Source organism: Epinephelus moara, chromosome 1, assembly GCF_006386435.1.
Source record: "Epinephelus moara isolate mb chromosome 1, YSFRI_EMoa_1.0, whole genome shotgun sequence".
Lineage (NCBI taxonomy): Eukaryota > Metazoa > Chordata > Actinopteri > Perciformes > Serranidae > Epinephelus > Epinephelus moara.
Genome location: NC_065506.1, coordinates 34,139,194 through 34,281,621, shown reverse-complemented (window position 1 = coordinate 34,281,621; position 142,428 = coordinate 34,139,194). Strand labels below are relative to the sequence as shown.

The following is a 142,428-nucleotide window of genomic DNA, read 5'->3' as shown; positions in this document are numbered from 1 at the left end:
CCGGTGCTCATTGGGAATCCCCTTCCGTACATAACGCTTTACTGAAGGAGAGGGAAGACATTTACATTTTGTTCACTGCGTGCACTCACTCTGTGGGGATACTGGCATGCTCAGTTTTCACACTCACGTTTGACATTCTTCTGCACCTTGCCTCTGCCCTTCACTAGTTTGGACCACTTGATGGATCTTCGGGTGAGCACAACTAGATACTCAGACATGAGCTCCTCGTATGAATCATAATCAAAGTCCTTTGAGCGCTCAAAGCCATACGGATCCACACTGGGACAAAAAGGACAATGTTAGAAACTGTTAACAGCTTAAATCAAACACACAAAAGGATTGTTTTCAGTCAGTATGTCACAATCATCATCATAGATACCATGCAAAGATTAATGGTTCTATTTATTCATGTAATTTTTCATATATAGCACGTGTATCTACATAAACTCCACCTACAATCTGGTAGTAGATAAAAATGTAGTGAGTGTAGGTGGCTCAACCTAATGCCTTAGGTAACACGATAATCTTCCTGCAGCTTAAACCTTCCACAAGAGCAAAGTCATCCCTGTAGAAGGTATGCACCTAAAGACCAGCAGTGTAGTAGGCTACGACATCTGTTCTGAACATGTTCAAGCACAGCAGACTAAATGACTTTACTACTGTGTATACAACAAACAGCAAAAGCTCTAACTGGTGTGGCTCTGCAAATACTGGGTGAGAATAAAGGTATCATTATGCAAACGGTATGTGAGACCTAATCCCAAAAGTCCCAATTCTCCCTCAGGTTAAGAGCTAACCTGACGGAGAATTGGGACAGGGGACAGAGACAAAGACAAGGGCAAAGGGGAAGAAATGGAACTGGTCCTAGAGAAAATGAAGAGTACGCTTAAAGACTTTTTAGAAAACACCACTGAACTGGCCTGGTGAAACCATCCTAATCTCGCGATCTCATATTCTATTTCGCTCCGCAGATCAGTCTGGCCATGCAATCATAAAGGCGCTTCTTTAAAAGCAGAGCAAACGGCTGCACTGAAAGCTTTTATTGAAAAAAAGGATGTGTTTGCCATCCTTCCTACGGGGTTTGGTAAAAGTTTAATTTACCAACAGTCTCCGTTGATCGGGAAAAAGATGGGACTCAGTGAAAACCCAGTGGCTATTGTTGTTTCTCCGCTAGTTGTTCTCATGGAGAAGCAGGTCAGGGAAGTCCACATTGGGGAGGAAATCCACAAAGACAGCAACACTCTATCCCAGACATCATTACAGCTCATCTCCGCTGCACCTGCAGGTCTGTATACAGTGGCGTTGTGCTAGCCTACGTCACACGTTTTGTTTACTCTGATTGGTTTTCCATCTTTCCTGAGTGACAGCCGTTGATGCCACCCCTCGGGAATAGAGGAAATGTACACTCCGTGTCCAGACCCACTCACGCTTTGCGAATTGGGTCTGGCAACGCCAGGCTACCACTGAACATGACAGTCATCATCATCATCAGTATTATCATCATCTAAGGTTTCTCTTTCATTCACAGTGATGCTCAGTGGTGTTTTTTATTAAAAAAGAATGTCTTCAACTGAAATAGCTGTTAATGATTAGTGTACTATACACATACAATGTAATGTATACAGTATAATGTCGACTTTTTGTTGCAATAAAAAAAATCGATTGCACTGTTGGTGCTTCTTACATTACGGTGGGTGCTCCCAAAAATTTTCTGGTGTTGCCATGTAAAAAAGTTAATTTCAAGCCCTGAAAACACAAGCAAGGGCACACATTGAATCTATCTGTGTGGACTGAGTGAATGTGGCACCTGATTTCAGGTGTTGGTTTGGGTTATCATATCACTGTCCGTTTGTTTAAACTGTGCAACAGCTCCCCTTTTCTTAAAAATAATAATTGAACAAACACTGCAGAGATTAGTGTGGATGGTATAGAAATACAACAAGAACCAAAATGCTTTAGCTTATGTTTAAATGTAGACAGCATGGATAAACTTCACTATTTAAAGTACAACTACACAAATTTATAGTACACACTCAGCTGCCAGTTTATTAGGTACACCTCGATTCAACTAAAGCAGTCTAATCCAGTAGGCCTGCAATAAAGCTTACCTTTAGAAAGTTTTAACCTTCAGTTTTTGTTGCAACTGTTTTAAAGAAGCATTGATTCAACTTTATGGTCATTTTGGAGGCAGTACTTTGTAATATTTAATTGATCCTCATTAATATTTATGGAGAACACCTCTAAAATTCAACAGAGCCACAAAATACAAACTCCATAATGACCACAAAGTTGACTAGACACCTCACTTAAACACATCCAGCAAAAGGTGAACATTATAATTTTCTTGAAGGTGGTATCTATCATAAGGCTGGTGTGTCAGACTGCATTCACTTTAGCTAGGTGTACTACATAACCTGGCAAGTAATTTAGAGTTTTATTTAAACCATCATGTGACATGGCCAAAAAATGTGTCCAGTTTCTAATAAGCAAAACAAAACTATAAACATCAGAAGGCCACTAATAGCCTCTGCACTGATTATTAGTCAGCTGAGTCCATTTATTAAAAACACCTATGAAATACAGTGGCTGTCTGTCTAGATTGTATGGGATAGAAAAAAACTACAAACAGTTACTGCGATTTGTTAAAATACCACAATGTGTATCAGAGTTGTGTACTAAGTTAGTGGGCTAGCTGTAACAGCAGGGCTGGAAATTAACTTTTTTGTCCACCTGCCACTGTGGCTGGTGAATTCCAAAATCTACCAGCCACTCAATAGATTGTAGACCATTGGTTTTTTTTTGGGTGGGGGGGTTTGGCTGATGAATGAAGGAAATCTAGCAGCCACTTGCATATTTTACCAGCTTTTGGCTGGTGGCTTATGCTAATTTCCAACCCTTGTATAAAAAAAAAAAAAAAAAAAAAAAAAAAGACACTGAAAAAGTAAAGTGTAGAAATTAAAAATTATTTTATTTGGATATTTTTGCATTCTGGTCTGTTTTTCAGTGGTAATCTTCATTTTTTCCTTTATGCCACTATGTTTTTTTTAGTGTCAGGTGTTTTTTTTATTTTTACTGGGTTTTTTCAGTCTCTTTTTTTCCCTCATTTTCAAATCTCTGTCACTTTTTTGGCGTGGAAAAAACTCTGCACTGTACTTCATGATTCATTTTTTCTTGTCTTTTTTGTGTTTTAATTGTATGTTTTTTAAAAACTAAACTAAACTAAAGACTGACAAAGGAAAAGAATCAAAATATTGTCAATGATGGTCACTAAATATAAAAAAAATAAAATAAAATAATAATAATAATAATAATTTTATAATAATGATAATAAAATAAACCTTTTTAATGCCTGTGTTTTATTTTTCAGTGCAAATGTTTCCCTTTTCAATGCCAAATTTTATTTTCAATGCCATAACTTCTTGCCACTGTTCTGGCTCCATTTAAGTCAACTCGCCTTTTCTTGTCGTTTTTGTGTTTTAATTGTGCAAAAAAACTAAATATATAAATAATTTAAACTAAACTAAACTAAAGAATCACAAAGAAAAAAAATCAAAATATTGCCATTGATGGTCACTGAATGTAAAAATAAATAAAATACAAATTAAATAAAAAATTAACTTTTTTTAAGCCTGTGTTTTATTCCTCAGAAGATTCTTTTCAGTGTCAATGTTTCCATTTTCAATGCCAAAACTTCCTGCCATTGTTCTGACTCCTTATGAGTCTACAACTCGAGTAACTTTAACGGTTACAAGTGGTTTCTGCTCCCAATTTCCCACGAAATACTGAATAAAATAATTTGCTGCTTCTGAATTTACTTATCAGGAAAGTTAGTCACCTAGCCACAGCCTCCCAAAGTCTGTAGGATGTGGTTCTAAACGTTTAAACAGGCTGAATTAACCGTTAAATAACTGTTACAGCCCAACGTTGTGTTTGCTAACGGTACCTGTCCACTCTGTCCTTGGCTCTACCGTCCGGGGAACGTGACACATCGGTCGGCTTCTTCTTCTTCTCCATTGCCTCTTCAGCTCCAGTGATATCCTGAAATCTGTGCTAAAGTCTCACCATGTATCCACCGTGTTGTTTCTCTCCAAAAAAGGCAAAACAACGACGCAAAAGTTTACAACAAACATGAACGTCGACGTCCCGGCTGAGGTAGGTTAGCTTAAACGGTCACTTTTAACTTTTCTCCATGTTTGCGTGAGACACGACCGAGGACGCTGCTTAACATGGGCTTAACATGCTATTCCCGACAGGAGAAAGCCATGGAAAGTGTTCTTCAGCTTCCCCCCAAATTAAGACGTCGTTTTAGTCCAATTCTTCAAGTATTTTATCGACCTGCCGATGTTGAAGCCGTGTGGAGAGAGCGGAGTTTTCCTGGAGTTTTATCGCCATCCACATGCACCTGCTCGCTCCTCGGAGTGCCCCAACCGGCCTGTGCGTCTGTTAACAACATCCACACATAACGACACCGTGAATGCAGCACAGTGTAATCCAGATACAGGTCACTTCTTCCACTCTTCTGTACGGATAAACTACTCCACGGAAGATTTCGGACTCGTGACGTTTGCGCCTGGACAGTGGACACACACGCCAATCAGACCTAATGCTGCTTTCGAGTGATTCTCGGAACATCCCACTTCAGAGCGGAGCTCCCGTGGGAATGAAGAAATGTGACCTATGACGCATTCAGGGCGCTTTGGTTCAGTAGAACTGAGAGGTGTGCATCAGAATAAGGTTTGCCTTTGATCATGATGTTTTTGCAGTTATATGTCCTCCTATATATGACCTATACATGAGTGCAATACTGTTATGTGTAGTATGTGTTTTTATGTGTTTTAGTTAGTATGTGTTTTTATGTTGTTGTTTTTTTATGGTGTATGCTTTTCATTTCTTCTGGACTATTATTGTAAGGCAGCAATACTTATGCAGCTCCTGAGTCCAAGACAAATTTCTCTATGGGGACAATACAGTATATCGTATTGTAGCCTACTTAAAACTGTCAGCAACTTTTACAAGAAAACACAATTTAAAGCTGAGTTAAAGCAGGTAAGTCTGATATTACTGTTCCACTATAATTTGTTAATAATGTTCAGTAGTACACATATTTAGGCTTTGACTTTTCAGTAGTGGTGGAATATAACTAAGTATTTAACTCAAGAATTGAGCTTAAGTACAGTTTTGAGGTGCTTGTACTTTACTTAAGTATTTCCATTTAATAAGATAGGATAGATTTTATTGTCCTGAAAGAAATTTACCAGGGACACATGCGGTACCTGCCGTTTAAAGATACAAAACAGTTACACATACAGTTCCTACATCTATACAGTCCATACACAGAGCTGTAGCTATTCACAACTCCACACACACTCAGTACCTACAGTACAGTTTTACAGTCATCATAAAAATACATGGTTATGTTAAAAAATAAACAAGTAAATAAATGTACATATATACACATAGACATATACTTACATTACATACCTACACATACACAATGTATGGTTAAGAAACAGTTAGCTTCCCATTTAAGGTTTTAATGGATAAAGGGACAAAATAGTTTTTAAGGTGGTTAAGCTGCACTGGGGGACTCTAAAGTGTCTGCCTTAGGGGAGACTGTGGTACTCCTGAAGGAGGACATGGGTGGGGTCTGAGATGCTACTTTAAACTTCTATTCCACTACATCTCACAGGTAAATGTTGTACGTTTACGCCACTACATCTACATCTATTTAAGTTATATATTTAAAACAAAACTATACTTGCATTGGTATCTGTACACACATTTATCTTCACTTCCATTTATATTATGCACAGCAAGTTCATTACTCCTACACTTTAATTTAATCACCTTACATTGCAGTACCTGCGCTGTCATCCACCAACATTTGCACTACCATCATAAGCATATGCTGTAGTCATGTGTTTTTATTCTTACACTTGTATTCTCTATCCCTGTGTGTATCTGTGTTTTGTATGTGTTGTGTAATAACCTACTGGGTGCCTTAATTTCCCTCAGGATTAATGAAATATCTATTTATCTATGTATTAAGTTAAGTTGGGCCATTCTACATAACGGGTACTTTTACCTTTGGTACTTTAAGTATAGCTTGATGCTTATGCAGTATTGCTACTTTTACTCAGCCTAAGTAAAAGATCTCAGTTCTTCTTCCACCACTACTCGTCATTTGCAACTCCTGTCGACGGTGCCCTCATTTGCACTAAGGTGTATTAGTTTGTCCGATAACACGTGAAGGCAGCACAAAATGCTGAGCAGCCGCGCCCTCTCCTGCAAAGCCACGTAGCACAGGTAACTGCAGCCATCTGTTCACCTGCTGGGAAGTAGCGCTCCAGTAAAATATAGGTGGGTTTAAACATATCTGCTGCATCATGGGTGATTCAGAGCTCACAGTCTTTGAAAACCATTAGATGTTTGTAGATATGATCGGAAATTACATAAAAATCACATAGGGAAATATTTGATTAATGTTTTATTTGTTTTAATGTGCTAATATTTAAAATATATAATGAAATAACTTTAAAGTCTTGCACAAATATGAGCGGGAAACCTTGCTCTTATTAGAAAAGGTCATGAGTATAGAAATGATGCAAGCTTTACTTTATCATATCACCAGATTTCACTTTGATTTGCCTATGAGAGGATCTGGAGCAGAGCCTCAGACACTGTGTCCCAACACTGTCAGAGAGAGACACTGATGTTGTTCTGGTGGGGTTTCGGTGGCTGTCTTTGAACACTTGAAGTTGTGTCTTATTGTCCAGAGCTGAAAAGAGGGACAATCACGTGGGGGTAGAAATGTGGTTAGTGTGACTGGTACTCAAAAGAGGTCACCTAAAGGACACTGTTTGATGTGGCAGTTTTGGGGATTTTTTCATCTCCATAAACACCCCAAACATCCCATATAATTCAGTGTGTGAGTGTGTTTATCTTTGATTGTGTTATATGTTGTTTTAATAACTGCTAACCAAATGAGAGTGAACAGAAACTCACCAAATTTGTAGAAAGTCATGCTTAACCTACTTAAATCAAATTACTTAAAATCTGATTTAGGTGTGTCTGCCCTACATAGACACTCAGTAACAACAACACCACTCTCCACATTACTATCAGGATAAGCCTTGGAATGAACAGATGATGGATCATGTAGGCCTCGATCTCTTATCCTCCTGTGAAAATACCAGAGTAGCTCCAAATGCAGACTCATGTTTCGGCAGTAGCGTAATCCTGCTGGTGGGTGGGGTAGGATCTGTGAACAGGATGAGCTTCCAGCCGCTGACATGTTTGGCACTGCTGTATGCAGCCATTCATCTGTTCTAGGCAATCATCACTGTGTCCTCTTTAGACTTGATTTACAATCATGAAAAAAGGCTTGTGACCTTTCTGACCATGTATTTGGCCAGTTCCCCACATAGTAGCCCAAGCAATACACACAACAGCCAGTTTGTTCCAAAAACTGTAAATTTATTAAAACACTGCATGATACTGTCTATTGATTGTTATAGAGACAGAGAAGCTAGTTTTACATGCATTATTGTTGGAGGTAATACAGCATATAGCTAAACTTGAGCAGCATGTACTCTACAATGAAATCATCGTGCATGGAGACACTTCTCCAGGAAGCGCTGGGAAATCCTGCTGTGCAGAGGAGTGTCTGAACCCTGCTTCGGCCCAGATAGGCAACAGAAAACTGATGGGATGGATTAACATATTTATATTGAACTGAATTATAATACACCCTTAAAATGTAAAGCTCAAAATGTTAAACTAGTCTTTTTAACTGCAGTCTCCATATCATATGCTGTGTGAACACACTGCTGTTTGTTTCATTAACGTGTTGCAAGTAGAAAAGATGATGACTTTTGTAAAGAAAAAAAGAAACCAGTTATCAGGTTGGCAGTACTGTTTGCACCACCTCAACCTTGATAAGGCCTTGGCCAGCCAGTGTAACTGTTGTAGGTCATTTAGAGGTTATCACTACTCTATTGTAAAACATCAAAGTGGACTATCAGTGATCTTTTTTTTCTTTTCCTCCTGATACTGTAGCGCCATTTAATGAATCTCTAAGCAGATAGACTGAATGGCTTTTAATACGAGCCTTTTAATATGGAAAATAATCTTTGAATCAACCGTGTCGGATATACGCACGATAAGTGTAGTGGATTTGCCTGAGCAACTGTGGCCCAGTAGCTTTTCTAGTAGGGGAGATTGGGGTCAAGTGGGACGGTGCCTCAACAATGCCTATGCCATTCATTACACTGATACTAACTATTTTTACTTTCATCCTCAAAGTGGAGACCTTCTGACTATTCCTCATAATTTATTCACAGTTTTAAAATCTACGTTCTTTCTTCTACCATGCAGTTTTTAGTTACGCCACAAACAAAAAAAACATATTCTTGGAAAGCAGATTTCCTGGCCCATTAGTTGATCCTAGTGTTAGCTGCCTAATATTTTGTTGATAGGTAGCACAGGAGTCCAAAGTGTGTCTGCTCTCCTTGGGATGGTTAGGACAGTAGAGGGGCAGCTGAAAGGTATCGTTTATTGTTTCCACTTAGTTACAAATCAATAAAAAGTAGGACAAGAAACAAGACAAAGGCTTTTGCTATTTGAATAAGACCTAGTATAAAGTCATTACGTGAATATTTACTCCATGAGCTTCAAACAGGCCTATATTTCAACCCCTGAGCACATTCTATGCAGAGTTCAACTATATAACTTCATTTAACTCTCAAGTTGTTGCTTTTGACTTTTATTTTAGTCTCTTTTTTTTTCCGAACTGAAACAAAATCGATAGCATACATAAACCCATAAGCTATCTGTTGTGACTGAAATCTTGATTTAAAGTCCTTGTTCAGTATCCGTAAAAGGAAACATTTCTGAGGTTGTGCATCACTGTCTGTTCAATACTACCAACCTAGAAAGTGAAGGTGTCAGTAAACCGTATGATTTTGGGTTTATATGTTTGTTTGACTGAGGGATCCCCGTAGTTGATCGTGGTGTACTTTGGTTTCTGTTTTGGATTGCCTCTCTCAGGTTGACTCTTTGACACTGTTTGAGCAGACGTCTTGCTGTCTTCAAATGCAGAGTTACTGACACTGTCTTCAGGAAGTCTGAAACTTTGAGGAGCGCTCATATTGTTTATGTCCACTGGTGTTATTTCTTCTCTTCCCTCCCCAGCCTCATTGTCTTTTTCATGTGGTTTACCCTCTGTTGGTGTCTTTTGTGTTATCATATGAAGGGTTTGTTCTTTCATGTCATTGGGAGGACATACTATCCCTACTGTCACCAATTCATTGTTAAAAGCAGTCACAGACGTAGCAGAGTGCAGTGGTGGCACTGGAACCAAAGGAGTTACAGTTTTTGGGCGGGATGCTGGCACACTAGTATTGTTTATATCCACTGGTGTCATTTCTTCCCTTCCCTCCCCAGCCTCCCCATCTTTTCCATGTGGTTTACCCTCTGTTGGTGTTTTTTGAGTTATCATATGAAGGGTTTGTACCTTCATGTCATGAGGAGGACATAGGTTAATCCCTACTGTCACCGATTCATTGTTAAAAGCAGTCACAGAAGTAGCAGAGTGCAGTGGTGGCACTGGAACCAAAGGAGTTACAGTTTTTGGGCGGGATGCTGGCACACTAGTATTGTTTATATCCACTGGTGTCATTTCTTCCCTTCTCTCCCCAGCCTCCCCGTCTTTTCCATGTGGTTTACCCTCTGCTGGTGTCTTTTGAGTTATCATATGAAGGGTTTGCACCCTCATGTCATGAGGAGGACATAGGTTAATCCCTACTGTTGCCAATCCAGTGTTAAAAGCAGTATCAGAGTGTGGTGGTGGCACCAGAACCAAAGGTGTTGTAGTTTGTGGGTAAGGTGCTGGCACACTAGTATTCTTTACATCCTTTGGTGTGATTTCTTCTCTTCCCTCTCCAGCCTTCACGTCTTTCTCATGTGGTTTACCCTCTGTTGGTTCCTCTTGCTTTATAATATGAAGGGTTTGTACCTTCATGTCATTAGGAGGACATAGGTTAATTCCCGCTGTCGCCAATCCTGTGATAGAAGTATCAGAGCGCGCTGGTGGTGGCGCTGGAACCAAAGGAGTAATAGTTTCTGGGTGAAGTGCTGATTGAGGGGAAGAATCATCATCATCGTGTTGATTATTAAATCTGTAAACACATGGGATGACGTACTTGGCAAACCCTCTTTGAATGGATGGACGTCCCACTGCTCCATTCTCCACATGTTCGTGACCTGTATAAATAGAGAGTCCCTCAATTTTGGGCTTTAAAGGGCATCTCCCTTCAGCTGCTGTGGTGGAAGGGTCACCTAGGACTCTATGAGGAACTTCTGTCGTCAAGTTAGGTATCTCTTCCAAGTGTGAGCTCTCTGATGGCTCCACAGAATATAGTTTAGGAGAGGAATCTACACACATGGACCACACAGGAGGGCGGGTCATGATGGTCGCCACATGCCACTTCACTTGGGTTTCTACATGTGGAAAAAGCCTGTAAGGCTCTGGGAGTGACCTCTCTGTGACAGATGTTAAACAGAGCAGCTCTAGATGTCCGTATTTTAACTTGTTGGTGGTAGCAGTTTCTTCGACTGGACTCTGAATGTCACCACATTCCCGTGACCTTCTGCTCTCAGCATCATTATAAGCTTGATCTTTATGGTTTAATGAGCAGTGACCTTCAGAGTTTTGATCTGAGTAGTGGTCTTCCATTTGCCTCATTTGATCTCCTTTCAAATTAAGTTTTTCTTTCAGGTTTACTTTTGTTAAAATGTCTACTGCTTGCTCTGGTTTTTGTTCTTGCCCATTTGTAGTTTGATTTCCTTCCAACTTCTGTAAAACAAATTTTCCTTTTGTTTGCTTGTGTTGGTTTTGTTTGTGGACAGTTTCATCCAGCGCCTGTTGGTGCCATCTTTCATGACAAGCCACCCTCTGTTTTATATTACTTTTCAACCTGACTCCTCCAGAAGGCTTTTCCCTTGAACTTTTTAAGTCACTTCCCTTACATACAGTGGCCACGGACTCAAACCTCTCCATCAAGGACGACAGGAGGATCCCTCTTTTGATGCCTCTTGGATTGATTGGTTGTTTCCCCGGCATATTCTCTCCCTTTCCTTTTTGCTCAGCCACGGCAAACTTGGCTACAATATCTTTCACACTGCCCCCTGTCTTCAGTCCTTGTTCTTTTCTAGTCCGGTTCTTCTTGTGAATGTCAAGCTCACTGTCTTGGCATTGGCTCAGTTTACCTGCCCCTCCTCTGCTGGAGGACAAACTTCCTACCTCCCTTTGGTTGGTGATGGGAGGTTTGGGTGTGGACCGTATGAATTTGGACTGGAGAAGCTGGAATGTGGTAAGACGCCGCTGTATTAAGCCTCCTGCTTTTTGTTCTCCTCCACACCTGCTTGGCAATTTGTTGGAACTGGTCTCAGTAGTCTTCCCCTGGGTGTTTTTATGCTCTGCAGGGAGCTGAACAATAGTACAACTTGTCTGAGTCTGAGCCTGAGTCTGCTTCACTGAAGCCTCAACTCTCTGATCAGGCCAAACTGTGTTTCTTTCAACCACAATATCCGACCCTGTCTTCTCCGGCTTTCTGTTTCTGGCGGTCAGCTTGGGCAGCTCCTGTGTCAGGTAATGCAGGAGCATCTCCAGAATCCCTCGCAGCACCGGACGGCAGTTGCGGTCTCTAACCAACTTCCTCAACATTCTGGCATCAGGGCTGATGGTCGTTTTCTGAGAATCTGGTCTATGGAGAATAGAGGACATGCAATCAGGACATTAATCCCTGTAGCCATCTGCAGATAGGCATACCTGAATAGTAATGGATATTGACAGCAGAGTTGAGGGATGATTGCCAAAACATTAGATTTTCTGTTGCATAAAAATAGTGACAGTGCTGAATGTATAACTGTGAGGAGATCCAGCCCTGTCTCATAGAAATATGTGAAATGGACACAACTTCTTAACAACACGTTACATGGTGGCGAGCACCAGGGCTGGGCAGTATATCAATATTATACTGATACTGTGATATGAGACTAGATGTCGTCTAAGATTTTGGATATCATAATGTTGCACGTGTTGTTTTTCCTGCAGCAAACTAAAGTGATGCAACTTTCTGAACTTATCAGGCTGTTCTTTTATTAACCTTTACTCCATCAGTCATTATGTCCACATCACTGGTAGTTATTTATTAAAAATCTCATCATGCAAATATTTTGTGAATGCACTAATAGTCACTCCTACAATGTTGTTGCAATATCGATGTCTAGGTATATGGTCAAAAATATTGTGATATTTGATTTTCTCCATATTGCCCAGCCTGAGTGGTCACAAAATATGTTAAAACTACATGCTGGCAACATGAAAACAATGCCAGTGCAAAGTCATAGTGGGCACACGAATTAAGTGTGAAGAGCAAGACAGTCCATATAGGGTGGGTTGGATGGGAGGTAGATGGGTCAAACCAACATCAACTTTCAACCAGGAGACTGCTGTAGTGTCTCGTAAGTAGTTTTTTTTTTTTAACCAAAACTACGATCTTTTCCTAAAATCAACCAAGTTTGTTCCCTAAACCTAACCAAACTGCAATGTTTCACTATGAAACTGCAATCATTCATAACAGATTTTGCATTGATATTGTTTTTGTGCTGCCAGCACATAATTTTAACACATTTCATGTCCACCACTAGATAATGCATTAATAAGGGGTCGTGTCCATTTCACATATTTCTGTGACACTGTGTTGGGAGATCATGCCATTATATACATATATATATATATATGGATGGTCACTAATTACTAATACTGTCAGTATTATAAGTGAATACAGCATTTCCCAGAGGTAAAAAATGTGCAGTAGTATTTGTTTCAATTGATAATGTGCAGTCTGCACTTGTAACGTCATTGCCACTGAGACCTTCAAGAGAACTAAATATCATTTCATAATCTGTACCCAAACTCTGGAGTATCTTTTTCATGTTCTTGCACTGTTGCATAATGTGTCTCCTTACTATTAATGTACTACTCTGAGTATGTAGATAGACAAGAAGTTGTAGTGATGCAAAAAAAGAAATACTCTTTAAAAAAAACTGATAGCATCATCATGGATAATAATTTGGGGATAACTTGCACACCTGTTACAGCAGAAATGGAGGGATGTACTGTTGAGTTCAAATCTCTTTTAACCCATGTAAGTCTATCCCTGGGGAAAAGAAGCATCACTGAACTGGAGAGGAATTAGTTTTTGAGGCATTTGGACAATGACCACATAAAGCTAGCTGCTGTTACTCTCCAAAGACCTTTTCTCTCTTTTACTTGGTATTCTTCTACCTGAGTGATCAATAAACATTACTTTAACTTGAACTGGCTACACCAGAAGTCATCCAACCCGTGCAGCAAAGTAGAAGAGATCAAGTGTTCAGACTGAAAGTGTTCCAGCAGAGTTAACTTGTTACAGGCGATTAGTTCGGCGGGTTGCAGAGAAGGTTGTGTAGCAAGAAGAGGAAATCTGGAAAAATTAAGAGAGCAGAAAAGCTGTCCGTCCAAATAAATATTGTCGTTAAGATAAAGAGAGACAGGCACTTCATGCGTGATATATATGAGTCCATTTTAATGTTCATATATTAATAGTCACCATGTAATGGTGGTTTTACAATATAATACACTGATACCTGATAAGAGCATCACAGTGCAAATGATAACTGATCACAGTAGGAGATAAAATGATTACTATTCAACTCAATCATGATATGCTTTAAAAGTTAAAATTCAAAATGTCCACCACGTTACATGCATTAAAAGGCCAAGATAGATCTAGATTAAAAACTATTTAAACTTACTGTGGAGACTTATCTTAAAATCAGTTAGGCCTTATCAAAAGTTTGAACAATTAGATACTCTATGACACAACATCAGCATGTGCTTCATGTTAATACAGGTTAGCTTCAGAGAAGGAAAAGGGCAGAGAAGGAAACTGTCTTCTGTTTGCTACATTTGAGAAGTTAACTAGTTTTCTCAGTTAAAATAGAAGTTATAAATGTCGAAAGTCAAACCGAAGTTCTGTCATATAATATTAGGTGGAGTAATAGAGACAAGTTGTTCCTCCCTGCCACCAACAGAGCAGGAAATTTATGCAAAGTGATTGCAGGTGTAGCTCCTGAGGAAAGCACTCATGACAGAAAAAGGCTGAAACTCAATGCCCTAAATGGTCTCCCTTTTGACGTTCCCCTGCCTCACACCTACAGTGACAGGTGCTTCAATTTTTCCAATTGTGTGCAGAAAAATCAAGGAGAGGAAGGCAAGAGACGTGAGCAGAGGAGAGGATGCCACTTAAGACTACTGAGATGCAACCAAAGAGGACTAGAGGGTAGTGAGGGGCAAAGGGAAGCAGTTTGACAGTCATGTGCAGTTCCTCTGATAGCCAGTAGGGTTCAGGCCAGTGAAGAGCAGGATTACTTGTCTATGCACTTCTCTGCAGATGCTGCATTGTACAGCTTCATTCCCAGCTCCTCCAGATGCTCTCTCTTGTCCAAATCCTGGTACAGGCCTTGGGGAACTTGACTCAGGCCGTGCATGAGGCCATACAAACAGCCTGCAATCAGGCCTGTGGCTTCACTCTCACCTACAAAAGAACATTTTCATAGATTAGCAGACAGTGTGTTTTATCCATGTGTGTTTTAAAATGTCTTGCAGGTCCTCACCTCCATGGAACATGGCTCGTTTACACAGCTCCGCCCAGTCACTCCCTGCCCCCAGAAGGGCATCATAAGCTATCATGGGGGCGTCATGACCTCTGCGGCCCGCAAGCCCCTCTGAGCTCCAGCGCTTGTACATCTGTATGGACGACAACAGAGTAACAGCAGCACATTGTTCCTGTTAGGGGCTCTGTTCTTCATGTGTGTATTTATATACTAAGCATGATTTACCTTGTCTGTCTCCTCAGCATCATAGCGATCAGGGAACGAAGGTTTGTTCTGTCCTTCATTCTCTATCTCTCTCTCCTCTAGGTAGAATTGCCACTTGGCCTCAAAGTAGAACCAGTTTTCCTGATACTCTGCATAGAAATTCACAATGACATGCAGAACTCAGAAAATGAATATATATACTGACAAACGGATTGACATTACCTTTTTTCTGTGTTTTTAACAAACAAAGTTTAAAGGGAAAGTTCAACCAAAAATCAAAAATGCAATTTCTCCTCTTACCTGCAGTGCTATTATATGAATCTAGATTGTTTTGGTGTGAGTTGGTGAGTGTTTGAGATATTGTACTCAGCTTGTGATACTCAAAACGCCAAAGAAAATATACAGTTGAAAAACTCAACAGCAATGTCTCTTTCCAGAAGTCAAGAGCAAGTTACTCAAGATAATCCAAAGATCTAGTTGTTTTCATGCAGGAACTATTTTCTTCCTACCTAACAACACCCGCCAACTGTATTGCAGAAGGAAGCGTGCATCTACTCATACTGTAGAAGTCAAGAGCCAGTTACTCAAGATAATCCAAAGATCTAGTTGTTTTCATGCAGGGACTTTTTTTCTTCCTATGTAATGACACCCGCAAACCGTATCGCAGAAGGAAGCGTGCATCTACTCATAGAAGTCAAGAGCCAGATACTCAAGATAATCCAGATCTAGTTGTTTTCATGCAGGGACTTTTTTCTTCCCATGTAACAACACCCGCCAACTGTATCGCAGAAGGAAGCGTGCATCTACTCATAGACAAGAGGCTTGTGACTGAACAAGATGTAAACATAAATGGCGTCCTCCTTAGCTGAGCTCTAACAGTAGATGCACGCTTCCTTCTGCGCAATAATACTACCTATTTAGAAATAAAATAGTTCCTTCATGAAACTGCTCACAACAAGGTCTGCGAATTATCTTGAGTAACCGTGATTTTTGATTTTGGGGTGAACCGTCCCTTTAAGTTTGAACTGACCTAAATTAATCAGCTGTAAAATAAGCAGCCTCTTGCACAAACACAGTCTAACCTGCCATGTGTCGTATGGTCTTCCTGCAGTACTCCTCAGCTCGAGGGATGACCTTCATGAGCTCGCGGCCCCAGGACACAAGAGGTTTTCCCTGGATCGCGTAGGATGCAAACAGTGCCGTTGTCATGGCGCCTAAGAAGCCTGAAACCAAGAGTGACACCACAAGTCCCTACACCAGTTGTGTCTACTGACATCTCAAAGTCACCAATCGAATAAGTATTGACTCAAGAGGTGGTTAACAGTTCATCAGCAGCACAATCATCACCCTCCAGATTTGTTTTCATAGGTTAGAAACTGTCACCTGTGGGGTGGTTGTGGGTCATTCTCCCAGTCTCAATGCTGACCTCCACCAGGCTGTCTAGTCTGTCAGGTTGCCAGTACCTCATACCCACACACATGGCCTTGGCAGCCGCCCCGAACCCAGACCCTGGAGACATGCACACATCCAGACACATATTTTAATATACTGTAGTTATGTTGAACATTAAAAAAAGACATCATCTAAAATCTCCATTGACCTTTTTCATTGAAGGGTGTATGCCAGGCAAGCAGGAAGTTGTGAGGTTTGAGGTGAACACAGCCCTCCACTGTGGCAGGATCAGGGGCTCTGCCCTGGAGGGACACCATGGCTTCAACATAGAGACGCACCAGCTCCCGGTACAGATCCTCCAGACACCAGTAATCTGGACACACACACACACACACACACACACACACATACATACACAGTGACTTAGAGTCATTCATGATTGGCATGCAAAGCAAGATGAGTGGTGCTGCAGTGGGCTAAGTTTAGCCTCAGCCTGCCACACCACAGATTAGGACAAGCATGCCTGTGAAGTGAGTGGAGTCACTTCCACACCATGAGGTCAACTGGGATCCACAAGCCATGCGGTTAGAATTTGTTTATGGGTGTACTGTATGTGTGTGTGTGTGTGTGTGTGTGTGTGTGTGTGTGTGTGTGTGTGTGTGTGTGTGTGTGTGTGTGTGTACATGTGTGTGTGAGAGAGAGAGAGAAAGGGAGACTTTGTTGACAAAGAAGCATGGCCTCTAATTTAGTGATAAAGGATTTTGATGACAGACAGGGACTTTCATCCTCTTGACTGGACTCTGGTTTAGATTCTGTTAAGCACAGAGGATAACTGAGGACAGGCCTGAACTTCTGGTTTAAAGGTCCAGTGGGTGGGATTTAGGGGGATATATTGGCAGAAATAGAATAGAATATAAGTATATTATAAGTATAATCACCTGAAAGTAAGAATCCTCATCGTCAGTGTCCACCATGTTGCACTGCCATGTTTCTACATTAGCCCAGAAGGGACAAATCAAACACTAGCTCTAGATAGGGCCATTCGCATTTTGATGTCATCAGCCCCTCCGTGACAAGCAGCATTATATTGAATTTTTATTTGTTAATCTGCTTTAGTTTGTGTTCTTACCGGTTTATACCACTGCTTATGTTTGTTTTGGAGCGGAAGAAACCACTATGGATAATCTGACTCCCTGTAAAACCTCCTGAATGTCTGGATCGGGTCAGGTCCTTCACTAATCCAAAGATTAGCGGTTTGAACCTCGGCTCCTCCAGCCTGCTTGTTGAAGTTTCCTTCATTGGTGTGGTGAGTGTATTAAAAACCGAGTAGCAGGTGGCACCTTGTATGGTAGCCTCAGCCACCAGTGTGTGAATGTGTGTGTGAATGGGTGAATGTGACTCGTAGTTTAAAAAACGCTTGGAGTGGTCAGATGACTAAAGAGGTTTGTTTTGGAGAGGAAGAGACCTCTGCGGATAATTCGGCTCCTGGTTAAAACCTCCTGAACAATACACACTAAAGGAATTCTAACAGGGAGAAGTTTAAGCTGGTTGCAATCTGCCATCCTCACCACTAGATGGCACACTGAACCTTTAATTTAAGTTATTCATGTTCTGCTTCAGATAAGAATGAATAGCAGTTGGCCTGTTTCTGCTGTAATATTTGCTTTTACACAACGTAATTCTGTATAGTGTTTTAAAAAAAAAAAAAAAAGACAAAACCACCACTCTCATCCATCTATTCTCCTCCATAAGTTCTTTTGTTTTTGGCTGGCGGGTGCAGGCATACTGAATTGTGGCTAAATAGGGCTTCCTAATCTCAATAGATGTCATCGTCATTTCACAGGCCTGCTGTCATTGGCTTTGAACTGTGTCTGCAGCCAAACATGACACCGGTAGATTATGGAGGAGTCTGACCTGCTATTGTTCAGTAAAGGGGAGCTGAGGATCAGCTTTTCCAAAGTAGTCTATTTTGGACTTTTCTGTCCTGGTAACTCCTGGCCACCCTGCGAGGGGTTGAGATAGCATGGCAGTGATTTGTAGTTAGGCTTCTACTTTGTCTTTGATGACCAGTTGCAGGGATGGATCATGGTATGTCAGCAGGTTTTGTCATTGGGACACAGTCTGCCAGTTAGTGATTAGCAGCTTCCATTGAGTGTATAGAAGAAGCTATTCTGGTCCTTCTAAATGTAGAGCTCAGCTGGACAGGTCAAATGTTGTCTCTGTATTTTATGGACATATTAGGTTGTGTATATATTTTTAAAAGAAAGAATTAAAGATTTTAGTGCTGTTTAAAGTTAGATGCGATTCGATATTTATATTTAACAGTTCAAAATAGAAGAGAGAAGCAAACAGTGAGTACCCTGGCTATGGTTTCCGCTCCATTATCTGCCTCTCAGACAATCATAAATCCTCTTTATCTTTTATATTGATATCGATCCTAAACGTACCTGTTATAAGTGCCTCTGCTGTGGTGATGTGCATCAGCGCTGCATCACTCAGGGGCCAGTTATCAGGGTCCAGTTTCAGGGCCCCCAGTCCCCCCAGAGAGGCCAGCTCCTCTTGGATCTTCTTGCCCGAGGTGCAGCCCTCCCAGTGGCCCTTTCTGTAGCCCAAGGCATCACCAACCGCTCCCAGAACCATGGCCGCCTTGAATTTCTCCATAATACTGGGCTCCGCTTACGTTAGCCCTCCCAGCTCAAGAAGATCTTCTCTTCTCTGGATGGTTCCTGGCACAAACTTGTGCCAATATCTCCTTTCAGCTGTAGGTCTTCTTCACCACCTAAGAAGACTCACAGTCACAGACGAAAAACAAAACATCCTGAGGAACTTTAGTCTCACCAGCTCTACCACCACTACGTAACAGCTCTACCACTTCCCCACCCTCAGAGCTCTCGTCTAGTGTCTCATCAGTTGTCTCATACACAGACACGCACTCTCAGTACCAAGGGCGGGCACACACACACACACAAGAAAGCATCACGCTATCAGCCACAGTTTCTTTGTGTTGGGCGGTGGGAAGTTCAGCTGTGATCAGGTGTCTCCTAAAAAGGCAATCCCCATGGCCCCGAAGCCTAAAAGCTGGACGGCTGTGTGTGGAGTGGTAATGGGAGGGCTGGACACGCTGGAGGAGATGCTAATGTGCTGCTGGGCTGGAGTGCAAGCTCGTCAGCTGGTGCTGGACCTTGTTGACATCCCAGCCGTCCCATGGGAGGAGGTTAAGAATGGAGCATCATCTACACTCCTCAGGGCTGCCTCCTTCTTTATTAAAGCTCAACTCTCTAATCTTTATCTCGCTATTTTAAAACATCTTTATTAATCACCTCCTGGCCTGACATCAGATAATCTCCTCTCCTATTATGTGCACTGCATCCAAAAGTTTCCCTCCCTCGCTGCTTCTTTAATCCTCACCTCACGCCTCGATTTTAACCCTTCTCAGTTATTCCCAACCCGTCATACACCTTTCATTTTTTAATGCATCAGCTGGTGAATGTCGCCATGCACATACTCAGAGTAACAGTAGACAAAGCATTACCAGAGGAGCCAATGATGATGATGATATGCAGCAGGAATGCAACCTGATAAGGGACAACTGTTACCAAGCTGACATTTTACATACACTCTCAAACACACACACACACACACACACACACACACACGCGCGCGCACGCACACACACGCACACACACACAGTGTAGGGCAGAGGTTCTCAGCAGAGATGTTTTTGTCATTACTGCCATTTAGTTTTCATATCTCTGACAGGGTGTCTACAGGCAACAGAAACAGAAATTTAAGGCTTTTAAAGATCTTCTTAAGATAAATTTTAACTGAATTTAAGACTGATTTTTGCACAATTCTTTTTCTAGACACTTGTTGCAGGTAAGTATAAAAGAAAGTGGTATATATGTGTTCCTGTGCAGAGGTAGGTTTTATGTAGGAATATGGTTATTAGAGTGAGTTAGGTTAATCCACATTTTGCTGTACGTGCAAGTAAAATACAGAATGAGGTTTAATGGTAGTTATAAAGATTTTTTACATCAAAAATGTGGACTTTTTAACCGGAACATCTTGACTTATTTTGACAAAAAGAAATTAAAATGATGATGATGATGATGATGATGATGATTAAATGACATTAGATAAAATTCTTGTGGCAATCGAAAATTTCAAATAATTGATTTTAAGGCCCAATATTTATAAAAATGGATGCAAGACATTTTAATACTTTTCAAGGACTTGCAGACACCCTGCTGTTTGAGAGCTTCAGCTTATTCAAAATGCTGCTGCTCAGGTCCTGACAAAAACTGGGAGATATGACCACATTACTCCAGTTCTAAAATCCTTACACCTGCCACTCAGAGAATTAATTTCAAAATCTTGCTGCCTGTGTATAAATCACTCTGTGGTTCTGTGCCCAAGTGTATCTCTGACATGCTTGTGACATATGAACCGCCTGGGACCGGCCTGTTGACCGCCCCAAGAGTTAGAACAAAATTGTGAAGCAGCGTTTTGTTATCATGCACAAACCTGGAAAAATCTCCCAGATGATGTCAGACAAGCCCCGACTCTGAACACTTTCAAGTCAAAGCTAAAAATATTCCTTTTTTACACTGCCTACTCCACCCTGTAATGACTGCAACCTTATTTTTAAACTCAATTTTAAATCATTTAAATATTCTCTTTATCTTTGTGCCTCGTCTGCACTTTTGCTATCTTTAACTGTATTTTTTTTTATTGCATGTCATTTAGTAATTATTTTTACCTTTTTTCTTCTGTATTCTTTATGATTTATATGTTATTGCTCTGTAAAGCACTTTGAATTGCCCTGGTGTATGAAATGTGCTATACAAATAAAGCTGCCTTGCCTTGCCTTGACATCAGTCAGTGTGAAAACCTGCTGACTCCTTGGCCTCCACTGGACAACAACTTCTGCATATATCAAAGCAGAGTAGCACAAACGGCTCAGTGAATTTAATTTTATCATTTTGATCCTTAAGTGGTGTCATGACAAATAACCATTTTTGTTTTACAAAATAGTGGTTATTCATATCAGTTATTAAAAGGAAGCTGTAAAGAAAAATATTAACAAAATTAGTACCTGACAGAGGTGGGACCAAGTGATTATTTTAGTCTCAAGTCTGTAGTCTTTGCACTCAAGTCCCAAGTGAAGACTGACCAATTCCAAATCAAATCAAATCAAGTCCTAAACAGTGAGTTTTGAGTCTTAAACAAGTCATAATGTGCTCTTCACTGAATGTAATGCCATTTTAACAACAGAGTAATAATATATTACATTTACAAAAAATATGACTGCTTTTTAAAAATTGTATTTGTTAAAACAAGTGCAACTGAACTTTTAAAAGTAGTGCTGACATTGCACTTTCATAAGGTATAGCATTATTAACCAGTACCTCAACAGAATGAACTCTGTAAGTTTCTGTCCTGTTTTGTATTTAACTCACCTCATATTGTAAAAGTGTCAAAAACTTTCTCTTCCCATGGTTTGCAAGTCTGTGTTGATTTTGTCGAGACAACCTAAGGTAATCAAATTTGTGACACCTCTGGTTGTTACATTCTAGTTTTACATGACTGAAGTTGAAATTAACAACACAGACCGTCGCACATAAGATCAACTTGTATATTTTAGCTGTAGTTTTGAATGTGCATATTTGACATCTTGTCGATCAAACTGATTTCAGAAAAATATTAATATTGTGATACTGATTTCAGCACCACACCATCCTGCTGACCAACATTCACTATTACTGTTTATGACAAAAAAACAAACTGCTGTACTTTGTGGACAGACGTACATTTTATACAAGGCCTTTAAAAACAACATGCTTTATTGACAACTTTCTCAAAGAAAACAACGTACGGTATGCTTCTGTGACAAAACATAATATTCTGTAAATAGCTGTTTTCTTGCTGGCAAAAATAATACTGTTTTGATATGAATGATCGGCATGATTTTGAAACAGTTGATCAAACATCTGACAAATAAAAATGCACCAAATGTACCATATTAGCAAACTGAATACTGAAAGATGTCACATTTTCTTTCTCCTGAAACACAGATCAGCTGGGAAAAGCTTTCACACCATCTCTCTGTCCTTGCCGTGATACGTCTGTGCACAACTGAGACAGTCAGAATTTTATATGGGGTATTTCATTCCACCAAAACATATCTTACTTGCTTTGTTTCAAATATGAACAATATGAGACATTTACCAGCTGCTACAGTGACTGTTTTACAGTCATGACGAAGCTGGGCTGCATTCAAGCTGGGACTGAAATCCCATTCTGAGCCGCATCAGTTTCTGAAAGAGACCGGTCACCCCCAAATCAAAAATAAATCTTTTTCCTCTTACCTGTAGTGCTATTTATAAATGTAGATTGTTTTGGTGTGAGATGCCGAGTGTTGGATATCTCCAATATAATGGAACTAGATGGCACTTGACTTGTGGTGCTCATATATATTATATATATATATACACACACACATCTGAAAAACTCAACAGCAATGTCTCTTTCCAGGAATCATGACCTGGTTACTCAAGATAATCCACAGACCTTGTTGTGAGAAGCTTCATGTAGGAACTATTTTCTTTCTACTGAACTACACCTACCAATCGTATCGCCTTGCAGAAGAAAGTGTGCATCTACTCATAGGCAAGAGGCTCGTGTTCGTGACAAAGCGAGATGAGAACATTAATGGCGTCCTCCTCGGCTGTGACGTTAGCTAGCTCAGTGGTGCAAGGTGAGCTAGCAGTAGATGCACACTTCCTTTTGTGTGGTGATACGGGTGTAGTTTGGTAAGAAGAAAACAGCCGCTACATGAAACTGCTCACAACAAGGTCTGTAGATTATCATGAGTATCATACGGTACCGGGTTTTTTTTCCCACTTTGCACACGACAAACCGAGTGCCATCTAGTCCCATTATACTGTAGAGAAGGCAGACATCTCTAAGGCCGACATCTCCAACACTCGACCACTCACACCAAAACAATCTTGATTGATGAACCGCACTACAGGTAAGAAGAAAAATACGCCATTTTTGATTCTTGGTTGCACTGCCCCTTTAAAGCCTATTTCACACACACCACCATAGTTGATGTCTGACGTCTGCTTACATAAATATAAGAACTTTAACTCAAGTCTGTCGGCTTGAGGAAAACAAAAGGCAAGTATGTACCCTGTAGTTGAGAAATTTGACGCAGGGAAATAATCCATCCTTATTTAAACACATGGCAAAGTGTTCATCACGGTCATAACAGTAAAACAAGAACAGCGTAGTTAGATGGCAAACTCTGATGTAAGTGCAGGAAGCCACCTACTGCTCACTGTGTCTAGGAGAGGACGACTAGTACCTGAGCTCTACCTTCTGTCGCACTCTTTAGCCAAGAAAGGGGGATGTGTTTAGTGTTTATAATTAAACTGTAAGAGCAACACTAAATCGTGTATTGAGGAAAAGCATTGCACCCCTAGATGGCAGCACAAGTATGTTTTAAAGTGACGTTTTTCTCTGTACGGTACTTGAACATGCCGCCATTGCACTACAGCCGCTAATCCATGAAAAGCAACAGATCAAAACCCCAAACAGTGTAACAAACAGTTAAAATACTCTCAGCTGGGATGTAGATGTTCATTTTAAAAAGTCTAGTTTATATGTAAGTGAACATACTGTCAAGTAAACTGAATAGCTCTGTATGTGTGTACAGTGCTGCCTGATAAAGAAAACCTACAACAACAGAAAAAGTGTAAATCAGTGCAGTTTGTTGGCAAATCACCTGGATAATAGAAAACAGTCAATGTGCCTGTCCGTCAGTCTCCGTGTGTGTGTGTGTGTGTGTACAGCAGTTCACTGCAAAAATAAGTCAACAGAGTGATGCAGAAGCATTTCAAAAAATGAGGATCCTAAATGCTTATGTACTAATCATGATTATAAATACGATTTCCTGTTTTCTCAGATATACATTTCTGTTCTTCTAAAGCTGAATCTATCGTTTGTTTCCTAGGAGTACAGCGTTTTACATCTGTAACAACAGTGATTCTGCTGGTGCTGAGCCCGTAAAGCATGCTGCTCTGTCCAACTCTCTGTGTGAATGCAAAATGTGGATCTTTTCACTGTCGCCCAGTTAACTTCTAATTATCATAAAACCAAATTAAAATATTTAGCATCGTATTGTAGAAGAGGCAATATGTTCAACCCCCTACCCCAAACACACACACACACGCACACACACACACAACTCTCAGTGTGATTGTTCGAGAGCCACACATTCGCAATATCAGTGAAAATAATGTAGAGAACTTTTCCCCTTCCTCCTCCTCCTCCTCCTCCTCCTCCATGGCACTGCTTCACACTAGCTGACAAAAACATGCAGGTTTTAACGTACTGTTTCATCCACAATTGACAATGTAAGAGGCCACATCCTACTGCATCTATAACTTAAATCTCTGCATGTGCTGAAAGTTCACCGCCTCTGTCCCTTCTCACTGTGCCGAGGGTGCAGGTCAGTGAGCCAAGTCCGCAGCAGCAGCAGCAGTTCGAAGCCACACCCGTTGGTGATTTGCCCACGCGTGACGAGTTCAAGGCAACCCATCATTTCCATATTGCAATTACAAAGTCTGTCCTTTCCGGCGAATAACAACAACAAAAAAAAAAAAAACACATCATCATCTCTCTCCTGCTGATTCCCCTCCTGCTTTCCTCTCTGAACTGGTCCTCCAGGTCGCTCCTCGGTCAAGGCATCTGATGCTGTTGGAAGAACAATCTTAACGACAAGCTGCAGACAGGCTTTTTGAGAAGAACTCTCTTTTTGGCTCGTTTGTATAAAAATCCTCATTCAAAAAAAGAAGAAGAAAATCGGGAGAAACGCAAACTCCGTCCGCTGCAGGAAGCCGGGACGAGCACTATGTGATGTTGCGCTTACTCGTCACAATCGGCCGAGCAAACTCCACAAAGTCATCTATGAGGACAGGCCACGCCCCTGAGGAGAGAGGAAGAACTGAATATTAGTTACATCTTAATGAAATCTATTACAACGGCTTAGTGGACCAGTTCATCACATGGCATTAACACACACACACAGATCACTTTACAAGGTAGCTTCAATATTTTCAAACCTAGACCACATTTTCCCACATTTTGTGTCTGAGTGACTATTTGGAACAACAACATTTGAAACTGGTCCAGTATTGAGCGAGAGGGCTGTAGCCTGGAGGCAAAACAGGCTGCAGTGTAATGCCTGCAGGCAACTGAACACTGTCAGTGTACTTCTATTAAAAGTGCTTGTTTTCAGTAGATGTGTGTCTCAAATTGTTAAAATAAATGTCTGACAACTTATGGAGAGGATCCCTCCAGAGGTTGACCTTCTTGTTGAAGAGTAAGCTCCTTTTTGTTCAACCAGAAACAGGCTTGAAATCGCCATCACCAAACCCACCAGACTCCAGTTAAATAAAGAGCAATTTTATCATGTATAAAGCCAGCATAGTTTCACATCTAAATGGGTGGATTGAGGGTTTAATTCAAGCATACCAGAGTTGTTGATAGTTTAAGCAGTGGAAAGATGAACCAAGACTGTTCTTATGAGTTTTATTTTGTTTCTGCCAACTTTAAATAACGTTTGTTTTATGACGATAAAATTAGTGTTTATTCAAATGGGGTTTGGTGGGTTTTACAAAAGTGATTTCTGGGCCGTTTGTGGTTAAACAAAAAGGATCATACTCTTCCACAACAAGGTCTACCTCTATAGGGTCCTTTCCAAAATGTTGTCAGACACTTACAATAACAATGTGAGCTTGTCAGTGGCAAAAACAAACATTTTTAATTAACCAAAATTGATGATGCTCAGTTGCCCGCAGGGATTACACTGCAGCCTGTTTCGCCGCTGCCAGCTGCAGCCCTCTTTTTTGAACCAATTTCAAAAATTGTTTTTCAAATTAATCATAGACACAAAAACATGGGGCGAAAGGGTCCAGGTTGAAAAGTTACCCTTTAATGCAAGTTGTAAGACATTACTCTGGTGACGTTCATCAGGAGGACTAACTGAAATTGTCAGTAATTAAAGTGTATGTGATCAATGAGTGTTCAATGTGGAATCATTCTGCTTTAACCACCTCACCTTCCTCGTCATAGTTGGACATGTCATCTGCGATCATATTGCCGAAGTCCAGGAGGAGGTTCCACGTGTCCTTGGGAATTGAGCGCTTGTGATGCTCCTGAATGCAGCACAGTAACAGGAAAACAGTGGGGAGTTAGGGGCTGGGTATCGTTTAAAACATTATCACACGAGTATCCTTAGAGTAATACTGATACCAATAGTGTACTTCATTTAATACCTTTATTTTTCGTACTTCATTCGATCTCTATCCTGTGAATGGAAGCATTCAGCTGTATAAAATGTCACCACCTCCACTTTGGTGGCATCTCTGCATACTGAACAGCCAACTCTGTCAAATACACCACTCTCGACCCAGACTGAACGGGTTGTAGCTGCTGTGGCAGTGAGCCAATCACACGTCACATTAAAAAGAAGGAAAGTTGTGGTGATTTACTGTGAGCATAACTGTACAGATAGGCTTTTTTTCTAGATCTGGGTATGAAAACAATTGAAAAAGAGACATAATTTGACTTTTGCGTCTCCACATGTCGTTTGTAAATGAGACAGACACCTGACGGCACCCTGATCCTGCTTCACTGCCAGTGAACAGGGTGACACTCCCCCGACTTCCTTATTATTTTCGATGTTTTTATTGTTAGTAGTAGCAATGGTAGGTTCAGTATGAGCATTAGTGTACTCTCTTTTAATTATTTCGATTTTTTTGTTTGTTTGTTTGTTTTGTTTAGGTATTTCCTTTGCTACGCTTTCCTTTAGTTCACCACCTCCATCCTGTCCCTTTTCTCCCCTTTCTTTTTCATCCATCACCTTAGCGACTTCACACCAATCTGACTGTTCAGAGCACAGACACACGCGCGCGCACACACACACACACACGCACACACATGCATACACAAAAATCAGATCAGCACAACACACGGCAACTAACATAACCTTGTTTTCTTATCCCCTGACGAAATTTTGTCAACTGGCCTGTTGTTGTCTTTTGTCTTGCAATGAACATTAAAAACATACAACATTTCAGGGTTTCTATATGTTTTTGTAATTTCCTGCTGACATACACACAAAACAAATAGAAGGGTGAAAACAGGCCAACAAAAATCTTGTCTCTTACCAGCAGGAAGCGATTCCAGAGATCCAAGAACTTGAAGCGACCTGTGAGAACTAGATTCCAGTAAGCGAGAGCCATGTCGAGGTCTAGGACACAAAGTAGAGAAAGGTTTTTTCAATATACAGACAGTATTTTTTATTCAGATAAAATCTGTAGAAACCTCCATCATGTTTTTTCCTCACACTTACCTAAACCCTTCTGGCCGGGGTTCTTGGCAAAATTAAAGGTAAACTGGTAGAAGTCTTTGAACTTCCCTGTGTCTTTCAGCTCCTGCTCTAGTCTGGGAAGGATCGTCTTTAGTTTTTCAGGACTGTCACAGCTAAAAAACAAAAAAAATCCTGCTATAAGTGGGGGCAAAGTGCACACACAAACTGGTACAATGTGAAGTCTGAGGTCACATTCACATTTAACAGAATATACAGTCTGAGATTCATATTTTCACTCAACACAGTTCCACAAACAACTTCTTGTGCCTGATAAAATATTGTAGATATCAGTATCAGTTCTGCTCACCCTAGCTCAGCCATGCCATCCAGGAACTCTTTCCTGCTGAACTCGCACTGCGTGGCCGCTCTGAACTTCCATGCCACCACAAGGATGCTCATGCTGGCTGGATCCAGCGTCAGGTCATCACAGAACTGCTGGATCCCATCAATGCCTATCTTGTTCTCATCCTGGGGGTCTGCAACAACAGATGTAAGGAGTGAGCAAAACACTGCCAAAGTATAACAGACGAGACAAGCAAACAGTGCAGCTATTAAAGGAACAGGCACATCAGAGACAGGCCGCTAGCCCAGCAACTACTCATGTGTGCACACCTGTGTACTGTGACAACTTAAGATCCAGATGTTCAGGAGGTTTTCACAGAGGCTGTATTCTTCAGAGGTCTCTTTCTCTCCAAAACAAACAGATTTTCTGACAGTACATCCCCCTAAATCCTGCACACTGGACCTTTAAAATTAGTTTTGAAACACTTGCCTTTGTATCTGTTGTAGAGCTGTTCCAGCTTCTTGCGGTCCACTGAGGTTTTCATGGATTCTTTGTAGTAGAGGTCTGGGTTCTGGAAGTAGTTGTCTGTGGCGACTTCTAGTTTCCAGTCATTCTGCGTCAGGCAGTACACGGCTGTCCTCTCCCCTGCCTGCGTGAAGGACATGAACTGCCGAACCTTGTCCTTCTGCGATGACTTCAACTTGTGCTGTAAGACAGGCAGCGACTCTTTGTAAATGCAGGGCTGGAGTAACCTGCTGGCCCGGGCCTACTAAGCCCCCCCAACACACACATACACATCCTCAGAATAATACTACCTGACCTTTGTTGAGGGTGTGCACCATGTAAGCACAGTGAAAATTAAAATTTTTAACGCAGAGCTTCAAGGTTGTGTTAAAATGCAGACACCCTCACCATTTCAGCATATTACCAGAACAAATGATCAAAGTTGCAACGGGATCCCTGAGGGTCTGGACCCCTGAGACAGGTGCCTATGTTGCCAGGTTGGTAATCCAGTTTGGGGTAAAATGAGATGCAGAGACATGCATGTGAAGCTGGGGCTGCATTTCAACATAACACAGAAGACATGCTTGGATAAGCATGCATGAATTTGACTTCCACTGAAACCTCATGGCTGGAAACTACTTAATGTGTATATAAACATAGTTGGATGTGGATTATACTTAAATAACACGTGCCACATGATAAATCTGGTGCATACATTAAAAAAAGTACGGTAAAAAAGTAAGAGTCACATCACGCATGCAAAAGCCTGTATGTTAGTATGAGTGCACTAAGGTTAACGCTGTTACTTCCAAATGCACCACCACAAGGTCCCGTTAGTTTACACAAATACCTCCTCGTGCTCATTTAATCTAGACGGTCATCGGGAGGATTGCACGTCTTTTGCAGAGCTGCAGACCTGACCCACCCGATGATCAAACAGCAAATTCACCGTGACAGGCCAGTGTTTGGTGACCCAGTTTCCCCGGGAAGGGGGACGTTTGATCCTGCAGGCTGTCTCTCCTGACCCGGGGCAGCAGCACCACAGGCGAGTTACCAAAAAGGGAAAGGTACGTACGGCAAGTGCGGGACTCCGAGCTCAAAATACCAACAACTGACCTTCCATTTCCCTCATATTCCCGACACACATCACCCTGGCAATGCGACACTTGGCTGAGGACACCCCGATCCCCCGTATCGGTGTGTCCCCTTAACGGCAGTGACAGCCGTTACCAGCTTTTGGACTTGTTTAACGGAGCTAAATAAAAGCCCCGGTTTCTCATTTTTAATCGTACCTACCATTTTATCACACGCTGTTTTGGCCCACTTGATATCCAATTACCTCTGGTGCGCATGCGTGAAAAGAACTGCGCTACCGTTAGGGCGCTGGGTTCATGGGAAATGTAGTTCTGTGGTGCTGAGTCCAACAGGCCGTGTTTTGACACCATTAGCTTAGCTTAATGTCTTTCTTTATTAATAGACAGCTGTTTCGCATTTATTGTTTATCCAATTGCTTCTACTGAAATATATTTAAAGTAAAAGGTCACTTTATGTAACTGTCTTGTTGCCGCCATGTTAAAATACGTTGTGTAAGACAGTCGATGAAACTCAGCTTTAAACTCATTTAAACTGCACTGTTATTATTAGTAAAGACATTTTATAATGTCAAGCGACTGTGACGACAAGTTAAAGCATATTTAACCAGGCAACAGCTTTCTGTCACTGATATCAGTGCACTTCACACGGTGGAGCACGAAAATATAACACCTGAAAAACTACAACTCCCATCTCGAGGCTGATCGAGATGTTTCGGAAGTAATCTTAAAATTGATCAAAGTTATACAGACGCGATTATATTCAGAAAACAATGCAGCAGTTATTTAATTTTCACTCGCGGTGTATGTTTACGTTATACTGTGACACGTCTTGACGAGCTAACCCCTTAAAAGTTGGTGGTGTTAATGTAGCTATTAGGCTAATGCTAGCAAAGTTGTGTTAGCTTGGTGTCATGGGAGTGTGTGTGGACTCAGCTGGCTGGAGCTGGTCTGACAGCTCTGAGGAATTTGAGGGCTAACTTAGCTTTACAGGGTACAAAACAACTTTATACACACCAGCACTGGCACTACTCTAACACGGGTTTCATGAACAGCAGTCGCACCTACCCGGACGAAGTAGCGCTAGCATCCCATTTGGTAGCACGAATAATGTCACCCTCGGTTGGAGGTCGAAGTAAACATGAAGTTAGTCGCCAAGTAGACCGGTGAACGCCTGCATCGACGCTGGCTTCAGCTATGTGGCAGGGGGAGGAGGGGTGTCGGTGGTGGTGGTGCGGTGGTACAACAGCATGATTGTTCCCTTCTTCTTCTTCAGCTTCTCCTTCAGTCGTGGAGTGGAGTTGGGATCCAGGACAGTGCACATATTTCGCAGGTAGTTGCAGCCTTTCTTTCGTTATCTGTTTCCACTGATGAGCTCAGAGAAAAGATTTGAGTAATCTGTGTTTGGGACGTTGAGCTAATTCATAATTTCAGCGCCCCGTGGTGTTTCCTGAATCATCATTCAGGACTGGGGTGTGTGCAGCTTTGTAGATGTTACTCTTGGCTGCCACGGTCGATTTGATCTCCACTGTAGTTTGTTACTTATTTACATGGCATTTGCATGGTTGATATTCAGCTGTTTGTACTTATGGATTTAGATATGTACATGCATCCATCAGTAGAGAACAACCTTTATGTTTTTAGTAGCCAAAATTGACTAGCAGGCAAAACTTGGGTGCGGATCAGTGACAGAAATGCACCTTAAAAGTAGAGTTACTTGTACTTTACTGACATGTCATGCCACTTCATATTTCTACTCCACTACATTTCAGAGAGAAAAACTGTACTTTCCACACCATTACATTTCTTTAACAGCTACTGTAATACTTTTCAGATTGAATTATGATCATTTAGGCCTGGAAATGTTTCTATAATATATTGATCTTGCAATATGAGACCAGATATCGTCTTAGATTTTGTAATATCACAAGTGTTGTCTTTTCCTGGTTTTAAAGGCTGCATTTCACCACAGAGATTTCTTTTTCTGAACTAACCAGACTTGTCTAGCTGTTCTATTATTTGCCTTTACCCACTTAGTCATTATATCCACATTACCAATGATTATCAGAAATCTCACTGTGTAAATATTTTAAGAAAGCACCAATAGTCAAACCTCAGTGAGATTTTTTTGTCAACACTATTGTGACATTTCATTTTCTCCTGTGATCATCTTAAGAAATATGATGCATTGCTACAAATTAATCCACCCAACTGTGCTATTTGTTTCTAGCAACAGCACCAGAGTGGCTGCAGTCCAGTCGTAGGAAGAAGGACAGAGGAGGAGTTTTGGAAAGTAAACATCATCCAGCTTGACTCATGCTCACAAAGGTGCGGTCCAGCTTGAATGTGAATGCATTTGCTCATTAATGTGTAAGCAAACACATGATGTCAGGGTACGAGAGGGCATCCTGTTCACTGTAAAGCAGTTTCTTAAATTGGCACACTTCTCAGGCCAAATAGAAATGCAACATCACATTAGCTGCAGGCAGAATAGCAAGCACTACTGGAATTTATACATGTGATGTGCTCAGTTGAGTCAATTGCACTTTACATAGCGGGACAAGGTGCAAATAGCAACTCAAAGCAGCCAGCAGGACACGCCTCAGGTGAGTGCACACCGCTGTTGTTTAAGCTGTTCTGCTGTGATCAAAAGATTAAACTGTCTCTTGAGATGACGCCATAAGAGGCAGAGAGGGCACAAAACCACAGAGTAGCCAAACAGAGATTATCTATGTCAAATTTCAGGACAAATACTTTCACTGTAAGTGCTTTAAAGGGTGTGACTGGCAATTACAGGATTTTGTTATTATCAACAAATCCCACGAAAAGACCAAAACAAACAAGATGTAAATCTGTCTCTCAATACTTTCCCTTTTCGTCAGCTCTCAGCACTGAGCCCATTTGTTACCACTGAAGACATAAAACTTTAAAAACAAGTCACAAATATATACTTTCATTTATAAAAAGAAAGGCCAAATAAATCCCTAAAACAGCTGGCCAATGTGGATTTTATAAAGAGTCCGCATGCTTGACTCTGCTCCTCTAAAATATTTAACTGAATTTCTTCCGAGGCGATGTTTCAAGCTTCACATTCTTTTATCAGAATACAGTTCAGAGACACGCCTTCAAATATCCTGCTAGACCTGGTCACCTGACAGACAACCTGACAGGTGACCTGGTCCTAGTCGACACCCTTTAACGAATACATATAGAACCAGATTCACCGCCTTCAGCTGCATGCCTCAGCACACCAGTCGGGTTGCACTTACAGTTTACATGCATGTCTGTGAAAACATGGATGCTTCTCACGTCTTCAATACAGCAGCACAGAAGATCTATACAATCAGGAAAGTTTCAAGGCGGACACCCAAGATAAGTGTCACTAGTTCAGTTTTAACCAAATGTCTCCCCCTCTGATCCTGAGTTATGACGCTGAGTATGGGCCAGAAAAGTATATTTGCAGAACATCATGATGTCACAGTGGAGCTGACCTTTGACCTCCTGAATATAAAATGTTATCACTTCATCATTGTATTCTGTTAAGTGACCTTTGACTTTCGACAATAGGATTGTTCGACCATCAAATTCTAATGAGTTCATTGCTGAGTCCAAGTGAACGTTTGTGCCACATTCGAAAAAAGATCCTGACATGTTCTTTCGATATCACGAGTATAGTCTAGTGTGTGGACTCTGTTTTTCTGTCTTTTGCATGATCTCTTGTTCAGCACCGAGTGTGCATCGTCTGGATGTGTGTGATTTTAGCTAACATTGCTCAACCAGAACAAAGTAGTGTCTTTGTGAGGGACTATTATCAGCTGCAGAAGATGTGTGAAGCATCCGTGTTTTAGCATATGTAGCTTCTTTGCAGCCACTTCCATATTTGAAGCATTATCTACTATCATGGCCACAACTTTGTGTTTTGTCATGTTCCTCTGGTAGTTCACCACAAGCTCATGGGTTTTGGTGATATTGAGATTCAGGTGATTGTCGTTGCACCAAGTGATAAAGTGAAATAGTCTCTTAGTGAAGACAGCATATTTCTCACTGGAAATTGTGAAAACCTTGCCAGAAATACATTTAATGCCTTTTATTAAACTTCCTCAATGTCTTCACTACATAGTATATTATATTAATATGGACAGACATGGATGTAAACTGCAGCTTGACTGGTTGGGTGAGACATACAACTATGAGAGCGGTTATTCTAGTTGGACATGAATAAAGGTCTGTGTCACAAAGATAGTTACTGTAAAGCTTTGGATACACAGACTGCACTTGTTAGTGGGATCAATTCATTGTTGTTTTAGTCTTTTCATGGGATTTGATGACAATAAGAAAAATATATATCTCCAGAGGAGCTTTAAGCTCTCCTGACGTTCACCCTACATGTTTTAAATCCACATATATTGTAGTATTCTCCTCCTTGTTGTTCTATATTTGTAACAACTGCTCTCTTTCTTTTTCCATTCCCAGATCTCTTTCTCCTCAGCACTCTTCACACTCTGGTGAAGACAGACGTAGAGGTTTGGATGCAGGTTGTATGTTGGCTGCTGTGCCTTGGCACAGCGGGGGCACTTGGTGCGCTGCACAAGGACCAAGTGGCCCAGCACGCCATCAAGCTTTATCGGAGCAAGGGGGCCACACACGGCCACAGCTGGGTGGCCAGCAACTGCAAGCGGCTCGTTGGTCTCCTGCGTCAGAAGAATGTGGTCGTCAGGAAGCTGGCAGCCGCCGCTAACGGCGTTAGACGAGACCGGACCCTTTCAGAGCCAGAGAGGCTCTTCCAGGTACCACACTGAGATTAACTATCAGATGGAACAAACACCTTTTGTTTGGATCATAATGAGGTTATACATTAGTGACTGTTTAGCTTTGTTTTTACTAGCCTGCGACAGTACTTACAGTAGTGTGTGAAACATAAGGTTGGCAGCTTGTCGGAGTGGTGTCATTGACCATCTGTGTGTTGACACAATAGCTCCACAATAATGCCTGTTCATATTTCACAGATCAGGTTTCCCATTTACACAGGAGATGGCCTGCTTTGATTACAGCTGCAACTAACAATTACTTGATAATCAATTAAAATGTTGCAGTTTCACAGAGCTCCTCTTTTGATGTCTTCAAATTGCGTTTTTGGTCAACCAACAGATTAAAACAAAGAAACTAAATTAAATTACCAATGATACAAAACTAAAATGCAGCAAATTATTCAGGGTGTCTGCAGGTCCTTAGAACGTCTTACATGTCTTAAATTCAGTTTTCTAAATATTAGGCCTAAAAAGTCACAAAATAGTCTTAAATTTGAATTTGTGATGTCTTAGTTGCCATAAACAATTTATCTAAATTTCTTTATCCATCTTTTCTTTTTGTGAAAATAAGTCAGGCTCTTTTGCTTGCAAGTCCACATTTCTGATATTACAAATGTTTAAACTGACCATTTAACCTAACACTGTCTTTTTACCTTATATTTGCACTTACCAGCTGGCAAAATGTAGATTAACCTAAGTCACTTTAATAGCCATATTCCTACATAAAACCTACCTATGCACAGGACTACATATATACTACTCACTTTTGAATAAGAAAAAGAAGATTTGTCCAAAAATCAGTTGTAAATTTGGTTAAAGAATATCCTTAAAAAGTCTTAAAAAGCACTAAATGTAAGTGTTTGATACCTGTTGACACCCTGTTCTCACATGGAAGAAGCTAGAACAGGAAAATATTTGGCATTTTTTCTTGAATGGTGACTTAAATGATGAATGGGCTATCAAAATTGTTGCAGATTAATTTTTTTTATTGACTTATCAGCCAATCAAGTAATTGTTTCAGCTGCGGATTAGATAATGGCCTGACACCACACCAGGCAGGTTAAATGGCTTCTTGTTAAAGCTCCATAAAACATTTCCACCCAAATCAAAAGATTAAACGGTCTCCTGAGATGACACTAGTGGGAAGCACAGAGTGCATAAAAGCACAGAGTAGCCCACATAAAAAGAGATTATATCAAATTTTAGGACAAATGTTATCACTATAAGTGCTTTAAAGGGATGCATGGGAATTCCTGTATTCTTTTGATTTTGTTATTATAAACACATCCTATGAAAAAACACTGAAAACATTTTTCTTAGGCACCTAAATTGCTCTCATATTGTGTTTCAGAAATGAAGACCATATGAAAGAGCTTTGGTAGAGGGGATGTCAGATATTTCACAGTGTAATGACTGACTGGTGTCTCCCTGTCTGTGTTCAGGTTCACACTCTGGAGGTTTTCCAGAAGGAGCTGAACGAGAGCGAACACCTGGTGTTCCAGGCGGTGCACAGCCTGCAGAGGGCGCTGCAGGGAGACTACAAGGATGTGGTCAACATGAAGGAGAGCAGCAGGCAGAGGCTGGAGGCCCTCAGGGAGGCAGCCATAAAGGTGAGGGCCTCATGGTCAGCAGTGTTTAACTCCGACAGAGTGCAGGAGAGAGTCGCTGATACATACATGTTAGTCTAAAGTGTTGGTGTTTCTGATACAATGTAGCGTAATATGTCTATATATGTTTTCATATTAATTATGTGTTTAATCTATAAAATATCAAGAAATAGTTAAATATTCCCTGTTTTTTTATTCTTATTTTGGGGGTGAACTGTCCCTTTAATATATCTGTAAAGCTACCTGCTAATACACACCTGTCACCTTCCAGGAGGAACAGGAGTACGTGGAGCTGGTGGCTGCTGAGAAGCACCAGCAGGAGGCTGTGAAGAACGCTTTAACCCAGAATAAGACTCTGTCCATCCTCGATGAGATCCTGGAGGACGTCAGGAAGGCAGCAGACCGGCTGGAAGAGGAGATCGAGGAGCACGCCTTTGACAACAACAAACAGGTCAGCAAACAACAGCATTCACAGACTGGTTACTTTATCGATTTCAGACACTCTGAGGCTGATTTGTCATGACGCCAAAGAGATTATGACTGCAAATATATTTGCTTGTTCAACAAAGCATTGAGCCTCCATCCACACCCTGTTTGTGTAGATGAAAGGAGTAAATGTAGAGGCAGTGCTGAGAGTGGAGGATGACGAGGAGAATGGAGGGAAGAGGAAGAACAAGTCAAAGCAAAAGGAAGTGGAGGATGACCTCGGGCTGAGCATGCTCATTGACTCGCAGAACAACCAGTATGTCCTGACCAAACCACGAGACTCTACGATGCCCAGAGCAGACCATCACTTCATCAAGGTCAGTTTATTCCTCCCACTCAGGTCTCATCCTGTTGTTTACATAAGAAGTGGAAGGTACATATTCATTTGTTCTGAATCCTTTATAATTGTACATTTATACCATACCAGAATTTTACCACCATGTTTTTTGCAACAGGACTTGGTGTCGGTGGTGATGCTGTCACTGCCCTGTGGTTGGATTTGCAGCCTGGTCGGTCTCCCTCCCATGTTTGGATACATCATCTGTGGGGTCCTGCTCGGTCCCTCTGGTCTCAACAGCATCAAGGTGTGTGTGTGCGCGTGTGTATGTGTGTGTGCGATTACAGTGCCAGCATGTCAGATCAGACGTGAGGAACGACACCAGTCTGTGCTATTTGTTCTTGTCTCAGTGTCTGTCTCTGTGTCTTGTTGCAGTCTATGGTCCAGGTGGAGACTCTGGGGGAGTTGGGTGTGTTCTTCACCCTCTTTGTGGTGGGATTGGAGTTCTCACCTGAGCGCCTTCGAAAGGTAAATGAGGGATTTGAATTGACAAAAATTTCCATTTTCATCAGCAGTATGGGACTATACGCAACAAGTGAGCAGCCCATACTAATTTCATGGGGCTTTTTTTGTGCGTGCAAATTGATGCTGGTGGCTCATTATTTTTCATCCCCTGTTTTGACTGGCGTGAAATTGTTGTGGCCATTTTGGTTACATTAAGTCTCTTTTCCTTCAAAAAAGAGCTGAATGCCGGCTTTAACCACATCTGTGCAGTGGGGAATCACTAGTTACTGGCAGCTTTGCTTCATCCAACGAGTCAGGCTGTTTTGGACGGCTCAGAGCTTCTGCCCAGATTGCCTTGCAGAGTTTCTCCCAAAGTCTCTTTTCTTTCATCAGTAGCTGGATTCAGGCCTTTCAGCCTATTCAGTACTGCACAGAGTCACAGCCTAATTTGTGGGCTAAGCATCCCGCAGGGCCACAACAGTAGAAGTGTCAGGAGCCAGGAACAATAGGCAACAACATGTCCAAGCAGGAGGACAAGAGGACAAGCGGGAAGGAGCACAAGAGTGTAGCTTCTGTTCTCTTTGTGTTTCTCCAGGTGGCACAGGCTTAGGGATAGTATACATACACACATATACAAGGGCTTGAAGAGCCGCAGCCAGAACCAGCACACAGTCAGGAGCCAAAAATGAGCAGAAGAGAGCATGAGCCCTTTGTCCTTAGCTGAGTTTTCGGCACAGAAATGTGTGTGTTCAGGATACGAGAAGGGGTAAAGTGTTTTTTTTTTTTTCAGCTTACATTTTCACACAATCTAATACCACAGAAGGGTTATCGGTCATGGTCAGGGTTAGGTAATGGTTGGGGTTAATTTAGGGGTAAGTCAACAAGATCGGAGTCTATGTAATGTCCCTAAAAATGACACAAGTAAACATTTGTGCGTATCTGTATGTGTAGGTATGGAAGACATCAGTCCAGGGGTCGTGCTACCTGAGTCTGCTGATGGTGGGGGCCGGTCTGTTGTGGGGACAAGTCCTGCGTATTAGACCCACACAGACTGTCTTCATTTCCACGTGTCTGTCCCTGTCCAGCACCCCACTCGTGTCCCGCTTCCTGGCAGGGGGGAGCAGAGGGGACAAAGAAGGTATGTATGCATGTCGGGGCATGTAAAAGAACATAGATGTGAACAAGTAGTAATACAGCACCCTGTATGTATTTCCAATGCAGTTATACATCAGTAAAACAAACTGCTGTGACACTCTGTAACCCCATATATTAGAAATACTGTATTTAGATCAATTCTTGATGACCCAATGTTCAATAATGTGTGTGTATGTGTGTGAGACAGGTGATCTGGACTACAGCAGCGTTCTCCTGGGGATGTTAGTGATGCAGGATGTTCAGCTCGGCCTCTTCATCGCTGTCATGCCGACTCTGATCCAGGCACAGAGTGGAGAATCTGAGAGGTCAGTTAGCCTTTTTTTTTGTGTGTGTGTGTGTGTGTGTGTGTCGTCTCCTCAACCGAAAATGCACACGCGGCTTTTCTAAATCTGTTGTTCCCCTTTGTGAAGCACAGCTTCCTGTTTGGAAGTCTGCGCGTGTTGTACCTCCTGGCCCAGGTCCTGGTCTGTCTGGCTGCTGTGCTGCTGCTGTGTTTGTTAATCAAATCGTTCCTGATTGGCCCGTATTACAAGAAGCTGCATGCTGAGAGCAAAGGCAACAAGGAGATCCTGGTGCTGGGGATGGCAGCCTTTGTCTTTTTCATGCTGACGGTACGCACTTTGATTTTAATCATTTGTTCTTAACAGGCCTACCTGTTTAAACTACGTAAATGAAGTTATGGGAATGAGGGAAGAAATTATGGAAAAGTTTTGAAAATTCAGTGGTACAAATGTGTGGGATCCCTGTTCTCAGTTTTCCTGCATGTCAGTACACGCTAATGTGTGTGTTTATTTTTCTCTCGCTGTCTGACTCTGTAGGTGACAGAGTTTTTGGATGTTTCTATGGAGCTGGGCTGTTTCCTGGCTGGAGCTCTGCTGTCCACACAGGGTCACATGGTCACAGCAGAGGTCATGGGATGCATCGAGCCGATCCGAGATTTCCTCGCCATCATCTTCTTTGCTTCTATCGGTCAGATCCAACATCAGATCGCAGCTTTATTATCATGTTACACTTTAGTACCACTGAAATTTAACTGAACCATCATGTGTGTTTGTGTGACACCGCAGGTCTCCACGTGTTCCCGACATTCGTGCTGTATGAGCTCACCATTCTGCTGGTGCTAACGCTCACACTCGTCATTATGAAGGTACAGCACTGTTCTGTTTTTGCTCTTCCTCTTCAGTTACCCTTTGCCACACTCTCACCCCCTCCTCTTTCCACTCCTCATTTCTTCCCAGTTCGCGATGGCCGTACTGGTGCTGTCGGCCATCTTGCCTCCAGGCTCTCGACACATAAGATGGATCGTATCAGCAGGTCTGGCTCAGGTCAGCGAATTCTCCTTCGTCCTGGGCAGCCGTGCACGTCGTGCTGGAATTATCTCCAGAGAGGTCAGTGATGCGTTTCTTTACTCTTCAGACAGAAAAAGGCTCAGGTGGTGCATTTTCATATTCATGACTGGAATTTGTTTTGGTCCAATTAATGTCTTTTTCATTTGCTTTTAATTCACTGCCCTGTGTGAAATAGTAAAAACAATTAATTCGATTTTCTCAGTCTCTATTGTTTACGTGTCTCTGTCTGCTCAGGTGTACCTGCTGGTTCTCAGCGTCACCACCCTCAGTTTGCTGCTGGCACCGGTGCTGTGGAAAGTTACCACACACAGATGGGTACCCAGGACCGAACGCAAAACTGTCACATAACCGGACCGGCTTCAGGGCCAAAAGGTTCCCAATGTACTGTAACTCTTACAAAGCCGACAGCGAGAAGCAGGAGTTAAGTCTTATGTGGCGACTCATGTTAACACACACAATGATATGACGCAGCCTGTTGGACCAAAACTTCCTCTCCTCCTTCTTCTTGATTGACAGACTCAGTCCACCACTGTCTCTCCATGTCAAGGGCATACAACCTGGATCATCCAAATACTGGCACCTTATACTAGGTCTTCTTTGAAAACACATTTCACACAAAAAACAATTGCAGCTGAACACCTTCGCTCTTTTGGTAAAACTCAGCAATTGTAAAGGCTTTATCTGTAACTTTAAAGGGAAAATTCACCACGTTTTCTGTGGATGTCCGGTCAGTGTTGATGGTAAATGTAGTAGACTGAAGCAGTGAATTCCACAGTGTGTCTTTATTTGACAGTGAAAGCCGAGTTCCCAGCTGCAAAATCTGTTGTTCTTCCTGCAGCCAGCACCATCATTTGGCGTGACAGTGACATAGTTGGAGGCAAGGAAGAATGAAGGTTACAATATTGTAACCCTAGTTCCGTTAGCAATTGTGGAGCCCTCTGCTGGACTCTGTGGGTAATACTCTCCTTCAACCATGAGCATGATTCAGCCACTGAAATGTGCAGAGACGTAGCCAAAGAATCAGAAAACACCTGTACAAATACCTGCAGGCCCCGCAGTTTATAAGGCAGTACCAGGACATCGTCAGCTATCCTGCACCCAAGGGGTCAACAAGCACAGGAGCAACAGGACACCAAGGTAGAGGGCTCTGCCTGTTTCTAATAGAATTAGAATAATCATAACCTTTGCTTTGCTCTCTACTGGACTCTTTGGGTACATTGGGTGGAGCCTGATGAATAAACACCCTGTTGCGACATAACATTGACCCAGGCACACTGATCCTGACTGGCTAAAGGTTAGTCACCACAGCCCAACTACTTCTTCTTCAGTGGGTAAATAATTGTTGTCATATTGGCCGTCTGCATTTATATAAATTTCAGTGGCGAATGAGTGCTTGTGATTGGAGAAGAGCAGCAGAACCTGCGTGAGATAGAACAACAGGCTACTTCAGCTTGGACTTCTAGCTTCATAAACAGAACTTTCTTGTTTGCTTATATTGCACACTAGCTACGTTTACAACAGCGAAAAATGGCATCCTAAAATATGAGTGCGGAGGATGTTATGACGAGGATACATTTTACAGTGTTATGGCTGACTCGGTTATTCAGCAGTATTTATTCAAGCCAGAGTATACAGCGGAAGAGATTAAGTAAAGAGAGGCTGAAGCTGCCGTGTGAGAGGATATGACCCTCCAGAACCTGATCGCTGACTGGTGGTGCCTTTGCTCAAGTTGCTCTCCAGTGCCAACAAAAACTGAATCATTCTGCTGCACTAAATTTCAGCAGCGTTTGTTGCATTATTAATCAAAGTAAAAGCTTGAAAGTTTTACTCCTTATTTGCACAGAGGCTAGAGACCTTCATCAAGATCCTGAAGATAAACTGGAAAAGAAAAACCAGTCCAGCAGGGCCAAGAGGGCAGATAGACATTAACTGACTATGTTTGTCAACTACGTCTTCTATGCTCTCACACAATGCATCCTGGCACATGTAGGCACTGCCAGTGTGTCTCCATGAGCAGGTAAACGCAGCTTTCTCTATCAGTACAGCACGCACTGAGAAACTTATGACATTTACCATCGACACATAAAAGGTGGTGAAGAATCAGTGATTGAAAGCACACCTGCTCAACAGTTCGTTGCAGAAGCACATGTCCTTGATATCCTTCTAGTTCTGCTGCTTTTAATACACTTTCTCATGCATTATGCAGAAAAACAGATTAATAATTTTGTTTTCCGGTTAAAGTCAACTGAATTCCTCTCCTTTTTATTTTCATCAGTTGTTGCACTTTCAATGTTAAGTTCTTCTAATTCCTTGTAACAATCACGGGACCATATCTGAAGGTTTAACTTCATATTGTGTTTCTTTTTTCATGTATGAGTAAAATGTTTGGATTATTTTAATAGGGAAACATTTTCTATAATTTATTTTGCCTCACATTACTATCACTGACTTTTAGGTTATTGCAAATGTCAGATCTAAATCCTTACTGAAGTGCAGACCTGCTGTATTTAATCGATGGTACTTGTAGTTTACTGTAATCATTGTGCTACTGTGAATTTAGCTGTGAGGACACTAAGCGTTACCTAAAAATTACAACCATTCCTTTTACAAAGACTAACCGTCTTTATTCATTCCTTCTTTTTTTTAAAGTTTGCAGTTCTTTTCAAACTCCTGTAAACTCTGATATAACACACAGTAGTCAACACTAAGAAATGGAGATAATGAATTATTAGATAGCGGCTCACAAGAACGCTGATGTTACATTTAAAGGAAAATCCTGCACTAGTTACCATTGAATGTCAAACTTAACGTGCCTGCTCAACACTGCTCTGCACTAAAAGCGAGCACCTCTGTGGCATCTTGTGATGTGAACGTCCTCGTCTTATCTTACATAATGTGCAATGTGAAAGTGTATGTGTGTAAGAGCTACATACATGTTAGATTGTGTTTTATGTCTAACATTTTCCAGCAGTTTGTGTCTTTCTTTGTGTAGTTTACATACTTGTGTTGGTGGCCATGACTGTTTCAAAGGCAATTTTTCATCAAAATGTTTCATGTATTTTCAAACTATTTAGGTAATTCATTTATTTATTAAAAACAAGATGACAAAGAAACATTTTCTTGGTGTTAGTGTGGATTTACTCTGATCTTAGAACACAATACATTCTCTGGGAAACTTGAAAAATTACTACTACTAGAAATTAGAACTAATACTACTTAAAAAAAGGTGTTTTATACCCTCTGAAAAATACATTTCTCAGCAATGTCTTCACTTTTAAGATTCAAAGCTTTTTAATTCACAACTAGAGCTGTATTTTATGTGTTTTGATTTATAGACCTCCTACATTGAATTCTGATTTTATTCAACTTTTCTGAACTTTTCTCGTTTATTGTGCCGACGGTATAGTTTTTTTAATCTGATTTTAACATGCTTGTCTCCTCCCATCTTAGATTGTATTACCCTGAAGCTTTTAACTTTGTCCAGTTAGTCAGCAAGAAGACTTATCTTATCGATCGATCTTGAGGTGGTGTGTGTATCGGGCATGTCACTGAGCTCAATGGAATTCCTTGACTTCCCTCCAAGATGTCTGCCTTCTCTTGAATATAATGGAACAAGATGACACTCAGCTTATGGTGCTCAAAGTGCCAAGAAATACATTAATAAGGGCCGTTGGTGGCTTGGTGGATAGAGCAGGTGCCCCATGTACAAGGCTGTTGCCGCAGCGGCCCGGGTTTGACTCCAGCCTGTGGCCCTTTGCTGCGTGTTGTTCCCTCTCTCTGTCCCCCCTTCACGCTTAGCTGTCCTGTCAATTAAAGGCAAAAACGCCCAAAAAAAAATCATAAAAAAAAAAAAAACATTAATAAAACTCGAGCAACAGCAATGTCTCTTTCCAGAAATCACGACCTGGTTACTCAAGAAAATCCACAGACCTTGTGAGCAGGTTCAGTCGTCAACTGTATCACCACACAGAAGGAAGTGTGCATCTACTCTTGAATCGGGCTCGTGTTCGTAACAGCATGAGATGTCAACAATGGCTGTAACATTAGCTAGCTCAGTGGTGCTAGGTGAGCTAGCAGTAGATGCACACTTCCCTCTGCATAGTGATATGGTTGGCAACTGTAGTTCAATAGAAAGAAAATAGTTCTTGCATGAAACTGCTCACAACAAGGTCTGTGGATCATCTTGAGTAACGGGGTCGTTAACATCAGCCACTCAGTCCTGCCAGGCATTTCTTGTTTGCGTCACTCACTGTAATTTCCCTCCAGCTGTCTGTTGCGGACGTAGTTTCTGATTTTAACAGTATATGTTGCAGCATTTTAAACAAAATTGCACCTTTTCAAAGACAATAAAATGTAAACGCTCTCCAAATGCATCCGTTTAACACACCTTTGTAAAAGATATGGTTCCAGTTTGGACATGAATTGTCCAACCAAGAGTGACTTTTCTTTTTCTGATTGTTTAAAGTTTTCATGTAATTATCTAAAGACCATCACGTTTACCACTTCTCTACACATGCTCCTGTTACTGAACACATGTACTGTCTGATGAAAGTACCGTAAAGCTTTTGCAGGAATTTGAATTTATCTTTCTTTTTCATACCGTCTGCAGTGAAGCCTAGAAAGAGAAGCTGACTGTGTGTGTGTGTGTGTGTGTGCGTGTGTGTGTGTGTGTGTGTGTACGCTTTGTAAGCTGATAACCCACAGACTCTGCGGTCAGCAGATTTATAAGAAACCTCATCATCATCCTATTAGCGGCGGTACTGTAGACAGTAACTGTACTTGAATATACTGATGTAACAGGTACACTGCTTATGCAACAACTCCATAACTAATAGTTTTACTTTTGTTGATGTAAATTTAACACTACATTTACTCAAATACTGCCCAAAAAGTACTCCTTTACTTGGGTATTACTTTATACTTCCACTCCATCACATTTTGGAGGCATATAAGAAATATTTTTACTCCACTACATTTGTCTGACAGCTTTAATTACTTTTCAGATTAGCATTTTTCATACTTAATAAATTAAAGGATGAAGTGTTCCTTTATGTGCTGTAAAAAATAAATAAACTCTTTAAAAACGCTCTTGGATCAGCAGGAAAATTCACACATAATACACACACATTACATAACTATACATAGATTTAAAGATTTTATTTTTCATGTCATGGTAAAATCTGAAACTTATTTGACAAAAAGGTTCATGAATCACTCAAAGTTTGACAAATCAGGTTTATAAAAGCTCCACACAGACATTAACACGTGGGCCGATACTGTTAAATACAAGTGGTTTAAAGGTCGTTAGATAATAGTCACTATTGATCTGCAGTCACCCGCTCTATCTTTGATACTGACTGGTTAGTTGTTACATGATTACAGGACATCCTCTCCTCTGCTTCTCATTTCACTGCTTTGAGGAGGAAGGTGACTTTCCCCTCATAGGGGTCGTAGGGGTTTTGGTAGCTGATCTTCTCGGAGACCACTCTGCACTGGATCTTGGCTGTCTTCTCTCCGACCAGGTTGAACCGAACAGCCACCAACGGGTTGACATAAGTGGGCTGAGGAAAAGGAGGAAGGAGGAGATGCAGACAGTTGGTAGATGATAAGTTTGACTTTTGTTCTTTAAATTTTATTTTTCTAGGACATGTTGATACAACTTAAAATCAGTTTGACATTTTGGGAAATATGTTTATTATTATTATTATTATGTTTATTCACTTTCTTGCCAAGAGTTAGATAAGAAGATTGATACAACCAAATGCTCCTAGAATCTGATTAGCTTATCTTAGCTTATCTTAGCTTAGCTTAGCTTAGCTTAGTTTAGCATAAAGACTGCAAACAGGTGGAAACAGATAGCCTGGCTCTGTGCAAAGGCAACAAAATTTTTCTATCCAAGCTTTTAAATCTCACAAATTAACATATCATATTACAGCACGTTTGTTTAATCTGTACAAAAGTGTGACAATGTCAGTTTGTAGTTTTATGGGGAGTCAAGTGTCAGGTCTTGATGTCACAGTGAGGTTGCAAAGTAGCCAGTAGAGACAATAGGAAGTCACTGCAAATTGTCATTTTGACCCCGACCTCTGAACAAAGCCAGGCTAGCTGTTTCCCCCTGTTTCCAGTCTTTGCGCTAAGCTAAGCTAACCACATGCTGGTTGTGAATACATACTTATCGTAATACATACGATCACTGTTTTGATTTGCCTCTTGGCAAGAAATTGAATAAGTACGTTTCCAAAATGTCCAACTGAGCTATTGGGCTCTGCTGACCACATGTTCATGGAGGTTCAGAGAAGCCGTGATTCTGATTGATTTTTTTTCCCCCACTATCACAATGTCACAAGTTAATTATTTAGTTATCTCAACAAAACAAACTTTGTTACATCAAGAGCTCATTATTTCATTATCTTGTGAATAATCTGGAGATAACAAGTTAATTATTTTCTTATCTCAAGAAAATGAGCTTTGCTGACTTGAGATAATGAGATAATTACAAAAAAGAGGTTGGTTCCTCTTATTAGGCTACTTATAATTTTTTAGCAGAGATCAGGAGCTCCACGCCAGCATGCATAAAAGGCGTCCGGACAACTGGAGCATTTTCATGAGATAACTACATAAAACAATCTTTTGTTTTGTCATGATAACAAGTTGATTATCTCGTTTTCAAAGCTCCTTTTTTTTCTTTTCGAGATAAGATAAATAGTTAAATCACTAGAAGATAAAAATAAATAATTGAAAGCAAGTCTGGCACACAGTTAGTGTGGGACCATTGCCCGGTTGGTGATCCAGCCAAACGTCTACAGATTACATTTTTAACGACAGAAACACATCTTAATTCTTGCTCACCTGTGCCAGCCTTCCGTAGTAAGGGAAGTAAGAGAGATCCATAATTCCCCTGTCAGGGAAATACTCCATTTTGGCCACATTGTCATATCCTTCCTAAAAAACCCACACAAACACAGAATTTCATCAGATTTTAAGAAGCACTCCACCAATTTTACTAAATAAAGATCAGTTAGCTCATCACAAGAGAGAAAACAAGTTAGATTTTTCTCGTGTGACTCAGGAGGAGCTTTGTCAAGTCAGAGAAAATAACCCTCGGTACAGAGACAACAAATTTATACCAGAAAGTCTGTGTTACAAAGTGGGGTTGTTGAGTTTGAAAGAGAGCTGCGTTATGGGAAATGTAGGATCCAGTGTTTTGGAGCTCAGCCCATACTGTAACTAAAAGTCAGTATATATTTGGCTCTCATGATCGATTATGATCTTTAATTTTTCTCTCGGGAAGCCCTCAAACTTTATGGAAGTGTAATAATAATTCACTGGAGTAACTCTGAAAATAAAATGTAAAACTTTAAACTCAATGATGCATGCAGTTACAGTGTATACAGATGTTGCTCACCAGTATGGTGCAGTTGACATATGGGGGAGTGCTGGTGTGATTCGTGGGCAGAAAGCTGATGATCTGCGGAGACAAAACAGATCTGCCTTTAGTCATGGTCATTTAATGTGATTTATTTTTTTAATTACTGCAAGATCCATTTTTTTTAAAGCACTCTGAAGGATATATTTATGAATGAAACGTACCCTGTTCATCTTGATGACGACACAAGGCATGGAGCAATTGTAGCCAAAGGTTGGGTCCTCAAATCCTGAGCAGGGTCCCAGCATGCTTTGCGTGAAGGGGCATGCCCACTTGGTGTGGTGAGGGGCGGAGTAGGTGTTCTGGAAGAAGTACTTTCCTTTAGTGCAGTTGTAGTTGTTACATTCAAGCTGTTTGGTGTCGTTGTAGGCTGATGGACAGAGACAGACAGAAACATTCAGGTGCCTTGACATTTGTGAGACTTGAAGGTCCTGCAGGGTCGAGTGAGTGAATACTAACGCTTCAGGAACTCATTAAGGATGTTGGTCATCTTCATCCAGCTGGCCTTGTCTGATGTGTTGTAGATGATTTCGACAATCTCCTCCCCATACGTGTCTGGCCATACCATTACCCCTGAACAGACGAGCAAACAGAAAGCTGGTTAACTGAGGTTTAATTTAAAGGGACAGTTCGCCCTAAAATCAAAAAATACATATCTTTCCTCTCACCTGTAGTGCTGTTTATCAGTCTAGACTGTTTTAGTGTTGGAGATATCAGCTGTAGAAATGTCTGACTTCTCTCCAATATGATGGAACTAGATGACACTTGGTGTGTGGTGCACAAAGCATCAAAATACACATTTGAAAAACTCAACAGAAACATCTCTTTAGAGAAATAATGACCCAGTTACTCAAGAAAATCCACCGACTTTGTTGTAAGCAGTTCATCTAGGAACTATTTTCTTTCTACCAAACTACACCCTCTAACAGACACCCACGCAGAAGGAAACATGCATCTACTGCTAGCTCATGTAACACCACTGAGCTATACAGCTTAGCTGTGGAGGACACCATTAATGTCCACATCTTACACTGTCACGTGATGCATCTGTAAATGTATTTTCTTGGCGCTTTGAGCTGTAGTGATGGGTGGACAGATGCTTTTCACAGTTTTGGTTCCTTCAAGTTTTTTTAAAACTCTGATACTTGCTGCAAAATATGTCAGTATCTTATTAACATGTTGTTTAAATGCTATGAGCAAGAAAATACAACACGTTTTCTTTGTGGCGTCCATGTTGTTTCACCAACTACAACTACCACCCAAGGAGCACTTGAATGCACCATTGGCCTTGGCTGGTGCAGGTCTCAGCTCAAGTCAGATTTAATCAATGGTCCCTCATTCATTCAGCACGGTTGCTGCACTTTGTTCCTGCATAACAACAAAATTAGCAGCAGGAAAACAAGTGCATTTTTGATGGCAGGCCATTGTAGTTAAAGTGGTAAGCTCTGAGGCTATTCATGGAATATAGCTCAAGTTTTCTTCATCAGGTGGTAAATTTTCGCAAAGCTGTATGTAACAAGCCCACCCTTTCTTGTAGGAAGGCCATGTAAGCTCAGCAGATTTTACAGAGATGTGATCTGACTGTATCAACTTAAAGTTATTCCCAGACAAGCAACAGACGTCCTACTTAGAGAGAACAGTTCCTTCGATCTTGTTCAGTGAGTGCAGCTGCCAGGCTGTCTGAACTCGAGTCCTATTCAATTGCTCCTCGTTAACTCACTGTAGCTGGCAGCATGAGCAGCACCCTACAATAATTGTGAGTGGGCATGCGGGAAAAGTTGGGGATTCATGAACAAAGGCTGACTTGGAACATACTGGACACTAAAAAGAGTCATTTAACGAGATTTGTTAGTTCATTTGTCTTTATTTCTAGCACTCGACAACTCACACCAAAACAATCTACACTGATAAACAGCACTATAGGTGAGAGTAAAAACATGTATTTTTGTTTTTTGGGTGAACTCTCCCTTTAAGCCGTCATTGTCTTATCTCGTGTTGTTGTGTGTTACCCGGAGATTTTAACCGGTCTTGATAGTCCGGCGCGTACGGACACAAGGTGTACATGAGCGTCCAGATGGCCAGACTGAAGAGGGCCGTCATCACAATGTAGAAGGCCACGTAATACAGACTGATGTACACTGTGAAGGAGAGAGGGTACAGGCAGGGTCACATCTTAGTGGCAGCATATGTGCAGTAAAGTGAAATCCTTAATGTATTTACAGTATACACCGGCTTAATGTGAAAGCACACGTGACACAGAGAAGGGCCTTGAGCATGGTCACAAAGGTGTGTGTGTCTACATTCGCAGAGGTCAAGGTGTCCTCTGTCGATATGAGCTCAATTTAATCTGATTGTAAGATCAAACAAAGAGGGGGAAGGACTCTGACAAAAAACTAAGCTTATCACAGCAGCAGGCTTATCGCCCTCTGTCCACACGCTGCAAACATACACACTCACTGTGGTGATATTAAAGGACAGAAAATGTCACACAGAAGAGTACAAGTACACGTTGTAGGCCTGTGGTTGTGTTTTATTGTATCACATACAGAGCTGCATATATGTGGTGCATCATTTGGTAAAGTAATTTCAAAATGACTCTTGGGTCAAAAGGTCAAGGTCAGATTTCACATGTCCATATGCAGTGGTGGGATGTAACTAAGTACATTTACTAGATTTGTTTTTCAGTTATACTGACAAGTTACTTTGTAGGTTTATATTCTACACACAAAATATATCAGGATCTTATAAACCAGTGGTTCCCAACTGGTCCAGCCACAGGGTTCAGATTTCTCCTTAGTCATTAGTTCAAGGTCAACACAGTTTAATATATTCAGCGTCATACTTGTCGTCGACTTAGTTTGCTGTCTCTGTTAAGTATCTGTCCGTTATTCACTAGCCTCGTGTCACCAGGCTCTTCACGTACGGGAAGGAGCCTGGTTTCCATTCACTCTAAATTTTGTCTGGATTCTGGTTCCGGTCTAGAGAGCTGATCTGGAATTCACCAAATTCACCAAAGTAAAAGTGTTCACCAAAGTAAAACTTTAAATTCTGGTGCACCATCGATTTACAATAAAAGAAAAAGGTTAACTTAATGGCTTGGGGCTTTTCTTGTAAATTATATTCTTTAAATTAAAAAGTTTCACCGCATTTTTATTAGCTTGGTGCTTTTATTTTGACGGAAAGGCGCATCCATCGAATTCCGGATCCTGTCTCTCTCACCCTCGTTCTGGTTCCTTACCAAAACGGCCACTAAACAGCCCCAGACTAGTTATTCACTCACGCTACAGCAGGAAACGGTACTTCAAAATAAAAGCTCTGTGCCAGAAATTCACTGTACTTCAAAATAAAGTGTGTTTTTTACAAACAACACATTCTCGAGTCACCTGCGGTCCATTCAAAATGGACCCACGACCCACTTTTGGACTGTGACCCACCAGTTAGAAACCACTGATATGAGATATACCACAATGCCCCCCGTCAATATTTACAACATGTGTACATGTTCATTTATCCTCCCCAATGTGAGGACTTTTATTTTGACAAAATTAATTACATTTACACAATTGATACAGAAAAGGCACAAATTAGTCTATAAAAAATCACCAGAATGCAGAAAATTAAGTGTTTAATGCTCAGAATTTTATGGCGGAGGACCCTGAAAACCCCTGTTTCATGTGTGTTCCTCCCATTGTTGGAACGAAACCTACGAGCTTGACTAACTGTATTCACTACATCTATTTTCCAGTTATACTTAAAAGTTACTTTTCAGGTTTAGATTTTATACACAAAAATATATGAAGATTCAAAGCACCATTATAGATTAACAACATATCTACCAACATTAAAAAAAGTAGTTCAAAATACCTCCACCAGCTGCAACATCAAAATTACACTTTAAGGCTTTAAATGATAATCCACTAATATGATGTATAATCATTTAACACTGACAGAGGCCATTCTGCTGCATGAATACTTCTTACATATTCCTATATACTTTTACATGGGTAATATTTTGAAAGCAATAAGCTGCATGCTGGTAGATAGAAAGAGTTACAGGTTGCTGTAATTCTTATTCTGGCCATAAAGATATGCCCTCCTAATGTGACTCCAGTGTAAGAGAACAATCTGTCCGTCGTGGGTATTTTGTACTAAAAAAGATTGTAACTTTGGAAATACCCACTTTATTTAGCTGAAGACTATTGAACATTAGCGTCTAATGAGCTTATCTACACCCCTCAGGGATGGAGTGGACAGAAGAAATAAATACTGAAACCCATAGCTCTTTAGATGTGCATAAGAGCATCTGAATCTGTACTTTAACTTTCATTTGAGCAAATATTTGCAGTTCCTCAGTTAAAATATTGGACATGTGTTGAATATTTGTTCCAGTTTGTTTCAGTTGTTCAAGATGGACAAATAATATGAACACATTTTAACACAATGTTATTATATTCTATTTTATTATATCATATTCTATTTCTACATCTAAGCTTCTGCATTGTTTCATTTCTTAGATTCTTATTAGATTTTATTGACATGATTTTTTTTAATACATATTTGTTGGAAGGATCCTAAAATCTAATAATTTCATTGACACTTGAAGAACTTGAACTTTTTTGTTGTTGTTGTTGTTGTTGACAGTGTCTCATGTATTAATGCAACTTGAAGGTCCGTCTTGTGTTTGAAGTGTCATTAGGTACAAAGGAGGTCTGCACACTGTTGGGCTCCAAATGAAAAATTTGTATTTTTTTCTTTTAGGATTTTTTCAAGGCAACATTTTGATGTTCAAGATCTTCTTCTTGCAGATCTAAATATGCCTTATAAAAAGAGAAACATGCCTTAAAGAAAAATATAAACTTTTTATTTGGAGGCTGACAGTGTGCAAACCTCCCTCAGGCCTTATAGTGATATATTTTGTCTTGGACATGAGTATTTCTGCCTTGATGTGTGCATATATGTCCCTATTTTAAGTAGATGCTCACCGGAAGTAAATGAACGACACTTACCACGATATTTATTTGGCAGTGCAACAAATACAGTTTCATTAATTATACTTCCACTCTCCTATTTAATACAAACCACTGTACTGTATTGTCAAAGGTGTTTCTGCCCCTCATTGTATATTTCCAATGTTTATTTGATGTTGCAAAAGAGATATCAATGAAGTTATAATTACCCCATTTCTCTGGTGTTCTCCCCATTAACGTCCCATTGTCTGAGTTCCAGACAAAATGTCCGAAGTCCTCACATCGTTGCCCACAAGTCCTCTTCTCCTTCAAGGCGGCCATGATGAAGCTCTGTTCTGACCGGCAACCACAGCAGATCTTTTCTTTTCTTTACTCAAATGTACCTTCTCTTCTTCTCTCCCTCATTTACAGTAAGGCTCACACAGTTATACTTGTGTCCCCGCTCTCCTTCCTGTCCCTCCCCACAGAGTTTGAGGCACTTAGGTTTCTGCTGATGTCTTGTTTGTCTCCTGTCACATACTTTTTTACAGTGAAAGCTAAAACTCACTCCCTGGACGTCGCTCCAGAGTGTGATGTGTGCGTTATCTCTTATTCACTCTTTATAAGGCCGAGATAAGGTGGGCATGATGGCGGTATGATGTCCTTTACTCCTTGGAGAAACGTGAGGATCACCTTGAACAGCCAGGCAGCTCGGTTACCAATGACGACAATCAAGGTGAACAACTGAATATGATTTGTTGAGAAATGATTGACACGTGGAAACATAAACCAAAGCTTGCGTCTGTTTGATTCTGTACCTGCAAAAGAGCCAATCTGGGCTTGGAGCATTGAACTTTTCCAAAAGTAAAAAGAAGACAATATAAAGGACGTGGAGTCGGACAAAATCCTCAAACTTAACAAGGCTGAACCAAATAATGTTGACATACTTATATATGCATATAGTGGCATATGTCCAGGATTCTAAAACGAAGAGGAGCTCGCTTGAGCAGGAGTTTTGTTCCTCCTGTGACAGCAGCCCTGAACAAGTTCTGCCTCGTTCACAGTTATGAGCTGGGATGGATGTATGCATACATGCAGATTTTGTGTTCTGTCTTTATCTGTATGTTTCTGTGTTTCACAGAACAAACAATCTCTGGGACAGGGGATGAATTATTCTGAATATTTGGTGTCATCACCAGGTCAATATTTCAACCTGTCTGGCACTATGGTTTATGACAATATGCCTGCAAAACTAATGGTATTTCCATCAGTCTTTGTGTTTGATGCTAGATAGCTAATTTTAGCATGTGCTGAAACTGAGACTGAGGGCCCTATCTTACACCCTGCGCAAAAGCAGCGTACAGTGCAGCACTAATGTCATTGCTAGTTTGAGATGGACACAGCTGTCATTTCCATGGCCAGTGCCCACATTGTGCGAGTAGCAAATACAGTTGCGCCCAAGATGAGGTATGGTCAGGTGCATTGATTGCTCATTATGATTGTACCCAAATGCAGCACTCCGAGGCAGGCAGACGGTTGGTAATGACTTTTATTACTGTATAATAAGGTAACATGAACATGAGCTGACAAAGAATTCTTCAGGCGCTGAGCCCCTACACAGTCTCTGGGTTCAGGGTCCAGGGAATGAGCCGACAGGTAGGTAATAGAAAGACACACACACACAAGGCAATGTGTGGTGTCTCACAGCAGGCACCTGGCAGCAGGTGGGAACTCTCACTTTGTAACGTTGTAGCAGGAAAACACTACACAGCCACAGGCAGACAGAAACCAGAGACGCTGAGGCCGAACTCGTGGTCAGGGACAGAAGGCTGGCGAGTTTACCAGGAAACAGATGACATAGACAGGTCGGGAACAAGCAGGGTCGGTACCAGGGAATCAAGCCAAGAGTGAGTGCTAGAATGTCTTGCATGAGGTTGAAGAACAATCTGAAAGTGAGTGGGTGGAGAACAGGAGTCTTTATACTGAGCCAGTCAGTGATTGAAAGCAGGTGAGTGGAGTTGGGCTGATGAGGTGGCAGGCTGAGTTGAGCAGGTGAGCAGAGTTGCCTTGATGAGGTGGGTGTGGCTGGCAGCAGGGTGCAGGTGAGGGAGAGAAGCAGACTGTGACAAAACTAGACAACACACCATAGCCCAGGGTGAGAGAGAGAGACTGACTGACTCCAGCAGCTTATATAGCTGAGGAGCAGCAGCACACCTGGTATGAGTTAATCAGTGATGCCTCTCCCTGCCAGAGATGCACAGATTGGTTGTGGGTGGATGAAATAATACATCATTGATGTGGAAAATATCAATAACATTTTCAAAATTATGAATATTTCATTTGTTTTGCAGATGTTTGGCTAAAAACAAAAGTTACTTCACAGTTTTAAAAATAATTATTTGAGGAATCACTGCTAGTTTTCAGACTGAATGAGTGTTTCTCTCTGGTGTAGGGTTATAGAAAGAGAGAAGGTTTAAAACTGGCAAAGTAAGACCCAAATAGTACAAGACCAGCACTGTGCAGAAGCATGATGTTAACTAGTATGCACATTTTCCTCTCTGTGCCACTTTCTCTCCCTCAGCTTCAGTGCATTCCTGTCATTACGAGCCTACACATTCATTCATCTCTCCTCCTCCTTCTGTCTTGCCTCTCATCCTCCCATCATGTTTCCCGAGTCTCTGTTGTGTTGCCTTCTCTTCCTCTCCAGCGTGCACATGGGTTAGCACTGGATAAAGCATTACAGTGTTACAGAGTGGATAAATCCCTCTGGGGAGAGGGGATGAGTCAGGTAGATCTGTGTGTGCATGTGTGTGACAGGGAATCTCAGGTTTAATGTATGACGCAAAAGCTCTCTGTGGCTGTCTGCAGCGAGCAGACGGTCAGATGAATGAAATTTTTTGATTCTGAAGAGGAAATCCACATCACCTCTCATTCATATTTGGATATTAGCCATATATCATCTGCTTCTTTTCTACTTCCCTCTACTTTTTGCTGTCAGGTTTTCTCTGCACTCCTTCCAGACATTCATCTATTCTGCATTTTTTGCTGCATCTCTCACATTTCTCCGTTCCTCTTCCTCACTTTCCGACTGGGTCACCATGGATATCGGTGGCCTGACGACAGTGGTGGCCAACTCTGCCTACATCTCAGCCCGCGGCAGCTTTGATGGCACTGCCAACCCTGCAACCAACCGAGACAAGAAGTACCACTCACGCCTGAAGCTGCCTCACATCACGGTGTGTGAAGGCTTGCGGGAGACTTTAGATCTGGGCTTCCAGACAGTCTGCGTGGAGCAGCCCATCGGCAAACGTCTCTTCCAGGAGTTCCTGGACTCCATTAAAGAATACAAAAGCCCCTGCCGCCTATGGAAGGATATTGAGGAATACAACATGGCTGAGGATGAAGACAGAGTCAAAAAGGCAAGCAAGATCTTGTCGAGGTACATGGAGCCGGACGCTAAGTATTTCTGCACCTTTCTGCCAGAAAACGGCATCACAAAGGTCAAAGAGAAACACCAAGAGGCCGGGGATGAACTTTTCAGTGAGACCATGGACAACGTGATGGACTTTCTCAAGGAAGTGCCCTACACTTTCTTCCTGGAGAGTATGTATCTGAAAAGGTTCCTGCAGTGGAAGTGGTTGGAGATGCAGCCAGTGGGAGAGGACTGGTTTGTGGATTTCCGTGTGTTGGGGAAAGGGGGTTTTGGGGAAGTGTCTGCCTGTCAGATGAAGGCCACGGGGAAACTGTACGCCTGCAAGAAGCTCAACAAGAAAAGGCTGAAGAAGAGAAAAGGCTATGAGGTAAGAAATCAGATCACAACACGTTTGTAGATCAAGAGGAATCTGGAAACATGAGTTGTGGTCGTGTTGTGTACAGCCTCTGCGTAAACCCCCCTCTAAACAACACTCAGTACCTAGATGGAGCCTTGCAGACGACGTAAGGCACCTTTGGCTTATATGATTAGTGCCCTCGGCATTAGAACATTTTGATCTCCTTATAAAGTGCCAGTCCTGCTGTGTTTATAAATGGAGCAGCTCTGGAGTGGATTTCCTAATCAGAAACAATAAAGTGGCTTTAACTTCAGCTCTAGATGTTGCCAAAATGATCCAGTTTACATTAGTTTATGAAACTAACGCAAACAGAAATTCTCAAGGTAGAACACAGGCCATGCAAAGCAACAAGCAACAGCAGAGCATCAGTACAATACAATGAAACAACAGACAGCATGTTAGCACCAACAGACACGGAGCAACATGAAGCAGCAACACAAACATAAAGTTAGCCGTGCTGTTAATAAAATAGATATTACATACATACCAATGCAGAGTTGGCTGCCTGGCAACGGGCAAAGGACGTAAAGCAAGTCAGCGGCATGTAAGCCAGAAATAACAATGATGAGCAATGTAATGTGTTGATTAGAAATGCAGTTTCTCATATCAGATGGGAGAGTCTCCATAGTTTAGAAGCTCTGACAGAAAAGCACGATTGGTCCTTGACTTGTCCTGTAGGGGGCGATGGTGGAGAAGAAGATCCTGGCTCGAGTTCACAGCAGGTTCATCGTCTCTTTGGCGTACGCCTTCCAGTCCAAAACCGAGTTGTGTCTGGTCATGACCATCATGAACGGAGGAGACTTGAGGTTAGAGCTCACTCACTCTCACTCACTGAACACAACATCCCAATGTTTCAGTCCCTCCTTTAGATCCCACATCCTCCCAGGCTCTGCCATAAGGATCTACTTACAACCCCATATTAAGAATTGATATTTTAATTTAGAGATCATGCATTGAATCTCTACATTGTTCGTTTCTTGCATATCATCTCTCCTGTGCCACTATAGGTATCACATTTATAACGTGGATGAGAACAACCCGGGGTTTGACGAGGCGCGGGCCTGTTACTACGCCGCTCAGATCATCCAGGGGATGGAGCACCTGCACCAGAAGAGGATCATCTACAGAGACCTCAAACCAGAGAACGTTCTGCTGGACAATCAAGGTCAGACACTCAAAAAAAAAGAACATACGCAATCTTACATCATACTTAATACGATAAAGTATGTTAGTATGTGAGTTTGCACAGATCTGTAGTCACTTGTGTTTGGTCATGAAACGCAGCGTGAAGTCATTTGGTTTGAAGACTTTTGGGCTTCTCATAGTTGATGATGGGCTGCTGGTGATTCTTGTTTTAGAGGTCATTTATACATTCAAGACAACATATTGGTTCAACAGTGAATTATAGAGTACTGCCTGCATTTTGGAGCTCTAGAATATTTGATTCAAACAGTGGTTTGACAAGCCACTGTGAAGCAAAGAACACATCCTTTAATTGCTCAAATCTGCAGCAAACAGCGTTAGGCAGGCCAAAAAGGCTTAAACATGCAGTCCACTCTGCAACGCGTTTCGAGTTAAACTCTTCTTCAGGCAGCAACGGTAAGTGTGTGCAGTCCTGTCAGCTATATAGGAAGGGGGGAGGATTCAATTAGTAATCACTTCATCTTCGGCAGGTGTGGATAGAGTGTTGTCTGCAACACAGCTGAATCCACTGATGATCAACTGAGACAAACCAAAAAACTCAAAAGGAGCTTTCTGCTGCACAAAAAATGCATGGCATTATAGGAATTGCAATTATTAAGCTGTAAGGCACCAAACAATATACATACACATATACACAGAAGAATATATACAAAATACACATATTAATGCACAAATGTGTGAGAAGGCACATCTTAAAGTGCCTGATTTTTTTTAAAATTAGAAGAAAGAGAAGAAAGGCTAGTTAATAGAAGCACTGAAAATCTATTTAGGCCATGTGGAAATACTATATTTAAGTAGTGTATCCACCGTGCTTCTGCTTGTTAGTGTTTGCGTTCAAAGTCTCCACCACGAGAAGAGAGTTAAATTATTTCAATAACCCAAAAGTTTAGTGAGTGGACGGCATGTTTAAGCCTGTATGTGTTGTTTTTTGGCCTGCCTAATGCTGTTTGCTGCAGATTTGAGCCATTAAAGGATGTGTTCTTTGCTTCACAGTGGCTTCCTTCATTTTTTCTTTTTATGGTTTTGCTCTTGGAAGCCCTGCTTGAAGATTAATACCTTTGTCTGTTAAATATGAAGTTGGAGCCAGGAGCCTCTTAGCGAAGCCTAAAGTTAAAGAAAGGAAACATGGATGTATTAAGAGACCTGGATGCAGCGTTGAAGGCGGGGCCCCATTTATTCCTATTTAAAGTCGCTCAGTGGTGCATGAAGCCAAAAATTTCAAATGCCGCAAATAAAATTCGGCACTGCTTCTGTGCCGTGTGGCCCACAGAGCAGGCGCACTAGAGACTTCCACTGACCAAGGTGGCTACTTCAGGTTTAGCGCTCCACTAACTTGAACGGAGATATTGTGGGGCGCCTCTACACTTTACTAATCTTATTGAACCAAATGGATCAAATCCTGCTGGTGAAATGAATCACGGGGGTTGTGATATTCAACAAAATGTATCCACTGATCTACAGTCGTCTCTTTTGCCATGCAAGACAATTAGAAAAGTCTTTTTGGGCCCAAGGGCATCATATAACAGATGGTACCAAATCCTGGCGCACTTCCTGGGAGCCTGCTGAAAACAGGGGAAAAGAAATTAGCCTTGCTCTGATGTAAGGTGGTAAAATCTGCCTACTAGCACATGAAAAGCTCACTGATTAACATGTTATATCCTTTTAAATCTGCACAATAACTAAAGACAGTGGTGACTTCTGGTGTTTTGAATGCAGCCACGCACAGTTGGCTCCAGCTTCATACTTATCGTACAGGCAGGAGGGTTCAGTTCTTCCTCTCATCTAATGTTCAGCAAGAAAGCAAATAAGCACATTTCACAAAATGTCAAATATTCCTTTGAAACAATCCAAAATAAACCCCCACCACTGAGTTGTGCTTTTAACGTCATGAAATGAAAGCTCCTCACCTTGACTTTAAAACATGTTCAGTTCTTGGCCTCCTGAGGTCAAAACACACACACATGTTGTATAAACACACTGAACCACTCACACACACTTAACACCTATAGTACGCACTGAGTCTTACTTCTAACACAAGGACGTCTTTCAGTTATCGCACCACCACAGTTTAACGTGCTGCAGGTCAACATTCGTATCTGTGACGCGCTCAGCTCTTGACATTACCCAGGTGTGTGTTTGTTCTCACAGGTAACGTGCGTATCTCTGACCTTGGCCTGGCTGTGGAGCTGGCTGATGATCAGCTCAAAATCAAGGGTTACGCTGGGACTCCAGGTACAGTCGAACAAAAAAACCCCACCACACTGACATTTAACTGGTTGTAGCTGCTCTGACAGCAGGATCTGTGAACGACACCCACACCTGAAAAACCCACAGCTCTGTTTATCTTTCTCACTCTGTCATTAAGATGTGACATTTACCTTCACTGTACAGCTGACGGTACCCGACCGGTATTACCTGAATGACTGAGACATGCCGCCATTTTATAATAGAGCACAATGATTAAATATAATCACTGTGTTGATCAGCATTACTGTTATAGAGGGTATAAATACAGTATAAATTCAGTCTGGTGTTGATTCATCTCCTAATTTGCAAAAAAAAATACTGGCTTTTAACATGTTTCCTTGTGTATTGATGGGATTAGTTCTTGGTATGGCACATGGTCGCTACATGCTGTAGTTTGAGATGTATCGATGTTTTAATTTAGATAAACTATAAGAGAAACAAATTAAAAAAAGTCGTAGATGTATTCAAGGTCAGGTTATTTTAGTGTTTAATGTTGTAGCTGGCAGGGTGTTTGAGGTGTTAGACGACATGAAGTGTTTACTTTTGTAACTTTACACACAGTATTACACAGCTTTTGATTCTTTAAAGGTTAAATTCTGATATTCATCTATTGAATCTATTGAAATCACAGAGGTTTAGCTCTTCACAGACGTACATATGTGGCAGTGTTGAGGAATCTATGAAACAACAATTCAACCATAAAGAAGGGAGTTCAAATATGGAGGACAGAAGCTGCCAAAATCAGAAATAAATAAATAAATAAATAACTGGAAAAATAAATTAGATATGCCATTAAATGTAGCAAAAATAATATTAAAATAAATGTAAGCAATAATTAATTGATAAAATGTGACATGAATTATTATTTCTGTGTTAATTTGCTTCTTTATGTGTTTACCTTTAATGGCATATTATTTTATTTATTGAGTCATTTTTTTGTTGATTTATTTTATTTATTTATTTTTTTTATTTCTTTTAAACAATTGTCCTCCATAATAAAAAAAAGTTAAATTAATGAATATAATGCAAAGTATTTCTATAGCCCAGGTCAGGTGGTGCATCACAAAACATACTGTAAACTGATCTATGTGGGGAAAATCAAATATCATAATATATTTGATCAAATGCCTCGATATCAATATTGCAACAATATCGTAGGGTTGACTGTTGGTGCTGTAGAAATCAAATAAGTCCACACATTAAGCAGCTCCTGTTTAGAAGGATTTAAGAAAATTAAATAAGAGTGATGTTTCGAGCCTACTCGATGTGCGGACTTATTTGTTTTCTACTTTGCCAGACGTGTCTTTGGTCCAGCACTCTCTCCATTGGACGCTGGGATGTGAACATCTTTTGTACTGTTTTTGACTATTGGTGCTTCCACAAAATATTTACAATGAGATTTTTGATAAATAATCATCAGTAATGTGGATATAATGACTAAATGACTAAAGGCAAATAATAAAACAGAATTTGTAAAAACTAAATCTGTACCCACTAACCTGTCAGTGCACCTGTGAACAAATGTAAAGGAGTAACAACATTTCCTTCTGACATGCAGTGTAGTAGAAGTGCACATAAGTTGCATAAAAGTAGAATTACTAAAGTAACAGGTGCACTACTTGAAGTAACGAACATCTTAGCAGTAGCAGCTGCTCCATTGTTAGTGGGATGAAATCTGATAAGTTGACTCTTTGATCTCAGGATTTTAGTTTTAATTTCACTTTTTCCTCTCACCTGCAGGTTTCATGGCTCCAGAGCTGCTTAAAGGAGAGGAGTACGACTACTCTGTGGATTATTTTACCCTGGGGGTCACTCTGTTTGAGTTCATGGCTGCCAAGGGCCCCTTCAGGACCCGAGGAGAGAAGGTAAACATCCTGTGTGACCTGTGTTTCCTGTTGTCAGCCCATGTTCAGAGCTGTTTTAACATGTATTCTGTGCTTCAAACATTTCTTTGTTTGTTAAAATTCCTCTGCCTCTTCCCACAGTGGTCTTAGCTCTTACACACATATTTCTGTCATGTGATGTTTAAACCAGCTTTTACTAAACCTGTGTGATAATACAGTGTCAGGCTGTAAAGATTTGATGGCTCAACTTTGCCCTCTTGTGGCCTGATGTGGTACTGCGCGGAAATATGAAGCTCTGATTTAACCAGTGTTGGAAGAAGTATATATGTGCCAAGAAAAAAGTAGCAATACCAGTCTGTAAAAAGTCATACATTAAATGGATTTCATTACATATTTGCACATTAAGCATTTATGCAGCCTACACTGGGGGTTTACAGTGTTTATTGTGCAGCATTTTCAGATGACTGTAGCTACATAGCCCTGAATACTACTAATAATTTAACTGCATATAAATAATAAATGTGCAGGTCTGAATTGGTTGAATTGGTGAATCTGTTCACCACCTGTCCTCTGTGCTGTTTCCAGGTGGAGAATAAGGTGGTGAAGAAGCGTATCCTGAATGAGGTAGTGATGTATCCAGAGAAGTTCAGTGAAAACGCCCGCTCCATCTGTGAGGGTCTGCTGGTCAAAGAGGTTGACAAGAGGCTCGGCTTCAAGAACGGATCTTGTGACGAGATCAGGGCGCACCCCTTCTTCAGAGAGATCAACTGGAGGAAGCTCGATGCAGGTGTGTTCCATATCATCAAAGTTTCATAGTCGTTACCAGTCACTGTTTGGTTGATTGAAGTTAAACAAACTAAACGTCCATGAACCACTCGTGTCTCCTCAGGGATCCTCACACCCCCTTTTGTGCCAGACTCAAAGACAGTTTACGCCAAGAACATCGATGACGTCGGGGCCTTCTCCACCGTGAAAGGTGTTCAGCTGGACAACAAAGACAATGACTTTTATGATGAGTTCGCCTCGGGGAACATCTCCATCCCTTGGCAGGAGGAGATGATCGAGATGGGGATCTATGGCGAGCTCACAGTCTGGGGACCTGAAGGCACTTTGCCCAACGACCTGCGCCGAGAATCCATCCTGGAGCAGCCGCCCAAGTCCTCCACCTGCACGGTGTCGTGAGAGGTGACCATGATGCTCCACAAAACACCTAATGGAAGATTTTACATGAACTGTTTGTTTCTTAAGCACTTTTTGTACAAGACGTCAGTACGTTTAAGTGGTGAGGCTGAGTGTGGAGGATGATGCATGTCTCTAAATGCAAAACCTTTTTTACTTTTAGCTCTATACTGTTAAATCATGTTGCATGTCATGTCTATACTCATTTTCTTGAGGTAGAGGAATGAATGATCAGCTGTTATGCGGGTGCGTCAGTGTGAATAAACTGCAAGTTAAAAAAAAACATTTCTATTTCCTACCACCGTTTTTGTTTGTTTCCACTTTTTGCTTTTGCTTTATCATTTTGCAGAAGTGTAAATAAACTTGTGTCCATTGCTGCAGAGATGTTCAATTGAACTGAAATAAATATTTTGACATTAAAATCAGCGTGTTTTGTGTGTGATTGACACATTAACGTGAAGCTTCATTCAGGGACCAAAAGATCTTAAAGAGCTGCCAGGATTTTAAAATCTGAAATAATTGAGAACATACTGAAACAATCTCTGTTGGCTGTGCAGATGTACACACGCAGCTCTTAGTTTTAATTCAGTGTGTTGCATATTTTAAAGCTAACAGTCCAGTAAAATATATATCACTGAACAATAACGTAAAAACTGTATTTGTACTGGCTTCTGAAACGATGTGGAAAAGCTTTCACTGATACATTTAAAGAGTTGCTCACAATGATTTGTACATTACAAGAAATACTTACAACTGAGAGGCTGAAACTTTTGAAAATAACATAAATGAATAATCAATTTCTGTCATTTTTATAAGCGAGGATGAATTAATAATCAATGAAGAGTGACACAGTGGTGCAGTGGTTAGCATTGTCACCTCACACTCCTCACCCTGGGCTCGAACCCCATGTCAGCGTGTGTTTTCCTCTGGGTGCTCTGGCTTCTTCCTGCAGTCCAAAGATATGTGATCAAGATTGTGTGTCTCTATGTGTCAGCCCTGTGATAGTCTGGTGATCTGTCCAGGGTGTACCCCATCTCTCGCCCAATGACAGCTGGGTAGGTTCCAGCTGTTTCACCTGTGTCTTGTTCCACTCACCTGTGTGTAGCTAATAATCAACGTTTTTGTATTTAAAGCCCAGTGCTTCCCCCATTCAGTTGCCAAATTGTCGTCGTTGTCCTACTGTCCTCATGCTTTCCAGCCTTTCCCTTGTGTTTGATTCCTTGTTTTTTGACTCTGCTTAGCTTTATAGACTTTGCTTTTTTCCCTGAATGGATTTTTCTGCCTTCTCTGACTGCCTTCACTTTTTTGACCCCTGACCTCCTAGATAAAGATTTAGATTTGATAAACTGCTCTTGGTGTTTTTGTGTTTTCCTCTGCAACTGAGTCAGGTTTTGTACCAGATCGTTACAACTACAAACTCATTGTTAACTCAGCTGTTAGTAATTTGTCTTTATCATTAAAACAACAGCTGTCCCTCAGGGTCACTGTCATTTACACCACAATGTAGGCTACAACATGAATTTAAAATGTTTTATTGTTTGTTATTGTTTTGTTTTTCTTGCTGCCAGTGTTATATTACTAAAATATTGTATCAGTAGCCTGAATTTTTCTAAATATATGTCAGATTTTCTAAAAAGTTTCCAGATCAAATGGACCATAGTTGAAGAATTACGGAAGCGTATTGCATTCACTTGACAAATTTAAAAAAAAAAATCTGTTTTGAGTAGTCATTCCTTTCTTGAGAGCTCGATATAATGGAAGCAGACATGACCCGCTTGTTTAGTTTAATCCAGTTTTACTTTGTTTTGGGTTTGAGACACTATGAGATACTCTTGTCTTTAAGTCATATAGATGGTGTTATCATCAGTTTGTCGACTTTACCCAAGCACTTGCAGGTGTCAGGTGGGAGCGTTTCCTCGTTCAGGAAAAAAAAATTACCACGAAAAACTGAAAAAATTACCACAAAAAAAAANCACCAAAAAACAGAAAAAAAATTTAATTACTCAGAAAACAGAAAAAATTACACCAAAAAACTGAAAAAAATTACCCAGAAAAACAGAAAAAATTACACCAAAAAACTGATAAAATTAAATTACTCAGGAAAAACAGAAAAAAATTACTCAGAAAAACAGTGCTGTTTTTTATTTGTCAAGTGAATGCAATACGCTTCGGTAAAGAATGACCCTAGTTAATTTATATTTAAAAAACAGAGTAGGACAAGCTGAAGATCCTGTTTAGCTTGTGTTTCCAGTGTTGGCCGATAGAGGGCGCTTTAAACTCACATTACAGTTTGTCCTCCACATCAGCGCTGCAGCATCATGACCACTCACTTTACAGACATTAAAAGACACACAGCAAAAATGAATCACTTTATTCACCTTTTCATCATATAGTACAGAGTTTAGCCACATATTTTAAGTATTTCCAGCATGAACAGCATAAATCTCGTGTTAAATCTGTATGAAACTTATATAAAACAGATAATTGAATAATTTATCAGTGAGGCGAACACTGGCAGCTGATTGGTCCCTCTCTGTCTCTGTCTCTCTCTCTCAGGTTTCAAGAAAAGTTGAACTAGCCGCAGCTCAGAGTCACCTGTTCAATTTATTTTTCAAATCGCACTTTTATTCACCTTAAACATGTTTTAATTTCCAGAAAAAGACGCATCTTACTCGCAGCTTGTTGCCTGTGGAGGACTGAGGGCGGTTTGAATCAACAGGGACAAAGAACAGCTCGACCAGAGCACTACAAGCGTCGCTTCAGCTGCCTCATCTCGTTTTTTTAAAGAAGAAAATCATTTTTTAACTTTTTTACTCGGACTGAGTGAAGATGCAGCAGCCTGACAGCCAGCAGACAACAGCTCAGACAGAAACACTGGATCCAGCAGGTACAGTGAAGTTTCATCCTGAGGTCTCCTAACCTGATCTGCATGGAGCTGCAATTTACAGCAGCATCTGCACTGTCATTAATAATTATCGTTATTTATTTTTCCTTTTTTTTCCTCTAGTGTGTGCATGTGAGAGCATAAAGTTATTCTCAGCAAGGACACAATATATTCCTCAGGTTTCTTCGTTTAGATATAAATACTTAAAGTGCTTCTCCCACAGTCTCATCTGCAGAGGTAGAGTTACATTTACTCAAGTACTTAGATATATCCCTAAACTGGGTATACTCGTTAGTATACTGGTTAGCACTGGTTATATACTGGTAAACTGGTAGAACTGAATTCTGTATTGTTCTATAAAAAACATGTAATTTGAATATTCATCTGAGTCACAGACAGTCAAAGGTTGAATGTAACTTAACTCCAGTGCTGTAGTTAAATACAATTTTATAGGAAATACATTTATTTGACACTTATAGTTACTAGTTGGGTAACTTCTTACATATACATAGGATCAATATCATGATACTAATCTACAGCAGTACATAAAATATCCAACATTTTTGCTCCACATTGACGAACTACAACATGAACATGCTCTTAAATGTGTTAGTGATGAAAGCAACACGGTGATAAGGAGCCCTTGTGAATAGTAAGCACTTTTACTTTTGATATTTTAAGTTAATTTGGCTGATAGTACCACTGTAAATCCAGGACTTTTAATTATAATGGAGCACTTTTTGAGCATGGTATTTTGGCTAAAGGCCCTACTTCTTTCACCACTGGTTAATTTGCTGATCGGGATTTTTAGAATCTATACCACTTAACCACAAAGTTCTTGCACACTATAAAGCCTTACTAATACCGCCACTAAAACCAAAACTATGGCCGTGAAAAGAGCAAAACTCCTGCAAACTGTTGATGACAAAATCTAGAGGAGGCATATGCAATGTGATGCCTTGTTATGAAGTAAATCAAACCACTCAGCAGTGTATAGAACAGGTAGAAAGAGCTCCACCACAGCCAGCTATGAACACTTTTACTTTTGATCGATTGAGTACATTTTGTTGATGATTACTTGAATAAGAATTTAAATGTAGGACTTATTTTTGACCAAATACCTCTGTGCTTTTGGAACAATCATAAAATATTTACTCAGAGAGATTCTTGAGAAATAATCATTAGTAATGTGGATATAATGACTAAATGAGTGGAGGCAAATAATGTGTGGTTAATTGAGAAGATGACCTCACTTGCCTTTATGCAGTCGTTAAAACCAAGAAAACACACACTTGTGATACTACAATATCTCTAACCTAAGACTATATCTCATCTCAAATTAACAAATCGATATAACATCAATATATTTCCTTTATTTATTGCACTACTTGCATTTGAAAATGTTTACATTGTTGCACTGGTATTTTTACTGAAGTAAATCTGCAAATTTCTTCACCACGAAAACATTTAAAGAGAAATTAAACAGGATATGTGCATGCTGTCTTGAGCAAAATGGAGGTTAGAGTTTTGGATTTAATGGTCAGAGTTAGAGACATGTAATTCAGAGGTTTCAGGATATAATAAGTCTAAAGACGTCCTCCTGTCATCTCTCCTCAGCTCACTACCTGCGTCGCAGGAAGACGGCTCTGTTGGTGACCGTGTCTCTGCTGGCTCTGGCTCTGCTGGTGCTTGCTGTGGGTCTGGTCTCTGCCACTCGCACCGACAACGTGCCTGTTGCTGGATATTATGCCGGCATCACTGTGAGTGACCGTCACCTCACCACTGGCCTTCACAACCTTTACATCTCTATGTCCTGATACTCTGAACATGCATTAATGTCATTAACCCTTCACACACTGTACGATTGTGACATGGTGTTGTTGTCTTGTACCTCCAGCTGAGTTTTGGAGCGTTCCTGGGTATTGTTGGCATCCACCTGGTGGAAAATCGCCGACCCATGGTGAGTCTGTTCCTCTGACACTCATGTCATCGTAGCAACCCATTTAAAATCACATGATGATGATGGTTTTATTTATTCCATCCCATTTGACACCTTTGTCGTCTCATTTAGACCTCTTAACGTGACCCACCATAGACACATTTTGGTCTTTTTTAGGGAGGACAGGGAATCTTTGTGGGGAGATAGGAGGTCAACAGTGTATACCACATAAAGATGGTATATATCACCTGAAAGATGGGAGCCTGAAGATTAATTTGAGATTTATCTCAGCACTGTGTGTCAAGTTTTTCTAGTCATAGATACTGTATGTATTAAACATTGTGTTTTGGTTAGGCGCCTACTCAAACTTTTAAACTTTCGAGTATAAACGGGCTTAAAACATTATTTTATTACTAAATTTAAGCATTTTTTTAACAATTGAGAATTGATAAAAATGGTCAAACATTCCTCCAAAATACCATATTAAGACACCAAAGACCTTGAGGAACACCACAGAAAATGCTGTGACTTGGTATCCAAAACTTCAGAATGTGGAGATTTCTCTAAAAGCTGCATTTTTCAGCAATTGGATGGCGAGCACTTCCATTCTGAAACCTGCCGAGAAACCACCTTATTGTCAATATACATATGAAAGCCACACATCCTCTGAACGCCTGTGGTCTCTCGTTCGGCATTGTAAAGTTTCATGGGCCCGTGATTATCCTGGAGGTCACAATAGGTCATTTTATACATTGACACCTGTTTCACTACAATGATATAGCTACCATGGGGGCTAACATCATTTAACATGAATAAATCTGGGCTCATTAAATCCACAATAGTCTCAGCTTTCCATTCATACTCAATCACTGCAATTCCAAGATTGTTCAGGGACCCCAGTATGCAGAAACATTCAAATACACAAGACAGAAATAACACATCTGTACTGCATGCAAAAAGCGGCATGGTTTTTGCCACAGCACTCGTAGGTACCCACTGAACCCATTTTCATTCAGATACATTGAGTTGAGAGGTCGAGGGACCCCTTTGAAAATGGCGTTGACAGTTTTTCCCTCAAAAGATTTGACCTCTTGAAATACAGTAATGTCAGCCGAGATAGCCAATTAGGGTTAACTATATACACAATGTGTACCTCAAACTTCAAAACAAATGTTGCATGCATGGTTGGTATTTTATAGGTTAATTTCCATAATCTTACTGGTGAACAAAGTGGAGCATTTAGCAGCTAAACAGGAAGTGGCAGACACCAAAACAGTGCTAGACGGAGAATATTGGACTTGCACTTCTAAATGAATGGCAGTGTTGCGCCTTATCAACTTTTAAAAGCTGACAGTATCCTCGGTGTTGTGTTTACAACTTGTTCTGCTGCACCCAAGTGGCCAAAAAGGGATTTTGCAAATGTTCAATGGGATTGGAAAAATGCATTCAACGTGATTGTCGACCCTTTTTTGTTCACGACGACAGCTCCAATTGTCTCATTCACTCCCTGTTTGTTCTCTGTCAGGGTTACTTCTGTTCAAGCTTCACAATATTCATCTTCTAAAAATGAGGCATTGTTCCTGGAATACAGGATGTATATATATATAGGCTTCACCATAAATGAGAGGATCATGTTACAGACTTTGCAAATTCACTAAACTGTTTTAGGGGAAATTGCTCTATTATGAGCAAGAAGCAAATCTGATTACTGGTTGGCTGAGTAATGTGTTCTTGGTCCTTGTGCCCGGGACAGTGTGTGTGACTGGATTTGTGGTCGGGGGGAAGTGAACGTGATTGGCTCTGGATTTCTGTGACGAGAGGGGAAATCGCATTAGTATTGGTCAGATGCTGACAGGGCTCGTTTGTTTCAGACAGGGACACAGGTATAGTATCATCAAAGTGCCTCAGAGTAGAGACTCACAGGCAGACTGAAGACCTGTCTGAAAAGCTTATGGTGAAAGTTAAAAAAAAAATTGATTAGAAACTTCAGTTTGAGAACTTCAGACTCCTCCAAAAAACTAAACAGAATAATGGGAACAAAATCATGAACTGATTTCAAACCGTCGTCATTACTGGCAGCAGTCAGGAGGCCGACAGATACAGATGCCAGCAGCTACCAAGAGCTGAAACTGTTCCCCTGTGTATCACATTCTCAGGACATGAGACCCGGCATGAGACAAACCGAGTCCCTGCAAGGACTGAAGAGGACACCAGTGACACAGAAACTTTAGCAGATTAGGATCCTTGTTTTTCACCTCTGAATTGGTCCAAATTATTTATGTTGCACACGTCTAATTTTACATAAAAGTTAAAGTGTCCATCCCGTTGAGAGTTCAGTATTATTGTGGAAGTTTCTTGATGAGTCATGTCTCATTTATTTCTCTCAGTTTATTGTCAGAAAAGTCCTGTAGGAGTATTTAATCTGTTATTTCACATAAAGACTTAAGTCTAGTGTGTGGTAACATTCATCATATACTCTACATTACCTAAGAGCCCGTTCTCACTCCGAAGTTGTTGAAATCTGGTGCTTGGGCAGTGACTTGCAGCGTCAGAAACCAATGAAAAAAGGCATCCTTTAATGTCAGCATGATACACAGCCAGTTGCTGTTATACTTTAACAGTGCCCAGCGGCATCAGGGAAAACGCGGCGGGACAAGGACAAAAGTTATTGTTGGGTCCAACAAACACTGACTTCCACCCGAGAGAGTGGTGTTTGCATCCCGATTCTAAAGCCAAACCCTGTTCCTTTTTCCTAACCCTAACCACATATTTTCTTCGCCTAAACCCAACCATGTGTGTTTGTTGTTGAAGGAAAAAAAACATCAGCTCGTGTTGTTGTACTGATGTAGTGCGTTTATTTTGAAAGAGACTGTATGTTAATGTTAGATTTCCTGTGAAAATGGAAGTGTAGTTTGAAAGAAGACAATGCATGTAACAGGCAGAACTTGACACGGCGTCCCACAACGCCAACAAACAATGCACCAAGGATATTTTTCACGTTGTGTGTGGATGTGGAAAGTCCATGACCAAATGTCAATATGTGACGAGGTGAGTGAAAATGTGTTGTACCTAAAATATTGGTTAAAAAAACAAGGACAGAGAGAAACTAAAGAGATACTAAGTTAAAATTCCAGGGCATAACAAGGATTTTAAAAATGTAAAAAATATAAAAATACACCCTCTCTCCCCGAGAAAAAGATTAGATACCAGAAAAAGTCCCTAATTTTATTTTTTTATTTTTTAAATTGCCTTTTTTATATTAAATTTATTCAGTTACCTTGAATTATATTTGCAGGACATTTATGTAAACTTAATGTTGTTTCCAAATGACCAGGAATAACATTTTGGGCAGGAAACCAAATTATTCTGTTTTATTTTTTTTAAATAAAATCAGTCAAAGTACATCAAGAAGAGAGAATAATTTATTTAAACTGTAAAGTGCTAAAACCTTACAATTTACAGTCACTGATGACAATGACCTCAGGGCAATGATACTCAACTTAAGGCCCATGAGCAAAATCTGGCTCGTGATAGGGTGCCAAGTGGCAATCAATCAAAATAGAGCTTTGGCCGAGATAGTATCAAAATGGGGGGCGGGCTCAGGCTAGGCCCCGAATGTCTTTAAATCCTAGAAACGCCCCTGCGTACACCTGACTTGTGCTGCGACTGGATTTGCTTCTTGGCAAAGATGAGTGAGGACGGCAAACGCTGAAAGGTTGAAAACATGCAATTCATTAATTATATATGCTAAACATTATTAATGTTTGTTTATTAAGTGGCTTCTGGTTTCCTGACATTTTCCAAAAGTGGCCCCTGGGCAAAGCAAGTTGAGTGTCCCCGTCTTGGGGCACTTCTTTATGTGTTACATTAAAAAAAAGAAAGATAAAAGGCATCAGAAATTCATTTAATAAATGACTGTACAGACATTTAGAGACACTTTACAGGTGTACTCAGAGAAATAGTGTCTTGGTGTGATAGAGATGTAAACCTGTCACCGTGACTGTGATACAGTGTGTGTTGTGAATTTTTCATGTGGCGTGCAGGGTGTCGTTGTCTTACCTTACACTGAAGTCTACCGTATCTAATCCGGTCTGCACCATAGGCTGTACATAACATGAAGAATATACAGTGTCCGTACACACTTAGAGCTGTTCACACATGTGGAGAGGTGCAGCTGACTAATAGTAGAATAAATCATAATTTAACGAAGATAAATGTTTAATAAAAATGTTTATGTTGAAGCATATTTTCTGTAGGCTCTCACTCCTTTTGAGTCATTGCTGTTGTGTTATTTCTCATGTTGTGTTTGCGGCTGTAAATGTGTGAGGGAAACTTTCTATCTTGCTGGCAAAGACATTTACAGCCTGCTGTATCCGTCTGCCTCTCCTGGCATCGCTCCCATCTGTGCTTTAAACTTTAATGGCGAGTTTGCTGCCATACCAGCGCCGGTCTACGGTGTCTGTTATGAGGCACATGTGGCACGACGCTGCTCTCACACAGGTGTCTTCTTCCCATCCTGTGTCCGAGGCTCAGGGCGGTAACACGAGAGCTGGCTGGCAGAGCGAGGTCGCTCATTAAAGAACAACTAACCAACATGCTGACAATACCACACAGACATCTGAGAGCTCCGAAGCTTCCCGTGTTCTTGCTGCAGCTCACAGGCTCTTTGCTCGTCTGACGTCACGAGGCAGCAGATGGAGGACGATGTTGTTTGAACTGTTAACAGTCAGAGAAGTGGCGAGTTTAAATACCGCTGCCAAAAAGAGATGTTCCCAACTTTGATTACAGAAATTAACAACTTCAACATGCAGCAAAGGGCCGCTGGTTGGAATCCAACCCGTGGCTGCTGCAGCCAGGGCGCATGTTGGGCTGCTGCGGCCAGGACACAGTTGGGCGTGCACTCTACTAGGTGAGCTATGGAGCACCCTGGTTTGGGCATCTCTATAAGAGAAACTGGGAGGCAATCTGATGTTTGCTCATTTGCATCGCGTCTAGTGTCACCCCTTTGTTATAGGCGTCCTAACCTTCTGCGTGTGTCAGCAAACAGGCAAAGTGACGTGTAGCTTGCTTGAAAACGCTCGCCCTGGCTGTCTTTTATGAAGCGTTTCACGCCTTCTTTTGTCAGAGCAAGATGATCACTCAGGGCTCGATAGGCTCCCTGAATGTTTTTGTGACTCAGGGTATATCTGGACGATTATTCATGCTCTATCCATCAGAGTTCGCTCACTCACTGTGTGGAGGAAGAAGGGTCACACATGAGACAAATTAACGCCTGCAGATATTCACCGCCTGTTCACTTCTTTTCAGTGGAAGTAAAGGGACAAATAAAACTTTCCCTTTCTGTACCGAAGCAAATTCACATCTTTGCATCGTGTGGGGTCTAACTTTGGTGAACTTTAACTGGCAGCCTCAGCTAATCCTAAAGATGTATGTGAGGAGGAGACATTGATTGTTGCCTTGTTTAACCAGCCGATATCATATGAAAAATACAAACTGTCCCAAATGATAGATGCTTCTTGGCTGGCAGTGAGTCGTGAGACAGGCATGAACGAAAGCTAACATTAGCTCGCATGCTAGCTTTCTGTGTGCGTCTCATCCAGCTCTGCCCACATTCAGCACGAATATCACCTCGGCAGGCGATGGTCACTTCACTCATGTGTGACCATGCACTAGGAGTTTAGTTTGTGAATTCACTTAACCTTAAAAACTGTGACATCAACAGCCTAGCTGACAGGCAGAAATTTCTCTTCGCTTAATAGGAAGCTTTATCTCTAGATTTTTTAAGTGTTATAAGACATGTGCTCCAATCACAAATGTTCCCGAGAGACCAGCCCTCATTATGAATCTGAGAGAGGTCAAACACACATTTGTGCTCCACTGACATTTCTTGAATAAAGCTTTTTAAAATCCTAATAACCGTATATTACCACATTTACTGTTATCTTGTCCTTCAAAACGTTTAAAAGGCTCATGGAGCATGAAATCTGTCTGTAAACTGCCCTCCTATCTGCCCTCACCCTGCTGCTCCTAAAGCAGGCTTCACTGCCCCGATACACTGTGAGATTTCTTTATGGCTAAATGCTTCATGTAGCTCGTGTTCTTCGCTCTGTAGTTAGTGCCTGTATCTCACACACCGCCGTCCTTTTGGTCACCTTGCAGCTCAGAGAGCGGAACGGTGAACCTTTAAAAGGGCTGTATTTTACCCAACACGGTTCTTATTACCAGGGTGTCCAGCTGTGGTCGTGATTGGTCACTGGACCACTGAGCAGGGGGATAAAGACCTTGAAGAGGTCAGCGACTTTAGTTACATAACCTGATAGCTATCTTTACTGAAGCTATAAAATCCCTCCTTGTGTCTTTACCTCTTTATCGTTGGTATTTCTTTGTTTTTATGTAATTAAAGTGGCTACAATTAATATTCTTTAATGTATCAAATGCCTCGTACTAATGAACCTGCAGAGGATAATACCTGAATCAGAAGCTCTCCTCGACTTTACAGAGGTCTCAGCTCACTGTTTAGCGTTTAGTTTCACTCTCTCTGCTCTCGTAGCATCATTTTCAGCTGCAACAGGCAACTTTCGAAGAAAAAGCTTTAAAAAAAAAGTGACTGTACACTACTTAGTAATCACCAAACAGCAGGAGTCCTCAGGAGTTGGCAGAGACAAAGCCCCCAGGAACAGCGCCAATTTGACACAGTGGCCAAACCAGGTAACTACAGTCTCAAAGTCCGTTAGGTGATGCCATTTGGCCTGAAAAGATTTTTTCCCATAGACTTACATCATGAAAGAGACATCTGTAAATCAGAGGATACATTTTTTAGGATATCAAAACCCCATTCGGCCCATTCGATCCGATAACGCTGGTAAAGTCTAGAAGAGCCACACAATTTCAACCCCACTCAAGTTAGCAAAGCGCTAAACCGGAAGTTAGCCGCTTGGCCTGCAAATTTCTTTAGTGCGCTTGCTCTGTGAGCCCAATGATTTTGAAGATCAGGGTAATTTTATACCTGGGAGGCTGAACATCTTTGGCTTAGGATGCCACAGAGCAACTTTCATTGGTAGTGACCAAACACAGAGGTAAAAGGAGAGTGAATACTGGACTTACATTCATCACGTGGACAAACTTTAAATTAATGCTAATGTTGCTCTGTAGCTGCTGGATGTGTAAATAAGGAACTATTTATTAACTTGAAAGGTGACTATATGTCAGTGTTGTGTAAAAAACTTGTTTCAGTGAACTTTAAAGGCTAGCATCACGCGCTCCATCTGTCTCCCCCTAATGTCGTAGGTGGGGAAGCTACTTTGGTTAGCGCTGCTTTGTGGTGGCCATACATCAGTATTTTCTTTCACAGGCATAGTTTTTCTACTACTTCTAATAACCCTGTTTTCAATCGTGTCTGAAAACATACACTTTGCTGTTTTCTGAAGTGTTCTCAGGGTTAATTTGCCAAATCGTTGGGAGCACAAAAACTAAGCTGCCACCTTGACCATGACCAGAGGCCAATCCAAGTACTTCATTCAAAATCCGATATCAGCGAAGTAGCAGATTACTGTTTTAGCTGGTCTTTTACAATGGGTTGTATTGGAAAAGTTGAAATAGTAACTTGGGAATATAGCTGGCACATGAACGTAGCAGAATGAAAAAGTACAATATTCAAGAAATGTACTGGATTTAAAGTATAAAGTAGCATAAAATTGCTATAATCAAGTGAAGTACAAGTACCTCACAGCTGTGCCACAGTACAGTACTTGGTACTTTCCACCACTGCAGTCTTTTTAATATTTCCTCACTGACTCCACTCCTGAGAGCAGAAAACCATCCACAGCCTTTAATCTTTCTCAGTATTTGATTTTTCTCTCCGTTCAGCTGTATCAGGGGAGATTTGGGGGTTTGGGCGACAGAGTGTGTGTTGAGGTGTTTTATGTGCTGGCAGCTGGTGCTAAGGTAATGTGAAGTAATGCAGTTGTCAGGCTCTATTGTCTCTGCTGCTGGCCTCATCTCCCACTTGCAGCCCATAAAAGCAGAGTCATTTAAACGGCTAATGAAGTGGAGAGTCTGGGCCAGTGGCAGATAAAACCCACCCAGAAAAAGCTTATTTTCTCAGCACCGCTCTCATTTCACTTTATTCAGGGAAATTCAGTTTAAAATTCCCTTAATATCCATTTCACCATGCTTTGTGTTAGTCTACGGCAAGACATTTCATATGTGACACCTGGCCACTAACTTAACAAAAGATTAGCCTGAATAAAACTGACATGTCAAATAAATGTCATCATATTTGGACAATTACACCGCTATGTTGGGTTGCTATGTTTATTTCTGATCAGGCAAAACCTGTGGAATTAAAAACCAAATTAAAAAATACTGAAAGGCCCTTTGTAGCACTGGTTCACCCACATGATTAGACCTCTTCTCAGGACTGTAAAGGGACGTGCAGACTGAGTTTGACGATATTCACCTCATATTTTTAGCTCTATCACTGGGTGACATCAGAAATCCAAGACTGAATTACCCAGTGGGAAAAGCGGGTAACTGCCCAGAGGTCTCAGATCCTCAGGAGCTACAGGGCCAGATTGGTATCATAATGAAATAATGCACACAGAAGGAATCACAATTGTATTTTTAGATTTATAGATAAATAACTTTTTGAGACTACCCTGACGTTGCTGGGTTTGCTTACGCATTCTTTTCAACAGAGAATTATCTGCAGCCAATTAGATGTCTCCTTGCAGCTCAGACTGCGCCCCCACCTGGGGATTATTAGTGTTACATCTGCACAGGTACCCTGAGGTCACAGAAGCCATTTTTAATCCTGTCAGCAGACAGCATGGAGCCACAGATCTCTTCTTTTACTGTCCTGCACTTTTTAGGGAAGTAAAGAAAATTGTAAACTGGGTTTTTTGTGCCGCCGCGCCGGTGATAGCCGTAGTCAGAGGCATTATGTTTTTGGGATGTCCATCCATCCATATGTACGCTCTGTTCTTGTGAACATGATACCTCAAGTACGCATTGAGGATTTTATTCAAATTTGAAAAGATGAACTGATTAGATTTTGGGTGTAAAAGGTCAAAGGTCAAGGTCACTGTGACCTCATCTGCTTCATTCTGGTGAATGTGATTTTTTTTTTTGTGGAACATTGTGTGAGTGAATTTCTTGAAATTTGGCATGTAGGTTTGCTATGACTCAGCAGTGAACTGAATACTTGAATTTAGTGGTTAAAGGTCACTGTGACCTTACAAAACACATTTTGGGCCATAACTTAAGAATTCATACGCTAATTATGACAAAAGTTCATACAAATGTCTAACAGTCTAAAATTATGAAGTGATGACATTTCATATCCAAAAGGTCAAAGGTCAACTTCAGTGTGACATCATAATGTTCTGCCAAAACACTTTTCTGGCCATTACTCAGCGTCATATCTCACTTTTGGTTGGATACTGAACTGGTGATAGCAACTGATCTTTGGTGTCCACCTTGAAGCTGCACAGATCTTCTGTCCTGACGAGGCTGAAAATGTCTTTCAAGCATCCACACTTTAGAATTTGTAGTGTCCTTGCAGCAACATCTGCATTTGAAGCGTGGTCAAGTGTCATGGCTACAAATGAGTCTACAGAGATATGGAGGTTTGTGGAGGTATACAACTGTTAAGTGGTAACTCTGCTCAATTTTTGGGACATCCTGCTGTATCCCACCCATCATTTTAGACCAATTTTTTCTTTAAAAAAAAAGCATGTGTTTAATCTCCTGCTTCAGTACAGCAGGTTCGGTCCTGGAGGAGCGATCGAACAGACAGTAAACGATGCTCAGTGATAAAGTTCATGATCAGACATCTGCGATCAGCCAGCTGCATCTGTTCGGCTGTGTGTGTGTGTGTGTGTGTGTGTGTGTGTGTGTAATATCAGAGAAGTGCTTTGTCTTACAGTAAAAGCTTTATGGAAGAACACGTGTGAGTCACTGATTTAAGGTTATTAATCAGTGATCAGATTTTGGGATGATTGTACAGAACTGTGTGAATGTGTGAGATAAGCAACAATAAGGGTGTGTGTATTTGGGCGTGTGTGTGTGTATCAGAGTGGGAGAATTAGATTGACCTTGCTGGTACAAAAGGCCGTCCCTCTGTCCTGTACGCCGCCTCTGTGCCCATAAATTACCCACAAAGCACCTCTGTGTTGGCAGAGCAAGAAGTCGTACATTTCCTTTATCGTCCTACAGCCCAGACGCTGCAGACGACCAATCAGGACACACCCATGCAGAAAGCTTACAGTGTGTGTGTGTCTGTGTGTTCTGGCGTATAAATTATTAATAAGAATCAATAAGAAACAAATAAAAATACGCTGGAAAATGAAATTATGATACTGTCGGTAGACATAAATGTGACAGTCATTTTTAGTGTCCTCTGTCTTTATATATACTTAGGTCTGTAAACTGTGATGTTGTTGTTACTTGATAAAATTTGGTCATAAAAAATAGGTTTTTATAAATACATTTATGTTTTCTACAAATTCAAGATTCCTGATTATTAATTTTAAAAGTACCGTCTTCATAGTCATCATCATCATTTTTTCATCATTTTATTTTGAAATAATTTGTCAAAAGAATTTGTGCACTCAAATAAACACAAGTTGTTTGCTGCTGACTTACTCTGATGATACTCATTGGTGCTTTTTTATTTGTTCCAAAATGATTTCTCATGACCTTACCATCTTCGTCTCTTTAAGCTCGTGGCAGCGATCATATTCATCAGCATCGGAGTCATCGCGTCTTTCTTCTGTGCCATTGTGGATGGGATCATCGCCTCAGAGTTCATTGTGAGTATCGCATCTATTTACATGCCTGCAGTCAAAAGAAAGAAATACTGAACAAACTCTAACACATAATACGCACACCAAATTTAATCATACATGCTCAGGTCAACAGAGAAACGCAGGATGAAACTGGCACAGACGCAAAGTATCAGTAGGATCAGGAACTTTGTCGATGCAATCAGACAGAACTGTCAGCACCATCACGACACCAGACAGGAAGACCAGACCAACCAATCTCACTGTCCAACCTGCAGAGAGCTGCAGAGGAAACAAAACAGGGCTGATTAAATATGTCCAAAAATGTACCCAACTTTCTCTAAGTCACTGAGCACTATCTTTGATTCTATTTTAACTGAGAAATTGTCCAGGAAATGTAATTGCAATAGTCTGATGGATACATAAATAGTTTTATTATTAGAGAAATTAGCAGTGTTGTAGTCAAGACCACCTAAACCAAGACCAAGTCATGACCAAGACCAGAGTGTATCGAGACCAAGACAAGACCAAGACTTTAAACAGTTCAGACTGAGTCAAGACCAAGACCACACCAGTGCGAGTCCCACACTGTGAGTGACATGCAAAAGTTTGGGCACCCATGTTTGAAATTCCTTTTCTGTGACTAGTTTAGTAAGTAGAGGATGAACTGATCTCCAAAAGGCATGCAGCTGAAGATGGATTATGCTTTTCAACATTTTTAAGCAAGTTTAGTGTATTAGTTTTATTTTTTTTGTACAATTTTAGAGTGAAAAAAAATTAGCACCATGCAAAAGTTTGGGCACCCCAAAACAACTTTAAACAGGGTCTCAGACCATAATTAGCTTGTTGGGGCTCTAGTGTGTTCACAATCATCATTAGGAAAGGCTAGGTGATACAATATTCTGACTCCTGAAACCTTGCCCCAACAATCAGCAGACATGGGCTCCTCTAAACAGCTGCCTAGCACTTAAAAACTAAAATAACTGATCATGCCCACAAAGCAGGAGAAGACTATAAGAAGATAACAAAGTGTTTTCAGATAGCTGTTTCCTCAGTTCATAATTGGCAGGTAACAGGAACTGTGGAGGTCAAGTTGAGGTCTGGAAGACCAAGAAGCTGCTTGTAGTATTACTAGAAAGCGAAATCAAAACCCCTGTTTGACTGCAAAAGACCTGCAGGAAGATTTATCAGGCTCTGGAGTGGTGGTGCACTGTTCTACTGTGCAGTGACACCTGTACAAATATGACGTTCATGGAGGAGTCATCAGAAGAAAACCTTTTCCTGTGTCCTCACGTCAAAGTTCGCACTACAAAGTTCCTTTTTGGATACAAAGAGCAAAGGTATGTTTGGAGAAAACAGGATGCAGAATTTCATGAAAAGAACATCTGTCAGATTGTTAAACATGGGGATGGTTCGATCATGCTTTGGGCTTGTGCTGCAGCCAGTGGCACAGGGAGCATTTCACAGGTAGAGTAAAGAATTGATTCGGTTAAATTCCAGCAAATTCTCGAAGCAAACATCACAGCATCTGTAAAAAAGCTGAAGAAGAGAGGATGGCTTCTACAACAGGACCATGATCCTAAACACACTTTGAAATCCACAGTGGACGACCTCAAGAGGCGCAAGTTGAAGGTTTTGTCACAGCCCCCTCAGTCCCCCGACCTAAACATCACTGAAAATCTGTGGATAGACCTCAAAGGAGCAGTGCATTCAAGACGGAACAAGAATCTCACAGAGCTAGAAGCCTTTTGCAGGAGGAATGGGTGAAAACTAAAATAATCGTACATGTATTTGTTACTGATAAAAACAGAGTACTATAATAATATCACACTTGAAAGAGGCTTATCTGCGTAATGAGTACTTTTACTTTTAAGTCCATCTGCTGATAATACATTTGCACTTTTAAGTAACATTTTTAATTCAGGACTTTTAGTTGTAATGGCGTATTTTATTAGACCGTGGTATTACTACTATTTCAGTAAAGTATCAGACTACTTCTTAATTCCTTGTTTTTGTAGGAAGAAGTCTCATTTACTTTAAAACTTTTTCATAAGTACTCAGTTTAACGTGTCAGTTCATCACAGCATGAGACAATTTCAAACTCTCTACATCCGAAATAACTTCCAGACTTAATTAATATGCGTGACATTTAATTTGAGCAAATACCTGAATTTGTTTTTACGGAAATGAAGAGAAGATACAGAGAGGTCAAATAAGGTCACTGTTGCTTCTTCACTGGAAGTCTTAGATGTTCCCGTGTTTGGACATGAACAGTTTGTCACATCAGCCTTATGAATCTTAATGAGCATCTTAATGAGTGCAGACCAGAGAGTTTAAAAAGCTGGCACAGAGTCACACTGTTGATATTGATCAACAGCGCTATCAAGGCCTCTGCAGATAGATTCGTTCTGCGCTCACGGGACAGTAAAAGTCATATTTATTGCACCTTCAGGCTTCGGACAATGAAAAATGATTATATTGTCTTTCACATTATTTAAAGCCCAGTCAGGTTTACTGTTGTGGGGTTTGTAGTCCGGTGGAGTGGACGGTTTGGAGCAGGCACGTGTTGTAAACCTTCACTGCTGCAGTGACACAGAAACAAGTGGAGGATGGACTGAATAACACAAAGCAGGGTTCAGGCGAAAAGTGCATCGCTGGACCTTTTTAATCACAGAGATTTACCCTAACAAAGAACATTTAGATCTCAGTTGTGGTGCAAGACCAATCGATTCACTTACATGTACTATATGACTGTGTCTTGTGTATTTAACAAATCATCTTTCTCTCTCTGTCTAATCTCTCCGACACGCAGGACACGAGGCCTTTGCAAGAGGACATGTGTGACTTTTACACCAGTGGAGCAGGTTATGCCTACGACAGCTACTATACTGAGGTGATTCATACTGAACACACATTTAATATATCACCTGCCATTGTCTGTGCTGTATAAACACACTGAGTAATCTCTCGGGGTAGAATAACAATCTAAATACTGAGCCGCGTGAATGGAAACCATTTAGCTTCCTCCTCTCACACACTGTTTTAAATTAGTATCTCAGCTCTTGTCTTTTAAATGGTGTGTATGATGCTCACAAATGCATTTTAGGTTCATTTTAGGATGATATTCTGTGTTTTTGGAGCCTTTTGGTGCCTCACTGAAAAATTCTCAAAGCATGTAGTGACATCTTGTGGTCAGATAATGTTACTGCACCGAAATAAAAACCATCTAGTTCACTTTGCATCAAATTATAAGCAAATAGAAGTTCTGGAAATAATATGTTGACACAGTTTCCTCATGTATTCCTTTATCCAAGCTGTTTACCTGCTTATCTGGCTGTACTATCTGTTTTCATGAGGTTAATAAAACTTTTATTACATATTATTAAAAGCCCTGAGAACTTCTTTAACTCACCAAACCTCTGACATTACAGGTGACGTGCCGTTCGTTTGACAAGGCATGCAAGCTGAAGCTGAGGAGCAACACCTGCTACTGCTGCTACCTGTATAACTGTGAGAGGTGAGACGCACTAGATCAGGGTGTATTTGTATCTGTGTGCATGTGTGAGTGCACCTTATTTGGGATAAAAACAGACCATGCAGCTGGATTTGCATTTTTAACTCATTAAAAGAACACTTTGCCCACAAAATCGTCATTCATGTATCAGTTACTTACTAAGTGTTACTCGGAATTCATGAAGAAAACTCTCTGGTGAACGAAGAATCCAAAAACTGAGAAAATTCTTGATGATTTTAAGTCAAAGGGGTCCGAGTTTAACAACAGAAAAACTATATCGAAACATCCATTTACAAACTCTCACACAACTTGTGCAGTGTAATCCATGTCTTGTTTATCCAGTCATATGCTCAGTACTCCCCAAACACATGCATTTTCCAAAAACCTCACTATTTAAAACACTTCTACATAAACTGTCTCATGCACGGACAAGGTGCGCATTTCAACTCTTTTGAATGGAACACACAAGCAGAGTTCAAATACACATGCTTGCCCAGGTGCGCCACTTCTGCTAGTCTCCCATAGCCAGACCTACCATTCTGTGCCAGCGCAAGATAGGTCTGACTGAACCAGTCATGATTTTGCACTAGGAATAAGAAAAACACCCTGGGTTGTTCGTTTGTCCTCTTAATTCTTTCTTTCTTCTCTCTACGTCAATCATAATCATCTTGGGCAGCACTAAGCTGAGGATGCAGCAACAGTGCCCTTGCAAAATATCCAGGGGGAACTTGTTTTGGTGCAGAGGCGAGCCGTGGCCTTAAAATGGTTAAATCCCTTAAAAAGAAAATGCCACGTAAAACATTGAAAGACATTTACACGTGTAGGTTGGTGCTTGGAAGTTGGTTGTTTAATGCACAGCGCCAAAACAAAGTGTGAAGTTAGGTCTGATTATGCAGGACTTGTTCCACGTAGCGGCAGGTTTTATACCCACAATCTACATCCTGTGAGACCACACCTATATGTTAGTGTTTTAATCACTGTAGTAAAAATGTATGTGTTTGGGAAGTACTGAGCAAACGACTGGATGAATGAGACTTGGATTGCACTGCTCGAGTTGTGTGAGTGTTTATAAACAGATGTTTTGATACAGTTTTTCTGTTGTTAAATGTGGTCCCCCTTTACTCCAGTTCATCCAGATATTTCGCAGGTTTTGGATTTTTCGTTCACCACTGAGTAGTGCGAGAAAAACAAGGTTTTCTTCACAAACTCTACATAAAACAGGGTGAGTGATTGATCAACCTCATAAAACAGCTTTTATGATATCCTACTAGTTAGCACCCCATGAATGACATTATGTACTTAACGTAATGTTACGAAGGTTAGGTTTAGGAAGAGAAACATGGTGACGATGTACTTTAAAAAACTCGAAGTTCACACGCTTCCAAACATCAGTCTCCTGGTGAAAGTCCTGTGTTTTGTAACTCATCCATCACCCCAACCTGCCCTCTTACAGGACCGCTTGATTTGAATTACTGGCTCAGGATTACGTGGGATATATACAAATTATGGTGCATTTCTTTTCATAGGAACAGTGCATGAGAGCAGCCTGAATAGATACACAAATGGTAATTTTGTGGGTGAACTACTCCTTTAACTCTGCATTCAGCCACTACATCAGTGAGTATTTTCATGATTAACTTTCTTCCCTTCAGGAAACAACTGGTCCCCAAAGTCAGCTTGCAGATACATGACCCTAACTTGATCCAGGGTGTCCATCACAGTGAACATGTTTTTCTGTCAGTTACAATGTTATGATAGCATGATAAAACACCGCAGAGCAGTGAAACAACAGCATCCTATATTTCAGAGCTGGCAGCCAAAGACTGCATTTACAGTCTCCGCTGTTGGAAAAACTCTTGGATCATGTGATTTTGGCGCTTACTTGCATTAAAGAGGTTCCTATTCTACAGCCAACTTTCAAATCCCGGATGTTGAGAGTTTTCCATGAGCTCTTGGACAAACACCAAAGAGGAAGAGGCTTTCCAAAAAGTCCCTCCCTGCTTTTCAACTGTGTTACTCCTCAGTTATTAGTGGATGAATGGCTGCCTGGAAGGTTTAATAATGCCATAAAGTGAGAACAAGTGATGGACAGTGTTTAGGGTTTTTTGTTTTCTTTACCGGCTGAAGATAAAAGGAGAAGCTGTGATGTGGAGGGTGGCTACTTTACAGAAAGCCTTTTTCAGGGCAGACATTCTGCTTTGACTGTAGTTTTTCCTGCAGGTGTTATTAATAAAATGTATAAGAGCTGCACTCAGTTTGGCATTACCTGGCTCAGTGACACTGCTGACTTAATACAGTACATACATTTAATACACTTGATACACTTAAATGAAACAGCCATCAGTGCTTCTCCTGCTGTGACAAGTCAAAATGTCTGCTGTGAAGAGGGCCTCTTAAAAAACAATACTTCCCCCGTAAAATGACCATTGGTATATCAGTTACTCGCCACATGTTACACTGAATTCACAAAGAAATCAGTTTTTCTTGCATGGCTTCCCAGTTAATGGAAAACACAAAAAAGCCGAATATTCTACATGAATTGAAGTCAATGGAGGCCGCGTTTTATAACAGCAAAACTATATTAAAACATCACTTTACAAACTCATGCACAACTCATTTATATAGTCGTGTGCTCAGTGCTTCCCAGACACATGCATTTACGCTAAAATTGTTACAATATGAAACACTTTGCACTGCGACAACCTCTTTTCTTGCCTGATTCAAAAATCTATAAATCAAGTCCAAAATGTACAGAATTCATCTGCCAGGTTTTTTAACCAGAACCAAGAGATGTGATCACATCACTCCAGATTAAGCCTCTTTACGCTGACTCCCATGTTTTAGAATAGATTTTAAGATTCTACCGATCGCTTTTAAGGCTCCGTCCTCGGGCAGAGGTCTTTTGTCTGTTCCAGAGGCCCGGCTGAAAACTAAAGGGGACAGAGCGTTTGCTATCAGGGCCCCGAGGCTCTGGAGCAGTCTGCCTGAGGAAATCAGGACGGCCGAGTCAGTGATCTCTTCTAAGTCCCTTCTTAAAACATGCTTTTATTGGAGAGCCTTTCCTGATTTTACTTGAGCTTTAAGTTCATTTAGACTGTCTTTTATTTCCTCCGTTTTTTAACACTAAAGTGTTTTTATCAGTTCTTTTAAAAGTAGTTGTTTTCATGCTAAAGGCCTTTCTAGGGACAGGCACTGGAAATAGGCAGTAGCTATAAATCCTGTGATACATTGCATTGGGTAATTGTCATGCAATTCTCAAAGCACACTGTACCTGTCCCAGTTAAATAAATATTAAATGAAATACAGATGCTCAAGCAAACTACTCAGCTGTGCATGAGACTGTTTGTACTGCTGTTTTAAAGTCAAGATGTTTTATCGAAAATGCATGTGTCTGGGATGTACAAAGCATTCGACTGGTAAAGATAAGTCTTAGATTATCCTGCAGAAGCTGAGTGAGTTTGTTAACAGATGCTTTGCTGTTGTTAAACACAATCCCCGTTCACTTGGATATTCTATTCACTGTGAAGGCATGTGGGAAAAACAAACTTTCCCTCACATATTCAAGGTAACACAATTAATATACAAAAGGTCGTTTTCCAGGTGAGTGTTCCTTTAATATAAACTACACATGCTGTGTGATTTATGGCAATAATAACTAAAATACAAAACCAGAGGTACGCTGTGTCCAAGTCGTTCTCACCAGCTCACAATTGACTGTTTCTCTCTTCATCTTCCAGCCAAGAATACCACACACAGTACTACGAGTTCACCGGGGTCAACAGCTGCTGGGATGTGATCCACCTACACCGCCTGCTGTGGGCCTCAGTGGTCCTCAACGTGTTTGCGTTGTTCCTGGGCATCATCACCGCAGCCCTGCTCGGAGCGTACAAAGATATGGTGAGCGAGAGTCTGGAGTGTATCAAGACGTTTAAATAAAGTGGTCTTTGGAATGAACAAAGAAAATCCTGAGAGAAATAAAAAGCTTGTAATATCACATGGCTGACAAGATGTTTCATTAAAAGCCTTTAGCACCCTGGCAAATGATTTTTATTATTACACTCCTGACTGAAAGCTACTTACCTTTCCGTATTTCCTGCAGGCCACACACAGTATCTGACACTCAACATCATAAAGCCCCTAACATCTGTTTCTGGTGTGTGAACCACAGGATCACAGGATGTGTACATTATTTTAATGGCAGCTCAGCAACATGTCTCACTAGAGCTTATTTCAAAGCTATAAAAGGTCATATTTATCACTGAGAGCAGACGTGTGTTGAGATCGCTCTGCCTGAATCTGATAGACGCAGTGTCTGAATAACCAAAACTCATGAGACTGAACTGTCAGCAGTGTTGTATGCATCATTATTTTGTATTTTAAATCTCTTTTTTGCTTTGTTTCTTTACCAAAGCTTTGTTTAAAACTTAATATTGATTTATATTTTCACTGACTTACTCACCAAATTTTAAAAGAATAACTGGTCACACATCAATGTGCTAAAAACTCACGAGACATGGAAATCTCTGATCTTATTTTATTAATCCTAATGGTCCTGATTTTACGATTATTGTTCCTGCAGCACATTAGGCAGCAATCATACGTCATTACCTTTTATATAATAAAGTGTGTGTTTCATGTGTAACTGGTGCACGCTCGCTCACATTTACCTTCAAGCTTCATATGTGGATTCCTCCATCATATCCAAAAAAGCATTTTTGCTTTTTCCTGCTGCAGAAGCCGACTCCTGTGATGGCTCCCAGCCCCACGCCGCCGCCCCACATCCTGTACAACCCGACCCAGCACATGCTCACCTACGCTGGCTTCTGCCCTTCGGGACAGACTCTGCCTGCCTACCCCAACTATCCAATACCCATGCAGGTAGGAGGCTCACACCAGGGCAAAAGACACAGCAGCTAAGAACAGCTGTAAATAACATTTGAGATCGTGATATTGTTCATGTGCGCTCTCATGGTTTACTGGGACACCTGAGCAGCAGTTAAAGTTATTAATAACACCTACATGATTTTGTTACAGTAAATAAAAAAGGCTAGTAGTCCTCGCCAGTGTTTTAGTTTGGCAACAAGACGACCAGCACTGGATCAAGTTTGTTGTTGCTGAACCAGCACAGCTGTTTGACTCTAACATCAAAGCACCTGACCAGAAAATAATCTATTAATCTGCACTGCTGCCACGTCACATTACTGTGGTGGATACCTGCAAAACGTCACCAAAAAGGAATCCCTGTGCAGTAACCCTGCAACACTGAGCTCCCACCTTACCAGCAAATCATGTGTTTTTATAGTGTAAATGCACACTTCAAACATGACCTAAGCACGTTGTATACTACAATGGTTCCCAGGCTTTTTATGTCAGTGACCCTTTCATTTACACACATGAGCAGGTGTGTCCAAAGTCTGTCCTTGGGGCCAATCGTGGCCTGCTGACTGATTTTAAACATCCCACAGCTTGTCTCTAAAAATATATACCCCAACACACAATATTGGTTAATCAAAGAAGATCACTTTGCTTTTTTCTGTTCACCTCAAGATGGCAGGACTATCATACCCTCTGTAAACATGCACCTAGTAGGAATTAGGCAGGCAAAACCAGCGTGTTTTCACTAACAGACACAAACTGGCTCAATAAATGTGACAAGCGGGGAGACCACACAAGAGATTTAGTTAAAACAAGCCCAGTTTATTAAACTTAGATTAACTAAAATAACCAACTGAGTGTGTAGGTCAGCAAAGTCAGTAATGAAAGCCATGCAAGGATGTGTGTGAAGGGGAGTGAAAACATGAGGCAGTTTATATAGCCTGGATGGCCCAGGTGAGCTTAATCATACTAACGAGCCTCCCGTGTGAGCCAACTGCCTGATGAGGTTGGCTGGAACATCCTCCAAGACAGTGGGAGGGGCGTCACAACAGAAAACGAGCAAGTAAAAGGTTACCTAAAAGCACACATCTCCTGCTCTGTAGCAGACATGGCTACAGCAAAGAAGCATGAAGTCGACAGCAAGGGCCGCCGCTTTCAGTAGAGGAGGAAGGTTTTAGACTTAGTATGGAAGTACAGTGAATCTCTGGCACAGAGCTTTTATTTTGAAGTGCCGTTTCCTGCTGTAGAGTGAGTGACTTAACAGACAGCTACTTAACAGAGACAGAAAACTAGCTCAACTGCATGGCCTAACAAAGTATGACGGTGAATGTATTAAACTATGTGGACCTTGAACTAATGACTAAGGAGAACTTTGGACCCCCAAGCTGGACCAGCTGGGAACTACTGCCTCACATGATCTCATCTGGCCCCCATTCAGACAAGTTTGGACACCCCTGACACAAGGTCACAACCCCATATTTAATCAGATTTCACTTCAGGGACCTCCTCCTGAAAAGATTTTGGTTCTTAGATTTCATTAAGACCTGAACTCTATAGTTGTCGCCCACAGCTGAGAAAATAACCTCAGAGAAAGAAAAACCTCTGATCAGAATAGTCGCTGTTATGAGTCTTACACATATTGGACTCTCTTCTATAGTGAATTAAATAGTGAAAATAACCTATTCCCCTTTTCCTGGTGAACCCCTGTAACTCTCTCAAGGACCCCTGGGAGTCCCTGGACCCCAGATTGAGAACGACTGGTTTATACTGTATTTACTGTCATATCCACCCAACACATGTACACAAAGCAAAATATAAATATTCTAAGTGGGTCCAAGGGTAATTCCTGTTGAAATGTTTGTTAATGCAGTAACTGACAGGAAGTAAACAGGGACCAAAGTTGTTGCCCTAGCAACAGGATAGCAATGAAATGATCTACAGTAGTCAGGTGTTTGTGTTTACCTTGTTTACCTTTACCTCGAGTCATATTCCCTGTATGTGTACATATACTAGGCCAATAAAGCTGATTCTTACTCTGATTATAAAACAGTATATCCTCAATCTCACTATTACATTTTCTATTGAAGGATAAATGTGACTGATTTTTTTTTTCATACCCAAAAATGATTTTTATACGTGTCTGTCTGTCAGTCCACAACTTCGGGTCAGACTGAAATATCTCAAGTATTTGATGGATTGCTATGAAATTTGGTTCAGAACTTAAGGGTGCCAACAGGTTGAATCCTACTGGGTTTGATGATCCCCTGACTTTTCTCGTAGCACCACCATGAGGTTGACAAATACCTGCAAAACTAATGGCATTCCCATCAGGCTCAGCTGTACTTTGTGTTTAGCGCTAATTACTCAATATTAGCATGCTAACACACTTAACTAAGGAGGTGAACATGGTAAACATACTTGCAAAACATCGGCATGTTAGCATCAGCACCAGTGTCTGAATATAGTTTCACAGAGCTGCTGTCATGTCTGTAGATTATTCCGCTGGTGTTGTTTTATATAACAGAGATCATTATGTGTTGATGGTGATCATCCAAGAATCTGTTAAAAACCTGAACACTTGATTGATGCATTATGGGTGCCATAAACTGTGACATAAGCTTCAAAACTCCGCAGATGCATTGTTGTATTTATATCGCGGTGACAGAAATGTGTCTCACAGATTTATTGGTGATGATGGTGAATCTTTGCTGATGTTTCTGTGGCTGCTACCAGACGACCAAACTACACAGAGAGAATAAAAACCACACCTCACATAAAAATGTCAGAGATAAATTTAGGCATCTTTGGCTCTGCTTCCACATACCGATGCAACCTACCACTCCCTGTCTCTTCACCTCTCCCACAGCACAACAGCAGCTATCAGCCACCTGCTACTCCCCAGATGATCCCTGAGGGAGGCCATGCCTCCAGCTCCTGCCTGTCTGAGGAGAACCAGAACCAGCAGCCCCCTCAGGCTCCCACCCAGCCACTGCCTCAGGGCACCACCCAGGAACCAGGGGGCTACATGCTATCACCCAACGCTCCTGTCCTCTACGGGGCCGCCTACAGCCCCTTCGAGAAACCTCCACCTTACGCCTGCTGAGCCCTCGGACAAACATCTGGGTCATGTTGGAGGAGAAATATCTTGATCTGGTCAGACTGAATGTAGCACAATACATTTCATAGGTGACGGAAAAGAGTCAGTGAGCTTCACGGCTACTCTGTACTGGTAGGAATGTTATGTTTCATGTGGTTGCACTGAGGAGAGACAGATTTATAGTAATGCAGTGTGATTATAGACATGATTTAACTTATCTCATGTGTATTCATTAAAGGAAACAGCTTGGGAAATATGCTTATTCACCTTTTTAAAAAGAACATTGAGACCATTCTTAAATCTCTAACTCATAATTGTGATGCTGGCTAACTTAGCTTAGCACAAAGACTGGAAACAGCTAGCTTGATTCTGTACAATGAAAACAATCTGCCCACAAGCATCTCTAAATCTTTTCTGTACAAAAACTGAAGTATAAAAACTACAAAACCCCATTTAACAGGGGGTTATATGCAGGACTGTTTCTTGGTGGTCGTTTCCAGTTAACCAGCAGAGACTTAAAGAAGTTACAGCTTAACTTTAACTCTCAGAAAGTACACAAATGAGCGTATTTCCCAAAATGTCAAACTTTTCTTTGAGCCTAGAGCTGGCCTTCAGATGCTTACATATTACATGTGAATAAGTGTATAGTCGTACACTTGACTGTGATCTAATAGTTGTTTCTGTTCTAACTTGTGTAGATTGGGTTAAAGGTCTTCCTGTGTATTGTCTCTGTATACTAACTAACGTACGGGCAATTTTAAGGGCTTTCTTGAAATGTGAATGAGTAAATGACGCTGATGCTGCTGTTGTTTCATTCTGTTAGTGTGAATCATTTAATGTGCACTTTAAAGTCGATATGCTGTATATATTATTGATGATGCATGTTAACTGCTGTGGGGATGGGGTTCTGTAGCTGCTATAAGATACATAATGTATTAAAGAGGCACCTTTAAGAAATGCATATATTCATGGTGCGTACACATACATGTGGAGTAAGGGCTTCATCGAAATTGCACATTTAAAGGAGGAGTTTGACATTTTGGGAAATATGCTTGCTTGAGTTAAATGAGAACGTCAATGCCACTCATGTTTTTACAGTAAATGTAAAGCTACTGTCAGCAGCTGGTTAGCTTAGCTTAGCATTAAGAATGGAAATGGGGAAACAGCTGGCTCTACTTGAGGCTGAAAATCTACTTTTTAACACATGAAAACCTTGCTAATTAACATGTTTTATCTTGCTTGTTTAATACGCACTCATACCGAAGTGCAAAAACACATTTCACAGTTTTACTGAGAGCCAGGCTAGCCGTTTCCAGTCTGTGTGCTAAGCTCAGTTAGCCACTTCTGGCGGTAGCTTCATACTTAAAGTGTAACTTAAGTATTTTTCAACCTGGACTCTATTTCCTTACGTTTTTGTGTCTAAGTGATTACTCAAAACATTTTTTGAAACTTATCGAGTATTGAGCGAGAGGGGTGCGGCCAACAGCCGTGAAACGAGCCACAGTGTAACCACTTGGGGCATTTGTGCACTGTCAATTCACGTCCACTAAAGGTGCTTATTTTTGCCACTGACAGGCTCAGATTGTTATTCTTCATGTCTGACAACATTATAGATAGGATCCCTACAGACATGGACCTTTTTATTTAATGAGAAACAGGCCCCAAATTGCTATCGCCAAACCCACCAGACTCCATGTAAATAAACTATAATTTTAGCGTGAATAGAGCCCACGTTTTAACATCTGAGTGAATTAACAGGTTTATTTTCACCAAACTGAAACTGGTGATTGTTGGAACAGTGGAAAGACAAACCAAGACTGTTTCTGTGAGTTTTATTTTGTTTCTTTTGACTTTGAATGAAGTGTATTTTATGATAATAAAATTACGGTTTATTAAAATAAAGTCTGGTTGGTTTGGGGACAGCGATTTCTGGGCTTTTTTATGGTTAAACACCAAGGATCTTACTCTTTAACAAAGGGGTCTATCTTTGTAGGAATGCTTCAATAATGATGTCAGACACTTGGAAAGTGACGAAACAAAGCACTTTATGTGGATGTAAATTGACAGTGCACAATTGCCCATTAATGTTACATTGCTGCCCGTTTCGCTGCTGCCAGCTGCAGCCCTCTCGTTCAATACTGGACCAATCTTAGAAATTGTTGGTCCTGTCAGTCACTTAAACACAAAAATATGGAAAAATAGGGTCCAGGCTGAAGAATGAGTAAGTTACCCTTTAATGTACACACGTGAAGGTTATCACTCTTCTTGTCTCTGTGCAAGAAAGTATTTCCTATGATGTCAAACCTTTCCTTTAAAATCTCAATATCACCAGTGCAATTTTTACTACCACTGTTTTCACTGTATTGTTTCACCTTAAAGTGAAGACTATGTATGTAACTTTTCAACGAAACCACATAATTCTTCCTCTTAGAAATAAAAAGTTGAATTCATGTTGTTTTGCTCCACTCACTACAGTCTGAAGCTGAACAGGAAATGACTAGCACATTAGGTAAACCAACATGTCACACAGGTTTAAGTAACCACACAGGATACAAATGCATTTTTTTGAAAATACAATTTTACTCTATGATGTTCATACAACTGCTTTTATTTTTTTTTTTTAAATAGGATTTTCACTGTTGAGGGAAGTTAAAACTCAAAAGGCAGACTCCTCTCAGTATTGTACACATACTGGCAGTTAAAGTGAAAAATGAAAACTAAAGACAAGTTCAATATACAACACATAATAAAAATAAAAAAACAATAACTCGTCAAGCTCTATATTCTGGCATTCATTCATCAAAAAACTAGAAAATGATACATTACAGAGGGAAGTAAAATAACGCTGGAGCCCTTTTGGCATTCTCAGTCACAATGCTCCTGACATTCTTTGTTTTTATTGTGTTTTGATTTGCTCAGCACCTATTAAATCAAATTTTAAAAAAACTGAAGAGTTACGATACTTTGATCCCTGGCTATTGCTCTCACGGTCTCACGATTCCTATTTCAAGAAAATAACTGCGCATTTGTTGCTCAAACATTTTTTTAAGGAAGCAGATGAAGCCGAGAGACTCAGATTACAGTTTGACTTTGGATCAACATGAATGTGCAGAAAACCTCAGTGAGCGTAAGGTAGTGTTTTTGTTTTCTGTCTTCTATAAAGCATTGTACAGTCACATTATTTACATATTCAGTATATTACAGCGCACTCTTTTTACTCTCAGTAGCTTGTGTGGTGCGTTTGATGCAGTGCTCACTCTCTCCTACATGGAGAGGGCCCCCTCTTGTCTCCCTGTGCTTCTGAGACTAACGTATCATCCTCAGATCGGTATATGGCAGGTTTTAACTGTAAGTGGGTGATTCTGAGGGAAAGAAGGGGCCGTTGTGACGAAGATAGTGACAGACGATTATTGAGAAGGGTGTTGGTCTTTAAAAGATACTCCAAAATGCACAGGTGGAAATGCATAGTGTGTTAACTGCAATGAGTACAACGTTTCATTTAGAGAAGCATTAGCTCTGCTCGTGTGTTACAGTACTGCATCTTTGTGAAATGATTCACCTGTCTAGAGGGACGCTGTTGAGAAGTTTGGGTTGGTTGTTCTTTGTAGGCACATGGTTGATTTTTAAAGTTGCAGGCAGACATGGAGTGCTGCTTTAGTCGAGAACAAATCAAGAAAATGGCTTCGCAGGCAGTCCATTCCTGCCTGCAACGATGTGCAAGGTTGTCTACAGAACACAGAGTTGTGCCTAATAGCACGCCACCCCTGCTGTGGTGACGGAGGAGATTCAGCTTGTTAGGAGCAAATTTAGTCCCCAATCAACCCCTAAAGTCACTCATGCAGATCTAAGCACCTATTCACACATTTTCTCTGAGTGGGGTAGCTGATGAAGGACTATTTATCTGGTCCCCGTTGTTTTCATCGGATTCTACATGAGCACTTGATTATTTCAAGCTCTGTGAGCGTGGGCCTTAGGTGGACTGGGTGTAAGCAACATGACCGCTGCAGCGAAGAGTCTGCCTACAAAGTTCCAGTCACATCTGCATCTAAGCACAGGACACCAGGCTTAGTAGGCTGACCCGAGACCAGCCACTGGACATTGATCGAGATAAGGCCCTGCGTGTTCTTACGGGCTTACAAGGCTGTGATACATGGGCAGTTTTTGAGGCAATGTTGTGCAGCATTTATTCCCGTATCTTCTGCCTAGTACTGGGGACATCGCTCTCTGGCTGACTACTGACAGAATACTGTGAAAATCCCTGCAGATGCCTCTAGGCAGCAGTGTCATCACAGTAAAAGGACAGGGTGATCCTGGGCTAAGGCTCCAGCTGAACCACAACACCTGATCCAGCCTTCTTTTTTTTTTTTTTTTTACATTCCAATCTAAAACATCTCCCCACTGGTCAAAGCTTTTATAAATATATTGGAATAATCCCCATTGCCTCAATGAACTGCGTATGGATCAGTTTTGGCAGACTGGTGCGCTGGTCACTGGTGAGAGTCCAGCAGGGGGCAGGAGTGTGAGCGGATGTCGTTGTGTTTATGGATGGCCTGGTCCAAGTCCAGAGACTGTCCATTAATACTGACCCCCATGCAGCCGCTGTAGGGCGCCGACACCAGCGTGGACACCAGAGGAACATCTGAGGGAAGAAATGACAACACGTGATGACGAGAAAAAAAGATGGACTGTGTGGGTGTCCGAATGTTGACCTAACTATGAGTATGCAAACAGTATTAGTCAGTGGGTTGAATCAGTCAGTCTCAGCAAACACATTGAAGGTCCAGTGTGTAGGATTTGAGGGCATCTATTGGCAGATATTAAATATAACATTCATAACTATGTTTTCATTAGTTTATAATCACCTGAAAATAAGAATGGTTGTGTTTTCTTTATCTTAGAATAAGACGTTTATATCTACATATGGAGTGGGTCCTCTTCCACAGAGTCCACCATGTCGTTTCTACAGTAGCCCAGAATGGACAAATCAAACACTGGCTCAGGATTGGGCCATTTGCGCCACTGTAGTTTGCCTACACACTTGGCACACAGGGGAAGTTTCAGTTCTGCAACCTCACCGCTAGATGCCACTAAATCCAACACACTGTTCCTTTAACCAACATTTAGAGCTTTTCTTTAATATACATGAAAATTCTCATCAAGGTGAAGAAGACTAAATCTTTATAACGTTTTCTTTCCAGTATGGGGAATGTTGGATCCTGAAATATTTACTCAGCTGCCACTCACTAGAAGTAGCAAAAATGGATCACTATTATGGTTTGCTATATACACAATACAAAGAACAAAGTGAGCTACTCATACATGGCGGGAATTCTGCAGGATTTTTCCACTCACTGGCTAAGAGAATATAAGCCTAATATTATCCATATCTTTCCTACTGTAACATTGTTTGAGCCGACACATTTATCACCCCATCAAGCCACTCTTTCTTCTTCAGAAATGGTATGTATGAGTTGCTACATTTTCAACCTTCAGGCAGACAAAATTTTGTCAGTTTTTGATTTTAATGAGCTGCAAATTTTCATCAGGACTGATCAGAACTGTGACTCTCCAACTACAAAAGTGCCGCTGCAGGCTACCGGTAACCGAAGCTGTGTCACCTTTGAAGTGCACGAAAGTAGGCAGGGATGGAGAGGAAAAAAAGGAAGAATCACTACGCTTGAGTAATAGTCAGGAAAACCCTGCAGTTTATTCTGACATCATGTTGGCTAAAATGTTTGTGGCCTTTTTATGTAAAACAAACACAACAGACAATAACAAGGTCAGCAAAATAATCTAGGTCACGTCCATGTATTTGTACAAGACATGGCCTAATCCTTCATTTTCACCAGAATGTTAAGAAATGTCTGGCAGCTTTAGATGCCTGTACTATTTTCTTTTAGTACTCTGCCGCACTATATGCATATTGTGCGAATAAAACCCTACATATTGCATGAAGAACATCTGGCTAGAAGTGTATGTAAATGTGCAGGTGCTCACCAGGTAGACCTCCTATAAAGGTGCTGGACAGGGAAAACAGGTCATGAGGAATTTCGGTGTCTTCACTACGTCCAGACTCTCCATCGACCAGCAGCAGAGTCTGGTTGCCTGAGATCGTCACCTGGATTTCGTGACTCTCACCATCACACAGGGGGGCAGGAGAGCTGGCAATGATGACATCACCTATAGATACCAGAACAAACTGAAGACACACAAAAGGTCAGTTTTGAGATCAAACTCACAGCAACAAACATAGACAGACTGAGCTTTATCAAGTACTTACATCTCTCCATTCATCCATGCCGGGATGATAGTCGGCCAGAGTGATGGAGAGAGGGACTCTGTCCTGGTGAACAAGTGCAAACAGCACACCGATTGCAGAGGTGGGACGCAGGATCAACTGTACGCTCAGGTTCTGCAATTCTGAAGTGGTGATAACAGGAAGTGAGAAAACAGCAGGTTATGAACTTTATTGACAAACAAAATGAGGCAAACTGTTGACAAAAGAGTGGGCGATGACAAGAGCTAACTGACATTCATCCAAACAAATTAAACAGTGATTAACTACTTCAGGAAGAAGATGTGCAATTCCCAGGCATGAAATGCAAAACACTCCCACACATGAACACACTGTACCATAGCTGATGTTGAAGAGGGCGAAGCCTGTGCCGGGGTAATATGCTCCAGGATCTTCGGTGCTGAAACACTGCATGTTGTCATTGGACCGAATGGTTTCTTGTATGGACGTATCTTCACCAGTCAACCACCTCCACTCCTTCATACAGCCGTCCAGACGGGGGTTCACCTGCGTAATAATCGCACCAGTTGAGAAATATGTAAGGAACTTCTTCCTATAGTACATATTCACGACTAGAGCTCCCCCCCTCACAGTTGTACGCCTCCAACAACTAGTCAAACTACAGTTTACATCCATGTCTGTCCTGATCATGAACTTTATCACTGAGCCTTGTTTACTGTCTGTTCAATCACTCCTCCCGGACCAAACCTGCTGTACTGAAGCAGGAGATTAAACACACACTGTGGGTTTTTTGCAGAACATTAGTCACAGTGACCTTTGACCTTTTGGATAAACAAACATCATCACTTCATCATTTTATTAGACAATTGTGAAATTGTAATAGTTTATAAAACTCTTTAGTTATGGACAAAAACACCAGATTAAAATCAACTCATCGTTGAGTCCAAGTGGATGTTTTTGCCAAGTTTAAAGAAATTTGCTCCAGGCGTTTCGGAGATATCACTTTCACAAGAACAGGATGGATGAGAGGTCACACTGACCTTGACCTATGAACCTTGACCACCAAAATCTAATAATTCATCTTTGAGTCAAGGTGAATGTTTGTGCAAAGTTTGAGGTAATTCCCTCCAGGCACTCTTGAGATATTGCTTTTACAAGAATGGGACAGACAGACAAAAAACCCCAAAACACAACACCTCCAGACACGGTTATCGCCGGCGCAGAGGCATAAAAATACGTAAACATATGCAAATAAACACCTGATTGACGAGGCCGTCCTCTTTGAAAGGGACTCCTCCCACAGTGAGGTTGAGTTCATGCATGCCCTTCTTTAACGTAAACAGATCTCCATTTACTGCGATCTTCATGACGGCCTCCCTGTCAATCTTAATCACTAGACTCCGCCCCTGCTCCTCCACCGAGATCTGAGAAGAAAACAAGACATTTAAGGAGCATTCAATCAGCTGATGAAGCTAATGGAAATCAGTGTATCACTGTTCTTGACAAAATCCTCCAACCTTTCTCCACTGGCCGTCATTGACGATGGGTCCGCTGCTGGTGACCCTGCTGACTGTGCCGTACTTCAGCTGCAGCTCCAGCTTCCCATGATGCATTGCCAGCACGATCCAGGAGCTGTTTAGGTGACCTCCGGCGAAGAAGATCACCCCCTCGGGGTCGTAGGTGCGGAAGTCAAACTCTGCAGAAAAGCTGGGGGGTGGGGAGCAGTGACAGAGTGTGCATTTTAATAAGTATGTTTTAGGATGAAGATAGTTATGAATAAAAACAAAATACAGGAAAAAGAGCAGGAAGAAAAACAATTCCTTTGAGCGACCAAAATAATTTTATCTGCGCTCCACTTGGCACTCAAACAGAGGGCGCCGTTTTCCCAGCTAATATTTTACATTTTTTAGAATTAGCTTCCACAACTTTACAGAGTGACTATGTATGGTAACAAGAAAACACTTACAAATTATCAAACAAAGGGACCGTTCAGCCTGCTGTATTATTTTAATAGAAAAAATGTGAAAAAGAATCTAAAACAGGTTTTGATTAAAACCACAAGCCTGTATTATGCTTCTGCTCATTGCTTGTAAAAACTAAATTATTTTAGTTTTTCTTAAATTCCATGCAGTTCCTCAGGCTGCACTGGGATAGATACTTACTTAAACACGTCTTCTCATCTATAAGTGAAACTCAAACGGTCTTAACAGAACCAGCCAGCGGATTTGAAGAGTTGTGATTGATCCATTTAATAATTTATCTGCCTTGTATGCTTGAGTATAAATGTAGAAAGGGTGTGATCTTTTTGTTAGGAGACAATAGCTGAGAGAGTTGAGCATCAAAACACAAGTCTCTCACCCAGTTTGAATCCTCCGACGGAAACGCAGCCTCACCACCGGCACGCCGCTGAACATGCGGCCCAGGTAGAGGGAGCGAGAGTTCCTCTTCAGAGACGGCGACATACAGGGAGTTATCGGCTGTGCAAACACAAAAAGAAAACTTGAGATAATGCACGCTGCCCCTTTATTAGAACCATTTGGGTGTTTAAAGCTTGACTCATCTGAAATGGTTTAACTAATCAAGAATGTAGTTTACATTTAACAACAAAGGAGAGAGTTAATATTTTTGCCACAGTTTATGTATTTCACCTTACAGCTCCTGAGGTCCTGGCCCAGCTTCATGCCCTGACGACCATCACAGAAGCAACGGAAACTCCCAGGAGTGTTCAGACACTCCTCTGCACACACACGCGCCTCACACTCATCCACATCTGAAGGGCAGGTAGAAGTAAAAGAGAAGGAGAGATGAAAATCATGAGCAAGGTATAAAGGGTTACAGAGAATCAGAGAGTCAGAGTTCATGAAGTTATCAGAGTCCCATCAGTGGAGGAATTAGTCGAAACTTTCAAAACATCAGTCCTACAAGCATTAAGACAAGTATCGCATGTCTTTCCTGTCAACATATCAGGGAATGCAAACAACACTTGAGTCAAGAGGTCTTTGACGTTGACTGGGTGGTATCTTCCTGCTCCGTGTACGACCTTACATGGCCATGAGAAGGTTGGCTATAATAAACGTTAATTCTCAGAGGAGGGACACTGAGGTTATGAAAAGTCTGGTTTCCACTGCGGAGCAAAACAGTGCATGTCACAGAGTGATTAATGACTTTGGTTTAGATCTGTGAATTCTTATTCTAGGTTTTACCAACAGACCTGATGTTGTGGTTACTTATCTTGTTGTGTTATCTTATTAAATACCAAGACAGCATGTTTTTGGACTTCAACATCCATCCGTTCCTTGAGTATAAATGTGTGTTGAGCCAATGCCCCCTCAGAAAATCAAGATAAACACTGCTTGACATATGGTATACAATATCATATTTGTACATCTTGAGATTTGGCTTGGTGATGCTGCTGTCAATGTGTTTTTAAATCCCTGCATGTTTAAAGGAGAAGCACTAAAGATGAGTCTGAAAAATGGGAAACACTTTTCTATCCTGCAAAGCTATTACATGTCTTCTGTGTTTGCAAATTCTGAGTACTGCATTTTAGCTTTACCTCATCTATTTGGCATTTATATCTGTTTTTATCACATCTGAAATCAAAAAGACACTATGGATGTAACAGTGTGTACCAAACGAAGGTGAACCACAGGGTGAGTCTGTGTATTTTCCCTCCGAAATGGAGACGGTGACCTGTTACCTACTTATACTGAATTTCTCCCAATGTCTTTGCATTCCTTTCCTGACCCCACAACACAGCTGCATCAGGTCCTGCTGAGGCTGAAGCTGCTCCTCAGTCAGTTCTCGTGACACCGTGTGTGTTTGTGTGTCTTCGTGCGTCTGCTTGTGTGTGTGTGCGTACAGGCTCACCAACACAGCTCTTGGTTTCATTGTCGTAGACGTATCCAATGTCACACAAACAATCGTAGCTGCCCTCCTTATTCTCGCACCGTGCTGTTCCACACACCCCTGGATCCTCACACTCGTCCACATCTGAAAGACACAAAATGTGGTCAGCCGGACGGGTCAACGTCTGGTGGAAATTCACAGAATCGGGAAGCCTATAAAGTCGACTCCTCAGCTGGAAGGACATGATCGGACGAGGTTGTCTGTACTTTTGCTCATCAGTGTCAGGAATAAAATGGGTCAGGAAAAGACACCAGACACCTAAAATTAATTTAGATTAATTTGAGGACTGGGAAATTAAAATCAGCCACAAGACAGATGCTCGTGAAATCTGGTCCTGATTGATTAACCACTTGAATCAAAATGACCTCGATAATAATTCTAACCCCAAAGCAGCTTTAAAATTAGGACAACAGACCAATTGTTTCAAACTGAGTGTCAACATCATACTGTACATACAGTATGTGCATGTTCAGCACTCACTGACACTATGTCACACTGAAATAAATATTTACACCAAGGACACAATGTTTAGAGACTGTACACACTATATTTGAGTAGGCTTAGTAAAAACCATTATTCATATCGGTAGCTAGCAGGCCACAAGTTCTGTTTGCTGTCTTCAAAGAATGAATGAATCAGGATGTTTGTAGAACTGTAATGTTGTGCTGGCGAAGGCTCATTGAGACAAAAAAGCCCCTTTTACGCTGCCTGTTAAAGGCAGGAGTATCGCGCCATTATTCTGCCTCACCGGTCTTTATAAACGGTATGGTTTCACAATGGGGGGACAGCGTGCCAAATGGACATCTGTGTAAAGGAACAGCCAGCAGGACAGGACCATGGATGGGACAGGTGTGATGTTTTGACGATGTGTTAAGGGTGCGACCCACTGCCAGGAGATTTAAAAAGCAGCAAATAGCAGTTAGCAGCTAAAGCAAAGAAGAACAGCAGCCAAAATGTCCGCAAATCGGGGAGACAATGAGACCATTTAACAAGGACAGTAAATGATTGTTAGTAGCATGTTATGCCACTGTTATTGTTTAGAAAGTGCTGATGACACGTATGTTGTATGTCGCACTAAAGGCCGATACTGTTGTGTTACACATCATGCCTTTATTTGTCTCTGGAATGCCAGCATGCTATCTAAAATCACAAACTGAGGCAACATGATGCAGCCATTGTTTGGTTCTGTGTTAAAAAGAAAGGGCAGTGTAACAAAGGGACTTTGTAGCTGCCCTATCGTGCAATCTCTGTGTAAAAAGGGCTAGAGTCTAATTCTCAAGAGAGACCTGATCAAACTTGGGGCCAAAGAAGGCCACCTACAGGAGATATTTGGTGGCCACAGAGTAACTTTTTGTGGCCACAGTGAAATGTTGGACCTATCAAAGGGTCTTACAAAGAGAATTATGTCACAAGACAGAACATCACTGCCACTGGATTACTAAAGGGGCCTCAAATAGAAAAAATCTCATGTTTTAAATCCTTGTGAATAATTAAAAATATTCATACAAGAATACCTGCAGAAGTAATATCTATTTTTATAGTTTGAGGTGGGTAATAACAGTTAAAATACAGACTGAAGTGTTATTTGCAGCTACAGTATTGACATGTTCCAGTTGTCAGATGACGTGCTTACCGTTACACATGTGGCGTCCTACCAACATGTAGCCTTCGTGACAGGAGCAGCGGTAACTGCCCATAGTGTTGTTGCACTCATGGTCACACCCTCCGTTCCTTTTGCTGCACTCGTCGACATCTGCAAATAGGACGGTGGTACAGTCAACATGTAGGCAGGAAAAACATCATCATAGGCTGTGAGGAGCATTAGGCTCCTTGGCTTGTGTTGAAATTTCCCATAGTAATTCAGGATGATCATGCTGTGCTTAATGTAACCAATTCTTAATGTTTAATTTTAAAGTTTTGGAGTAGGAGCCCACAGCGTGAGACTTGATACAGTTTGAAAAACTCACTTAAATGTCCTATGAATTTGTACTTTGTCAAACGCCTCACAAATAACTGACACACTATGTCATTGCGGCTGAGTGTTGCAGCCGAGTGTTTAGGAGGAGTGCGGTCGTCAAGTGGAAAAGGCTCAGACCGAGTCAAACTGAATCTGTTTTGGTTTCCTCTCACAGTAAGGTGGCAGGATGAGTCACAGTGGAAATGTGTGGAATGGTGGCCGTGCCATAAATCAACATGTTCCCCTCTCCCTCACAGTGTGTCTGTATAAATTATGTGTGTTTTCCAGTTCCTGCTTGTACACTTAATATTTGTTACATTTCCCTTGTAAAAGTGCAACCCTTGCTCTGAGTTTCAGCACAAGCCTCCCCCTCATATTTATACACAGTAACTAGCTTTGACCTCTGATGAGACAAATAGATTGGTGTTGAGAGTTCCCGTACATGCAGCTCATATTGACCTGACACACCATTCACACATCATTAATAGCAGCAGCAGCAGTTGGATGTTGAAGAGGCATGTCAACAACAACTATTTCAATTGTAACATAAAACTGAAACAGAAACACTGGAAAAGAATTGGGAGGTCAAAATAAAACACCATTCACATCAACATGATGAGAAACAATGAAAATATTTGACAGTAATATAACAATGAAAGTGACGGGAAGCCTCATCTTTGTATCTGTGGGCGTGACAGGAGTTGGCTGTCAGACTCAAGGTCACTGAGACTATATCTACCCAGAAATGCTTGATGTGACACTGAATGACGGTGCAAAAATTCAACCTCTGCTGAGCTCTAGCCCACAGTGTCCACCTATATATATCCTCTCTCACTTGCCATGCTATGACAGTACCTTTTTCGCATCTGGCTCCTGTCCAGCCGGTGAAACAGTGACATAGGAAGTCGCCCTTTTTGTCCTCGCAGCGCACCGTACCTCTGGCATTACAGGGAGAAGGAGAGCACTGGTCTGGAATATCTACAAGTGAGAGAAAAGCAAATACAGACAGATGCAGAGGGAGGAAGAGTTATTATTGCTTTAAGATTGAGTCTGCAAAGCGGATGCATACAGTGAGTGTAACTGTATACTGACACCAGACAGAGGAAGGGCATCTCTTATGTTCTGCATATCAGGAGTTCAATATAAATAGCCTAATGCTGGCTAAGCCCTCCTGCAGGAGATGCCCTAATTCTGTCCTTCCCAGCATACCTGTCCTCCACCTCACAAAAAACAAGATCAAATTGAAATTCAACCTCTCTGTTCTGTTTTTTTTGTGTGTTTGTTCTGTTTTTCCTATTAGATATTTTCACTTGTGCCCTCTCTTTCACTCCCAGCTTGTGTAAGCGAGCACATGTGTAAATTTTTTCTCTCCCTGTGCACTTTCCTTTTCCTAGAAGTGGAGTCTGACTGCTCGACAAGTCTGGGCATGTTAGCTGGAGTTCAGGCAGAGAACAGGACAGTGTGGAGAGAATGAGGGGAGCAGGAGAGAGATAAGCTCACATGTGAAAAACAAAGACACAACTGTTTTACTGAATGATGTACAAGATTGTAGATAAAAATACCTTCATTTCACTGGTGAAACGTCCAGTGCTTCCAGTGACTGGAGTTATATCAATGTTTCACATATAATCTGTCAGAGCTTTGGCACGTGCACGTTGACAGCAGAATCACCAAGACAACTAAACAACTAAACTATTAACACATGTGTGCAACACACAGTGGCAAAATCAAATCAGTAACAATTACATCCTCCACCTGTGAGACGTTCTCACAATAAACAAGATGATGACATTATGTAATAATGAAAATGTAATAAAATTTGCACTTAGCCTGATCGAAAATGTAGTAAAAACCCAAATCATGTAATCAACTCAACTAATCATTTAATAACTCAACCAATCTATTGCAAACTATTGGAACTCAGGACCAAGTGAGATAAGACAGTACAACAGCTTTGTTGGTTTTAAATTTAGGATGAAATCACGGCTAAAATCAACACTGGACACTGGATCTAACACCATGAAATCTTGTTATATCTTAATGTTGTAGTTTTATTGTTGTTGCTACTTTTATTTATTGCGATGATTTGATGTTGTGTTGTCTTGCTGTTGTTATTGCTGAAGCTGTAACTTTATGTTTCCTGCCCAGGGGCTTCAGATGAAAATTAGCTTACAGCTAACTCTGGCGCAGCTAAGTAGCTGTGCACTGTCCCTGTTAGATCAAATAAATAAATTAATAAAATAATCATGTTATAACTTGAACAACAACCTAATAAAATGTCCTGATATCATGTTATACCATTCACTTGGGTCACTTTTTTTCAAAACTGATGATGTAATAATGTAAAAAAGTCTGATAAATCCTCTCTGAAATGTAAAGTGTGCAAGTACCCATGATGTATAATACTGTTAGTGTCACATTAGCCTACTGAAAACAAAACCATCGGACACTGATTTTATGTTAAGTTAAAAATTTTAAAAAACACTTATAATAAACGCAACAATGGAGAATCTCACCTGCATCTCCTTTACTCCCCACCTGTCAGACTTTTTACCCATACTTTAGTGTAAAAACAGGGTTTTAACTTTCAATATTAATTAAGTGTTCGTTCCAAAAACAAAAGCCCTTCTGTTTTCATTCCTTTAGGGGTCATTATAACGGATAACACTAAATGTGTATTACCGTATTCCGTGATAATTCCTGAGACAGTTAGCATACCTTGAAAATCGCATACCGTAGCAACCCTGCCACGCTTACGTGAGTAAACGCACCAAAGTACGTGCAGCACTGTCACCTGCAGCATTGTGACTCTAACATCAATATTTAAATATTCCCAATGCAACGAAAAGTAAAAAATTATATATTTTTGGGTGCATGTTTTGCTGTTTGCTGTCGCTATTTTCTGTGTTAATGCCACTGATGGCAACCAAAGGCCAAGAACTGGTTGCCAGTTTCTCAAAATTATTACCAGTGGCCACCTGGCAACCGTTACCTTCAAGTGTTGTTTCATTTGAGTCAAAGTAACTTGCAACCAAATAGTAAACAGTATTGATAAAGAAATTTGAAAATATCTTCAGCAGTATCAGCACATGCTTCTTTAGGTTGCTTGCCTTTTTCTTTAGGCAGTTAATGAATGAATCAGACCAAAGCCCCTGGTCAGTAATATGTTGGGGTCTATAAGCTGGCAGGAGCCACACTTGTTTCCCTCCTTAAAATTTTAGAGGTCCCTTGACAGCATGTATAAATTCAATTTCATTTAATAAAGCACACACTGAGGGCTACTACAGTGACGATTAAGATGAGCCCTCCAAAGTTTACAGAGCAGCAACCATTTGTGTCACTTATGCTGGAGAAAAGATGTGTTTTTAATGATTCTAATTTTTCTGCTGCAATTCACAAAACATTTGCAAACTGCAGACTAAGGGAACAGAAACAGGGGGGAGTGGGAGAATAAACACTGTCTGCTGTGCTTACAATGAAATCAGCTTTTGGTATGTGCAAATATGAAGCTGTAGCTTTCCATACCATGCCATGTTTGTGAAATCCCATGCTTTACATAGTCCATAAATGGAATTAGAGGAATGTCATGATCTGCTTTGATACTGGGATACCACCCACTACTAGTCTGCAGGAGACAGATGGGCACAGATTTGCAGCGTGAGAGAGAAAAAGAGAGAAGTGGCGAGAGGGAGATAGGTGGTGAGCTGCCTTGTCATGATGCTGCAGCTGAGTCATGGAAACCCCCCCGAGCCTCCTCAGCCAATAGCAGTAAAGCCGGGTCGGTCTCTTGTATCCTGATGCAGCAGGAATCCTGCGCTTCACACACGTCAGACTTTTTTTTTTTCCACGTCACTCTTCCGGCTCGGCTCACGAAGATGCTGGTGCAGTCACCCAGAGAGGGAGAGCGAGTGAGCGAGTGACGACTGAAGGGGTGTGCCGCTCATTCACCAATCTGCAGCATCACTGTGGCAGAGTGCTGCAATATTACTCATGGATACCTGGGCTCACGCACATGTAGCACACTGAGGCTACTTCAAAGTCACAGCATTAGTCCGGTGTGTCACGCTGCAACAACTGACCTGCAGTTGCCCAAGAAATTAAGCACCTTTTCATCATCCTTCCCTCTGTTTCCTTTTCTGCTTAGAGAGCGTGTGCCTGAGGGTGATGCAGTGTGGTGATACTGCAGTGCAGCCCAACCCTACACTACAACTAAGTGCCTCTGCTTGGATGTAATAAAACTTTCACAGTGAAAAGAGAGACAGAACGAAGGGGTAAGAAAAAGACACCTATCAACCAGTATGCCATCCAGCTCTAAAGTTAAGTCGGTAGACAGATAAGAGAGCATTAAACTTACTGTGGACACATGTAACCAGATCCTGTTTCTTCTTTTCAGCATCTCCAAACTTCTCCACACAGGCTACACACAAACAAAAATGAAAGCAAAGACATTATAAACATATAATCAGTCAAACTGGCTGTTAGGAGTAGAGATGAAGAGTTTTAGTCAGGAGGATAACTCACCTAAATACTTGGGATAGAAGTAGTCCTGCATCAGGGAAAACACATGGAAGAGAGACGGATAAAGTTACGTAGGCGTATAAACAAAAATCTAAACAGAACAAGATAATCTAAATAAATGCTTACGATTAGTAGTGGGGGGTTCCGCTAATACTTGACATAATCTAGGATTTGGTTTCGTTTCATGCCTGATCTCTGCGCTCATACTCAAGGGAGTGAAAACAAGCTCATAAACACTCATTAATTTTGACATTTGTCTCTCTGTGGGTGTGTGCTTTATGTCCAAAGAGAGAAATTACGATGATTTGTCTGTAATCTTTGTGTGTCCTCTCTGTAATGGGTGCGGCCCTTTGCCAAAGGCTTCCTGAGAATTCTCTGCATTCCTTATAGTAGCAGCATCCCATCTCGCCTCCTGGCTGCAGTACTCCTCCACATGTAGGTCCAAAATTTGAGGATGATCTACCAATGGAAAGATTGGCTCTGGAGGCACAGACTTCAGAGAGCTTCTGCTGCAGTAGGACCCAGATGCAGCAAGATGAGGTGAAAAAAAAATCTCTTGTATGAATCAGTTACCAAAAAAAAGCCAGCTAAAGATAAGAACATATTACACAGCATAATTGCCTGATTATACCCCTGATGTGCTGCAACAAATGATCTGTCACAGTCACATTTGGTTAAGATGAAGTGTGGTCCCAGAACTAGTTTGCTTAACTTTCACTTAACAAGTAAGACACTAGCAACTTGGGTGTCTCAGAAGATAATCAGAAATATCCAGGAACACCCTCTCTCTGCAGAGCCAGAAAGCTGCAGCAGGAGAAAATGCAGAGTCAGAGATGGGCACTTTGAGAATGAATAATGCAGCTTTGAATGAGTCTGCAGCTTTGTGTCACGCAATGGAAAACTACGGGTACACAAATGCTTTTGTGATGGTGATGTGCGCCCAGCTGATTCAAAATAGAGGGGACGTCACCTGACTTCACCTTTTCCTCTGAACCCAGCTCAACTTCACTTTAATCCCCCCCCTCCCTCAGCCTCCATGTCTGTCCATTTGGCTAATCTTACGAGTAATCTCTGACTCATCGATTGCCTCATTCAGTCCCTCGCCTGCTGCAATTCACGATGGCAAAACTTCAAGAGTAAGAGCGATTGTTGAGGAGCACAGCGTCGGCAGTGCTAACAGCTAAAACTTTATCTAAACCTCTGATTTACAAATCAAGCCCTAAAACAAACAAAACATACAACAATGCCAAGAAATACTTCGTCTAATTCCTTAACAAGGGCTTGTGCAAGAGTTTGTACTATAAATGGCCCATGCTATGACCCAAGTAACGTTCACACACAATGATTAGTGAGAGAAAAAGTCTGCTAGCCCACGTTGCATGTTTTCTGACACATTACATAATTTCTATGTCTGGAGCTTGTCTGCACATTCAGCACATACATTCAATAGGCTTAAGAATTCACATGGATGGAAAGGCTAATCTGTGCAGTCATGAATGAAGGATTCCCGTATGCACATAGTGTGATGGATTTTGTTTGTTGGTAAACACCAAATGGAAAAAGAGGGTGGAAGCTGTGCAGCTGTACAGATTAGTGAGGCAATGTGCATTACTGTGTATGAATGAAACACATTTCTCACCCCAACTTCAACAGGAAGCAGCTAATCACATTCCCAAGAGACCAGAGGAGTTTGTTTGCATCATTCACATGTGAGTGTGTGGACATTTAAGAGCAGGCGTGTGTAGACATACAGCGATACAGATGTTGGGAACAGAGATGGAGGCTCCCATATTTGGCAGGAACCTCACCAAGCAGGGCCAAATTTTAGCAAACTTAATATATTTAAGCCAAGTTAAAAAACAAGTGACTGTGTGTTTATGTGTGCACACATGTATGACGAAGGGTGGAGGGATAGCTGTGTCTTCACTGACAGTGTTATTTCATAAACGAAGGCTTAGTCACGCTGACTCAACGTCTGTCGCAGAAACAAACAATAAAAAACACGCCAAGTCTTTGACATGAGAATAATATGTGCACTGACAGCTATCAGCTGTCTGGACTTATTGGAGCATGAACACCAGCAGCCCAGACAATGAATCATTAGTGTGCTGTTGCATTACATTCATCAATTTACAGTCAATATGAACATGATGTAAACAACCAACCTTGCAGCTGTATGTTCTCTAAATTAAATGACAAACTATTTAAGCTGGTAATGATTTGAGTAGCTGAGTGGAGTTCACAGTGCTGCAGTGCCTCAGTGGAGGAAGGTGTGGTGTTGTGGTTGTGTTTTGGTTGCTGCACGCAACCTTGGACTGAAAACCACAACTTCAGTGGTGCCACAATATACTCACCGTCTCCGGGTCGTTTTCAAACACTTCTCTGGCCTCCTCTTTGGTGCACTTTTCCTCCACACACTCCCTCTCCAAGTGTCCTTGCTTCGTCTCCTCGAAAACTTGATTTGCTCTCCTGTGTCTGCTCAGAAACTGGTTCGCCTCTTGAGCAGACAACGAAACTAAAATAAAAAGACACCCCCACAAAGAAACACATTAATTAAGCTACGGGAATAAGAGAAGGTCAAACAAGTCTGGACTTAAGCAGTATTTTGGCTGCCAAAGGTTGCGAAACATGCAGCGTTAAAGCACAGTTAATGACGTTATTAACATGTCTCATCATCAGCTACAACACAAATGTCAAAGGGGACTTAGCGTGCTAGCTTAGCCACCTAGCATGTAACTGTTTACTTACTGCTGTCGGACCAGCGGACAACCAGCAGGATTAGCAGGGCTGCCGATGAGAGACACTTTGTCGGGGTCAGCCGCATTGTTTCACCGCTGTGTCTGCGCCAAGCTTGAGAAACTTTCTCCTCCTGTCCCGTCTTGTAGCACCCCGAAACCCCCTGTGTGTCTCTCGGTGTCTCAATGTCACCGAGCCGAGGCTAACGTTGGAGCGGAACACACTGCAGGTATTCAGGTACTTCCGACCGTTGGTCCTTAACGTCTTTTGATGTGAAATCACTGCGACCTAAACTGTCGTGTGTTTCCCCCGCATATCGTTCATAACGCAGGCAGATTAAGCGACCGTCCTCGTCTCTCTGCGGTTCAGCTCGTCCCCCATTGCGGTCTGTACTTTATTTCTGACCCTCCTCTCTTATTTGAGCCCTCTCTGGCCGGATCGAGTCCCCTCTCTGCGGAGAAAGACAGCACGCCTCTGCTTCCTCAGGAGGGGGAGTAGCTCTGAAAAGTGCAGGCACTGCCAGGCAGGAGTTTGTAGCGATGCAGCCCTCCCTCCTCCTTCAGAGTGTGTGTGTGTGTGTGTGTGTGCATTATCACACAAGTTGGTGCAAAAAAAAACAAAAAAAAACAACAAAGCTCACAAGTAAGCAATGGTCTTCTTTAATCATCAAACTGTCTTCTGGTGGAAGACGTATTCAGATCTTATAGGCTGATACTTAAAGGGTAACTTAGGTATTTTTCAACCTGGACCCTATTTTCCCATGTTTTGTGTCTCAATGACTAATGGTAACATTAACTTTTGAAATCGGTCTAGTAATGATTGAGAGGGCTGCAACCGGCAGCCGCAAAACAGGCTGCAATGTAACCACTAAGGGCATTTGTGCAACACAAGGGGCCAAACACATGCTGCGTTTTTTTACGCCCTAAAATTCATTGTTTTCAATGTAGCCGCGTGGCAGGCACACTCAAACGCTAGAGCGACCTCTTTCGAGATTGTGTTCCTGAGTAGCCTGGTTCCAGACCATAGACCCCGCCCACTCAACCGAGTAGGCTTGCATCTCTGGTCTGGCATACTGCAATGAATTTGCGATTTATCTCGTCCAAATGATGGAAGGACCAATGAACACCGGGGGTGGGGGCCGGTCCAGCGATTAGCCAATCAGCGCCACGCTGATGTCAAGCTGTGCGCTGGTGGGTAACTGGTGAGGATAGCAACAATGGCGACCGCTACAGATCCTACAGACCACATTAACGATGCTATCGAGGTATTTCGCCACTACTCGCGTTAATGGAGGACCAAATTAAGGAAGCTGCTAAACTGGATTTAACGGCGATGCAGCTGGGCGTGCACGACGACGGAGACATTTTAAACGGGCAATGCTCGCTTGTTTTCGGCACCCCCGAGGCATGGATACTAATGACGTCAGATTCTGGGTGAGTCGTTGATCTCTACTGATTGGTTAGGGAAAAATCAAATTCCCTCCCCCTTGTAAGTCGCCTTCAATGGAGGCGATGTCAGACTGAAGGTTCTGGGAGCTTCAGTCTGACACTCAGGCTAGTTCCTGAGTATATTTCAGGGTGAAACGGTTGTACTGCGACTGCGAGATGAACCAAGTTCAACTTTTAAAACAAAGCAGCACACACCACATGTCATGTGACGAGGACCAACCAATCACAGCTGACAGATACCTTTCCCTTCTTTGGTAAATATCAGTCTGTGGTAAACATTGAAAAGTTGATCTTTTTGGTGCAGATCTGCCAGAGCTTTTCATCTGTCCCAATGAACGATATGCAGCGCCTGGAAGAAAATCAGCCCTGCACTCAGGATCTGAGGTAAATAGGCTATGATATGGTGACTGTAAAGACTGCTTAGCAACCTCAGACGCAACCTGCCGCCACTCTCATGAAAGCTGGCTCAAAAAAGGAACAAAAGTAGCGCCAAGCATCCGAACTTGCGTTTTCCAGGCAGTTAAAGGTGCAGCATGTGTATAGCCCCTAAGCCCCATTTCCTCCGAGCAGTACGATACGGTTCAGTTCAGTTCAGTACGCATTTTTTCCGTTTAGACTGTGAAAAGTTGTGGATGGTACCAATGGAACCATATTGTACCGTCCCCCATTTTTGGTCACCCTTCTGTTGGGGTACCTAGCACACAGATCTGGTCCTAAAAGGTGGAGCTGTGAACACTGTAGTCCATTGATTGGTCAATAGAGGACGGTCACTCTGCTCAGGGCTGAGCTGTGGCTGGATTTGTAACCACTGTTCATACCGTGGCAAGTTTTACATTAGTAAACTATAGCCATAAAATGAAAGGACGTTTTGCTGCCTCTGGCAGCAGCTGGGGTCGAAAAAAAACCCCAACCTTAATTAATGGGCCAACTGCTGGCAATTTTTAAGGTGGCACATTAACTTGTATTGTTACTCAATGTATGAGTTGATGACATGGATCCATCAACACACCTTAAACTTCAATGTGACAACTTTGACCATTACTTTAGTTATTTTTTGTCTCTCTTGGATGAAGCAGACTTTTAGTAATGAGTGGATCTTCAGATGTTTAAAATATATTAATTTCGACCAGACAGAATGGCCAGCTTCAGAATCATGTATATTACATTTCTGGATTACACTCAGTGATGCATTAATGTGTACACCCCTCTAATGTTGCAGCTGGTAAAGGTAAGTTTACATTTTTGAATTAATTAATATACTGCTGGGTAAACAGTTGGCATTATCAAATCCACTTTTCATAAAATTATAAGTTGTTAGATTAAACTACCCAACAGGATGTAAAGTTCTTGCACGAATGACACTAATCTAACAACACAATTGCATCTGTAGTGGACCATTCTGCATATTGAATAATGTTTACTTTTATTATAAGGTATACAATGCTAATAATACAGATATACTTTTACTTAGGTATGATTTTGAATGCATGATTTTTTCTTGTAATGGAGTACTTTTAAATTGTTGTTTTACTAATAAGTACGACATTAAGGATCTGGGAGCTTCTTCCTCCACTTAAATTGTGCTGACTGAGCAGTATGCATCATAAGAAACTTTCCCAACAGTTTATTTTAAACCCATATCTTCTTTTGCCAAATAATTTGTCTTTCTGTTGTGTTTTTCCCAAATTTTGGATGACCTAAAATCTGTGTTAGTTCCCTTTCCTACTTTCATTATTTAATTTCTCAACAGTTCAGCCCTCGTCAGTCCTCTTTGCTGACTGATGTGCTTTTCCTCTGAATTTCCATCTCTCCGTCCAGGCCATTAGATCATAGGGTGTCACATGGGTTCAGCTATTCTCTTTTATCATGCAGGGTGTTGAGTATTTGATAGATCTGTGCTGCTCATCACAGTGAAAAACCAAGATGCAATGTTAAATTAGTTCTGATAGAGTGTGGTGTGTGGGAAAAAAAAATGTTAAAAAGTAGTTTACAAAAAATAATAATAAGAATTTGCTGCAGGCTATATTAAAGAAGCAGTGTCTAAGATTTAGGAGGATTTAGTGGCATCTAGCGGTGAGGGTTGCAGATTGCTGAAACTTCTCCCTGTTAATATTCCTTTCAGTGTTCATTGCTAAGGAGGTTTTTACTGGGAGCTGAATTATCTACATAAGTCTTTTCGTCTCCAGAACAAACAGACCAAGGGATTAAAACCAGTAAAAACACTGACCAAAGCAGTTTCACGTTACAAATCAGTGTTTCTTCGACGTTGTGCGGCTGGTTACAGACAGACCGCTCACCCAACACCTGTTAACGTGTGCCCACCTTTTTTCTGTCATAACTTAAGATCCAGATGTTAAGTAGGTTAGCTGTCTCTTCCTCTCCAAAACATACCATGTGATTTAATCTGATAAAAACACCAAATAAAGCAATTTCACATTTAAAAAAATTGTTGTTTCTCCTACGTTACTTATCCCAGAGGGACTACTAACTATGGTGGGCAATGCGAAAACGTGAGTGGCCCCATCTCGAGCCAGTGTTTGGTGTGTCCATTCTGGGCTACTGTAGAAACATAGCGGTGCAACACTAATGACTGCATGGAAGAGGACCCGCTCCATGACTCTTATTTTCAGGTGATTTTACACTACAGAAAACATGCTGATTATATTATATTTCTTTTCTGACAATATATCCCCTTAATCCTTCACACGGGAACTTTAACTTGTGTTCATTCATTTTCCGTAACAGCTTAACCTGTCGGGGGTCACGGGGGGCTGGAGCTTATCCCAGCTGACATTGGGTGAGAGGTGGGGTATCACAGGGCTGACACATAGATACAGACAACAATTCACACTCACATTCACACCTACAGACAATTTAGAGTCACCAATTAACCTGCATGTCTTTGGACTGTGGGAGGAAGCCGGAGTACCCGGAGAAAACCCACGCTGACACGGGGAGAACATGCAAACTCCACACACAAGGGCTCCCCCCTGGGATTGAACCAGGAACCCTCTTGGTGTGGGGCAACAATGCTAGCCACTGCACCACCTTTAGCCTTTGTTTACTTCTTAAATATGCACCTTAAGTCTAACATTGACTGATCTGTGAAAAGTATTCTTCACTAAATATGAATACTTGATAATACCCCTCAAGTACTGCAGTGATTTCTACCGTTTTTTTTCCCCGTTAAAGGGTTTTTTTTGGGGAGTTTTTCCTTATCCGCTGCGAGGGTCATAAGGACAGAGGGATGTCGTATGCTGTAAAGCCCTGTGAGGCAAATTGTGATTTGTGATATTGGGCTTTATAAATAAAATTGATTGAAATTGATTGATTGATTGATTTCACCAGAAATAATGGGTGTGATGCTACCAACAATAAAATGTTTTCCAGTATATTAGCCTATGTGCTGTATGGAACTGAATGCTAATATGATTTCGACAACCTAGTTTAATGGACCAACAGTGGGAGAATGGAGCATGATGGTGCAGTGCCATGTTTCCATCCATCACTCCCTGCAGAAATTAAAGGAGGAATCACTTGATGTTAAACAAAACCAAACTTGGGTCAAATGATGTTTTGTCAATAACTGCTGTAAGAGTTTGTTGTGTCACCAAGGACTTATGAAAGATGGCCACGGGACATTTTGTGTTGAAGAAGTACGCTAAATTTACTGTCAATTCTTTGTCTCATATCACTCTGATCAACCTGCTACCTTCAGCCTGTGGCCTCGTGTTGTGTGATATATTAAATATGCAGCATCATCATTACAAGACTACCAGACATTGATTTTTGATACCTGTCAGAATAAATTGCCTGTGTGGCCTTGTCTCCATGGCTGCTGCAGGAGTTCAGATAAATGCAGTGTTGAAATTCAATACTATCAGATAAGGTTGCTCTGACCAATTTTATTAAAACAAACATAAAACAAACACAACACTGGACAACTACATTTAAGTTATATATTAAAGATGGCTTGTTTTATACACAGGGTGAATTAACACTGACCAACCAGGAGAACCCTGAAGATGAGGACATGATGCAGCAGAAGTTTAGTCTTGAAAGACTGGCCGTGATGAGAGGTGGAGACAACCATGGTGGGAACAATGAAATTATAAACCATATTTCTATGTGTTACCAAACCTGTGTAACACCTCAGGAGTCTCCTTAAGTGCCACAACCAACAATAATTTGTAGATGTCTCCAGACGTTTGCCTCCACCAGAGTGCTGCAGGGAGGAGTCCCAAAGCCCAGAAATGTCAGAAATGAGTTTGCATCCCAGTGGGTTCTTTTTCAATGTATTTTTGATTAGATGCCTGACATAAGGTCTGTGGCCAACACAAGGTTGAAATATTTGTTTTATGGCGTTAAATACGCCGATAAATACCCCTCATGAACTCTGAAGCATTTAAATGCCTTAAAAAAAACAGATTGCTAATAAGTGAATAAATAAGGCTACAGAGCGTCATCACACTCAACTATGCTGTACATAACTTTATAGCCTCGCTGTGGTGGTGTGGAAGTCATGCCGCCATGATATAGTTTGTTTATAGCCTGACATTATGAGACTTAAACAATGGCAGTACGTTTTGGCATTAAACAACAACATTTGGCATTGATAAAGCAAACATTAGCACCGAAGTCAATTGCAAGTCTTTTAAAATAATCTTTTACCTTTGCACCTCTTGTCAGCACTTTTGCTATTTTTAATGGTGATGATTTCTTTTTGTTTTTTAAATCATTTAGTAATTAATTTTGAATTACCTTTTATATCTTTTTTCCTCTTTACTCTTCTCTGTGTCCTTTATTATGTTTTATATTTTTTTGCTCTGTTAAGGACTTTGAATTGCCCTTGTGTATGAAATGTGCTTTACGAATAAAGCTGCCTCGCCTTGAAAAAAATCCACTGAAAAATTAAGTTCAGGCATTAAAGCATTTTTTTTTTTTTTTTTGCATCCTAGTGTGTTTTGCAATGACAATCTTCTGATTTTTTTGCTTCACACCACTTTTTTAGTTTTTATCTCTTTTTCTCAATTTTCAACTTTCTGTCACAAAACTGACACTGAAAAAAGGATGACACGAAGAGAAAAAAAATCCAAATATTGTCATTGGAAAACATATCAGAATGCAAAAACATTAAAATAAAATAAAAAAAAATAAAAAAATTTTAATGACTTTTTTCCAGTGTGATGTTTCCTTTTTCAATGCCAAATTAAAAAAAAAAGTGTACTGTCACTGTGCTAGCTCCATATATGTTAGCTTTTTACTTCTGTTAATTGCAGTTATGCTTCAAAAATCATATAAGCAGTGTTCATTATCCTGCTGAACAAAGCGTGTAAGTTTCATAAACTTTTGTTTGCCACAGAGCTTATTTTCTGCAGTAATCCAAAATCCAATAGAAAAAAATCCCACTGGCTTTCTGTCAAGGGAACCAGGGCGCCGTTAACTCCCAGGCTGGCCTACAAATAATCGTCATCCCTGCAGCACTCTATTTGAAGAGCACCCAGAGATATACCATGATGCAACAACAGGGAAAAGAGATGCAGGTGGTCTCAAAGCCTGGTCAACAGTGACCATTTGTTTATTTTTCTACACAAACATAACCATCTCTTGCTCAACACATGGTATGCGTGCTACAGAGCTCAGCTCTTTTCAGACATTTCTTGGAAAGCTTTTAATTCATTGCAACAAACTGCTACAACTACGTCATCCGGCCATCCAGCTTCCGACTTGCTCACTGGCAAGTCAGCTTTCGTTGTGCCTCACTAAGAAATAACAAGTGAACAAAATGCTCCTAGGACAGGAACAATAATACTGTATGGATGAAAAGCATAAATGAACCCATCAGAGAAAGTCGACAAAAATGACTATAATCGTCTACCCCCCTTCCTCCCTCCCTCCCATCTCCTCCTCTATATCTCTCTTTCCAAAATATCCCAGGAAGTGGCCGCTGTGGGACGCTGCCTAATGTGAGGGCTTTTCAGTGTTAATTAAGGTCACTTTTGGTGCGGATGTAGGTGCTGCGCTTCAGGGTGACTCTCGGGGGCAGACACAGGAGGACAGGAATGGGACTTAATACTGTTGTGTTTGCTCAGAGCCTCGTCGAAGTCCAGCTGCTGGCCGTTGATGGTGACGTCCATGCAGCCGTGGTAAAAGGCCGTCATTGGGGTGGCAGGTAACGGGACGTCATCTGAAAGAGAAAGACAGAGAGTGGGACAGTCTGTGAGACTTACAGTGTTTAATACCACAGTCACAGCATGCTACACAAGAAAAACAACTTGAAATAACGTCATGAACAAAAATAAACTTAAGGTAAAGTAACTTTGCTTTTATTGTAGCGCCATCATCTGGTCAAAAATGTAGACTGTCCAATATTTTGGTGCATGAACCAGAAAACTAATGGCATTCCCATCATCCTCAGTTGTACTTTTGTGTTTCATGCTAACAGCATGTGTCGCTAGCGAGAGTAGCGAATTATCCACTGAGTACTGTCATAGCACAATCAAGAGGATATTCCATTTAGCTTTGCTTTGAACTTGTTTTCTGGCATAAGGAAATATTTGATATGCTTTCTGATAAACAGATAAGGACTGGTTGGCTGGGAAGCCACATTGAGTCTTTAAAGGAGTACTTCACTCCCCAAATGACCATATTTATATCAGTTACTCACCCTGTGTTACACTGAATTTGTGAAGAAAACATTTTCGTGCATACCTCTGGTGAAGAAATAATTTCAAAATGGCCAACATTAGCTCTTTCACACATGCACTGCAACCCTGAAATTATCTAGTCATTAAGCGGGGGTGTATGTGAGAATGCAAATGTCCAAATCAGTTGGACCAGATATTAGGTAGACTTTACCCTGCCAGCTCTCTAGTACAAAGTCCATGTAATGTCCAATTGAGCCCATAGAAGAGAGAGAGTGAATTGGTAAATAGACCTGCTCCACAGTTTTTAACACACTAACACACCGATGGAAGAGCCACCGGGAGCAATTTGAGGTTCAGTATCTTGCTCAAGGATACATTGACATGTAGACTGGAGGAGCCGGGGATCGAACTGATGATCTTCCTATTAGTGGACGACCCACTCTACTTCCTGAGACACAGCCACCCACAAGTGAGGATGTTATTAACATTTCTATCATGCAGCCAGAAAAAACAGAAAAAAACAGACATCTGAGGGTGAAGAGAGGGTCATTTACAGGAGGACGGCAATAAAAATGTCTAACAGGAGAGATGAAGAGATTCAGGAACTTTGTCAAACGAATTCAACAAACAGCAAGAGACTCAGGTGTTTATGACCAAATTACGAACTTAGTGTGACTGCGGTGTATTCCGCATCATGTCCTGCCTCTTGCAGGCTCTACCTAGGTGCCATCCTTCGCCAAAACCAAACAGAGTATTACCGGTAGGTGAGAACACTTCTCTTGACAGAGACAATCTCTTGACAGAGACAATCTCCTGTTGTGTGCTACGTGTGAAAGGGAAACTCAATTAAAAGCCGATACTCCACTCAATATTTAACAATAAACAGCCTTGTGTTAACAAATGGAGGGATTATGTCCGCAGAAACTTTGTCAAAGCACTTTTATATTGAAACAGAAAGAAACAGGAATGGTTGAGTAAAACAGAAGTACTTATATTTCTTCATGTCTGTGAGTCATCTGGACACTGAAACTGTAGTGACAGGCGGTATAACGTCAATATGATGAGCACAAGACAATTTTCAGTCTGTTTTTGCTGAGAACAGTGAGCATCCTGCTTAAAAAATCAGCGAGCCTCTGAATTTCTAGAAGTGCCGCAGCCGAGCCGCACCTGAGCTCAACAACACGCAGAGTGAGTAACTGATATACAAATGGTCATTTGGAGGATGAAGTATTCCTTCAATGGTGACCACATGTATCTAATAAATCGTGTCATAGTTCACTTTAAAATGGCACCTTTAGTACTTCTACTCTCCACTTTATCTTACCTGGTATCCCTCCGATATATGTACTGACAGGGTTCTGCATGGTGCTGTTGAGGCGCTTCAGTGCCTCCTGCAGGTCGACAGACTTCATGTAGGTAACAGAAGAGGAGTTGCCTGAGATTTGGATTTCAGTTGGAGTCACATTCAGCTGCACCATCAGCCGGTCGGGGTAACACAACATCAGTGACTCCAGCGTTGCCACGGAGACACCATCCAAAAACACTTGCAGGTTCTGGAGCATGGAGGTCAAAAACATCACAAAGTTTAACAATGTATGTTTGTGCTTTCATTAATGAAGACATGCAGAGATTGATGTGTGCTTATTTCCAAGAAATATATGAATGAACTCACGGCATCTTCTTCTCCCTGCGTTACCACAGCGATGGACAGGGGGACTGTGTCATTGTGAACAAGAGCAAACAGGACACCCGTGCTGCTGGACGGACGTATATTCATCTTTATATCCACATTCCAGCTCCCAGAATCACCTGGTTACACACGTACACAAAGGGAAACAAAAATACATCTGTCTTGTCAGGCTGGAAATTTAGTTAGTAGTTTAGTGCAATAAAAATTAAGACAAAGTGAAACATTGAGGACACAGAAGAAAAAGAAAAAGACAAAAACAAAGGAGCAAAAGAAGCAATGTTTCTCATGTTCAAACTGGTGGGAATGCAGAAAATGAGGTGACAGAGAAGGATAGGGACAGAGAGATATAGGGTGGGCGGTTGGGGGTGGGGAATGGGGGGGCGGTTGCGATAGTAGGCCAGCACCAGAGCCAACCATTGAGGGAGCACAGAGCACAGTGCTGTGGCACCAGAGAAGCTGGAATCCTTCCAGAACACTATGTAAAACCTGATCTTTTTTTTCCTCTATCTTTTCTAGTCTTTTTCAGTTTCTAATTGTTGTTAAGTGGAAGCTGACACCATTTGTGGGCAACACTCAGACCCTCAGGAGGGTGTTTACTCATGAACCAACAGTGGACTTGTGTTTGGGGTTTTTGGCCGCAGGCTGGGGGTGAACGTGCGGCCGCTGCAGCAGGGACTGAACCTTTGTACATGGGGCGCCTGCTCTATCCACTAAGCCACCCACACCCCTGATAATGAATTTTTTGGTGGGCCTTTTTTGAGGTGGTTAAAAATGAACCAACTGAGACAGTGTTTGCTCAGTTATTGCAAATGACATTGTCTACTGTGTGCCTGTGCTGGTCTGTAATACTACGAGGTCTTCGTACGAAACCCGCCAACTGGGGCCTTTTTATGTGGAATTTTATATTCCTTTTGTTCACGTTTCCTCCTAACATGCTTCACTTTCCAAAAAACCACACATTCGGTAACACTCCTGCGCTTTGAACAGATTATCCGGCACACTGCTCTTGCTCAGCTTCACAATTTATTAGTAACACTAACGTTTCAGTCCTACTGGACCTTCATCAACAGTGTTCAACACCATTATTTGCAACACTAAGCTTAAATAGAAACGGCTCCACCCATTTCACAGGTGGGAAGGGAACAAGAACAACACAGGAAAAACTTAGAAACCTCAGCCCCCCCCGTGCTGCCTTTAAATCAAGCCCATATTCAAAGCTATATATGATCCTGCGACACTGTGGCTACTCAGTGTTTCACAGTATTTGGGATGGATCCAAACTTTCCCACAGGGATTAATAAAGTATAACTTAACTTACTCACTGTAGTCAATGTTGAACTGCGCCAGTCCTGCCCCAGTGAAGTAAGACCCTCGCTCCACATACACAAAGCAATGTTTACTCTTCTTCTCCTGGATGACCTCCTTCACCCCAGACGCTCCCTGGTTCATCAGGTTCCAGCCTCGGATGCAGCCGTCAAGTCGAGGGTTGATCTAATGAATCAGTGGAGACAAACACTGAGTGCAACACAGGATTGGAGCTGGTCCAGTGTATTTCCTGTATATCATCGTTTCACCATGTTATTAAGGTGATTCTATGAGATGTGGTCACAGGGGAAATAAACTGTGTATGCTAAGTGATTCATTGAGTGTGCATGCTTTCAGGCGACCTGCTTACAGGTTTGATAACGTTGTCGGTGCGGTTGGGCAGCCCGGCGATGTACACCTTCGTCTCCAGTTTGCCGTTGACTGAAGTGAAGAGACTATCGGGGCTGTTGATGCTCATCACAGCTTCCTTGCTGATCTTCACACTGATGCTGCTCTCCAGTTCGTCCACAGAGATCTGCATGTTGCACATACAGCATCATTATAACTCCTTCGCACTGTATTACCCATTGAGTCAGTTTATTGATTAGCACTTCAGCTCCCACTATGTTTAGCCTTTTGAATGCTTTCACGTCCCCAAAGGGGCAATTTGTGGTGCAGCACAGTAAACAATGAACAAAATGTGGACACAATTAAAACACAGAACAACAAGACAACAAGGAAAGTCCGTGATCATGATCTATTAATATGAAAAAAATGTTATGCTAGAATTACCGCCAACCAGTCACGTTGAAGTCTACATCCACGTCCAGACTCATATGTAGCTGTGACAGATGATAGAGCTTTAAATATGGACAATGCTGCAAAGACGCTACAAATTCTAAAACATGAATGCTTCACACACATCTTCGACCCGACAACACAGAAGATCTATACAATCAGCACAGTTTCAAGATGGACGCTCAAGATTATCGTCACCAACTCAATATCTGACCAAATGTCTCCCCTTCTGTCCCCAAGTTATAGCATTAAATTATATCCATAAAAGTGTTTTTGCAGAACATTATGGCACAGTGAAGATGACCTTTGACCTGCTTGGATATAAAATGTCATCATTTTATCCTATTAGAGATTTGTATTAAATTTAGTCATAATTAGTGCATTCATTCTCGAGTTATGGCCCCAAATGTGTTTGGTGAGGTCACACTGACCTTTGACCACCAAAATCTAATGAGATCATCCTCGAGTTAAAGAGGACAGTTCTGGCAAATTTGAGGAAATTCCCTCGAGGCACTCTTGAGATACTGAGTCTGATGTCGATGCAGAGGCATAATAAACTAGAGACCATCTTGCGAGCGATGACACAGCGATTTGCGACCTCAAATGAATGTGGGCCAGGGGCATAAAGAGGGCAGTCAGTGGCCCCGTCCCTTATTTCTACCCCCTTAATTCCAGCACCCTTGCTCAGACCATATCCATCTTCAAACGCAGCCTTGATTGTAATCTCTACTGCACATCTGTTAAGTTTTGTGACTACATCTTGCACAGTTGCAATACTATCATGTTGACAATTTCTGTCAACAGACAAACATCATAGTGTCATCCTATCAGTGTGTAACTGTGACTCATCATTGTACACTTTACTCCAGGACTGGTTGACCCTCTTTGACCTTTCGTAGGCTCAGTCACTGGTATTTGTTAATCTATAAAGCCATACTGGGTAAACCGTACATTTCTACATTGGTTGATCAGAGATCTGACTGTGGCTTTAGTCTGAGATCTCAAGATTTAGTTTTGTTGTCTGTTCCTGGTACACACACTGAGCTGGAAAAGACAGCCTTAATGTGCTCTGCTCCTCTTACTTGGATTAACTTCCAAAAGATTTGAAACTACATGGTCTCGCTACCTGATTTTAAAGCTCTCATATGCACAAGTATGAATGAATTGGTTAGGTCTTGTCATTGTGTGCAGGTGTTCTAATATTTCTACACGTAATTGTGTATCTTCTATGTTTTTACTGTGTGGTTGTTTGGCTGTGACTTTTTGTGTGCTGCTGTCTTGGCCAGGTCTCCCTTGTAAAAGAGACTGTTGATCTCAACGGGACTTACCTGGTTAAATATGGGTTAAATTAAAATAAATAAAATAAAATAAACAGACAAACACACAGACTCCTGGCAAAATACTACAAACAGCTTTTGTGGTAGTTCCCGCTACAGCAGGTGTCACCAGGACCACATTTTGCCATGATGACACACACACAGACTCACAAAGTGAAAACGATAACAGCTGTTGTGACATTTCTGTGGCTCGTAATAAGACATATTTTTCACATCCCTACGTATGTGTAAGGAATTACTGGATTACAGCTCTCTCTTACCACATGCCACTGCCCATCATTGATGGCTTTCCCTCCGCTGGTGACCTTGAATGTGTGCTGGTTTTTGAACTGGACTTCAATGCGACCGCCTCTCAGTCCCAACATGAACCACGAGTCCTGCGAGGACTCTGCGTACAGCACAACTCCCTCCGGGTCAAATGTACGGAAGTCGAACTCTGCTGCAAACCTAACAGTCAGAAACAGAGAGACAGAAATGTGAGTTGTGTTTATGTGTTTATTATCGTCTTTGACATTTCTGTTTAACATTTGCTGAGGCTGAGCTTTTCTGAAAGCTGGAGCAGGTGTTATTTTGTGTTAAATGGATTAAAACACACACCTTTAAAGGTCCAGTGTGTAGGATTTAGTGGCATCTAACAGTGACGTTGCAGAACTGAAACTTCTCCTGTGTGCCAAGAGTGTAGGAGAACAACAGTGGCTGACGCAAAAACAAGAACACTCAAATGGCCCTATGTAAAGCCACTGTTTGGTTTGTCCATTCTGGGATTCTGTAGAGCAACATAGCGGACCCCATGGAAGAGGACCCGCTCCGTATGTAGATATAAATGCCTCAATTTAAGGTAACGAAACACAGCGATTCTTATTTTAAGGTGATTATAAACTAATGAAAACATAGTTAAGAATATTACATAAGATTTCTGATGCCAGATGTCCCTTAATCCTACACACTGGACCTTTTTAGAAAATAGGTACATTATAATGTGTGTGTGTTGGTGCGAGACCCTCACTTTGTGTTCTCCGGCAGACGGAAGCGCAGGTAGATGACAGGAAGGCCTGTGAACTGCTCCCCCAGGTAAAGCATCTCAGGGTGCCTGTAGTCGTACAGCTCCACACAGACAGGGATACTCTCACAGTATCGCGCATCCTCCGCCAAACGAAGACCCTGACGACCGTCACAGTGGCACGCATAGCTGCCAAGTGTGTTTATACAAGTCCCGTCGCACACACTCAACTCACACTCGTCTACATCTGCAGAGACAGGAAAAGAAAAGATTACAGGCAATGATCTGTAATGTCTGAGGAAAGTTTTTTAATTGAAGGTGTGTGATTACACAGAGTGCACCATCAGTACCATTTAAAGTTTTGTCAGATGTGAGATTATGTGACTCTTGGTGGTAATTTCAGGTCTTACCGTTGCAGGTCTTGGAAGTGAAGTTATATTTGAAACCCTGGGGACACTGGCACTCAAACATGCCCGGCGTGTTGACACATTTAGACGGTGGTTCACAGATACTGGGGTACATCAGGCATTCATTGATATCTGGAAAACAGTCAGTGAAGAATGACAATGGCAAAATGGTCTTGTAGGACTTTGTAGTGCCTACCATACACTCAAAGACTTTGAAAATACTTTTATCAGTCTAAAGTTTTACACCATCATCTAAACATCTAAAGACAATGTGAGTTTTAAGTCACACACTATAAGATTTTGGGGAACAGGGGTCACTTTGTGTAAGACTACAACTACATTCCTTTTAAGATTATTTCCATCCTGCTCCTGGTGGAAAGTATTGCGCCAAACTCCCTTTGAGAAATATGATATATTAACAACTCCTTATGTGTCTGCTAAAAAACATAACTCCAGAAACACACGATAAAAGGCATCAAATCTCGACAGTGTGCTTGTCAATTCGGCATTAATATAATCCATAAATATAAATTGTATTTGATTACAAACTCTACATTTTGGACTTTGTTGCCTAAACTTGCTACCAGCCTCCATTAGTTAGCTGCACTATTTTAGTGGGAGGAGACCGTGACTCTTGTTCACTCCACAGCTCCACCTGTTTCTTCTCATCTTCCACAGTAATAATAATAAAGCATTTTATTTATAGGTGCCTTTCAAAGCACACAAGGACACCTTACAAGATGCCAAAAATTACCAAAAATGGTAATTATAAAAATTAAGTATAAAATCATCATCATAAAGTCATCATCAGTGCAAGTCTCAATATGTGTGTCACCATTAAATCAGACCAAATATGCAGCCTTGAAAAGGTGTGTTTTCAGACAGGATTTGAAAGTACAACAGGAGTCAATACAGCACAAGAGAACAGAGACTTGTTCATGTTCTTGCGCCTCCCAGGAGTCCCCTCCGTTTTTACTGTCTACTTAGTTTGCTGCTTCTTGTTTGGTGCTAGAGAGAACACAGCTATTGCTCGGTGACAATGTTCTCTTCATTGAACTTCACTATTTGCATGAGTCAAGACTAAAAACTTAATATAATGTTAGACACATTTGATTTTGTTGGAATATCAAGATGAGAAAAAGACTTAAGACAGCTCAGTCTGAGCTTTATGACCATCTTACACCCAACGATCAAGATTACGGGCCCACACACAATTTCCGACACTGGAAACTTGTATGCAACCTTTAGAAGTCATTTGATGTAAGGGCAGCATGATATATGTCCTTACAAAAAATGACATTTCAAATAAACTATATGGAGTTGATTGTAAGTGGAATTTTGGTACATTGGTGAAATCAATAAATATGACAGAAATTACAGTAAATATAATTTCTTACACTTTAATTTTATCAAGCTTTGAGCATCTGCATTTATTGTAAGAGTCACAGTATCATTGTGCCATAATGAGGCGCAGCTGCAAGCAGAGGTTGTTTTGAAAACTCTTCCTTGGTGGCGGTTCAGCTGCTGAAAGTAATTTGTTTTCATGAGATATGTTGCTGTAAAATAAAACCTGGCAGATGAGCTATAAGCAAACTCGTATACTGTGAGAAGAATACAGCTGAGGTTGAGGAGGAGGAGGAGGAGGAGGAGGAGGAGGGGGTCTCTTTCAATGTGGGACAGAAAGCAGTTGCTAATGGACAGCATATAACCAAGGACCAGTTTGATAGGAATCTAATTATTTATGTCATTTATAAAGCAAAAAACAGCAACAACCATTCAATGGTTCAAGTCTCTCAACTACGAATATGTGCTGCTGTTCTGCTTACACTGTTTATCCAACAAAAAAACTATCTGAAGATATCACGTATCAAAGACATTAATGATCTAATTTAAAAATATTTGACAGATTCATTTAAATTAATCAATAACTGTAATAATAATTTGAATGGTCAGCTTTGGAACATGTCAACACCGATCACTCCACATTAATGTATAATTTGGAATATGTATCGACTGGCTATGTGCAAAATGATCCGTACAATCTTCTAAATCTCTACACCCCATCAAAAAAAGGACAAAGCAAATTTACCAAACTGACTCAGTCCATGTTTGTGAAGACTTTGTACTCAACAAGCCTTAACACAGTCAAAGATAAACACTGAGTGAACTTCCCACTCAAAAAGAGACAGAAAGAAAGAAACTTAGGTTTAAACAAAAAGCATCAAACAAGTTCTAACAGCTCGGAGATGTGAGAGTGGCGGTCTGTTTACAACAAAAAAGGATGGATGTTTTCAGATGTTAAAAGCTTTTTTCACATTCGGTTACGTAAGAGGTCACCTCAGGTCAGCTTTAGAAATAACAAATGGTTCAGACCCTGAGGACAACAGCTGGATGACAGAGATTTTGTTATGAAGTGTGTAGGGTTCCACCGTCCATATGAATAAATAAAAGGGAAGATATCAAAAGGAATAATGCGCCCTGTAGAAACGTCTGTGTTTGCTCAGCTGCTAAGTAGCACTGTACATCTCGCTTAAACAGGGACAGATGAACAGCTGGATTCATATATGTGGTATAAGAGCATATAACACACACGCACACACGTTAAGCACATAAAACTGCACCTTTCTGTCCTGTTAAAATTAAAATGAATGAAAATAGATATTTTCCCTCTTGTGTTTGGGGATATTTATGAGTCTAGATTGTTCTGATGTAAGTTGCAGAGTGCTGGAGATATCGCCCATAGAGACGTCTGGCTTCTCTCTTCGCCATATAGTTCTGTTATAGTCGAGAGAAGGCAGACGTCTCAACGGCCGATATCTCCAACATCCTGCAACTCACACCAAAACAATCTAGACTGATAAATAGCACTACAGGTGAGAGGAACAATATGTATTTTTGATTTGGGGATGAACTGTCCCTTTAAATTTAACATAGTTGAGCAGCACAAATTGCAACTGAAACAAATGGAGTCTTACCCACGCAGTTGATTTTGTCATTGATGAAGTAGCCATCTTCACACATGCAGTAGAAACTACCGGGTATGTTGTAACATTTTTGGTTGCATCCAGCAGGAAATTCAGGATCCACACACTCGTTGATGTCTGCACAGCCAACACATTACACAACATTTTTTAGCAGCCGATTCAATGCTGTCAAAAAGGTTAAATTCATTGGTTTTAATTTGACTTTAACGTCTAATTTGAAGTGCAAAATACTGATACAGGATGTTAGACAAAAAGCACATTTAATATCCCAAAGCAGAACTCACCGTCCTCACAGCGCGGCCCCTTCCAGCCGGGTTTACACTCGCATGTGAAGGAGGCCTGGCCGTCCACACAGCGCACTGAACCCCCCTTGTAGCATGGATTTGGTGAGCACTGGTTGCTGATCTCTGCCATGCAACAAACAGTTTTAGACACACACACACACACACACACACACACACACACACACAGGATGTTAATGAAGGCGTCGATAAAAGCTGCTCTCATTAACCGTTATTTGCCTTACAGACTAACTGACATAAAAGTCCCTCACCCCTCACACAGGTGCGAAGGTCTGACGGAATGGCATCCGAGTTCGGGTTGCTGATGCCGACCCGGTGTGAACCCAGACACACTGCAACAAAGAGTTTGCTTTATCAGAAATGGGTAGTGGAGGCAAAATAAAACTGATATCAAAACATATGAAGAGACACAATAAATTCTGCACACTTACCAACATATCTGGGGTAGAAGTATTCCTGGAAGAAACACAACAGGTTAATAAATGCTCAAATCAAACATCACACTATTTTTGACCAAATACCATGAAATTGATTATGCAACAATAATGTAGGATTGACTCATGGTGCTTTCAGAACATATTTACACAAGAAATGTTTGATAAAATAATAATCAATTATGTGGATATAATGACTGAGTGTGTAAAGGCAAATAACAGAACAGCTAGAACAGTCTGTAAGTTCAGAAAATGACACAAATTTACTGTGATGCAGCCTTTAAAACCAGGAAAAGACAACACTTACGATACGATATCTAGTCTCATCACAATATTGATATAATATTAATATATTGCCCGCTCTTTCTCAAAGATAAAGCATCTGATCTGTAGCTTAAATGTTTAGTCAATATATCTACTAGTAAATCGAAATAAAATGACTTCATATCAGTATAAGTCGTTATGTTTTAGTAGAAGTGGGAAAAAAAATCAAATGTGAATAAGGGCACACAATGTCAGATTTTGTCTACACTACTGCCATAGCCAAAAGAGTTGATGATAACAATATCATTGCCATATCTTTCAAAAAATAGTGAGTCAAATTCATCTTTAACTTTGTTAATGGTGCCGTTTTTATCTCTATTTTCTGGCAAATTAAACTCAAAACACGAGTATAGGGAGGAGGAGTGAGAGTCTGTAACCATAGCTGTATAAAATAATACAAAATTAGCAATTTAATGGATAGTTAAAAGGTAACCAGATGGCGTTGTGGGACGAAAGAAAGAAACGAAATGTATTTAAACTGTGCCAGCTTATTTACATGATATAATTATATGTTTATTATTCACCTGATATCAGTATTTCATTTTTAAATATCATAGTTGTCGTCAATACCAGTATGTTGCAACACCCTTAGTGTGAATATTTGCTGTTTTTTAGCCCTTTGTGATAGTAAATGGAAAATATATGCATGCTGGACTGACCTGAGCTGTGGCAAAGTGACATTTTTAGCTATTTTCTGATGTTTTTATAGATTAAACAAACAATCAGCTGATTCATCAATAATGAAAATGATCATTAGCTGCAGCCCTGGTCTGACCTTTTGCTTCCACTGCTCAAAGGTCCAGTGTGTACAATTTAGTGCATGGATGTATGAAGAGACCTGGATACAGCGGTGGAGGTAAGGCTCCATTCTTTCTCTCCAAGTTGCTCAGGGGTGCATTAAGCCAAAAAAATTCTAATTCCAGTGTGTAAAACTACCTTGATTTTCCACATAATTGGGCCCACAGAGCAGACGGACTACAGACTTTAGCAAGCAGAGTGGCTAACATCTGCTTTAGTGCTCTGTCAACTCGAATGGGGATAAAATGATTTCATCGTGCGGCTCTTGTAGACTTTTGAGATGTTATCAGTTCAAATGGATGAAATTATGATGGTGAATCGAGTCATTTCACAGGGGTTGTGACTTTCAAAAAATGGATCCACTGATTTACAGACATCTCTTTCTCAATGGAAGTCTATGTGAAAAAGTCTTTTTGGGCCCGATGACATCATATAGCCGACTTGGAAGATGTAATTACACAAGTTGGCCATAATGTCAAATGTGCTTCAAAGCCTGGCGAACTTCCTGGGAGCTGATTTAATAGCATCTAGCAGTGAGCCTGCAAAATTAAAAGCTCTCCTGTGTGCTAGCGTGCAAGAGAACAGGCTGTTCTCATGCACCAAAATTTGTAGATATGCTACATAATGGTGAGCCAGTAATTCATGTATAATCCAAGTATTTGGGAAGGCTACAATCATGTGACCAATGCACTGACGGGATTAAAGACAGAAGTGGCCCCATCCACCGTGTAGTGTTTGGAGGTGTAACTGCAGAGTGACACAGACACACCACCGCACAAGTATAAATGCTCACAACGGCGTAGGCCACGTGCGTAGGCTAAAGCGTAGGGTCTGCATAGAGCTGACACACAAGTATAAATCAGCCTTAAGGAAGCAGGTTGGGGGGTGGATGGTTCACAGGACTTTCCCCAGGAGACCAGTGTTTCAGAACTGAGTAAACTTTGAATCATCTTTAGGGCACAACATCATCACGTTTCTTAAATCTATCCATAGTAACTTTACTAGCCTAAACCTGACCTCCGTGTCTTCACATTAAGTATCTAACGATATCATGTGCACCTTTACATGAGGACACATCGAGGAGAACAATTGTGGCCAAAATGAAAACCTAAAAAATAAATAATACACACACATGCACAAACAGGACCTATGCATGTATTAACTGGAGAGAAGTCAGAGTGAGGGGGCTGCCTTGGCCCCGTGCAGTTGGGGGTTTGGTGCCTTGCTCAAGGACACCTCAGCCTAGCACAGGAGATGAACTGGCACCTCCAGCCATCAGTTGACGCTCCATATTTGGTCCTGTTCCCTCCGGTTCCCAACCCAAGTCCCTATGAACCAAGTTACTGCCGCCCCTAAATCCTACATAGTGGACCTTTAATCCGTGTCCAACTTTCCACTTCTTCTTCCCTTCTCATCCACTTCCAGGGGTCTGGCACCAGGCCACCTTGCTCTCAAAGCTAACCAGTAAGACCAGGGGTCACTGGTCTTCTCTTACCGTCTCTGGCTGGTTCTCAAAGATCTCCCTGGCCTCCTCCTTGTTGCACAGCTCCTCGATGCACTCCCTCTCCAGGTCGCCCTTCTTGCTCTCCTCAAACAGAGAGTTGGCTCTCCTGTGCCTGCTCAGGAACTGGGAGGCTGTGCTCTGGCTCAGGACTACAGACAGACACAGATACATAGAACTCATTCAGATATACAGTGTGATCTGTGCATGGTGTGTGCATGTTTGCAATCAGCACAAACCTATTGCCTGTGCAGTGATACTCTCACATGTGTGATTAATACAAGCAGGCATATGCAGCTACATTATAACAACACATGACTGATCCCAGCAGGAATTCAAGTCCTCATGACAGATGGCTGATGTGGCTGGTGCCTGCATGGACAAAGTGGACAACCTAATTACTCTTCTGTGAATTGGCTTGAGAGGGAAAAAAAGGGTCATTGCGAAACCGTTATTTCCCAGAAATGACCTCTAGTTGTTGTAACAAGCAGCTCATGTTGTCCAAGCATTGTTTCACGGTGCAGAAAGGAGTCATGACCCCTCACACTTCCCTCTTTTTCTCTGGGTCTGCTTGCTTTAAAACTTATAAAAGTCCTAATGCCGTTCCCAACTGGTCCCATCCAGGCTGAAAGCTGCTTTCAATCTGAGGCACTGGGACCAAATAGACTGTAACAGGCGATTCCGTGAATTGCTTGACTACGTAAGGGATCAAAATGCAAACCGCAAAAAGCAAACACTCACATACTTACATCGATAAGCATCGACGAGCGTCACGAGAAATACGAGACAAGCCAAGGATTCCCCAAGTGCCCGTTTCTTTCTCCACATAGTCGAGCCGTTCTTCCTGCTAGGCCACGGTTTGGCTCTGAGTAAAGACTGGCTGAGCGCAGAAAAAAACTTTATTCTTCCCGAAAGTGTTTTCGTAGAGAGAGGGGGAGAGCTGAGGCTGCCAGGAGAGCAGATACACAGGGGTATGAGTGGAAGCAGCTAGGGAGCGCTGCACACACACACTGTCAGTGTTTACTCAACCTTACATGCTTGTTGCAGCTCTGAGTGGCTGCAACTCAACTCAGACAGAGAAAAGGTCTCAGAGTTTAGTAAGTTGTGCTCAGTCTGTAGTGTGTCAGTCACATGTGTTTTGTAGCATCACTTAACTTAAAATTAAGTGTAAGGGGACAGAAATGGTAACCTTACACCAGGGCCGTAATCACCTTTTCTTCAATGGGGGGGACCATTCTCAATGGACACCATGTGCTGTGCTTTGTCAGGCAGCCACGCACCAATGTCCAAAATTAGAAAATGTAAACATAATCATAAATAAACTTAACAAAATATCACCATAAATACTTCTGATTTTATGGTCCATCCCAATACTCACACTTCCCCTTAAAATTGTCCCTAGCCCTTGTTTTTGCGCATTCCCGCGAAGGGCTAGGGTGTCCCAAACATTAGGGAAGTGCTTTTCAGCCCTTAAAATCCCCACTTAATTTGAAGGGCCATGCGATGCACACTTACGAACCCATCTCAACTGAGGGGAAGATTGAATTTCCCAGGATGCATTGTGAAACTATCCAGCTAGGCGAGTTTTCCAGGAAGATGGTAGCCTCCATGAGAAAGCCATCGCACAATTTAAGTACTACTCTGCAAATAAGCATGCAAAAATTCCAAATGTGTTATGTTTCATTGTTATCAGTCAAGGGTTGAGTTAGAATATCAAAGCTAATTCACAATGTAGCCGACAAGAAGCCTACGTCGACGATACGCATGATGTAGGTGAACGCGTCTGTTACGCTAATTTGCATGAAGTTGCGTCCCAATTCGTAGGTAAAATTCCCTACCCCTCAACACTACCCCTTCGTCATTGAGGGGAATCCATCTGGCGAGTGCACTTGAAACCAAGGGGTAAGGTTAAGGGAAGAGAATTGGGATTGGCCCTTAGTGTTGTAGTGGGGGAGGGTCTTTGTTTCCCTGTGGATGCTTGTGGGGAGGGTTTCCCAAGTAACTGATTACTGATGACTCTCACCTGTGTTCGGTGAGTGCAGAGGAGCATGCTGGGTCAAATGTGACGAGTGAGCGGCTGGACGGCGAAGTGCTTTGTTGGTGGCTGTGGCACCAGGGAGGACTGTGCTGTTGGCAACCTTTAGGGTGGTTTCACATTAAGTCCTTTTTAAACAAACTAAACTCAGTCCTTAGAGGTGGTCTGAGTATGGTTCGCTTCAGAGTGGTCTGAGTTCTTTGAGTGTTCACATATGCGCAAAAATGCTGCGTCTGAGTCCAGTTAGAGGGCTGAAAAGGACCAAGTGTGAAAACACCCTAAGAGGACTGAGTTCGGTTAGTTTTAAGAGAACTACATGTGAAAATACCCTTAGTGTTGCCGGCAGTGAAGCCAGCTAGGTAGGGGAGGCATTCCTGTTCTAGGAAGGAAGGCGTCCTTTAGATAGCGAGGGACCGGGGTGTAGAAGGTGCCCTTTGCCAGTGTTCTTCAGAGCTTCAACTATCCTGTTGCAGCACCTTGCCTCAAGCAGCCACACCACTGCAAGCAAGTCGTCTGTCGTCACTGCCTCAATACCCTGGCTGCATCAAGTCTTTGTTCCTATGGGTGCTTCCTGACCCCACTGGGGGGTGTCGTCGCCAAACAGGGCGAGATAAGTTCAAAAACTTTCATTCTTAATATTACATGTCGTCTTGTTAGAGTTTTTGTCCTAGTCCCTCTATGATTTATTTGAAGGTAGCTTTAAATGATTTGACACCCTGCCAGTCATAACAAAAAGGTCATAAAAGTAATGATAGCCTACTGTATGTCAGTTGTAAAAAAGTCAGAGTGCATGCACTTTTCCTGTGGGGCCATTAATCATACTCTGGCTCAGTAAAATGGCCCTCAGTCATGAAAACTTTTAAAACTTTTAGTACTCCTGATCTAATTTAACTTTCAAAATGCTCTAACATGGTCAGTCTAGCTGTTCCCACCAGACCCCTGTGGAGGGTTGGGTCACAGGAGGTGAGGATCCAAATGGTCCCTCCAATGTTAAATAGACAATTACCGCCCTGTAAAGTAGGCCAATATGCATATTATTGAGATATATACCGACTTAGCAGCAACTTTTAAGTGATGTACACATGATGCATCATAACCATTATCCAATCCCTTAATATTATCCTGCAAAATTAGTACTTTTACTTTTGGCACTTTAAGTATATTTACTTGAACAGAATACTTCTGCACTGTGGTATCCAGTCTAGTCAAGTCTAGTTGCCCACAATATAGCACCTAAGACTGTGCGGAGTTTGCATGTTCTCCCCGTTTCAGCGTGGGTTTTCTCGGAGTACTCCAGCTTCCTCCCACAGTACAAGGACGTGCAGGTTAATTGGTGACTCTCAATTGCCCATAGGTGTGAGTGTGCGCATGAATGGTTGTCTCTGTGTCAGCCCTGTGATAATCTGCCAACTGGTTGAGGGTGTACCCTGCCTCTTGCCCAATGTCAGCAAATGGTTGTGTGTGTCCATGTGTTTGTCCCGTGACAGTCAACACCAGAATCCCAATGGAGTTGTTTTTCAGCAACAATGAGGCTACATATTGATTCTCAGTGTGCTTGTGCAGTGTGCAACACAACATTGGTCTATGCTATGGTTTGCTTGAATGACATTTGAACCCTGTGTGCCATGTTAGAGACTCTGCTATTAATATTCCACAGATTATTGTACTGGAGTGCAAACTTATCAACATGTGTCCATATCTGCTGCTCCTCTGAACGACTAATGGGATCTTTGTTCTTCTCCATTCACACAGAATGGAACATGCATGGTATCCAGTAAATGCAACAAAGACGAGGGTCTGAAAACAGTTTCTGGCAGTTCGACCCAACGTGACATCCATCTGAAGTTGTTCCAGCAAAGATTCAGATGATTCACTCTACACGATGGCAGACAAAAGAAAGCCGACGGACCACACTGGGAAACAGCTTGACGTCATTTAGAAGGCATTTGTCTGAAATTGATTGTAGGCATTTTAACAGCAGATGTTCGACTTTGTCGTGGAAGAAAAAACAGTCTGTTCCAATAAGCCGCACCAGGAGGACACATTCATTTATGTTATTGATTAAACCTGAGCTCTTCCGGCTTTGTCAAGTCAAAATGTACGCTGTGAAAAATATCCTCCTGAGTCCATCATCTAAATTATTTTAACAAAACATCTTTCCTAATTGAAACAACATGAAGCTCTTGATATGAGTGTATGAATTAAAGGCAGACTGCGATGTTCAACAAACGACACAGACACCACATTTGCATTAATATTGGTTTCATTTAGTTATCCAGGGGAAAAAAAACACATCACATTTTCACCATTCATTCAACTGTTTTATGTACACATATAACAGGCTTATTTTAATACTTTTAAAATATTTGTACAAAATACACTGTTCTCCCTTTGTAATATGTGTTTTTATTTTACTGCAGTCTCACTGCAAAAGGTCAGCAGATGTGCGTTGATCACTTGTGATAAATTGATGGGCTTATTGAGGGGGGTGTTATTGTTATTATTGCATGCTGAAACATCATTATTGCATAAGTCATTCCTTTGTGGGCTTCTGGGTGGAGGAGTTGCCCTTCCTGTAAGTGGCATTACCACACCGACTGAGCCGATGTTTCTGGGAAGGTTTTGCTAAAATGATAATAAATATGATTACCAACTCAGGGATGGGAGACAGCCGTTTGGTGGTTTATACTTCAGGCTGAGTCTCCTCGGTCTTGGCAAGGGAAAGACGCAGCGCTGAGTTTCATAAACCTGAGGAGAGTTAGTAACTGGTGGAAACAAACACTCGCCAAAGTTCAGAGGTTACAGCGATCTCTTAATGTTTCATCAATGTTATTACTGTGTTACATACATAAAACGAGTGGGGAGAATATATTGGCAAAAGGTTCCTTTAAATGGAACAGTGGTTCTATACAAGAGGAAAGCGGAGATGCACCATATCAGGCCAGAGGAGAGCGACAGTGTTTCCACGCTCCGACTGCTCTCTCTACAACTACAGGCAGTGATTTTCTCTTTTTTAACAAGTGGGACTCTGCCTTTCCTGACCTGTAACACTGGGCTAATTCAATTGGCAATACAACCCGTCACGTCAGTCGGTCATGCACAGACTGACAAATGCACACACACATACGCACGAAACACACACACCTCAGTCATTCAATTCAGATACACAGCGAGATTTCTGTATGACAAGACAAAGATAGAAAACAGAGTCAAACCGTTGTTCCTTATAGTTCATAGATCAACACGTTCGACAAAGAAAAGATGTCATCGGAATTATCGCTCCTCTGTTCTTAAAACAGTATAGGTTTTGAGATATATAAAAAAAACATCTCTAAACAATTATTTTTTTGTTTGTTTTTCAAAAATTTTTATAAAAGTGATGACTGGCACTGTTTGGGATCCTGTGATCACGGGAACACCCATGAGGCTACATAACCAGGTACTTAGTTTTGGAAAATACAAAAATTTGTGGTGGTGTGTAGTCACCAGCTTGCACAGAAGTGACTGTGGAGGCTACCGTCGTTGCCGTGACTACAACTATACTTCACATGCACAGGTTTTGGCGAGAGTGAGTGCTGATGAATATGAACGCCAACGAGAGTGGTTGCCTTTGGGGAGCGTAGAACGACACAACACAAACTGGTTAACGACAATAAATCCGGTACCTTCGACAGAGTGTGTGTGTGGGGGGGTTACTGACTGGTAAGATTCACAGCAGGCAGTTTCTCAGAGGAATGCATATAAATAGGTTTCAAACTACAGGGCGCAGCTGTTCCAAAGTAAGACAGAGCTAACTCACAAAACAGAAAAAGTTATTAGGCAGCCAACAGGGCGACACAACCAGTAACACACTATCCATTTCACAATCATAACTTGAGACAAGACTGGTTAAAATGTTAGTATAACAGTTAATTAGAAGCTAAAAATGGTCCTTGTTAATGAGCTGTGCTAACAGGGAGGTTCTGCTTTGTGATGGTCAAAGGGAGAGTTTGGCTTTAAAACTTTTTCTACTTAATTATGGGACGTGTCCACAGGGGCATTTTTTGGATGCGAGGGGTCACGCTGGACCAACATGGCAGCTCTCTTGCATTAGGAAATTATTCACTGACATGTGTTTCTGAAAACATTTGAGGCGATTAAGTAGCCATGCAGTTGCTGAATCTTACTTAATGTTAGATCAACAACGGTAAGTTTCTATGTTTGCCAGTGCCTCTGATTTGCACGGTTTCAGCTTTATGTAAATGAGGAGCCAACGCCCCATCTCTCACAACACACAACACACAACACAGCGCTACCAGAATGCACTGCAAGGCTGCTTACACAGACATTAAATGGGAAGCATGGAAATGACGGATCCTGTGGACACGTACCAACAGAGTCAGACAAACATGTGCCTTTATGATGTCTGCATGCAGTTTGAGGGTGTGTTGAGCGGTGATCTTAGCCAAGCTGAGGCTCAATTACTGGATGCAGGCAACATACATCACTGTCTCTTAAAAACAGCAAAATGATTACAATGTTTAGCATTTGTTTTACATCATGTTCAGGTGCTGCACTTGAGGGCCGCACTTTGAGCCACAACTACTGTTCTGCCGTAAAATGTATGATGCCTATAATGTTCAGGTTTTGGTCACTGTCATAGAGGTGTTAACTTATTTATGTTTATTATTGGGGCTATAGTCAGTGATGGTGATATTGTGAATTGCATTATATTCAGGGGCGTTTCTATTACTCTGCACCCCACATGTACTGTATGTAAATACTGCAGGAGGGACAAAATTATAAACATCTCTCAATATAATATAGTCCAAAATAACACCACCTCTAACTTGAATTTAACTGAATTTATGGCCCAGCTGAGCCGATTTACAATTAAACAGGTGTACCCAATAAAGTGGTCACTGAGTGCATATTATAAGCACCTTATTACTTGAGTTTATATTGTGGTTACACAATGTGTTTTACTGAATATACTTATGTTTGTGAACAAAGTCACAATTCACAGATTATGGGAGTCAACAGAGGCCCACAGCATGTTTTTACCCCGATTTCAATATTGGGTTAAAGGGACAGTTCACCCCAAAACAAAAAAACCCATAATTTTCCTCATACCTGTAGTGCTGTTTATGAGTCTAGATTGTTTTGGTGTGAGTTGCAGAGTGTTGGAGATATTTCTCGAATATAACAGAACTAGATGGCACTCGGCTTGTGGTGCTCAAAGCACCAAAAAACTTAAAAACCTCAACAGCAATGTCTCTTTAAAGGAATCATGACTCAGTTACTCAAGATGATCCACAGACCTTGTTGTGAGCAGTTTCATGTAGGATCTACATTCATTCTATCAAACTACAACCGTCAACTACATTGCCTCGCAGAAGGAAGTGTGCATCTACTCATGGACAAGAGGCTCGTACTTGTGACAGCGTGAGATGTAAACATTAATGGTGTCCTTTTTGTCCGAGCTGTAACGCTAGCTAGCTCAGAGGTGCTACGTGAGCTAGAACAAGAGATGCATGCTTCCATCTATGTGGTGATGATAAAAGAAATTAGTTCCTAAATGAAACTGCTCACAACAAGGTCTGTGGATTATCTTGAATAACCAGGTCATGATTTCTAGAGAGACATTGCTGTTAAGTTTTTCAGATGTATTTTTTTGGCGCTTTGAGCACCACAAGCCGAGTGCCATCCAGTTTCATTATATTCTAGAGAAGGCAGACATCTCTATGGCTGATATCTCCAACATTCGACAACTCACACCAAAACAATCTACATTGATAAACAGCACTAAAGTTAAGAGGAAAATGTGTGTTTTGGATTTTGGGGTGAACCGTCCCTTTGAAAGAGAAGCTGCAACTTGACACACATAAAGATATAATAAAGGCATCCACAGGTTTGTCTGACTCAGTGTCTGAACTCTCCGAAACCAAACTATTCCTTTAACCCCGGTCCTGCTGACACATGAGCATGATATCCAAACACGACAAGGCTTCAAATGAAACGTGAAAACCTGCACCTACACATCTGTTAGCACACTGATGATAAGGATTAAAATGAGGGATGAAATTGCTTGCTAACATCAAGCTGCTCTTGGCTGTGCTTGGTCCTGACAATCCCTTCTTGTGTGCCCTCGACCTTCACAGCCTTCCTGAGGGGGCTGGGGACAAAACAAACAAACAAAAGGAAAAAAAAAACAAATATGGGGACAACAACACCGCCCAAAGAGGAAAAAATTTAAGTCCTTCCTTCCCTCTGGAGTGAAATACAACGGAACATTTCAACATGTCAACCATTAAAATACAAATCAAACACATAAAATAAGCTTTTTTTTTAAAAGTGTGCTGCGAGGCTTGTTCATCCATAGATTTGGAGGCGATTAAAGTGCGTGTCGGTCACTGTCAGAAACTGTCCAGTGAAAACGTTTGTTTGTTCTCTCGTCACATCACAGACAGGAGACCCAATTAGACGAGTGGTGTGATTATCTCTTCATTCGTATCCCTCCTTCCCTCCACAACTGTTCCATGCTGATCTGAGGTCTGTCCTCCAACGTCGGAGTGATGCATCTTGAGACACCGCAAAGAAAAGTCCATCTAGACAGCTCGCTCAGTCTGGTATTGACTCTTGAAACTCTTATTTTCCTTAACGCTGAACCAATAAGCCAGTCAGGTGACGCTTGTTTCCAAAACAGCATCACTTGCTTCCAGAAAAGTCTATAAAAAAGTGAAGTATTCCTGTTGAAGCATGGATGCTTTGCATTGGAGACAAGTCAAAAATGGCTTTTTTAAAAATGTTTTAAGGAAAAATAAAGATTTAAAACTCAATACTAGACATGGAGCATTGCTAAGATGGATGTTTTTGCAGTTAAGTAAAATATGCTGGTTCTGGGCATCATAGAAACAGTACACAGGGCTAGATGGAGTAGGTGGAGCTCTCAGACTGCTGGCGGATGTAGCACTGAAAACTCTTGTCTCCAATCGGATGCTCCCTGGGGATACAAAGAGAAAGGTGGTGTTTATTTGTTGGCAGGAGGTTAAAGAGCGGTCTTTAGAGCTAGAAATAGAACTAACATTTTTTTTAGATTACCAGGTGCCAAGCAGAGCTGGAGGCCAGTATTATGTTTGAAATGTTAAAATAGCTACATTTAATCTCCAGCATACTTTGTACAAGTTCAATCATTACAGGCAATTGTGGACTGTACGACTGCACCACCTGCTGGCCAAAAGGGGAAGTTGCTCAGTAATATTTCACACCTAACATATTTCCCACAGTTTTCAGCCTCTGTTGCAGTTTATATGCGACAACTGCAGTTTAAAAAAAACACAATCTGAGCTATTAGCATGGATAAATAATAATCTACGTACTGGCTTCCTATCTTTGTCTTCTTGAACTTGTCACGTTTGTACTTGGTGTGCTGCTGCTCCAAGGTCTGCACGGCTGAAACAATCAGTTTCAGAGTTTTGTAGGTCTCCTGGGGGTCATCGATGACAAAGCTGGAGTACTCCTCCTGTTCGGGCCCGTCGTACACAGACTTGCTGCCGCAGGCCTCTGCGGGGGAAGACAGACAGACAGACAGGCAGACAGGCAGTGGAGTCAGAGAGAGAACAAAAATGACACTGTGAAAATAAACATGGAAAATGTGCAATCGTACACGTGCGTGCTCACAAAGACGTGAAAACACTCTTGTCAGCATCTAACCTTGCATCTTGATTAGTTTGGTCATGTATGTGCTGAACAGGGAATAAATCCTCTCAGTCTCTCTGTCTCCGTCGACGTCAAGCTGGATGTTTGCTGGGAGACCGCTGAAAACAGATGCACACAGGAGGATGAGCGAGTGGAAAGAAATCAAAGGAACCTGATCCTGGATGGACTTTAAAGAAGCATTTCACTGCTGGAAAGATGGTCTTTTCACAGAGCTGGGCTGTCTCTGCGGATACTTTTGTTTGGTGCTACATGGCCAGTCATAACAGTGGGAAAGGTCATTCGTTGTTGCTGAAGAGGTAGAAAACCCATGGGCGGATTATGAGTCAATGGGGCCCTGGGCTCAGACATGCAGAAGGCCCCACCAGCTCTCCTACATAGAAGCAAGACACCAGACTTTATAGTTGTTTAGCCTCATTTGTTGGTAGGACAGGGGGAAGTTTAACACATTTGCACCTACAACCCACACTGTGATGACACAAAGCTGGTTGAAAATCAGCAAAGTCATCCCTTCAACAGCTTCACCTACCCAGTACAGGGCGTACACCCAGGGGCTGTGTCTGCCGAGAGCTTGCAGCAGAGCCAGTGGCCGTTGAGGTAGGCTGAAGGATGGTAGGTGCTTAGGCGTTTGCGGTTGCACTGGCTGACTTTGGTCAGGATGTCGATCCAGTCTCGTGCCTCGACGCAGTTGTTGGCCTGGATGTAGAGCGCCCGCTCTGGCTGAATAACCTGGAACATCTGGAGGAAGGGGGGAAGAAGGGACAGCAAGTGAGGGAGGAATCTAAACACATGTAGGAGTGATTCTGGACCAGATGCACAAAGCTCCAAAGATGTGTGGGGTCCTTACATTTTTCATCTTGAAAGACTCCTCCTCGAGCCTCTCTACAGCCAGAATGTTCTCTATGGGAATGCTGCACAGAGCGCTCTCACCTGGAGGTACAAGTAAACACATCAGATGTGAGAAATTACAAAAAGTAAAGAATGTGTAAAATAACAATGACGTGTTTTAACATGAGTTAATAAAGTGGGTTTTCTCAGGGTACTCCGGCTTCCTCCCACAGTCCAAAGACATGTAGGTTAACTGGTGACTCTAAATTGTCCGTAGGTGTGAATGTGAGTGTGAATGGTTGTCTGTCTCTATGTGTCAGCCCTGTGATAGTCTGGCGACCTGTTCAGGATGTACCCTGCCTCTCACACAATGTAAGCTGGGATAGGCTCCAGCCCCCCCGCAATCCTTGACATGATAAGAAGTTACGGAAAATGAATGAATGAATGAATAGTAATAAAAATGGACGCCATGTTAGTTTGCCATTCCTTTCTTTGTGCATTTCAGTGCGGGACAACAGTGACTGCTTTTACATGCACACTAATATTCCGAATATGACAATATTCTAAATTCAACATGGGTCATATGGGCAGTAAATTTCATTTGGATATTCCGAATTAAGCCTCATTCTGAAAGTAGCGTTTTCTGATTGAAAAAATGAGGGATATGCCCACATTAATCAGGTTTTAGAAGCACATGTACACAACGCATTCAGAATATGGGTCTCAACTGGGGATGTGACACGTGGCCTGTTGCCTGTTTACAGTCGGCTCTGTGTGTTGTCATGGATTCATTGTACACAAATCAACTCACCAGAAGTTTGCAGGGCTGGGGTAGAGATGCATGCCCAAAAGAAAAAAGCCCACATTTTTTGGTCAGAGGAAGAAACATACCTTTTAAACATATGACAGACTTGGATATCAACAGGTTTTTGGATATGTGCAAATACTGCAACCTTTTAAAGAAGGCGGTTAAAGGAATGACAGAGGGACACTGTGTTCACACGGTCGAACAAGCCAGCCACCAGCGGAAAAATCGTATCTTGGTGCACAAGCAGCTCCATATTTTGGCGTCATAATTTACTTGTTATGGCACGTTAATACACAAGTACACAATGCTGCATGTAAATGAGGCTATAAGTGGAATATTCATTTTCATTAGCCATGTAAACAGCTTAGAAGGAATATTGTCTTTTCAGAATAAGGGCAAAACTGGAATATTTTGTGCATGTAAACGTCATGTCACTGTCCATCTACAGCAAAATTTAAATAAATGAAAATGTTTTTCAGTCTTCACACTAACTAATTGGAGTATGCTTGATTTTCTCACTTTAAAAAAACTGTTATGTAGTCTGAAATTTAGAAACAGCTTACGTGTTTTGGCCCTGGCTTGTTTGGATGCAGCGCAAATGCATTGCCTGCTCAGTAACTTAATCTCCACCACATGTGTTGAGTGCACATTGTGTTCATGCTAAATGCACCTTCAGCAGATTCCCGCTCAGCTCCCTCCTGCTGATTCTTACACAAGCGCACACACGCACACAACGACATAAACAGACGAGGAAACAATGCGGCTGTAAGAGGACCCTGAGGGACCTCTGAGCTCACCTTTCGTTTTGTGGTAGGTAAACTCGTGGTTGGTGAGGCGAAACCATCGCTTCTTGAAGTTCTTCATTCCAAACCGGTTTCTCCCTTGTGCCCTCTTTATCATAAATCTGAGGAAAAACGGGCGAGAGAAAAAACACTGAAAACCTTGACAGACAAGCTCATGTTTAAAAATATAATTTATCTGGCACAATACATCCCTTGTTCATGTCTACAGTGCTGAGTGTGAGTATAAATCCATTACTTCCTGTAAAACTACATAAACCACACATTCATTCAGGTTAAACGAATCCAGTGCAGTCGTTAATCTACATTTATCATTCCGTTT

The 142,428-nt window shown here is 41.3% G+C and overlaps 10 protein-coding genes across 19 annotated transcripts in view; 3 read left to right on the top strand and 7 right to left on the bottom strand.

Annotated features, from left to right (window-relative positions):
• The window catches only part of grtp1a (growth hormone regulated TBC protein 1a), a 13,742-nt gene extending 9,096 nt beyond the window's left edge, over positions 1–4,646 (bottom strand). Inside the window, exons 1-3 of the mRNA XM_050054626.1 lie at positions 3,944–4,646; positions 128–279; positions 1–41 (exon numbers count right to left, since the gene is read on the bottom strand). The exon at positions 1–41 is cut by the window's left edge and continues 118 nt beyond it. Coding sequence (XP_049910583.1) covers positions 1–41; positions 128–279; positions 3,944–4,014 — 264 coding nt within the window. The 5' untranslated portion in view covers positions 4,015–4,646. The remainder of the gene's footprint in view (positions 42–127; positions 280–3,943) is intronic.
• Positions 4,647–13,621: 8,975 nt separating this feature from the next.
• On the bottom strand, positions 13,622–19,274 carry adprhl1 (ADP-ribosylhydrolase like 1). Its single transcript, XM_050054611.1, has 7 exons — positions 18,765–19,274; positions 16,526–16,690; positions 16,309–16,434; positions 16,008–16,148; positions 14,947–15,074; positions 14,722–14,854; positions 13,622–14,642 (listed from the first exon to the last, which is right to left on the bottom strand). The coding sequence occupies exons 1-7, from the start codon at positions 18,976–18,978 to the stop codon at positions 14,473–14,475; spliced, it is 1,077 nt and encodes a 358-aa protein (XP_049910568.1). The 5' UTR covers positions 18,979–19,274; the 3' UTR covers positions 13,622–14,472.
• A 2,829-nt stretch (positions 19,275–22,103) lies between these two features.
• dcun1d2b (DCN1, defective in cullin neddylation 1, domain containing 2b) lies at positions 22,104–30,830 on the bottom strand. 6 transcript variants are annotated; one of them, XR_007570575.1, is made up of 8 exons: positions 29,841–29,912; positions 28,530–28,746; positions 28,065–28,233; positions 27,740–27,870; positions 27,555–27,637; positions 26,661–26,817; positions 26,444–26,540; positions 25,269–25,309 (listed from the first exon to the last, which is right to left on the bottom strand). XR_007570575.1 is itself a non-coding variant. In XM_050054666.1 (7 exons), the coding sequence occupies exons 2-7, from the start codon at positions 28,702–28,704 to the stop codon at positions 25,233–25,235; spliced, it is 732 nt and encodes a 243-aa protein (XP_049910623.1). In that variant the 5' UTR covers positions 28,705–28,746; positions 30,700–30,820; the 3' UTR covers positions 22,104–25,232. The 6 variants fall into 6 exon arrangements, 5 of the variants coding, with proteins under 5 accessions (XP_049910623.1, XP_049910597.1, XP_049910636.1 ...); XM_050054666.1 differs by lacking the exons at positions 26,661–26,817; positions 29,841–29,912 and adding an exon at positions 30,700–30,820 and having other exon boundaries at positions 22,104–25,309; XM_050054640.1 differs by lacking the exon at positions 26,661–26,817 and having other exon boundaries at positions 22,104–25,309; positions 29,841–29,911.
• Positions 30,831–42,934, top strand: tmco3 (transmembrane and coiled-coil domains 3). Its single transcript, XM_050054585.1, has 15 exons — positions 30,831–30,968; positions 31,866–31,963; positions 34,109–34,422; positions 35,886–36,053; positions 36,322–36,501; positions 36,653–36,853; positions 36,992–37,120; positions 37,249–37,341; positions 38,269–38,455; positions 38,660–38,777; positions 38,888–39,083; positions 39,291–39,441; positions 39,540–39,619; positions 39,711–39,860; positions 40,056–42,934. The coding sequence occupies exons 3-15, from the start codon at positions 34,165–34,167 to the stop codon at positions 40,167–40,169; spliced, it is 2,025 nt and encodes a 674-aa protein (XP_049910542.1). The 5' UTR covers positions 30,831–30,968; positions 31,866–31,963; positions 34,109–34,164; the 3' UTR covers positions 40,170–42,934.
• Positions 42,935–45,158: 2,224 nt separating this feature from the next.
• LOC126391143 (potassium-transporting ATPase subunit beta-like) lies at positions 45,159–52,601 on the bottom strand. The gene is made up of 7 exons (XM_050045672.1): positions 52,424–52,601; positions 49,257–49,385; positions 47,707–47,820; positions 47,412–47,617; positions 47,227–47,289; positions 46,671–46,763; positions 45,159–45,382 (listed from the first exon to the last, which is right to left on the bottom strand). The coding sequence occupies exons 1-7, from the start codon at positions 52,533–52,535 to the stop codon at positions 45,224–45,226; spliced, it is 876 nt and encodes a 291-aa protein (XP_049901629.1). The 5' UTR covers positions 52,536–52,601; the 3' UTR covers positions 45,159–45,223.
• A 1,854-nt stretch (positions 52,602–54,455) lies between these two features.
• On the top strand, positions 54,456–62,891 carry grk1a (G protein-coupled receptor kinase 1 a). Its single transcript, XM_050045669.1, has 7 exons — positions 54,456–55,993; positions 56,702–56,829; positions 57,031–57,188; positions 59,375–59,458; positions 61,214–61,338; positions 61,903–62,104; positions 62,207–62,891. Exons 1-7 carry the CDS (start codon positions 55,292–55,294, stop codon positions 62,497–62,499), a joined length of 1,692 nt encoding a protein of 563 aa, XP_049901626.1. The 5' UTR covers positions 54,456–55,291; the 3' UTR covers positions 62,500–62,891.
• Positions 62,892–65,207: 2,316 nt separating this feature from the next.
• LOC126392585 (transmembrane protein 255B) lies at positions 65,208–90,211 on the top strand. Its single transcript, XM_050048042.1, has 9 exons — positions 65,208–65,383; positions 66,998–67,140; positions 67,278–67,340; positions 78,041–78,130; positions 80,916–80,996; positions 81,535–81,620; positions 85,355–85,514; positions 86,352–86,495; positions 89,359–90,211. Exons 1-9 carry the CDS (start codon positions 65,326–65,328, stop codon positions 89,593–89,595), a joined length of 1,062 nt encoding a protein of 353 aa, XP_049903999.1. The 5' UTR covers positions 65,208–65,325; the 3' UTR covers positions 89,596–90,211.
• Positions 90,212–91,807: 1,596 nt separating this feature from the next.
• On the bottom strand, positions 91,808–109,459 carry gas6 (growth arrest-specific 6). Its single transcript, XM_050046614.1, has 15 exons — positions 108,978–109,459; positions 108,584–108,744; positions 106,233–106,257; positions 106,066–106,128; positions 102,567–102,689; positions 101,388–101,507; positions 99,716–99,838; positions 98,494–98,615; positions 98,204–98,322; positions 97,363–97,552; positions 97,105–97,269; positions 96,223–96,391; positions 95,870–96,009; positions 95,587–95,788; positions 91,808–94,228 (listed from the first exon to the last, which is right to left on the bottom strand). Exons 1-15 carry the CDS (start codon positions 109,051–109,053, stop codon positions 94,077–94,079), a joined length of 1,950 nt encoding a protein of 649 aa, XP_049902571.1. The 5' UTR covers positions 109,054–109,459; the 3' UTR covers positions 91,808–94,076.
• A 6,167-nt stretch (positions 109,460–115,626) lies between these two features.
• Positions 115,627–130,931, bottom strand: pros1 (protein S). Its single transcript, XM_050043612.1, has 14 exons — positions 130,690–130,931; positions 129,935–130,092; positions 127,315–127,339; positions 127,135–127,215; positions 126,866–126,988; positions 126,573–126,698; positions 123,601–123,729; positions 123,197–123,437; positions 122,451–122,637; positions 120,426–120,590; positions 120,073–120,241; positions 118,733–118,869; positions 118,385–118,613; positions 115,627–116,600 (listed from the first exon to the last, which is right to left on the bottom strand). Exons 1-14 carry the CDS (start codon positions 130,766–130,768, stop codon positions 116,407–116,409), a joined length of 2,043 nt encoding a protein of 680 aa, XP_049899569.1. The 5' UTR covers positions 130,769–130,931; the 3' UTR covers positions 115,627–116,406.
• Positions 130,932–134,219: 3,288 nt separating this feature from the next.
• Positions 134,220–142,428, bottom strand: part of rasa3 (RAS p21 protein activator 3) — a 62,794-nt gene continuing 54,585 nt past the window's right edge. For 2 of the 5 annotated variants that reach the window (XM_050043277.1, XM_050043203.1), the window contains exons 21-27: positions 142,104–142,210; positions 141,310–141,324; positions 140,518–140,600; positions 140,200–140,408; positions 139,668–139,771; positions 139,334–139,517; positions 134,220–138,957 (exon numbers count right to left, since the gene is read on the bottom strand). In XM_050043277.1, coding sequence (XP_049899234.1) covers positions 138,882–138,957; positions 139,334–139,517; positions 139,668–139,771; positions 140,200–140,408; positions 140,518–140,600; positions 141,310–141,324; positions 142,104–142,210 — 778 coding nt within the window. In that variant the 3' untranslated portion in view covers positions 134,220–138,881. The remainder of the gene's footprint in view (positions 138,958–139,333; positions 139,518–139,667; positions 139,772–140,199; positions 140,409–140,517; positions 140,601–141,309; positions 141,325–142,103; positions 142,211–142,428) is intronic. The other 3 variants (XM_050043311.1, XM_050043393.1, XM_050043485.1) reach the window with 3 other exon arrangements.

Excerpts from the sequence above, each read along its gene's own strand:
- grk1a (XM_050045669.1), top strand. The coding sequence starts at position 55,292 with ATGGATATCGGTGGCCTGACGACAGTGGTGGCCAACTCTGCCTACATC. Across the intron at positions 59,459-61,213 it reads GGGTTACGCTGGGACTCCAG|GTTTCATGGCTCCAGAGCTG; the intron begins GTACAGTCGAAC and ends TCTCACCTGCAG. Across the intron at positions 62,105-62,206 it reads CTGGAGGAAGCTCGATGCAG|GGATCCTCACACCCCCTTTT; the intron begins GTGTGTTCCATA and ends GTGTCTCCTCAG.
- gas6 (XM_050046614.1), bottom strand. The coding sequence starts at position 109,053 with ATGCGGCTGACCCCGACAAAGTGTCTCTCATCGGCAGCCCTGCTAATC. Across the intron at positions 99,839-101,387 it reads AGGACGCCACATGTGTAACG|ATGTGGACGAGTGTGAGGAT; the intron begins GTAAGCACGTCA and ends TGTGTCTTTCAG. Across the intron at positions 97,553-98,203 it reads CGTCGGAGGATTCAAACTGG|CTTTTCTGCAGAGTTTGACT; the intron begins GTGAGAGACTTG and ends CCCACCCCCCAG.
- LOC126391143 (XM_050045672.1), bottom strand. The coding sequence starts at position 52,535 with ATGGCCGCCTTGAAGGAGAAGAGGACTTGTGGGCAACGATGTGAGGAC. Across the intron at positions 47,821-49,256 it reads AGACCGGTTAAAATCTCCGG|GGGTAATGGTATGGCCAGAC; the intron begins GTAACACACAAC and ends TCGTCTGTTCAG. Across the intron at positions 45,383-46,670 it reads ACTACGGAAGGCTGGCACAG|CCCACTTATGTCAACCCGTT; the intron begins GTGAGCAAGAAT and ends CCTTTTCCTCAG.
- tmco3 (XM_050054585.1), top strand. The coding sequence starts at position 34,165 with ATGCAGGTTGTATGTTGGCTGCTGTGCCTTGGCACAGCGGGGGCACTT. Across the intron at positions 36,502-36,652 it reads CCTTTGACAACAACAAACAG|ATGAAAGGAGTAAATGTAGA; the intron begins GTCAGCAAACAA and ends CTGTTTGTGTAG. Across the intron at positions 38,456-38,659 it reads GAGCAGAGGGGACAAAGAAG|GTGATCTGGACTACAGCAGC; the intron begins GTATGTATGCAT and ends TGTGTGAGACAG.
- adprhl1 (XM_050054611.1), bottom strand. The coding sequence starts at position 18,978 with ATGGAGAAATTCAAGGCGGCCATGGTTCTGGGAGCGGTTGGTGATGCC. Across the intron at positions 16,149-16,308 it reads GACCCACAACCACCCCACAG|GCTTCTTAGGCGCCATGACA; the intron begins GTGACAGTTTCT and ends TCTTGGTTTCAG. Across the intron at positions 14,855-14,946 it reads ATGCTGAGGAGACAGACAAG|ATGTACAAGCGCTGGAGCTC; the intron begins GTAAATCATGCT and ends TCGTCCATACAG.
- pros1 (XM_050043612.1), bottom strand. The coding sequence starts at position 130,768 with ATGTGGAGAAAGAAACGGGCACTTGGGGAATCCTTGGCTTGTCTCGTA. Across the intron at positions 126,699-126,865 it reads GGGGCCGCGCTGTGAGGACG|ACATCAACGAGTGTGTGGAT; the intron begins GTGAGTTCTGCT and ends TTGGCTGTGCAG. Across the intron at positions 118,614-118,732 it reads CGCAGGGAGAAGAAGATGCC|AACCTGCAAGTGTTTTTGGA; the intron begins GTGAGTTCATTC and ends TCCATGCTCCAG.
- dcun1d2b (XM_050054640.1), bottom strand. Across the intron at positions 28,234-28,529 it reads GCTCTACAACAGATACAAAG|ACCCCCAGGATGAGAACAAG; the intron begins GCAAGTGTTTCA and ends CTGTTGTTGCAG. Across the intron at positions 25,310-26,443 it reads GTCCAACTATGACGAGGAAG|GGGCGTGGCCTGTCCTCATA; the intron begins GTGAGGTGGTTA and ends CTCTCTCCTCAG.
- LOC126392585 (XM_050048042.1), top strand. The coding sequence starts at position 65,326 with ATGCAGCAGCCTGACAGCCAGCAGACAACAGCTCAGACAGAAACACTG. Across the intron at positions 65,384-66,997 it reads AGAAACACTGGATCCAGCAG|CTCACTACCTGCGTCGCAGG; the intron begins GTACAGTGAAGT and ends ATCTCTCCTCAG. Across the intron at positions 67,341-78,040 it reads TGGAAAATCGCCGACCCATG|CTCGTGGCAGCGATCATATT; the intron begins GTGAGTCTGTTC and ends CGTCTCTTTAAG.